General features: G+C 41.8%; 2 protein-coding genes, 1 non-coding gene and 1 pseudogene across 3 annotated transcripts; 1 reads left to right on the top strand and 3 right to left on the bottom strand.

Moving 5' to 3' along the window:
* Positions 1–9,889: 9,889 nt before the first annotated feature.
* Positions 9,890–9,997, bottom strand: LOC114092272 (U6 spliceosomal RNA). Its single transcript, XR_003582661.2, has one exon. It is a non-coding gene; the product is annotated as a U6 spliceosomal RNA (small nuclear RNA).
* A 9,940-nt stretch (positions 9,998–19,937) lies between these two features.
* On the bottom strand, positions 19,938–21,249 carry LOC114092161 (eukaryotic translation initiation factor 3 subunit H-like; annotated as a pseudogene).
* A 5,583-nt stretch (positions 21,250–26,832) lies between these two features.
* Capn2 (calpain 2) lies at positions 26,833–79,642 on the top strand. The gene is made up of 21 exons (XM_027934712.2): positions 26,833–27,214; positions 32,233–32,302; positions 54,380–54,498; positions 55,104–55,237; positions 56,303–56,471; positions 57,613–57,696; positions 59,479–59,564; positions 60,520–60,594; positions 61,453–61,613; positions 63,445–63,614; positions 65,243–65,254; positions 66,277–66,488; positions 68,324–68,360; positions 69,315–69,380; positions 70,516–70,573; positions 73,477–73,541; positions 74,497–74,565; positions 75,144–75,222; positions 76,529–76,645; positions 76,899–76,957; positions 78,664–79,642. Exons 1-21 carry the CDS (start codon positions 26,978–26,980, stop codon positions 78,685–78,687), a joined length of 2,103 nt encoding a protein of 700 aa, XP_027790513.2. The 5' UTR covers positions 26,833–26,977; the 3' UTR covers positions 78,688–79,642.
* Positions 79,643–84,138: 4,496 nt separating this feature from the next.
* On the bottom strand, positions 84,139–140,510 carry Tp53bp2 (tumor protein p53 binding protein 2). Its single transcript, XM_027934854.2, has 18 exons — positions 140,247–140,510; positions 118,463–118,610; positions 113,475–113,588; positions 110,064–110,146; positions 106,564–106,665; positions 104,576–104,750; positions 103,758–103,939; positions 103,243–103,407; positions 102,631–102,859; positions 101,270–101,377; positions 100,667–100,815; positions 99,492–99,954; positions 97,325–98,103; positions 94,864–95,001; positions 94,039–94,172; positions 90,964–91,130; positions 87,321–87,520; positions 84,139–84,932 (listed from the first exon to the last, which is right to left on the bottom strand). The coding sequence occupies exons 1-18, from the start codon at positions 140,271–140,273 to the stop codon at positions 84,891–84,893; spliced, it is 3,405 nt and encodes a 1,134-aa protein (XP_027790655.1). The 5' UTR covers positions 140,274–140,510; the 3' UTR covers positions 84,139–84,890.
* Positions 140,511–143,530: the final 3,020 nt, after the last annotated feature.

The raw sequence follows: 143,530 nt of genomic DNA, 5'->3' as shown, positions 1-143,530 counted from the left end.
GTCCAAATGACTACTGGAGAAAGATATTGGCCAAATTATATTGTTAGATCATGTGCATATAAAAATATGTAATAATGGCCAGATGCGGTAGCATACGCCTGTAATCCCAGAGGCTTAGGAGGCTGAGACAGGAGGATCAGGAGTTCAAAGCCAGCTTCAGCAAAAGCAAGGCACTAAGAAACTCAGCAAGACCCTATCTCTAAATAAAATACAAAATGGGGATGGGGATGTGCCTCAGTGATCAAGTGCCTCTGAGTTCAATCCCCAGCACCCCCTCAAAAAAAATATAGAAATATAAATCCCAGCATTACATATAATTATAATGCACCAGTAAAAATATGGGGATAACCCAAATAACTACACTTAGAAAACAAAAATTTGCTAGGGGTGTAGCCCCCATGGAAGTGTATGTGCTTAGCATGCTTAAAGCCCTGGGTGCAATCCCCAGCACCAAAAAGAAATTGATTAATTAATTAATTAATTAATTAATCTAATTAAACATCCACAGACCAACTAAAAACAACAACAAAGTGATACAGATTAATTATAAAGAAATAGAAAGGTTAAAAAGACAGGGGGAGGGGCTAGGGTTGTGGCTCAGTGGTAAAGAGCTTGCCTAGGATGTGCAAGGCCCTGGGTTCAGTCCTCAGAACCACATGAAAATAAGTAAATAAAATCAAGGTATTGCATCCAACTACAACTAAAAAATAAAATTAAAAAAAATTTTTTTTTAATTTTTTATTGTTGGCTGTTCAAAACATTACATAGTTCTTGATATATCATATTTCACACTTTGATTCAAGTGGGTTATGAGCTCCCATTTTTACCCCATATACAGATTGCAGAATCACATCAGTTACACATCCATTGATTTACGTATTGCCATACTAGTGTCTGTTGTGTTCTGCTGCCTTTCCTATCCTCTACTATCCCCCCTCCCCTCCCCTCCCCTCCCCTCTTCTCTCTCTGCCCCCTCTACTGACAAAAAAAAAAATTTTTTTTTAAAGACAGGGGAAAATGCATGCAAACACCAACAGTAAGCTGGGAAGACTGTACTATTATCACAAAAAGTACACCTTGAATTAAAATCTATATATTACTAGAGATAAGAAGAAAGTTTTCATCATAATAATAAAAAGTCAACTCATTGGAAATATATAGCAATCAGTATGTACTCGTACGCTCATCACAGCATAGCTTCAAAATATATAAAGTAATTATTGGCAGGATAAAACGGGAAAATAGTACTCTTAGAACAAACAGACAAAAATATCAATAAGGACACAGAAGATTGGAACAGTACAATTAGCAAACAGCCTTGCTGCCATTCAGAGAATGCTGTGCCTAACAGCAGCACAGCCTATGTTCTTTTCAAACACACATGGAGCGCTTACCAAATTTAACCACAACCTACACCCATAGTCCTGGTGGCTGGGTACTTTTTGCCCACACAAGGAACTGAAACTGACCCGACACAGGCCAATGAGTTCTTTCCTTGGGGTTTGGTTGGATCTGGTGACTGAAAGCTGTGAAAAGTTTGGATCTGGAACGTCCAAAACTCACATTTTGGAGACTTGGTCCCCAAAGCAGCAATGTCCAGAAGTAGGGCTTTTTAGGAAATAATTGAATCCTGAGTGCTCTAACCTCATTAGTGGACCAAACCATTTGATGCATTAATAATTTGAGTAGACTACTGGGAGGTGATGGAAACTATAACCAGATGGGATGTGGTTAAAGGAAGTAGGTCCCTGGGAGTGTACCCTTGGGGACTATTTCTTGGTCCTGGGCCCTTCCCCTGCCTTTCTCTCTCTCTCTCTCTCTCTCTCTCTCTCTCTCTCTCTCTCTCTCTCTCTCTCTCTCTGTCTTTGCTTCCTGCCTGCAATGGACTGACCAGTTTTTCTCCCAATGAATGAATATTTAATATTGGGCCTCCTATTGGCAAGACTCAGAAGCCCTGCTGTTATGGTTTAGATAGGAAGTATCCCCTCAAAGCTCATGTGTGAGACAATAAAAATTTCAGAGGTAAAATGATTAGATTATGAGAGCTGTAACCAAATCAGTGGATTAATTCACTCATGTGGATTAATTTTAGGAATGGTGTGGCTGGAGGAAATAGATCACTGGGGGCTTGCCTTTGGGGTTTATATTTTGTCCCTGGTGAACAGACCTCTATTTCTCTCTGCTTCCTGGCTGCCATGTTCCAATTGCTTCCCTCCATCACACCCTTCCACCATGATGCTCTGCCTCTCTCACGTTGGACCCATTTTCATGGCCCATGTTATTGAGCCATTTTCATATTGTACATCTACAGGCAGGTGCCATAGCTCTCCCACTGTCTGCCTAATATCCTCAACGAGCCCCTGGGTGGTGAGGATTCTGTTTAGGGTCTTGTACCATCAAAGCCTGGCAGAGAACTTCAGCTGTTTTGCCAGGTTCTTGGATTTATGTCATCAATCTGCAGTCATCACCCTATCAACATTTATTTTTGTTTTTGGTTTACTTTGAATTGGTTTCTGTTCCTTGTACTAAAAGAATCTCTGTACACAGTCTGCTAGTAATTTATTTTATTTTTTTAATATTTATTTATTTATTTTTTAGTTTTTGGCGGACACAACATCTTTGTTTGTATGTGGTGCTGAGGATCGAACCCAGGCCGGACACATGCCAGGCGAGCACGCTACCGCTTGAGCCACATCCCCAGCCCAGTAATTTATTTTTAACTTGTAGACTTTATAGAGAACAGTTTTAGGTTTGCAGAAAAGTTAAGGGCAACATACAGAGTTCACACAAACACACCCACATGCATGCACACACAAGTTTCTCTATGGTTAACATCTTGCACTATAGTGGTATATTTGTTACACTGATCAGCCCACATGGCTACATCATTGTCACCACAGTTTATATTAGGGCTCTCTCTTGGCATTGTACATTCTATGGGTTTGGACAAATGTATAATGACACTGCTAATATCTTACAGAGTAGTTTCCTTGTCCTAAACATCCTCCACACTCTATTATTCATCCCTCCCTCCCTCCCTCTCTCTCCATCAAACACCAGGCAATCATCTTTTCACTTTTCCCATAATTTTGCCTTTTCCAAAATGATATATGGTTGCATTTATATAGCATGTAGAATTTTCAAAACTGTTTCATTTACTTAATAAAATGCACTCAAGTTTCCTCCATGTCTTTTCAGAACCTGATAGCTCCTTGCTTGCTTTGGTTTTTATGTTTGTTTGTTTGTTTTTAACTATACAACAATGAGCCAGGTGCAGTGACAAAAACCTATAATCCCAGCATTCTGGAGGCTGAGGCAGTAGGATCGAGAGTTCAGAGCCAGTCTCAGCAATGGCAAGGAACTAAGCAATTCAGTGAGACCCTGTCTCTAAATAAAATACAAAATAGGTCTGGGGGTGTGGCTCAGTGGTCAAGTGCCCCTAATCCCCAGTACCAAAAAAAAAAAAAAAAAAAAAAAAAAAGATACAACAGTGTTCCAAGCTAAAGAAATTAAACCATGACCTATCTATCTGCTGGCTGTTGGAGGAAGCGTGAGGAGGCTGAAATACCCTGGAGGCTCTCAAGTCCCACCAAGTTCTCTTCCTCTCAGCCATCCTTCATCCTGTCTTCTTTTTTTATTATTTTTTTATTTGTTCTTTTTAGTTATACACGACAGTAGAATGTATTTTGACATATCATATGAACACGGTCATCTTCTTACCATTCCTCATGATTTACAGAATGACCCACTTTACTAATTTTTCTTCCCTTAAAGTTTATTGTCTGATATTAACATAATTGTGCCACATGGTTTATATTCTGATTTGAATTCACATGGTATAATTTTTTCCATTATTTCAGTTTCAATCTTTCTATGTCTCATTGATGTAGATCAGTCAATCAATTATTGAGTCCCTCCCTAATGTGAAACTAATGCTCGCTTCTTAGCATAGATCCCAGCTATTGGTTGGGATGTGTTTTCATATGTTTATAGCTAAATTCTGTTTGCTAACATTTTTTTGCTAACAGAAGAGAAAGTAAGATGACAGCCAGCCCTTGGGTAAGGTGAGGTGGCTCTCTGCACCTATGACAAACTCCAGAGGATCTGAGAGCTGGAACTTTCTACTCATCACGCTCCCCATAGTTGGCACAGCCCACATCCAATGACTGATAGAAGCAGGGAATAGGGACCCAGATGTTGTGGCATCTCTTATGGTCCTTATATGGGCCAGAATATCCCATGGAAATGGCCAGGACTTTGTCACACCTATGTCACTTTTTGACTTCTCCTTCTGCCCAAGATTACTCCCCATGCCCTTTCCCACCCACAGATGTTGATCTCTAATAAATACTCTGCACACCAAACTTCAACTCATCATCTACTTTTAGAGAACTAGCAACAGGGTTGGCAGGGCCTCAAGGGGCCTGTGCTTGGTTTAATGCTCTGCGATTGCAGTCCTGAAAGTATAGGTTTTAAACAGCCTAAAATAAACTTACGGAAAAATCAGTCAGAAAAATTTTATAATGAGTCAAGATATTTCATGAATAAAATAGTATTATTTATTACATTATATAAAAGGATAGTATAACAGTATATTTTTGCAACTTGCAAGTTTATGTTGTTACTTTTATATCATTATTTATCCTTATTACATTTTATAACTAAAAATAAATTTAAGGAAACAGTTTTATATCTCAATTTTTTCCAGTGCTGGGAATTGAACCCAGGGTCTTCCACATACTAGGCAAGAGCTCTACTACTGAGCTATATCCCCAACAATATTTTAATACTTTTAATGGCACTTTTTCTGCAAGATGGTCACGTTTTCATTTTGTGCCAAGCCCTACAAATTATACAAATCACATAGGCAACCCTGAGGGTAGACTCCTGCCAACATAGTTGTCCCATAAGCATCCAGAGGAGAACAGTAATATTTCATGCTATTCTCTGTTATATATTCCTTAGTGTGAATTAATCAGATACCTCCATGAAAGAAGATTTCTAAATCTGCAAAAGATATCCTAGGGGCACTGCATACTTGGAAAATAGAATATCATTAAGGTGGAAAAGGGTGATAAACTAGGGGACAGATGCCTAAAGACAAACTCCAAATTTGGCCCAGAATTTGGCTTTGTTAAAATCCTGTTCCTGAAAGAATGCAAATCACACAGCCACCTATTAAAAACTGAAAATTAAGATGTAATTTATATGAGTCATAAAAAAAGATCCCATTATCGTCAGAAGTGCGCTAACACCATATATAAAATAGAACATTCAGGGACATTGTGCAACCTCTTGTTTAAAACTGACTCTGAATGGCCCAGCTCTGGAGATTTGGAACTGCTTCTTATTATCTGAGGTCCTCTGGAGAAATATCCATTTCTCAGAATTCTAAATAGAAAAAAAAAATCTAGAGTTAATTAAAGTGGGCCAATATGGTCATTTTCCACTTGGAGTGGAAAGAACTAATGTGTAGTTAAGATAGCAGCAAAGGGCCAGTTCAAATAAATCACTGGTAAATTGAATGTATGACTCTTAGGAAGTGATTGAAACACAACTTATCTTATTTTTTACACTCACTTACATGTATACTTGGTATTTCCATTTGCATGACCACCTTGTGCAAAAATAAAGAACTTGTTTTTGTGTGAAAGAAATCTCCACAGTTAACAACATGCTAAGCGTCATGGGATCAATCAAGATGTTCTTGTTCTAAACATATTTTAAATTCAGAAAAAAATAAAAAAGAACTGATCTAAGAGACTTTGACCATAGCACTTCAAATATATATCCTCAGTAAAGATAAAAAGAACTGAAAACAAGGGGCTGGGATGTAGCTCAGTGGTAGAGCACTTGCCCAGCATGCAGAAGGCCCTGGGTTCCTCCCCAGCAATACAAAATAAAAACAAGGAAACTGTAAATAAAAGTTGAGCACTAGTTAGTAACTTTGATTTTCATAGTAGTACATATTAGTAATTCTGAAACTACTTTCTGCATGTTCTTGGATTAAATAAATGAATAATTATATCAACAAGGATAGGAGCTATGTTTTTCATTGTTAGAAAAGGGAATTACAAGGATGGAAAGAGAAAAATTTTAAATAAACCACATTTGGCTTTCTAGGTCAATATACACTTATGTAGCAAAGTAAAATTTTTAAAAGTGGAACTTTGTTTTACTTACTTATTTCCATAAACATAAAGTAGGCATTTTTATGATTTATTTATCTAATAATTGAGAGAACCAACCTGATGATAACACTGATTCAAAGAAAATTTGAGAGATTAAGTAAGGCACTGGATAAATAATGTTGAAATAGAAAAGAATGTAATGTTAAAATAGGACTTCTGGGTTGTATACAAAACTGATTGATGTCATATATGACAAGAAAACTAGAATAGAGCGTGGTGACGCACATCAGTAATCCCAGCAACTCAGGAAGATGAGGCAAGAGGATCACAAGTTCAAAGCCAGGCTTAGCAATTTAGCAAGGTCCTAAGCAATTTAGTGAGACCCTGGCTCAAATTAAAAAAAAAACTAGAACCTTTGGCATTTGAGAGTTTGGGATTTTATTTGTTTTGGTTTGGGAGTTTTGTTTTATTTTTCATTGCTTTATTTTTTTATCTAGCAGAAATTATTTGCATTTGGAGGAGATTTTTTAAAAACTATATGTTAATATTTTAACTTTATAGAGTCTCAGCCCCGTTCAATAGTGAATAACCAATCAAACAGAGGCAAATCCAACATTCCACTAGAGAATAAGAAAATCCTTGGTTGGATCTGTTAATTAGAGACTGGATAGAGTCCTCTCTCTTTAAAGGACAGAGATCTGACTGCCTTGAGGGCCAAGAAGCACCACTATTTCAGTACCAATAAGCCCTCAGACATTGGTTTGGAAAAACAATTCTCCACTAAAAGGAACCAAGGCTCCTTGAAGAAGAAGTTGATTCCAGAGCTGACATGAAAACCGGATAAGAAGAATCTGGAATATCTTTATGTGCCATAAAGTAAGGGAAAATGCTTGAGAAATGATGAGGATTTGTTAAAAGGACAGAGGCACTAATCACCTCCCGAAGGCCTCACCTCTAGGCACCATAGTAGATTGTTTCCACCCTCTTAACACTTCATAGTGAGGATTAAATTTCAGCACTTGAAGCCTTGTGGGGGTCACTCAAACCAAATCCAAACTATAGCATTTATGGAGCTAAAAATCCTCCTGCAAGAAATTCACAAAAAGTTTGGTATCTACCTCTATCACACTCCAGGGCAGGCTCTTGGATAGACTGGTGTGACAGTGCCAGGGTTGAGGTCCACACTTCCCAATCAGCTAACAGGGAACAACTGAGATTAGGTAAAGGGTCACTGTCTTTTCCTTTGGTATCACTAGGCAGAAATGGTCAGAGTGGCAGACAGCTGTCCAGCACATGAGAATCATTGGTCAATGGAATGGGGAAGGGCAGCCCCATGTCACCCAGTTACCCACACACACATAATAACACCAGTGGAGGGGAAGCTTGCTCCTCCAGCCCCTGACTCTACCTACATCCTAGGGCCAGATTATCTAAGACATACCTTACCCTGAGTGCTGTGATCCCTGGGCTTTTTATGAAAAGCATGAAGACCCGGAGGAGGAAAACATAGGTTGGCAGCTGCAGAGAATTCTCCTGCATGTTCTTATGAAAGAAAATAGTCTTGAATGTGAAACTTCTTAAGACATGGAACTGGAGGCTATGCTCATTACTTTTTGCTGAATGAGAAGGTATGCAGTTATTACAAGAGGGATAGTGATTGATGTACAAAAAGATACTAGGAAAAAAAAAAGATACTAGGAAAGAGATGTAATTCCTCTCACTGTAACTAGAAGACATGAGAATCTAAAATAACATCTAACAGCATTTTATGATTCTGCATTAGCTCATTGACCTTGGGAAAAAGTTATGAAAGTTGAAGAAGATGTTATTGAGAATGAAATAATGCAAGAAAACTGTACAGAGCGGGTGTCTTCAGGTGTCCAGGAAGCCGCCCCTGCCAAGGGCACCCCAGTGTAAGAGTGAGAATCTGTTGGGTCCTCTGATGAGCTCATAGTGTCATCATCATCTTTATTCCAAGTGTGGCCACCACATCTTCAAACATTCTAACAGCTCATTACCATCCGGACTATATCCTGACAGACTGACATGGTCTAAGCAGCTGCAAACTGAAAAAACAAAACAAAAAAAAAAAAAAACACACTATTTGCAATGTGCCCTGAAATCTTCCCTGTCCCTCTTATCATCTTAGAAGCCAGTGTGGACCAATCCCAACACATTCCAGAGCAAATATAGCATTCCAGGATGAGTTGAATGTCACTCACAGGTCTCTCTAGCATTTAAGCATCCCATGTAGGCCTCCTTGGAGTCCTGTCCATGAGCCTCCATGATCCAATCAGGGCCTGTAAGCCCCAAAGCCCCACCTCTGAAACTTGCTGTATTGGGAACCACACTTTCAAGTACATGAGTCTTTGGGGGACATTCCAGATCCAAACCCAAACAACCTGGATAATCAAGGATAAGCCTTAACTTAATCAAATCTGCAAAGTCCCTTATACCATGTGAAGTAACATAGCAGCAGGTTCCAAGGACTTGACTGCAGTCATTTGAAAGGAGCTGCTATTCAGGCCACCACAGCCACCAAGCCTCACCCAGTTGGAACATAAGCAACAGATTCTACTCAGATGTCCAACTTTAGCCCTAAATTAACTAAGACAGGGAGAGAAGTGGCACCATGGTAGAAGTATTTATTTTTTATTAAAACAAATATAACACAAATTTTAGCCTACTGACCATTTTTAAGTATACAGTTCAACAGTGTTAAGTACCTTTACGTTGTTGTGTAATAATTCCTCAAAATTTATCGCATCTTACAGATCTGAAACTCCATACCCATTGTCCTTCCCCTAAGCTCCAGCAACCATCATTCTACTTTTTGTCTCGGTGAAACTGACTACTCTGCTGGCCGTGGTGGCATTTTGGAAGCTGTATATGAATTATGGGTTTGTTTGAGCCAACTTAAGTCAGGGAAGCTGCTTTTCTGGGAACTGCTGGGTGAAATTCTCCAGTTTGAGAAAGTCCAGATCATACTGGCGTCCTGGCTCACAGCCTTAGGATCAAACACAGTCTCCTGGGGATGGGCGTCACCTGTCACACTGGAACAAGACCCCTCCCACACTGAAACCTTATCCCTGCTTTTGATGTACTTCCCCTTAAATAAAGAATTGGGGCCTTTTTCTGCCCTCCAGGTCCCTATCAGGGCTAGAAGAACCATCAGGTGCCCTGCTTTCTAAATCTAATCTCTGGCTTTGTCTTTATTTCTTACTGATTATGTCAGACTTTTTATTTTCCCAGGCAGCTCACACCTCCCAGGAGTATCAACTGCTCCGCCAGGTGCTGGTGACCTGGCAGTGGTCATACCTATAATTCTTTGTGGCAGAGGCCTGCCACAATGCTGAGGCACCTGCAGAGGCCCCCTGTTCACCAGTTCTTGCAATCATGCCATAAATATTTCAGACATGTCACTCACTTGTATGGCATGAGTTTATTGAAGGGATAGGAAACGGAAAGGGGGACACTCTCCAGGGAGAGAGTGGGTCCTCTCAGAGAGGACTTCTTGCCCTCCAGTTTTATTGGGGAACTCAGGGAAGTTTCCAGAGAATCCTGCCCAGCTTCATTTTTTGACATTTGACTAACAGCATAGAAACTGCAGAGACCTCCTAGAAGAGAGGATGGTATGGTGCTCACAGAGTTAGAGTTTTTAAGGAAATGGAGTCCCCCAGTTTTACCTCAATTTCCAGCCCCCTTAATTGGTTTATTGCCCTTTGAATAGCCCCTGAAAGCTTTTTTATTTTTTATTTTTTAATATAGAACGCTTCACGAATTTGCGTGTCATTCTTGCGCAGGGGCCATGCTAATCTTCTCTGTATCATTCCAATTTTAGTTATCTGTGCTGCTGAAGCGAGCACCCCCTGAAAGCTTTCTTTGTGAGGGTCTTGCTTTTTTGGCTGCCAAGGCATTGGTGTTGGAACACAGTTTTGATAAAGGATGGTCCAGGATGTGACTTGATTTTGAAACAATAACTTTTCTCAGAGGCATGTAAGATGGCTGGGGGACGTTTTTAACATTCTAGGCCCCCATCTTCCAGTTGCTTGCCCATCAGAGCTCCCTGTGGTTTTCAGTGGTCCTTCATTTTCCTTTCCCTGCTCACCCATCCATGAATGACTAGCTACCCAACACCAGCTACTCCAGAGACTGAGGCAGGAGAATTGCAAGTTCAAGGCAGCCTAAACAACTCAGCAAGTCCCTGCTCAAGATAAAAAAAAGTACTAAGGATGTAGCTCAATGGATTGAATCCCCAGGAACAGAAAGAAGGAAGGAAGGAAGGAAGGAAGGAAGGAAGGAAGGAAGGGAGGGAGGGAGGGAGGAAGAAAGACATACTTGACTATTCTAGGTACTTCATGTAAATGGGATCATATAGTATTTGCCTTTTTGTGACTGTCTTATTTCATTCAGTATAATGCCCTCCATGTTCATCTGTATTGAAGCATGTGTCAGAATTTCCTTCCTTTTCAAGCCTAAAAAATATCCCATCATATCTGTACCACATATACATTCATCACTCGTCTACCAGTGGATATTTGGGTTGCTTCCACCTTTTGGCTATTGTGAATAATGCTGCTGTGAACATGGATATATAAACAACCCTTCAAGCCAGGCATGGTGGCACACACCTATCATTCCAGCAGCTCAGAGGCTGAAGCAAGAGGATCACGAGTTCAAGGCCAGCCTCAGCAACTTAGCAAGACCTTGTCTCAAAATAAGAAATTAAAAAGTTGGGGATGTATCTCAGTGGTTAAATGCCCCTGAGTTTCATCCCTGGTACCAAAAAACAAACAAACAAAAAATCCCTTCAAGACCCTGCTTTTATTTCTTAGGGGTACATACCTAGAAGAGATATTGTTGGATTTAATTTTTTGAGGAATAGCCATACTATTTTCCATAATGAAAAGTTTAATATTAATGAAAGTCAAAACCAGAGATGTCTCAAAGAACATAGAATGACTGGAGGCAGGGACTGATGGAAACGTCAAGGGGAGCCCAAGCTGGTTGCTGTGACAACCTCTCAGCACACCTCCTCTCTGCCTCCTCACAATCTGGTTAGTCCGTGGCCTCCCTGGGTGCACGTCATCTCTCCTTTACTTTGTTAGTGTATAAGCACTTTTTTTTTATTCTAATAACTTCTGAAATAAGCAAAACACATGTGATTATATTTTCCATTAGAAAACCTTGCCAGATATATTTAGTTCACTGGAAGAATGAGGGAAATGGAGAGATTTGGTGTTTGCAAGATGATGGGGTTTGGAAAACACAGCTCAGAACATAACTTGAACTTTCTGGTCACCTGCCCCTACTGCAATGAAACTGCAATAATCAAATCCAGTGACCGCTGTCTATGTTGGCCTCTCAGCTTGACTTTTTCTCCTGGGAAACATCTCTTCCTCAGCTTTCATCAACATGTCTCTTCTGTGTGTCCTCCTTTCTCTTTAGTTGCTCATTCTCCATCTCTCTATCCGCTCCTTTTCCTCTGCCTAGTTCTTTAGTGGAAGTGATGTTCAAAGTTCTGATCTCATCTTCACAATCTCCCGCCATAAAGGTAGATGAACTCATGCTAGTGATTCCCAAATTCTCATCTCCTGCTCTCTTCAGAGATCCATACCCAGCTTTCCAAGTGTCCACTGGGTACTCACACCTGAGTATCTGCTTTAATCAGCTTTTGCATTGCTATGACCGATATACCTGACAAGAACAACTTAGAGGAGGAAAGGTTTATTTTGGCTTTCAACTTCAGAGGTTCAGTCATGGTCGGCCAACTCCATAGCTCTGGGCCCAAGATGAGGCTGTACATCATGGGAGAAGCATGTGGCAGTGGAAAGTAGCTCAGGACATGGCAATTGGGAAGCAGAGAAAGAGCTCTGCTCACCAGAGACAAAATACAAACCCTAAAGTCATATCCCCAGTGATCTGTTTCCTCCAGTCACACCCTACCTCCCTACAGTTAGCACCCAGTTAATTCATATCCATGGATTAACCCACTAATTAGGTTACAGCTCTCATGATCTAATCATTTCATCTCTGAACATTCTTGCATTGTCTCACAAATCATAACAATATCCCAGAAGCATCTCTCAACCTGTCCCAAGGGGAGAAAAAAAATATTACCATCTTCTTGTTTCCCTCCCCCATATTTCTACCCGCAACCTTCCCTAGCTCAGTAAATCACCTGTTTCTTAAGAAAGAACCCTGAGCATCATCCTGGACTCTAGGACATCCAGTCAAACACTGAGCCCTGTCTCTTCTGCTTCCTAAATCTCTCTCACATCTGTTCACTTCTATCAGCATAGTCACCCCTCTGCTGGTCCATTTGGATCATTGCAATAGCCTCCCGAGTGTCCTTCCTCCCCTTTAACCCACTTGCCACACTGAAGTTAAAAGCCGTGGATGAAACCCTATTGTCTTAGGCCACGCCCCTTCCCACAGCTCACACAGCCCTGTGTGTTCTGGCTCTTGTTCTCCTCTACAGCCTCCTCTCCCACCACCATCCCCATCTTGCATTCGATCCCCACCACTGTAAACCTCTCTCCACTTCCAGCCAGTATTACTCCATCAGTTTGGAACCCCCTCCCTTTCTTGTCCTCTCCCACCTGCCACCCACCCTTATCTGACGTGAACTCAGCTCTCAGGCCTTGGCTTATGGTTTCCTCAGTGAATGTCATGGGTGCATACAGCCAAATATCATTCCCCCTAAGAAGGAAATAAATCTTTCCACATTCTACATCATGGATAACCTTTTAAACATTATGCTAAGTGAAATAAGCCCAGATTCCCCAAGTTGAAATGAGCATTCCAATAATTAATTTGCCACCTTAGCATGTAACTGCCCATTTACTTGTTCATATCTTCTGTGAGAAAAGTGCTTTGTCATGTTCATGGTTGAAGCCACATTTTCTGGCATTCCATGTATGTGGCATATTGTACCTGGCACATACCTAGTCACAAATAATGGATGATAGATGATAGATGATGATGATGATGATGATGATAACAACATATAGCCAGGTGCAGTGGCACAGGCCTGTAATTCCAGCAACTCAGGAGGCAGGAGAATAACAAGTTCAAGGCCAGTCTCAGCAATGCAGTGAATCCCTAAGCAACTCAGCAAGACCCTGTCTCAAAGTAAAAGATTTTAAAAGAGTTGGGGATGCATCTCAGTGGTTAAGCACCCCTAGGTTGAATTCCCTGTGCCAAACAACAATGTTTATATATAAACACACACACATACATGATAGGTAGATTAGAAGATAGGTGAATGGGCAGAGAGATTACAAGACAAATAGACAGATGGAGGATGGATAGATGAAAAGAAAGAAAGAGGACTCAGTATCAGACTCCAGAAGGCTTTTGTATCAGGAGCAATGACTGATACATAGCAATATATTTTGCTAGCTTTAGTTGTTTATGCAGAAAACTATCAAAGGCCTTTTGAGGCAAAGATTTCCTTTTCCACAGCTCAGTAAGGATTTTTCTTGACTTGCAACAATACTGAGTTTTACCACATGGTGGAGCCAACGCAACATCAAAGAGGACTTCAGGGCCACCATTTTGCCTTCATCTGACCATTGTGATATCAGGGAGAGCATGACTTTGGCGGAAAGACTTTATTGTTTTGTTTTGTTTTTTTTTAAGAGAGAGTGAGAGAGGAGAGAGAGAGAATTTTTAATATTTATTTTTAGTTATCGGCGGATACAACATCTTTGTTTGTATGTGGTGCTGAGGATCGAACCCGGGCCGCACGCATGCCAGGCGAGCGCGCTACCGCTTGAGCCACATCCCCAGCCCCTTAGTAATCTTTAAAACTCTCCATACTCAAAGAAATCATCCCAGCTCCACAAATGGTGGAGAGGATTATTTGATCTGCAATGAGGGCTATCAGTCTAGGGGTGCAGAGATGCATGTGCACGTGGTCATTGTGACTGAGAGAACTGGGAGAAACCACAGAACATTATTGTCTTCTCCTGAGCCACCTTGAAGGGCAGACAGATGCCGGAGTAGGAAAGGGTGAGAGGTCTGCAATCCTGACCAGAGTGCTGCTTCTAGGAAAGAGCCTTCATTGCTTCAGGCATGCCTGCCCTGGGGCTCAAGCACCCTCTCCACCAGAGCTGCCTGGATCTTACCCCTTCCCTGACCAACCTGGCCACCATGCTCACATCTTTAACCCTCCAATTCATCACCCCCATCCTCCTCTCCCCCCCCACCCCCGTCTCCTTGTGAGGAACAAATAGATGAGGATAGTGGGAACACGAAGTTAAGAGAATAATTCTATAAAATGGGCCCACTGTGCTGACCCCCACATGTTTTCTTTGCAAAAAAAAGAAATCTGCCTGCAGCCCCACTTGGCCTGGGGGAACATGTAATGTCACTTTCCTCAACAAACTGGGGCAAGGGGTGGAAGACCAAGGCATCCAGTGTAGGTAATGAATGATGGGAGTTGAGAAGATGAGGGCTGGTTATCAAAGAAAAGACAATAGGTTGATAACACCTCTCAGGATCGCACTTCCAGGAATCTAGTTCTCTTGTAACAGGAATGATGCACTCATCCTGATAACACTGTGCAGCTCCTTCCTGCCCTTCAGCACCCAGCTCTGGGCCCTACTTCTCTCTAGAGAAGTCTGCTATCTCTGTCCCTTTCTTAAATAAAACTTGCTTTCTAAGCTTGCTTTGGTGTTTCTCCGGTGTTTAAACTTCAACATGGGGGAAATGAGGGCCCGCTCCTGATCTCCCAGATTCTATCACCCTGTTGCCCTTATAGAGCCCTACACCATCCGGTGCCTCACCTCTGACCTTCTCTGGCCCCTGAAGATTCTTTGCTTTACCAAACTTTGGTCAAGCCCTGAAAGTTCTAGACCCATCTGTGCACTCCCTTGTAAAATTCACTTTTAGCAAAGAATCCTGCTAAGTCAGTCTAGCAAGAATTCTTCATCCTCCATCCTCCATCTCTGGTCAGCCTTATTATCTATCTAATGGGGTTCCTCATCCTCCACCATTCTTCCAGGGATGTCACATCATCTTTACCTGTCTTCAGCAAGAATCCTGTTGGTGCATAGATGGAGAATGCCCCTTACCCCTGATGTTTCTTCTTTTGTTTTTTTTAATTTCTTGTTTTTAGTTGTAGATGGACATAATACCTTTCTTTTATTTGTTTTTATTTTTATGTGGTGCGGGGGATCTAACCCAGTCCCTCACGCATGCTAGGCAAGCGCTTTACCACTGAGCCACAATCCCAGCTCCCTTGATGTTTCTTCTTCTTTATGAATTTCCCATCCACTAATCCTAACCCTGCTCTTCCGTTATAAATTCCCACTTGATCATACCACATTCAGAGTTCAGTAAAAATCCCTATGCCTATCATGATGGTCCAAAAGAAAGTTTTTCTTATACTTTAACAAGCATCATTGAATATATTTTCTTTGACACCCCTTCGTCACAGTATCCCCTCCATCTTCAGCATCCTACTGCCATACTTTCATAGGTGATTACAGGAGTTCCTGGGGGTTCTCTGATTTCCAAGATTTTGTAGTTGGCCTTCAAATGTCCCTACAGATGGCAGTGGGGTGGAGAAGTCCTGTGGTGATGGTCAATTTGTTTTCAAGCAGACTCCCTGAAGATTTTCTGGGCTCCTCTCCTTGCTCCTCCAGACCAGCACCAGCACCAGCACCAGCTGTTTGAGCCAGTCCAGCCCCAGAGAGTGAGAGGAAGGAAGGAGTGACAGGAAATTCTTTCAGAGCCTTTGAGGAACATTCTTACCTTTCTCCTACAGACACAGCACCCCACCCTGAGAAAGGAATCTAGTTCTCTTGAAACAAGGGATGATGCACTCATCCTACTGTATACACAGAACGATCTTTCTGGGTATGAAATCTGGGCTCCTATTCAACTCTCGATCCAGGGGCCCCTGTAGCAGGACACAGGGCCCAAGCAGCCTTCCTCCCACCCAAACAACTATAATATTGGCACTAAAGATGCCAACAAGCTTTGCCTTGGAAAAGCTTTGTGCCTGTTATCCTTTATCCAATAAGCCTTTCCAAAGCACCCCCCAGGTGCCAGGCACTCTGCCAAAATCACAAAGGTGAATAAGACACAGCCTCTCCATTTCAGGAACTCACAGGCCAGACATGTAAATGTTTGTAGCACCAGGTGATAAGTGCTCGAACAGAAGTTACATAAAAACTGCTAAGTGACAGCTCTAATCATCCACTATTGTGCTTTTTGATTTATATTCAAGTCCACATCGCAGGATCCAAATTAACAAGCACTTAGTCTTGACATGACTTGCATTTTTGATCAGTCTGTAGACTGCTGGGGTGGAAAGAAATTGCTCTAAGGCACTCCCTTCTGAATATGAGACAGGAAGCGAGGCCTCCCCAGCATAACCGGGTCAGGCAGAGTGACTAGGCCTCCCTCCCGACACACCCAGCATCCAGGCAGACTGGGCCGAGCCTGAAAAGCAGCTGGCAGGAGGGACCCTTGCGGAAGGCCCAGCTGGCACCAACCCTCTCCTAGCACTCCTGGGCCCTGGGCTGTCACAGTCCCTCCTTCTCCACCATGGGCCACAACAGTGCTTAGACTAGAGGAGAGGAGGTGGTCCTGCCCTCCTTTACCACCCAGGAGCCTGTGCTTTTCTGATTCTCACTCTTGCCATTAAGAATTGAGGATTACGCAGCACTAAAAAATGACAAAATCATGGAATTTGCAGGGAAATGGATGGCACTAGAGCAGATTATGCTTAGTGAAGCTAGCCAATCCCTAAAAAACAAATACCAAATGTCTTCTTTGATATAATGAGAGCAACTAAGAACAAATCAGGGAGGAAGAGCAGGAAGAAAAGATTAACATTAAACAGATACATGAGGTGGGAAGGAAAGGGAGAGAAAAGGGAAATTGCACGGTAATGGAGGGAGACCCTCATGGTTATACAAAATTACAAATAAGAGGTTGTGAGGGGAATGGGAAAATAAACAAGGAGAGAAATGAATTACAGTAGATGGGATAGAGAGAGAAGATGGGAGGGGAGGGGAGGGGAGATAGTAGAGGATAGGAAAGGTAGCAGAATACAACAGTTACTAATAGGGCATTATGTAAAAATGTGGATGTGTAACCGATGTGATTCTGCAATCTGTATTTGGGGTAAAATTGGGAGTTCATAACCAACTTGAATCTAATGTATGAAATATGATATGTCAAGAGCTTTGTAATGTTTTGAACAACCAATAAAAATAAATTAAATTTAAAAAAAAAAAAGAATTGAGGAATCTTCACGCTCTGAGTCAAAAGCTGTGTGGCCGCATTGCTAAGGTGTGACTCAGACCCAAACTCAGCTCTGAAGCCCCACTTGGATTATTCCCTCCTTTGGCCCCAGCCAGGGTTTCCATCATCTCTCCCTGGAGTTGATAGGTCGCGCCTCTTTGTGAGCGAGGAAGGAGCTAAGAGGCCTAATGCTCAGTCTCATGCAGCCTTGAAGGGGCTCTGTACTTGATTGGCTCATCCTTAGGGGAGGGAGGCTGATGTGAAAGAATGTCTTTCTAGGAATCTAACTCCTATGGAGAATGACTGGGATAGCATCAAACTTCAACAAGCTGTGTCTGTGGTCCAGATTGATAATCTGAAAACCGGTATCTCTAAGTACATCAAAAGTCTCCCCGGTATATAAATGTATATATATTAAGGGAAAGGAAGAAACCATCAGCCAGTAGAAGCATCCTGGATATTCTACCCCAAGCCCTGGCTGCATATTTACAAGAGGCCCCTGTGATTGGAAGTTAGAAGCAGAGGAGGTGTTGCACCAGGCAGGTTTTGAGGCACAAAGAGGCAAGTTCACCTACACCAAGGGGCAGGCAGAGAAAGAAGAGCCAGGAAGGTGGGAAAGAATCTAGGCAGGGAGTATCCATGGAAGCAGAGGGAAGAAAGGTCTTCAAGGAGAAGAAAGGCACAGGGTCAGAGACGGCCACAAGACACAGAAGAAAGCACCAAGAGGACTTCACTGGAGTTAGAATCAGGGAAGTCATCAGTGACTGTGGCCACTGCAATGTTCACTGACAGATGACAATGTGTCCTTGTCTCTCTCCACTCTGCAAACTGCATTGCCTCCTGTTTAGGGCACAGGGGCCCGACTAAGCCTTGCATTCAAATCCCAACTCCACTATGCACTGGCTGGATGACCCTTGGGACATTACTGAATCTCTTGGTGCCTCAGTTTGCTCATCTGCAATTGTGGAAATGATGGCAAGATCTAGCTGGCTGGGCTATTGTGAGGATTAAGTGAATCAATATGTGTAAAGCCTTGTGATCAGGACATGTTCTCCCCAGGCTGCTAAAGCCAATGACTATAAAACAGAGGTTCTGGGCTGGCCATTGCTGCCCATGCAGACCTTGATGAGGCCACCTCTAAAATTCTATCCAGTCCTGGATTTGGCCATATGGATCTCAAATTGTGAAAAGTCACAGTAATTATACTGTGGGCTTAGTTCTACAGAAGGAAAACTCCAAGGACTCGCTTGCCTTCTGCCATCAACCTGAGCTATATTTATAAGTCTCAGCTGGGCAGTGGCCCATGCCTGTAATCCCAATGGCTGGGGAAGCTGAGACAGGAGGATCATGAGTTCAAAACCAGCCTCAGCAAAAGTGAGGCTCTAAGCAACTCAGTGAAACCCTGTCTCTAAATAAAATACAAAATAGGGCTGGGGATTTGGCTCAATAGTTTAGTGCCCCTGAGTTCAATCCCCAGTAACCTCCCCACCCCAAAAAATTTATATACATATATATAAGTCTCCTCCCATCTGAGAATTATGGAGCACTTTATTAGCACCAAGGATTTCATTATCCCTAATTTTAAGAAAAGACAAACTGAGACCTATAAAGACAAAGATACTTGACTCAGATCCACAGTTGAGCAAGTTCTTACTGCTGCCACTGAGCATGGTCACTTTGACATTGACGACCATGTTATCAGATACCAAAGGGGTCCACTGCTGAGGGAAGGAAAACAGGAAAAGTAGAATATAGGACCCCAGAACAAGTTGGCCCGCAGCAATGATGGGACGTCTCTGGGTTCAGCCCTGGGCCTGGAAGGAAGGTGGAGGTCAACTACAAGAAAATAGTATCTAACCCCAGATAGGATACAACATTGGATAGAGGAAATAAATACAGAAATATGTCCCATCTGTCATAAAACAAGGGAAACACCAAAACCCAACATGATTGGTGACTGTCAGGCTTTGCATTTTCTTTTTCAAGATTTTGGGTTCTTCTTTTATTATTACTGGCTAGAAAGACATTACATCTAAAAACAGCAAGGAATCCTCTGTACTTCTCAATATGCAATTATGAATTCTTGCCCTAGTGTAATGCTACTCCTTTTCTGGAAACTTCAGTTTTTTAGTTTTTTGTTGTTTGTTTGTTTGTTTGTTTGTTTTGAGACAGGGTCCTGCTAAGTTGCTTAGGGCCTCACTAAGTTACTGAGGCTGGCTTTGAACTTGCAATTCTCCTATCTCAGCTTCCTGAGCCACTGGGATTACAGGCGACCACTGGGTTTACCCAGGTTCTTCAAGAACACAATTAGGTGGTGCCCAGCTAGTTGTTGTATTCTTTTTTTGGTACAAGGACTTGAACTCAGTAGCACTCCATCACTGAGGCACATCCCCAGCCCTATTTTGTATTTCATTTAAAGACAGGGTCTCACTGAATTGCTTAGCACCTTGCTTTTGCTGAGGCTGGCTTTGAACTCGCGATCCTCCTGCCTCAGCCTCCAAGCCTCTAGGATTACAGGCTACAGGCGTGCACCACCACACCCAGCTAGTTGTTATATTCTTGGAGAGCCTGAACCATGAAGAGTTTGCCTAAGTTTTGGGCGGTGAACTTCATCCTGAGAACTTGAGAGTGAGTCATAATGTCCTCCAAGTTGTAAAATGATCTGGAATACTGCGATGAGCTGCAAATCCATCCTGGTAGGGGTCTGGGGTGGCTTAAGGATTTTGGACAGGTCTTCCTCAGGGAGTGGGTTCTCCTGTACTCTGATGTTACATATTCTCCTGCTGGTGATGCTGCTGATACTGATGTTTCTGATGCTGCTACTCACTGGCATTCCTCATGTGTGTGTTATATTTGGCTAGTCTGGCCTCATCTCAGCCACTCTGTCCATCAGCAACTGTATGTTCTTCCCCAAATGATTGCTACTAGTAAGGCTGAGCAATTCACACGTATCTTCAACAGTTGACTTTTTCTCAAGCTCCCACATTAGAAAATAGATCAGATATGAATTTTTAATTACAGTAAGTACTTCTTCAAACATGTGCTCAAAGGTGATATTTGCCTTTTCCAATGCTTCAGGAGGAAAATCCTTCTCTTTACAAACTTCCATCAGTTTAGGAGTCAGTCTGTATGCCTTTAGTGAGAGAGACCCTTTGGGGAGATTTTATAGGATTATAAATGAAAACAACAGATTCTTCAACAGCATGTTGGTAACTCAACTGAGAATCCGGAAACTCCAAGGTGAGGAATGAATAATAGTACATGAACTAGTGCCAGCCCAGGTGAAGATGATCAATGTTTACATGACAAAGGATCCACATCTTTTCCATCTGATACTGTCTATAATCCCAGAAGCTGAGGTAGGAGGATCACAAAATCAAAGCCAACCTCAGCAACTCAAAATAAAAAGTAAAAATGGCTGGGGATGTAGCTCACTTGTAGAATGTCCCTGGATTCAATTCCCAGTACTTCATCGAAATCAGCAGCATCCTCAGTGTGCTGGGGGAAAGGAAAGCAGTTGGTAGTTTCAGTCTGATCTTCTGTAACCAAGCTCAAAAGCACTCCTTGAACAACCGCAGTTCCTTGACCTTCTTCTTGACAATATTTGATTATCTTTTTTTTCTCTTTCCACATTTTATTGGTGCATTATAGTTGTACATAATGATGGGATTTTGTTACATATTCATACATGCACACAATAGTGTTAGGTTAACTTTAATACCACCGAGCCATCTATCTGTACTTGCTTCTCAGCTGAATCCCCAGGGCTGCCTTTGCCTTTGCCTTTCCATATCACACCAGCCACGGAGCTGGAAGAGGGAGCAGTAGAGACAGTGCCTTCCTTGTGGGATGCCATGTTTCCAGCCCCACAGGAAAAAAAGACTGCTTGGGATCTTTTTTTTTTTTTTTTTTTGGTGGGGGTTGAACGTACCAGGGATTGAACTCAGGAGCACTTAATCACTGAGCCACGTCCTCAGCACTATATTGTATTTTATTTAGAGACAGGGTCTCACTAAGTTGTTTAGTACCTTACTGTAGCTGAGGCTGGCTTTGAACTCATGATCCTCCTGCCTCAGCCTCCTGAGCCACTGGGATTCCAGGCATGTGCGCTGTACTCAGCTTGCTTTGGATCTTAAATGTTCCCCAAAGACCCAAATGCTAAAGGCTTTGTAGCCAATCTGTAGCATTTTGGGAGGTGGTGGAACTTTTAGGAGGTGGAGCCTAGTGAAAGGAAGTTAGATCACTGGGGGCTTGCCCTGCAAGAGGATCCTGGGACCCTGGCCCTGTCCTTCTCTTTCTTTTTCTGTTTCCTGGTGGCCATGAAGTGAATAGGCCTCCTCCCCCATATGTTCCCCTCACGATGTTCTTTGTCTCCTCAGGCCCAAGCTACAGGGCCAAGTGACCATGGACTGAAGCCTCTGAAATCATGAGCCCAAACAAACCTTTCCTCCTTATCAGTTGATAATCTCAGGAAAGCTGACTAACTGTCATCTGCAAAGAGCAGAATGGGTGGTGGCTGCCCCCAGCCCCTCCTGCCCCCTCACTGACCCCTCAACCCCTTCTCTGCAACCTCCATATTCTGCCTCCAGTCCATCCACTAAACAACTAGTGGTTAACTCAGCACAGACTTCCTGCCCCAGGGACAGCACTGTGTTTTCAATATCCCTCCCTGGTAACAATGACTGATCAAGAAAAGGAATGAACTGGATGAAGTAACAAAGAGATCTGGTAGAGCCATGCTTCTCAAAATGTGTTTCCCAAATCACAATTTAACAAGCCCCATGTTCCTGGCACTTGCTGAAGGCTGCTGAGCAGCACAGGGTCACCCATTTCTGCCACAGCTAGTGTGTTGGAGGAAATTACACACTGACCATGGAGACTGCAGACTCAGGTGGGCTGAGTGGCAGATGGCCACCTTGGCCTTGAGCATATATCTGGACAATTCTAGAACTTCTACATGGGAGGGACTTGGAGATGGAAAATACATGAATGGTAGATGGAGTTGGTGGGGTGGCTTTGGGACTTGTAGCTAGTTTTGCTTAGTAGGCATCTTCTTCTGACTTAGAAACTGTTTGTTTAGGGGATTTGGTGATGTTAGTAGTAGAAATTACTTGGCGAGGGCAACACCTCTTCGACACACTATTATGCTGACATTTGAGTTCATCATTTCCCATGGAAGGGAGATAAGTAAACGTCTTTACACTTTCTCCCTACATCAGGGAGTGTGGAAATAAGAAGGTTTGCTGGCACACCTCAAGGACTCACTTGTGTGCCCTTAGAAGAAAAGTGTCAACGCTAATGATGACAACAATGATAACACTGAAGATTGTGCAGTTCCACAAACAATTCTGCAAACATTTTGAGTTGACATTCTTTTTTTTTTTAAGAGAGAGAGAGAGAGAGAGAGGGAGAATTTTTTAATATTTATTTTTTAGTTTTCAGCAGACATAACATCTTTATTTGTATGTGGTGCTGAGGATCGAACCTAGCGCCGCAAGCGCAATACCGCTTGAGCCACATCCCCAGCCCTTGAGTTGACATTCTTAACCCCTCTGTGAACTCTGCAAAGAAGATGGCATTTCCTTTGCTGGTATTTGAAAATAGCAAGAAACCCCAGAAATACAAGATACAATTTATCACTAGCAAAGTCCTTGTTAGTGTTGTTAGTCACTCATAGCACCCCCAATGCTATGAAAATCCTGCCAGAGAATATTTGCTGGGTGAAGGGCAGCAGCTGGGCTCTGGCCTCTTGGCAAGGGTGGGATATAATGCCCTGGGCTCCAGCAGATGGGAAACACAGACAAAGGGCCCAGGAAACTGGTCTGCTTAAAGCTTTCCATCTAGAGTTTTCCTCTCACCTTCTGTGCCCTGCATTTCCAATGTTTTGCAACACCAGGGAGAAGCCTATCCTATCTCCTCTTCAGCCCTTGGGATCCCTCCAGAAGCCCCCTCTCTGCTTATTGGTGTTTAAGAGGCCAATATCACACCTCCCAGTCATAAAGAACGAATAAACCCTATAACTACTCTAAATGAAAAAGAAATTTCCTTGCAAGCACAACTGGGGTAGGGGATGTTTTGTTTTGTTGATTTGTTTTTCTAGTGGTGTTGGGGGGCCGTCAAACCCAGGGCTTCACACATGCTAGGCAAGCCCTCTACCACCAGTCCAAAACTATTTTTTATGACACTGTGGAATTCCTGTTCTCTCTGATCTTTGGATTCAGATCACAGACCTGAAACAGGGAGGGGAGGAAAGCCCAGGATTTCCTCAGTCTCCACTGGCCATTCCCTTTGTCCTCCTGAGCTGGAAGGGGAGAGACCCTGGGGACTGCAGTCTAGGCTTTCAGAGCCAGGCTCATTGTACCTTATGTTAGCTGCCACTCCCCAAGGCTTCCGTTTTTTCATCCCCCAAATGAGGAGATAAGATCTCCTTTGACCAGCTGTGAAGATTAAGTTTGCCAGTGTGTGTCCAGAGGTGCTTGTCCTAAAGTGGAACCTTCGATTAGTATCTCCTGGGCCTGCAGATTGTGCCTCTGATATATCCAGGCCCAAGGAGTTAGTATAGTCTTCACATTCCCTCTGAGATTCATACTCTGCCTCTCTCTCTCTCTCTCTCTCTCTGGCCAGGGTCCAGACTCTGGTGGTTTTGGATACTCCCAGCTGCTTCTGACTCCCCCACTGCCCTTAGGGCTGGATGACTCACTCCAGGACGGTTTTCCACTGAGGGTGTGTGTGTCCACCTTCACCTGTGTGTGCCTGTGAAAGGGATCATGTGGTCAGAGAAAGAGGAGACTTGGCCAGCTCTGTGAGATCATATCATGGGAGAGGCTTGGGAGCATAAAGAACAGTGTATACTCAGGTTAAAAATGGCCCTTATCCAGATGGTGAGGGCAATAATCATTGTGTGTGTTTCCAAACCGATTGCAGTGGCTGCAGACAGCCCAAGACATTAGGGAGTGGAGTCCTTTGCACAGTTGCCTAGAAGCTGGCAAGGTCAGCTACCAGGACTGCACCAGGGAGGGTACTATGTCCGCTGGGGAAGAGGAAGTTCAGGGTGAGTCAGGAAGCTCTTCTGCCCTAGGCTGTGCGAAGCTTCTGAGTTGACTAAAGGATGGGTCTAGTCTACCCAGTGATTTATTGCTAAAAGCCCTTGGGAGGGGACTATTCCCAGCTGTCTGAGAGGAGGCTCTTCCTTCAGAGTTAAGCAGTCCTTAAAGAAATCAATGGGAGAAGTCTGCCACACGGGGCAAGTGGACAAGCTTTCTCCCAAAAACCCAGAGCCCAGAGGAATCAGGGTGGGGCCAATAGAAATCAGACAGTGGAACAAATTAACAGCCTCTAGTCTAGGGCTGTCTCTTTTTTCTGTTCTCAGTTGTGATGATTTCATAAGTCCTTGTGCCAGAAACCTGTGAGCTAGCAATGATTGCCTGTGTCCCATCTCATCCAAGGGTACAGATGATGGAGCCTGGTGGCAGACAGCGTACCCCTCTGTCAGGCAGCATGCCGAGACTTACTAGCTGGAGGATGTCAACAGAAACAAACCTAGACTTAGGAGAGTTTCATTAGAGAGACGATTGCAGTGGAGAAAACATTCCAGCTCAGGAATTTACAGCATCTTAAAATCAAACAGAAAAAAAAGCAAAGAATTTTCTTTTGTATGGCAAAGGAGAAGCAAACAGAGATAAGCAGAATCTTTGGAGGGGAAGCTAGACAAACATGGGAAAATGACCACTGGGGCCAAACAGGAAAAAGTGTTCAGCCAATTCCCAAGAGAGCTTCAAGTAGGAGGGGGCATGCTGTACCTTTTGTATGAAGGCTCAGACTTGGGACAAGCAGAGTTCAGGGACCTGAAGGAAAGAGAGATACCTGAGTAAAGTCTGGTGGAGTAAAGCAGAGGTTAAGCCACAGGCCACTATGGATGCTTAGTTAAAGACAAGAATAGATAGGAACAGAGGGTTAATATTGGTATAGATAATTTTTTAAAGGTAAAATCATTACTCTCATATAGATATAAGATGAACACTCTCATGTAGCTATAAAATGATATATCTTTCATATAGATATAAAATGAACATTTAACACAATTAAATGAAGCAACTAGACAGATGCTTTAACTGGTTCAAAGAAGAAGTTAAAGAGGCACATATTTATATGGAGTAAAAGATATTGAAATGAATGTGCAAATAGACAAAAACTGGCTACTCCACAGGAGGGTAAAACAGTCTCTCCACTGGATAGAATTCATTTGCATATCTATAGAAAAAAATGATTTTTCATTGCTACAGTTACCTATACCTCAGAGCTACAAAATAACTCAAAATCAACGGGAGGCTGGAACCAGCTACCCTGGAAGGAGGTTCTAAACTAGAATTTCTGAGCCTCAGGGTTAGTGACATTCCAGATCATGGCATTCTTTTTTTAAAAGAGTGGTCCTGAACATTGTCAGATGTTTAGCAGCATCCCAGACTTCTACCCAACAGAGGCCAAATGTCCCCTGGAGTGGAATGGAGGGCAGTTGAGAATCACTGCTCTCAACAATGTGTGGTTTTCCACTGAAACACAAATTTTTCTACTTGCATAGGAGACACATGTGAGGGTGTCTTGTGTGCAAGCTGCAAATCAGATACTATCTCTCCAGAAGATTGTTACAGTGGCCACAGACACAGATACTCCTACTATCCTCAAGCTCCCCCAACATGAACACCATTAATTCTCCCAGTACAATCTAAGTTTCAGATGAACAGACTATTATTATAGGTATGCCCTGTGCAATGTTTGGAAGATATACATACCCAAAACATATTTCTCATTTACTTGAAATTCAAATTCAGCAAGGAGTACTGGTATTTTGTTTGCCAGATCGCATAACCCTACCTGTGATCAAATAGCTGACCAGTGATTACAATAGGCCTTGGTGGCTTAGAATCCCTGTTCTGCCTGTGACTAGTGCCACGCTAGGTCTAGTCATTTAGCCTCCTTGAGGCCCAGTATTCTCTGTAAACTGGGGGACAGCAGCAGCACCTTCTTGGCAGAATTGCTGGGAATTTAAACAAACCAACATAAGCAGAGCTGGCAGAGCCCTTAGGACAAGTGGCCCCGAGTGGTGGTAGCTAGTTTCGTCTCTGACTTCGCTCCCGGGTCCTCTGCTGACTCACCAGTGTTTCCTGGAGAGTCATTGCTGGGGTTCGCCCAACTTTCCTCCCTGTGAAGTTGGAAGTTAACAATCGGGTTTGGTTTCCAGCCCCAACCTTTGCACCCCTACACGCAAGTGCCTAGTGCCCAAGGCCACGCCATCCCGGGAGTGGTCCGCAGGTGGCAGCACCGGCCCCGCCGCCAGCCCGCTGTCCGGCCAGCGCTCTGCAGGCCCGGATCTGGCCGCGTACCCGGCCGGGCGCCGAGCAGGCCGGGAGCAGCGGAGGCCACACCCCGCGGGACCAGGCGCTTCCCGCCGGTGAATCATCGCCTGCAGCGGCGGCGCCCGCAGTCCGTTGCAGTGAGCCGGGCCCTGGCCGCGCCCCAGCCGAGCGCAGTGCTCCGAGTCCCCCCGATCTCGCTCCCGGCTTAGCGCGGGCTCCTGGGGCCACACCATGGCGGGCATCGCAGCCAAGCTGGCCAAGGACCGGGAGGCGGCCGAGGGGCTGGGCTCGCACGAGAAAGCCATCAAGTACCTCAACCAGGACTACGAGGAGCTGCGGAACCAGTGCCTGGAGGCCGGGGCGCTCTTTCAGGACCCCTCCTTCCCTGCTTTGCCGTCGTCCCTGGGCTTCAAGGAGTTGGGACCCTACTCCAGCAAAACTCGGGGCATCGAGTGGAAGCGACCCACGGTAGGAAGGCGGCGGGATGCCAATCAGGGTGGGGTGCAAGTCCACTAGGGATATAAGGGGACATGGTCCAGGGCCTGGGGTGGGGCAGACCCAAGCCAAAGCACTGAAGGCCCCAGGACCCCCTCTGTGCTGCCCTAGCCCTGGATTCCTGTAAAGAAGCTTCCCCGGGAACCACCCATACTTCTCAGGACGGGTTAGGGGCATGAAGGCCCCCAAGTCCCACTAGCATGACCTCTAGGCGAGCCGCCTTCAGACTTCACAAAAACTCAGAGTGAACTTTTATTAACTCTAGTAGAAAAATGCTGGGAAACAATATCCTACTAGAATAAAAAGTCAGTGTCTAACTCGGGTTCTCTCTGCTTGGGAGAGAGGCCTGGTCATTTCCTGACCAGGATGGTCTCATGCAGTCGTGGTGATTAGGTTTATCCAGTGAAGTTTCTTGTTTGCAAAGGGCTGCTAGCTGAAACCTCCCATAACATTGACACTGAAAACTAACAAAGGACACGGATGTGCTCAAGGAGCTGGTTCCTCTACATTCTACTAGCTGGGGAATCCTCACCTGGGAACCTCATAGGCCCTTCCAAATCATCCTGCGCCTCAAGGTCTGGGTTGGGTCCTCTTGCCTTCCCAAGCCTTGGGACAATTTCTGCTGTCTAATCTACTTGTCCATTCTGAACTCCTGGTGGTCCCCTCTTCTATGGGACACCTCATTAGACTTCCCCTACCACACCTAGAGGAAGCTTCCTAGAAAATCTAACTTCTGGATTCCTGTTATGAGAATAAGGCTTCCTGCTCTGCTCCCACACACCTGAGCCTCCCTGGTCACCTTCTATTATCATAAAGTCTACCCTTAATTATCAAGAACTGGAGGACCAGGACATGGAGCACTTGGGTTCTCCTGACCTCAAATTCCCAATCTTCCTGCTTCAGCCTCCTAAGTGACTGGAATTACAGGTGTGTACCACCGCATCCTGCTCGGGTTCTCATTCTTGCTAACCTGCTGGGTGACCTTGGGCAGTTCATTTAACCATGTTGTGCTTTCATCTGTCCCTTTATCTAAAACAAGCCTTGATGCTTTAAATATTATCTCTTCTTGGACCATCAGGTATAGAGAAGGGGCTTAGTTCTTTCCTACCTTGGGTCCTCTCACCTGCCAGGCATATTCTTTCCTGGGTTTTGGGAATCTGGCTCATTCACATTCTTTAGAACTTTGTCACATGTCCACTTCCCAAAGAGAACTTTCTTGCCCATTCTTAGCAGCCTCTTCCTCCATGATGTTACTCTGTATCACTTACCCTCTGCTGATTTCCTTCATAGCACATTCACGGTGTAGAGATGTAATTACAGGGCTAGGGCAGAGGTAGTGCACTTGCCTAGCATGCCTGAGGCCCTGGGTTTGATCCCCAACAACACACATACACACACAAAATGTAATTATATATATTTGCTTGTCCTCTTAATGAATTGCAGGGACCATGTGTATATTACTTACCAATATACCCACTAGTGCCTAGCATGAGTAGTGCCCCTTCACTACTTCATTCATTCATTCATTAATATTTATTCACTCATTTATTCATTCATTAATATTTATTGAGTGCCTATTATATGACAGGCACTGTCCCAAAGGCTTAGGATACATCAGCGAACAAAACAGTGATTACTTGTAGAATGAATGAACATAAGATTGGCAGGAGTTTCAAATGTATTCTAGTTGTCAAAGTGATACATAAGTAGAAAATATGTTCACTTTACTTTTGTATAGCACTTTATAGTGTACATAGCAAATCCACACACTCCTTCACTTATTATTTCACTCAGTAAGCATTTATTGAACATCTACTATATACCAGGCATAATACAAATAGTGCAGATAGTTTCTATCTCTACAGATTTTTAGCGGGGGAAGGCATATCTCCCAATACTTGGAAATGCGTGTGGGACTTTCAGGTAGGGAAATAGAGAGATCTAGAGCCATTCTAGGCAGTGGGCAGGCAGGCTGTGCACTGCACAACCAAGGGGGAGTGTGCTATGATTATTCTCATTAAGCACTTGAAGAATGGAGCCTTGGGAAGGTTACATACTTGCTCAGTCAACCAGGTGTGCAGGATGGAGCCAGGTCTAGCCTGTGCATGGGTAGAACCCACCCCTTACTGCTGCCCTCTCTGCTCCATCCTACCTTGTCGAACACTACAGTTGTTGGGCAAGGGGAACAAATCATTTCCACTGGATTTGGATATAAACAAGTCATTAATGACCATAGCAGAGTGGAAAGGTTGAGCAAAAGCCAGATCGCCGTAGACTCCAGAGTAAGGGGACTGGAAATGAAGAAGAATGTGGTTCATTAATTTAAGAAGGGTGTCTGCGAAGAGAAGGAAAGGGAGAGAGGGAGAGAGAGGGAGAGAAAGAAAATGGAAAGTAGTGTGAGATCTGGGATCTGAGAGGCTGTTTTTTCAGATGAGAGTAACTTGAATGTGTTGAGATGTTGAGTCACCAGAGAGGAAGGGATGAAAGATAAAGGTGGGAGGAGATAATGAAACAGGGTCCCTGAGGAAGTGAGAGTAGGGGAAGCCACAGGGCGGGGCAGAGCCCTGCAGAGCCTGGCAGAGGAGCGGTTAGTGCTGCAGAAAGAAGGGACCCACCGCTCTCTCTCTGAGGGGATTTCACAACACTGGCAAGAGAGTGACTCCAGATGGGAAGGGGATAAAGCAGAAAACAACTACAGTCCCAGTGAGGTCCAGAGCCAGTGTAGGCCACAGTGAGGAGAAAGCCAGCAACACCCAACGTGGGCACGCGAGATCCTCCCAGCAGCCAGTCAGAAGGAGCAAGGGCAGGTGCTGTCAGGCCCCATTTCTCCCTTAAGAGGCTTATGACTTGCTATATTCAGCTGGCTGAACTCAGCCTCAAACCTGCAGGTCCTATCTCCAAGTTCAGTGATATTATCAACTTCCTCTTCAACAATAATAATACCAGGTAACACGTAGGGAATGCTTACCAAAGAACCTTAACACAGTTATCTCATTTAGCTCTCAGAACAAGCTTTTGTGGCAGGTACCTTGGTCATCGTCATCCCCACTTACAGATGAGGAAACCGAGGGATTAAGAGTTTAACTTGGTCCCGCAGCTCAGGAGGCTGAGGCAGGAGGATCACAAATTCAAAGCCAGCCTCAGCAAAAAGTGAGATGCTTTTGCTGAGACACTGTCTTTAAATAAAATACAAAATAAGGCTGGGGATGTGGCTCAGCTGTCAAGTGCCCCTGATTAAATCCCTGATACTAAAAAAAAAAAAAGAGTTTAACTTGAGCTGGGGGTGGAGCTCAGTGGTAGAGTGCAGAAGGCCCTGAATTCAATTCCCAGCATCACCCCCACCCCAAAAGAGTAACTTTCCACTATCATAGGAGCTCCAGGATTCATAATCAGATTATCAGAGTCCATAACTGAAGCCCCCTACCCCTTTTTCTGATGGTTACGTCCCATATTTAATTCAACACCCCCACCTGCTGTGCACAGGGTTCTGTTTTCTGAAGCATCTCTAGGCTCCAAAGTCTGAACTTCTCTGGAGATGCCACCAATGGCATGAGAAAGCTTCTGAAACATAATGGGAAAATCCTTCTGGGACAAGTCCCTGGCACGTGGTGGATGATCAGCATGATTCTCTATAAAGATGTTCCTAGCTCCAAGTGCAGCCAGGGTCCATCCTCTGGAAAAGTGCTGGGCTGGCAGGTCTTGGGCAAAGTTGGCCTCATTTCCTTGGCAGAGAGCTTTCTCATTGTCCCTGTCATCCCCAAACAAACTGATGGAGAAGCATGAAAGGAATGTGCTCTATGCAAACTGTGCTTCTAGAAATGTCTCTACCATCTGAGCCAGGATGGCTATCCCATCTCACCCAGGGAAAGTTCCTGCTTGAGAAGGGTCCCTAGGGTCCTGGGGCAGGGCATATATGAGCAGCTCTCGTAGCAGATGTGAATCCTGCAAACTGAGGTTACCAGAGCCAAGAGAAGCTCAGATTTGGGCCCTGACTTCCTCTGTGGCTTTTGGGTGGAGCTTTTCATAAGCAGGAAACGTGCTCAGAGAGGGCTGCTGGAAGGGCCAGAATTGTTCAAGGCTGGCTTCCACCAAGCTGCTTGTGACAATCACCCTAAGTTTTTAACACTAATCAATTAGAGGCAGCAGAGGAGTGGAAAGAGTTTGAGCTTGAAACCAGTAAGTTCCAATCCCAGTGCCATTTGCCACTTTTGAGCTGTGTAACTTTGGACACATCACCTTACCTCCTTGAGCTATTTCCTTGCCTGTTAGATGGGGTTAATACCCATCTTGCATTCCCGTCAGGGCTACCTGACATAAAGCTGTATGCACAGTGTCTGGTACACAGCAGCTACAGAATATTGGATGCTCCAAGTATCATGGCCCTCTGGAGGAATTCAGGAGGGCTAGATCTAGTCCCCTGCCCTCCAGAGGCACACCCATGAGCACCACCAGAGAGTGCACAGTACAACTCTCAACTGCATAGTATAGAGACTCTGGGACAGGACTCAAGGGGATGGGGACCAATGGCCTATGAATCAGGGCTTCCTGGAGGGGATGGCAAAGAGCTCTGAAATCTGGGACAGTGTGGAAGATATGGTGGGAGAGAGGAATTCTTCTAAAAGTCAGACAATTTGCATGAAGAAACAGTAGAGGGCGCCAGCATGGCGGCTCAGGTGGCTCTAGAGTGTGTGGGGAGTGGGGAAGGGTGGGGTCTCAAGGCCTGGCATAGAAGGCTGGACTCCTTCTCTGCCATGGCCCAGTGAAGTAGGCTTCAGGCAGTTGGGACTGTGAGGGGTCCAATGACTGCCCTCCTCAACCAGGAGAATTCCCTACTAACCCCTGACCTGACCTATGGAGCTCAGGTCACAAGGACCCCACCACAGCCCAGAGCTCTGACTTGGACTACAAAACTTCCTTCCCTTCCCTTCTGTCCCTAATAACACCAGTGCCCACCTGTTAGGCTGACAGCACTTTGTGGGTCTCATTCCCAGGAGATCTGCGATGAACCCCAATTTATTGTTGGTGGAGCCACCCGCACAGACATCTGCCAAGGAGCCCTGGGTAAGTGATGGGGTTGGGCAAGCTACAGGGTGCTCTCTCCAAGGATGTGACTGGAAGGAGTGAGGGACCATGTGTGGCTTCTGTCTTCCCCTGCTGCTTGGTGATTTCCATTTCCAAAAACCTCCCTGGAATTTCTTGTCCCCATCCCCAACCCCAGGCAGAGGCACACAAATGGGACCCCATGTGGCCTCTGCACTAGGTGAGTTACTGAGGTTACAGAGATGCTGTCAGTGGGGAGCATCAAGGAGCTTCGGATTTCACCCCTTGGTCTCTGTCCCTCCTAGAGCCAATATTACCAGTGATGCATGAGGCTGGCTCTGGGCCAAGGGCTGAGTAAGAGGATTTCCCCAGGCCAGTGACACTGTAAGGTATCAGTTCTGTGAGGTTTAAGACAAGGGACTGACTCAGTACAAACGAAGAGGAAACACAAGAGCTCGCTGCTGAGAGGAAGCTGAAGGACCAGGGCACACTCAGTGTTTGCAAGACAGCTCACCATGGCAACATAACAGTGAGAAGCAGGGCTTATGGGATGTATGTTTACATAAAACTAACTGGAATAGCTGAGGGGTGAGGGTCTGAGACCTTGCTATCTGAGGCCAAATTTGGATCTAGCTCTGCTTATGTGCTTGCTGAGGATTGGAACCCTTGGGGTCCTCTGGCTTTATGGTGAGAGCTCCCTGGCCTTCTGTGAAGTCCCAGCAGTGGTACCTGGGACTGTGATTTTTATGATTCTCAGAGAATCCACCCTCAGTGGTTTTTTTGTTTTGTTTTGTTTTTTGTGGTGCTGGGGATTGAACTCAGGGCCTTGTGCATTCGAGGCAAGCACTCTACCAACTGAGCTATATCCCCAGCCCTCAGTGTTTTTTTAATTCATAATAAATATGGACCTATAATTATTGGAGCAGATTATTTGCTCTGCTAAACTAGAAACCTATTTCCTGACATCAGATTCCCCAAACAAGTCCATCAGTAGCAAAACTCATCAACTAGAATTTACCTCCTTTCCTTGCCCATCTCATGTAGGCTTGGGTTCTCCTAATAATAACAGCTAATATTTAGTGAGCATATACTACTTTCCAGACACTGAACTAGACTTGCAAAATCATCCCCATTTTATTGATGAGGATGCCCAGGTCACTCACAGTTGTAGTGGGGGCCTGATATGCAAATTCATGCAATCTGACCCCAGAGCCTGTGTGTTTAACCTCAAGCTAGCCTCCTGGGAAAGAGTCTGGAAAAATTTCAACCACTGAAGGGCGTCAAGGCCTGTGCAGATCATTAGGACAAGCATAGAATCTGGGGGAGAATGTGACTCAGGGCTGAGAGAATAAAACCTGATTAATCTGACCTTAGACCCTGTGTGCAGATTACGGAGATGCTGGAGCACATTGTGACCCCCCCATCTCCCACTTCTTTCCTTCACCAAATATAGAGGACCAGAGGTCCTTAGGCACCTAACGTGGGTTCTCCAGGAAAATCCACTGGTTGGAAAAAATGGAGATTAACAGGGCTGGAATTTGGTGGACACTTTGACCAACACTGAGAACTTTGAAAAATTCAGAGATAAACCCAGCAATTGCAAAGTACCATTTCTGGACTAAACATCTACTTCAAAAGTTTAATAACATCTTAAGGGCCAAATTGCAAGTAACCGGTACATGATTTAAGTCCTATTTAAATATCACCAGGCCATTTGGAGAGGAGACAGACAAAACTTACATTCCTGGGAGAAGTTGCCCTCTCTAGGCGCCAAATCAAATAAAAACAAGCTGAATTTTTTTTTTTAATTTCTTAGAGATCTTAATTTCTAAGGTAGTTTTTAATCCACATTAACCATTTGTTCCCTTGGTCTTTTCTGTTGAAGGACCCTAGTTAGATTACACAGTAAATTGTATTTTACTGAACTCTCACCCTGATTCTGTGTTCAGAATGGTGAAGGAGTGGTGACCATAACCAAGTCCCAACATGCTCAGAAACCACAGGAATAGGGACTGTGGCAATAACATGAAGCAACATCAGTATTTGAGGGACTGTGGCCGACTGATCACTCAGAACCTCTGTCTCTTCTGAAAATTGGAGGGTAGGAGGGTAAATTAGATAACCTCAGAGACTCCCTAAGGTGTGGCATTCAGCTCTTCTAAAGATGTTCCTGGTTCCCTGTTCCTTGGGCTAGAAAGTTAAGAGTTCCTTGAGATCATCTTTCATCTCACTTATGGAATAATATCTGTGACGGTCACCTGTGTAACAGTGAGCGACTTGTAGAGCTCTTTTCCATTACATTATCTCTTGTAATCATCCCAAGGCTGCCTCTGGATCGCCACCGTGCTGTGCTGAGCAGTGATGTTGCGTGAAATTCTTTGTGTGCGTTTTCTACCCTGAGACTCACTCAGCTGTCCCAGTGAACCTGGGCGGGGGGTGGAGGGTATCCTTAGACTTGTACACTCCCAATGCCTGGCTGCCTTCCCTGTGCTTCCCAGCAATGGTTAATCCAAAGAGGGCTCTCACTCTCTTTCCCAGACGTCTCAGCTTCAAAGCTTCCCCCCTCCAGTGATTCAAACTCTTTGCAGAGCTGTGTTGACAGTGAGCCACCTGCAGTGCAGAATTTGGCTGTTGGAGGAATAAACTCAGCAAAGAAAAATCTGCCTTTAAGGCTGAAAATGCAGACTGAGCCTCAGCCAGATGTTGTCCTTGGCCAAATATGGCTCTATAATTGCTGAAAGTGACCAAGTGCTTACAGGTGATTGCCAATGGGAATGGCCCCCCAGGGGCCCAGGAAATTCCCAAGTCTGGAGCTTCTTTTACTTCTGGTGGTTTTCACTGGGCCACTGTACAGATCACAGGTAAAGGCAGCTCCCCAGTCTGGAAGATTCAGGTCACTGTGCCCAGCAGGCCTCTATCTGCCTGGGAAAGAGACCAAGGCTGACAGTACTGTCACAGCTGTTGGAACAGCGTAGCCTTTCTCTGGGTCCCTCAGAGTTTGAGTCACCCTGTTAACCAACCCCAGGAATGACCTGGACTCCCAGAACAACTACAGGAAAGTATTTGGCCACAGGGTGCCCCTCTCTACAGCCCAGCTGTGCAGAGAGGTGGAAGGAGCCAGACAGATGGTGAAGTTTCCAGTCTTGCTCCTTATGAGCCTGTGTGTGACTCTGGGCAGGTTACCTAACCTTTCTGAGCCTCATTTATTCTTTTATATAATAGGAATATAGAAGTCTCTGTCTTAAAATAGTCAAGCTTACCATTTTCAGCTTTACTGTGGTGTGAAAACAATACCCATTCAGAAACAGTACTTTGAATTTTGATCTTTTCCTGAGTAGTGATGTGTGCGGCACGAGACTCTCTTGACCCTGGTAGTAACAGCAAGCTGCAACTCCCGGCCAACTACACAATCCTGAGGGGACACACCCCCCACAGTGTCCTACAGTGAACTTGATTCACTAAAACACATGAGGTGTGCCACGCATGGTGGCCAAGCATGCCTGTAATCCCAGTGGCACGGAGGAGAAAGTTCAAGGCCAGAAGGCAGGAGGATTGCAAGTTCAAGGCCAGCCTCAGCAATTTAGCAAGGCCCTAAGCAACTTTGTGAAACCCTGTCTCTAAGTAAAATATAAAAAGGGCCAGGCATGTGGCTCAGAGGTTGGATGCTCCTGGGTTCAAACCCCAGTGCCAAACAACAACAACAACAAACCAAGAGGTGTGTAACACTTTGTCCTAAAACAGGCTTTGTGTTTGATGACTTTGCCCAACTGTCAGCTCTGAGCACACTTAAGGGGCTCAGAACATACTTAAGGTAGGCTAGACTAAACTATGGTGTTTAGTAAGTTAGGTTTATTACATGCATTGTTTTTAACATAATTTACTATTTTGACCGATACATTAAAAAATATTAAATGTCTTTTGACTCAGGACATTTTCAAGTTACACTGGGCTTATGAGGGCATAACCCCATGGAAAGTCACCTATATCGAAAAGCTTTCCTTCCCAGAGCTGGAGAAAAGTGAGATTGATACAGGCAAACACACTTGGCTTACTGTAGAGTCCTGAGCCAATTCAAGGGATCATAGATTGTTACTGAGTCCAACTATGTGAAAAGTCCTTTTGCCAAATCATAAAAGAGAAAGAGGGTGGAGGAGAAAAGGAAAAAGGAGAAACAGGAAATAAGTTGGGCTGGGAGCCAAAGCCTTTGAAAAGCTCAAAAATCCAAGGAAGGAAGTATCAAGGTGGCAGAAGGCAAACCTGGGGTGTACACAGGTAGTAGCACTCAAAAGGGCAGAAAGATAAATGGGGAAGGCTGGGGCTGTAGCTCAGTGGCAGAGCACTTGCCTAGCATGTGTGAGGCACTGGGTTTGATCCTTAGCACTGCATAAAAATAAACAAATAAAATAAAGGCATGCTGTCCATCTATAACTACAAAAAAATTTTTTAAATTAAAAATAAGAAATATATGGGGAGAAAATAAACATAAATGGGGCAGATGCGCATGCTTTGGTTTTAGAAGTTGAATTTCTGACTCTTTTAAATAATTTTAAAATGATAAATTTTAAATTTACCTTTATAATTGGTTCCCTTAATAATTTTAACAAGCTTAACTTCATTCTTTTAGAATAGTTTTAGATTTATTTTTTAAAAAATAAACAATGATATGTCAGTACAGAAAATTCCATGTACTCCATACCCAGCTTCCCCTGCTATTAACATTTCACATTTGTATTGCTCCCTTGCTCCAGTTGATGAACCAGTATCAATACATTACCATTCAAGTCCATACTTTTTTAGATTTCCTTAGTTTTGTTTGTTTTTTTTTTTTTTATGTCCTTTTGCTGTCCCAGGGTCCCCTCCACTCCAGGATACCACATTACATGTCTTTGTCATGTCTCCCTGGACCCTTCTTGGTTGTGACAATTTCTCAGTCTTCTTGTTTTGATGACCTTGAGTACTGGCCAGGGACTTTGTAGGATGCCCCTCTGTTCAGATTTGGAGGTGCAGTTAAAGAAAACAAAAATGCATGTAGTTAAAAAAGAAGACTAGACCATAGGGGTCGGCTGGTTTGATGGAGAAAGTAAATCCATTGTTTTCTTTCTTAAAAATAATCATCACATTGGGCTGGGGTTGCGGCTCAGTGGTAGAGTGCTTGCCTAGCATGCATGAGGCCCTGTGTTCGATCCTCAGAACTACATAAATGTAAAATAAAGATACTGTGTCCACCTAAAACTTAAGAATAAACATTTGAAAAAAAAATCATCATCACCAGCCCTCGGCCCTCACAACACACTCACTCCCAGCTGCAACCCCCCCCCCCCCCACCTCCTGGGGCGGATGTAAGTGTCCCTGAGTCACCTTTTCCTCTCCTCTCTTCTGTTGTAAATTCTCTTTTGCAGCTTTTCTCCCCTGAGGCTGCCGTATCTAAGCTCACTCATGAACAGGGCAGGGATGAGCTGTTAACCCTGCTATTTTACTTGCAAGTCCCTGTCCTGTCCTGGCTGGCCCCAGCCTTGACTGTCAGATCTCACGGCAACAGCCTCATCCCAATGCCTACAGGACAGATGTGTCCTTGGCTTTGGAGTAGGGTGGTAGGACAGAGCTCCCCCATGAAATCACAGGTAACAAGGGTATTTCCAGGCTCCTGCCTGCTCCCATAGGCCTGTGGATCAGAATGTGACTTTTCCCTAGGCTGGGTGCTCCCTCAGCTTTTCCACTAGCTGCCAGTGGCCAGGAGCCAGGCCACACCCCTGTTGTCTCATTTCTAAGAGGGTTGGATCAGATTTTCCTAAAGCTCACTACTTAGGACTTTCTGTAACTCTAAAATCTCCGACCCTCCACTCACCACCCTACACACCTGCCTTAGGCTGACTGAGGTTTGTTTATAAGCAATATTAGCTCCACTCCAAGGTCCATGGATCCTTGTTCAGCATCAGTCCCCAGCAGTATCAGCCAGAGAGAGATCCCCACCTGGGATTTCAGAAATGAAGATCTGTGTGTTCCATGATATCTGCTTGGTCCTGGCCAACAACTCTACAATGGAGCCCCAGGAGAACGTGGTCAACACTGCCTCTGGTTGGCCAGCGAGTATACAGTGAGACAAGCTAGACCAGCACTGTTCAGTAGTGATTTTAGCAATGATGAAAATATCTATCTGCATTGCCCAATATGGCAGCCACTAGCCACATGTGGTTGTTGAGCAACTGAAATATGACTAATGCAACTGAGGGATTGATTTGTAAATTGTTTAATTTATATGTACATAGCCACATGTGCCCTGTGGCTGCTGCACTGGACAGCACAGCCAACAGTTGGAGCTTTGGGAGTAGGGTGGTAGAATAGAGCTCCTCTATGAAATCACAGGTAACAAGGGTGTTTCGGGCGGGGCTCCTGCCTGCTCCCCATGAGTCTGTGATCTTCCCATCCCACTCTTAGGGTTGGAAAGGTCCTTACAACAGAGCCAAGCAGGATACATATACATAGAAAACATTTGTAAACATCAGGGGCAAGAGCAAGGACTTGGGTATCCAGCAGTTAGACCCTGGTCTCTTAGTTCTGCCACATACTGGCTCTGCTACTTTGATTGAACCATTATCTTTGTCAAGCCTGAGTTTTCTCATTTATAAAATGGGGGTAATAATAGTGCCTACCTCAGAGGACAGTGAAGATGAAGTAATGCACATGAAGTTCAAAGTAGGAGAGACTGAGGCCAGAGGCCATTAGTGCCACATGACCTGGACTCTTTCCTCTCCCCACACAGGCACTTGCCTCTAGTGTCCGGTGATTTTCAACCACAAGCTCCCACATACCCATCTGTGAAATGGAAGATGATGCTTGAGTCCTTTTCCCTTTTCCCACAAGGGGCACATCTTAAGACTACATGACTGAAAGGGGTCCTGGGAACCCAGGGGCTCTGGGGCGGCTCCTCCATCTCTCTGGGCATTGGAATACGAGTGAGAAAATCTTGGTGGGCCAACCCTCAGGTGGTTGTTTTTCTTGCATTTTTCTGTCCCTGGCCCCAGTGAGACTTTTTACCTTTAGCTCAACACTGTGAATATGAAGAAGCAAGAAAAACAGATGTTGTCCTTCTGGTTCCTCCAAGAGGTGAGGAAAGAGAGTTCCTGAAAAGTGGGATTTGGGGACAGGATCTGCAACACAGGGTAGGGTTTCCCCTTCTCCCTTCTCCCATGGTTCTGGTTGGGGGGCAGCAGGACCATAGGAAGAAAAGGGTGAGCAGGCAGCCATGGTGCATGAGGATCCACCTCTCTGGGGTACTAGGACATAAATACTGTGGTATCAGCTAGTGACCATGGGAGCAATGGTCCATCAGGGTCAGAGCTGCAGGGAACAAGGGCACAAAGATGAGACTTCAACAGGTGTGTCCTCTTGTTCCAGGGTGTGGCTGAGAAAGGAAGGGGACTCATCAGGCTTCCAGAGTTGCTACCAAAATCCAAAGTGGGAATGTTATGCCCCAGCATCGCTGTCTCCTTCCAGTCTTGCGTTTTAGGGCCTCCCCTCCTGCAGAAGTGGGAATGAGAGTGAAGCAAAGGGTTTGCACCTCTCTTTCTTCCAACCATGATGTAAATGACAAGTGATTAGACATGTGTGGGGAACTGTGGTTTGGGGTATTCTTCTCTGGGCTGCTGTCAGGCTGTGAAATGAGTAACAAGAGGACTGGCCCATTATGACTCATGTCACCCTGTCACCCTGCCACAGGCCTGGCACTGGGCCGGGTGTGTCTCCTCTTGAGAATCCCCTTCTGATCAGCTCCAGATGGTCCTAAGTTGGCCCTTCAAGGGTTCCTTCTCCTTCTAAAGATAAGACCCACAGCTGCCTGAGAGCAGAGATTCTCCCTTCCTGGGCTACTTAGGACCCGGAGACCTTTGTCCCTTCCCTCCTTTTCAGGCAGGGTGACAGGTCTGCTGGGGACTTAAAATACTGTTGTCTCCGAAGAGTAAAATGTAGCCAGAAGCAGCCTTCAGTGTCTTGGTCTGTTCATCTTTTATCCAGCCATCAGCAAGGAAAGCAAAAAACAAAGCACAACAGAAATGAGACAAGCAAGATTGAAGCCAGGGCCCGGATTCTCAGCTTTGCACAATTGACATTTGGGGTGGGTAATTCTTCCGGGGGGAAGGGATGTCCTGTATATTGTAAGATGTTCAGCAGCATCCCTTGGCTTCTACCCACTAATGCCAGTAGCTCCTCTCAGTGTGTGACAATCAAAAATGTCTCCAGACATTGACAAATGTCCCCAGTGGAGGAAGATTGGGAATGCCCTCCGTTGGGAACCACTGGTGGAGAGGGAACAAAGAGAGAGAGATGTGGAAACATAAAGTCCCAGGGAGGTCACTGGACAGCAAAGCACAGAATGACATTTGGGAGCCTGGTGCACTGGAGTGGCCAACCGAAAAGGATCCCAATGGAATCCTTACCTGCCATCTCGCTTCGGTGGAGCATGGCCCCAGAGATGAGTAAACATTGCAGGCAGAACACTGAGCAGGCAGGGGCGGGGCAGAATCCTTGGGATATCTGAGCATGTGGGAGAGGAATGCCAAGCTTCCACAGCCCTGGGAGGATCCCAAAGGAGGAGAGGGGGCCCTCCCTACTTCCTGGAGGACTCTCTCATTTTTCCCGGCAGACCTGTCTGTCTCCTTGGTATCCTGGCCCAGGCACCCTTCCAAACCACACCTCGGGAGAGTGTGGAGCACATCTCAGGTCCAGGGTGCCCTGGGGGCTGCAGAGCAGGCGTCCTAGGCATCCTGACACAGGCATCTCAGTGTTGGCTTGATTCTCTTGCTGGCATACCTAGAGGTGAAGGCTTGCTCAGCAGAGCCATCTTCCTGCTTCTGGCATGCATCAAATTTCACACTCCAGGCACAGAGCTCAGGGACATCTTTGTACCTGTAGCTGGTATATCCCACCTCCCCAAAATGAACAATGAGAGTGAGTCATTTGATCATTCTTTTTTGTGGTTCTGAAGGATGACTGGGCTGAGTGAGGTGACTCCCCCAGGGTCCCTCAGGTGGTGAAGTCAGATGAAGACATGGATGGAGTCATCTGAAAGCCCCCTCTTGCCCACATGTCTGATGTGAGGGCTGAAGGCTGGATCAACTGGGGTCTCGAGGGCCTCTGTCTCTTATGTGGTCTCTCTAGTGTTGGGGGGATGAAAGTGGCTGAACTTCACACAATGATGTATGTCTCAAGAGGGAGCCAGGAAACTGTGTCATCTTTTATAACCCAGCCCCATAAGTCACATAGCATTGCTTCTGCCAAATCCTGTTCATTAAGATAGAAGAAAAGCTCACCGGGGTTCAAGGGGAGGGAGCAGAGGTCCACCCCTTGATGGGGTGTACAAGGTTCTGGAAGAGCATGTAAGGCTAGAGATATTTTTTGCTGCCATTTTAGAAGATACCATGGTTTCTCCTCCTTTTTGCCCTTTACCAGTGGAGACCCAAGACAGCTAGGGTACCAGCCTGTCAGGGTTTGAGGGTGTTTTCAGGTCTTCCCAATGTGCCAGGTGGCCGGGGACTCTAGCTGGGCTGATTTGGCAGCCTCTGGACTCCATTCACCCATCTCTGAGACACCCAGGGGCCCTGACTGCACAGGCCAGCCTCTGCCTCTCTGCTTCCAGTCAGCCAGATTACTGGGTTCCTGGCATAGAAAAAGCTCTGGACTGGGAGCTTCAGTAAAACAAGATAAAATAACCTCTATACATAAAGATTCTTTCTGCAGCCTTCCATCCCCACATCCAAGCAGTCCTTTCTGTTTTGGGTTCTCAATATGTCCCTAAACCTCCTTGTTCTCCTATTTCCCCATTATCCCAGGGCAGGCCTTAATTCTCTCCTAGATTCTTGCTGTAGGTGTCTCCCTGTCTTAAATTCATTTTGTCTTTAATTCATTGCTGCCAAAAGCTTCGTCCTCAGGTAGCTGATGGAAGTGGTAGAAGCAAATGATAAAGTAGATGAACTAAATGTAAGAGGTGATCATGCTTTGATAGGAGTCAGCTGGGATGTGGTGACCCTTACCATAAGGACATGAAAGGGGAACAGCAAGAGGTTAAGAGGGGCGTCCAAAGGATGAGTCCCCAAGGATGACTAAGGAGAGAGGTGGGGGGAGGGCCTTCGATGGCCCTGGTAAGGGAGCAGAGCGCACTTCCCCAGCAAGGAGAAAGCAAGTGCTTTCTGGAAGGAAAGGGTAAGAAGGAACCTTAGCTTAAATGCCCTCCAGGGTTAGTTCAGATTTCAAAGCTGCAGCCCTAGATGTCCACCCTAAACTCTCCAGCCTCAGCCCTCTCTACCCACCCAGCAGCCCATATTGCCTGCCTGTCCTGTCCGTGTCCCTTCCTCAAGCCTTTGGTGTCTGCATCCTTGACCGTCCGTCTCCCTGAAAATGCTTCCGCCCACCTCGTCCAGTCCCAGCTCCCCACCCCAATTCTGTAATCGAGTTTCCATGCCTGACCCCCACTGGCTCTGAGCTAGCTGCCTGGATGGGGCTGTCATGGAGGAGCGGATGAGCAGACGAGGAGCTTGAGACTAGATTGGAGGAAGAAGAGATACCCAACCTGAGTGGACAGGAGGAAGGACAGAGTCTGGCCACAGAGGAGAGAGGGAATCTTGAGTGCAGAGGCAGGTGGAGGGCTTCTGGGAGTGACACAGCTGGCACTGGCTTGGTTTCCCATCTGTATTCTCCAAGATGAGTAGCTTCTTAGGTTCAGCGTGTGTGTGTGTGTGTGTGTGTGTGTGTGTGTGTGTGTGTGTGTGGCTGTGTCTTACTTCACCAAACACAAGCTCCCCTCTGCAGACATGGGGACTGTTACTTAACTGTGGCTGGTGAGGTTGAATCAATAGATGGCCAGACACCACCCCTGTCCTTGAAGAACTTCCATTCCACTGGGACTGTCAACAGGTCATTGTGCTCTAGTGGGACAAAGCTGTGACAAGGATGGCTGAATCAGAAGCCTAGCATGTCCTGGATTCCCTGTAGGGCCTCCCAACTCTTCTTTGCTTTCCTGTTTGGGAAGGAAAGACAGCCACAGAGGAAGGGAAAGAAGAAAACAAGTATCATCCCCCCACCCCCGGGAAAACCCACCAAGCAGCCGCAAATCTGAGTAACCCAGCCCTGTCCTGCTCCCTGCAGTGGCCCAGGTGGCCGCAGCCTGTACACAGAATTGCTTCAGGATGCGGAGGTGGGGTGGGGGGAGGGGGAGTGCAGCTCTGGAAATTTACTGACATGGCCCTGGATGAATTTCTCTTTTCAGAAGAGGGCCCTGGAGCTTAAAGAAGCCATTCATAAGAGAGCTCTGTCCTCAGGGGAGGGTCTGGGCACGCCTTGGGTTACCAGGGTCCTGTTTGTGAGCCTAGGTGCAGAGGGAAGGGGTGCTCACAGCAGAGCCCCAAGAGGGCCAGCCCAGCTGGAGACAATTAGTCCTTTCATCCAGGTAGCCTGAGTGACCCTGCAAGGAGGGGGCAGCTGTGCTGTCTTAACATCCCAAACTCTACTTAGACCGCCTTCGCCAAACAAATTAGCAGGGGTAGGGGAAGTTTGGATTTGGAGGGCACTCCCTGGACTTGTCCTTGTGCAAATGTGGCTCAGGTGGTCTCAGCAGGTGCCTCAGAGTAGGCCAGAGAAAATGTCAGTAAATAGTTGTTGAATAAATGGAGAAATCAAGACTGGGATGCTCTCCTGCCTTAGACAGGAAGACAGTAATGGTTCCTTGGGAGCACCCACAACCCAGAGGCCTAGGGAGAGAATGGTGCTCATGACTACAGACTCAAAAGGAGGGGTTGGCTCCTAAAGTCCCCTCTTGCCTTGTGTTCTGTGATGGGCAAAGCAAACAAAGGACTATAAAGCTTGCTTCACCCCAGGTGGAGAAGAACACTGGATGGAAGAAAAGGGGGAGCTCCATAGTCCCAGCGGGAGCTCTGGGTCCAATTGGGGCCACCACCCTGCAGTGGTACTTCTGGGTCTTGAATAAATATATTTGTACCCAAGATCTCATCAGGACTCATTCTGTACCTTTATTTCCTCATTTGAACCCTATCCCTTTTTTTTTCTGAAAGTTTTTAGAGGCTCAGGAAGATGAAACATATGCTCTGTCTCTCAGGGGTCCCATCCTTCCCCCCACCCTCCCTCCTCACTCCCTCCTCAGCCACACCCCTCTCCACCCCTCACTAGCCACACCCTTTTCAGTACAACACTGCCAAATGTGGCAAGGTTTGCACATAATGAAAATAAAAACAGAAAATGCTTACAAACACTATTTTAAGTACTTTATATATTTTCTCCCGTTTATTTCTCTCCTGGGGAAGGCAGATTATTAGTATTAAATTCATGTTATATATAAGGAAACTGAGTAATGTCCCCAAGTCAGAGCCAAGACTTGAACTCCATGTTCTGACTGTAGCATTTCGTAATCTTTTGGAGTAGGATGAAGAAAGAAACCTGACTCCTTCCCCTAGAAAAATGCATATATTTGCATACAGGCAAAATGTGCACAAAATATTTGGGCTTCCAGATCCGCTTTTGCATCTGATCCTAGTAACCTTCTGAGGATGTGCCCTGTCATTATCCCTCTTCCACAGCTGAGAAACACAGGTCAGAGAAATTAAGAAATATAACCAAGTTCACATAATCCTAAACAGTAGGATCAGGACCCAAATCCAGGTCTTCTGGCCACAAATCCAGTTTTCATTCCCACCCACATCTAGTCAGGCTTCCTAGGTCTAGCTCAGAGGTCTTTCCACTGAGCTCCATTCTGGTTTGGGGGGGGGGTCACCTGAAGGTCCGGAGTGGACATGGGGTGCCTGTGGGGTGCCCTTGAAGCCATTTACCCAGTGCCTAGTAATGATGGGGGCCAGCCAAAGTCCAGGAGTGAGCACATCAGCCCCACTTACTTGGAACCCTCACCGTCTAGCACTGTCTGGCCTGGCTGTTCTGCACACCAAGTGTCCAAGGTTCTCAATCCATGATGTTAAGGACAGTCTGCCTATCTGATTGGCTCAGCACAATGCAGCAGAGAGGTGCCTAAGACAATGTGGAAAGGGCGGACTCAGCCCCGGAGAGGAAGGTACCAGGAAGGGAGATCCCAAGTGGCTTGGCGGGAAACAAAGCCAGCCACAGGGGAGGGAGAGGGCAGCCAAAGTCCTAGAACTTGAGGAACCCGGAGAGGGTGGAGTAGGGGCAGGTGTCTCCTGGTGCCCGGAGGCAAACCAGTGTCAGAGAAGATGATGGATGAAGTCAGAAGCCATAGACAGCCAGCAAGATCAGTGCTTCAGGAGAACAAGCATGAACCCAGCCCCCAGCCAGACTTGCCCTTCATGGGGATCCTGGAGATCCCAATGGGGAAGACAGGGAATCTCGGTGCTGACCTTAGCAAAAGATAAATGAGCAAGCCTGGCTTTGAGACTCTGGACCCCCTCCTCTGGGTAATTTCCTTCCAACCACACAGGTTCCGCATTCCCAGAACCTTGCCTCTCTCATCTTCTCCCTGAAACCCTGAGGTTTTAAATCCAAGGGTTCACTTTCCACAGTATTTGCAGCCCAAGTCTTATCCTGAATGTTGAGAGAGAGGCTTGTTTTTTTTGTTTTGTTTTGTTTTTGTTTGTTTTTTTCCCTGTTATAGAAACTAAGACTAGATGTTGTTGGACAGGAGGCCCCTGAATCCTGTGCTATAATAGGCAGCCCCTGCTTGACAAGCACAAGGTTGGTGGAACACTGACAGTCCTCCCAGCCCCTCAGCTCCAGGGTCTTCCAGGACAGCTCATCTCGGGTGGGGCAGTCTTAGTGAAGGAATGGCCAATTCTGTCCAGCTGCTGCCAGCACCTTGACTGGGGGACTGCGGAACCTCCAGGCAGGGTTGGCTTCTTTTAACCATGGCTACATCCAGCAGAGGCCTGCTAAAAGAGATATCACTGACACCAAACTTCCTCCCCTGGGAAGGCACAAATTCTGTCCAGTCGATGATAAATATCTACAGTGACCCTGCTCTGACCCTGCGTATGTCCAAGACACTGGACAGATGAATGCCAGCATCAGGATCCCAGGATGAAAAAATCAGACAAGAGATAGTGAGTCAGAGCTATATGGTGACGGAGGCAGAATTCCTGTTTACATGGGCCTCGTCTCATTCAAAGGGAATGCAAGGCCCAAACCAACCAAGCAACACAAAACAACCATGTAAAGAAAAGAAAAGCATCCAGTTCTAAAGAAAAGACAATTCAGAAAAAAGAGGGTGCCAGTCGAGGTAGCACATACCTGTAATCCCATCGACCTGGGAGGTTGAGACAGGAAGATCACAAGTTCAAGGTCATCCGCAGCAATTTAGCAAGACCTTGTCTCAAAAAATAAAAAAGAGCGGAGAGAGAAAACAAAAGGCATAGATACTGTCAGAAGCATCTAGGGTGGTGCAAGTGGGAATATCTGATTCTGAGCAGTTTAGCTTTCTGGGGAATCTGACAGGGTGAGCCAGATACACAATGTACCCTAAGTGATCCAGCATTTCCAGTGGACTCAATGGGGCACTGGCCATGTGAGATGTCAATAACAAGTTCCAGAGTCCAAGAAGGCATTTATTTTATGCCCTGCTCCCCTCCACCCATCTCAGGGAACGTCACCATGTGAATGTATTGAAAGAAGTCTCCATATTCCACCTGGTTAGCTTTGCCTTTCCCGAACTTATTTTGTCATAACACATAAAGTTTTCTCAAGGAATACCTGTTAACTTCTTTAGGAACTGATTTCTATAGAACACACTTTGGAGGGATACTGGGGTAAACCAGTTGATTGGTCATTTGTTGTCATCTCAGTATAGACCAACTATTATGGAAAACTTCTGCCAAAAAGTAATTTTCATTTTAGAATATCTAATGTTAAGCTATTCTTTTTAACTACAAGACTGATATAATCTCAATAGTCTTATCAATGGCAACAGACTAACTTTTATGATAATAAGACCATAATCTATGCATGCAGGGTACATATTGCTCTTTTATATAACAGATCATCCAAAAATAACTTCAGAGTGTACAGATTTGAGTTACCAAAGGTAACTGTGTTCCAGCATTTTTTTCTTTTTCCTTTTCCTATTTTTTTTTTCATTTCCCCCCCTTTTTTTTTGTTCTTTTTGTTATACATACTGTTCTGTATCTTGCTTTGTTTTGCTTACCATCTCTTGGAGATGATTTCATTCAACAGCACCTTTGCTCTGTTTTATGGCTGCATTTCATTGTAAAGATGAGCCATAATTTATTTCAGCAGTCCCCTCTGAATGGGCATTTAGGCTGTCCCCAATCTTGCTATTACAAGCAGTGTTGCATTGCACACACCATTTCTCATGTGAGTGTGTCTGGAGGGAAGATCACTGGAGATGGCTGCTGAGCACACTGATGATATTATTAGATGGCCTTTATAAAGATTGCCCCGATCTCTGCATTCACTGATGGGTTATGAGAGTGTTTATTTCCCTGCAGCCTCCTTAGGAAATCAAAATTTTTTTTTCCTTGCAATATTGGATATGGAACCCAGAGCCTCACATATGTTAGGCAAGGGCTCCCCTACTGAGCTACACCCCAGCCCTGAATCACACTTTTTAAATTTCCCAATCTGAAAGATTAAAAAAAAAATGATATCTCAGTATAGTTCTATGTTACATCTCTTCTATGATGAGTAAGGATGTGTATTTGTAATTTTTTTCTTTTTCCATTAACTCTGTTTATATCTTTGCCTAGTTTTCTATTGGATGTGGCCTTTTCTTCTTTATCTGCCAGAAAATTTTACCTTTGGCCTAGGATCTGAATAACAGATATTTCTGTGTTATTTTTTTCTACTTTGACTTTGTTTATTGTGGCTTTATGATGTATTTTTTTACCTTAATGTAGTTAAATTTATTTAAATATTATTAACTTATCATTTTTAAATCTGTGGCTTCCAGATTACAATCTTTAGGTACAATCTCTACTCTGAGATTGTAATAGAATTTTCTCACTGTCTCTTCTAGGATTTTTATGGTCTTCTGTAAATATAATGTTTATATTAAATATCATCATACTAAAATATGAATCAAGTATGATATAAATAAACATGTAGATAGTAAACATATAAATAAGTTTCTAGATTTACCATATTTATAGTTTATAATATACATATAAATATATTTATAATAGATAATATTAAATGCTTATATATAAATATTACTCATCAAGAATTAAGCCTGGCAGCTGCAGTTGTAGCTCAGTAGTAGCGCACTTGCATAGCTTGTGTGATTTTGATCCTCAGCACCACATAAAAAATAAATAGAGTATTATGTTAAAAATATATATATATATTTTTTTTTTTTTTAAGTTGAGCCTTATGACAAACTGAACTATAGCTTGATTGTTTTCTGGATGGCTACTCAGTTCTAGTTTCACTTGTGAATAATTTATCTTTATTAAACTTCAGTATTTGGGACTACTTCTGGACTTTGTGTTCTGTGTTACTTACCTATCTGTAGAGTCATGTACAAGTTCTGCACTATTTTAATTACATATCTTTATATGTGTTTTAATATCTGATGGAGCTTGATTCCCTTCCCTTTTAGATTTTTTTTTTCTGGTTATGCTTTATGTTTAAATTTTTCTTATAAACTTTAGAATCAGCCAAGTTAAAAAAAAAAACTTTTAAAAAATTCTATTCCTATTTTTATTGGGATCACATTAAATTTATAGAGTAATTTCAGAGGGAAAAGCACTTTTATGGTAATGAGTATTTGTAACAAAATATATGGGTTTCTTTATAAAATAGGGCAAGTGATTGGCTAAGCTCCTCCAGGCAGGCTTGCTGCACCCTTGGGGTTAATTAATAAAGGTGACAGCTGACCAGCGCCTCCCAAGTAGTCAGAGAAGTTCTGAACACTCTTAAGAGACAAGCAGCTTATATCTTGAGCCTTCTATAGTCAAAGGAGGAAGCAGAGCTGAGCTCCTCTCAGAAGAGGCCTGGAACTGTGAGTTGGGAGCAGTTGTCAGGATTCTAGAACCGGGAGTGGGTTGTATATAGTGCCTCCTGGAGGAAGCTGTGACCTACAGTCAAGGAACACAACTGGCTGGATCCAAACTCAGAGAAGGAGCCAAGGAAGACATGGTCCTAACCTTACCTTCCTTGCTTGGTCTCCACTGGCTAACCTCCCCCCCCCACCACCACACATACCCAGGAACTAGAGTTGCTGGGGCCCTGTGAGATCCACTGAGGAGGGCAGAATGAAGGGTGTCCAATAGACATAGAGAGGCAAGCAGAAGGTACCCACCAGGCACTCAATACCATCTGACCATGGTCCAATACTCAGGTCCCCAAGATAATTGTTTCTTCTTTGAGATAAATGGTGTAATTGGAGATCAAAAAGTTGTCAACAGGTAACCCAGCATAAACAGAGTACCTGTATAATAACTAGAAAGCCCACCAGGAGAGGAGGGTAGGGGTTTTGTTGTGCAAAATACTGTTCAGTGACAGTCCTCTGAGGTGGGCCATGATCTGGGTGGCCATCCCACCCTCCCTTCTGTCACAGTATATTCTTGTGTGATTGAAGAGCAGAACCCAAATAAATGAGCCTGAGGAATGCCCTATCTGTTAACGTCCAGAGTCTTTTAGGGATTCATATGTGAAAACCTTTGTAGAATCTCTTTCAAGCCCCAGCCATGTGGCAACATTCCAGGAGAGGCCTCAGTCATTGAAGGCACTCTCTGAGGCTTTCCTGGAGCTAAAACCAGCTGGAGCCATAAGCGGTTTATGAAGTATTTGAGTTAATCCAGTTATCAGGCCCCTCCCAAACTAGCTAGCCTTGTTCTGTCCAACCCAGATGTAACTGCTCCAAACAGGCTCTGCTATGTAGAGATTCCCTGGACTTCAACTAGGGTCCCTCTCCAGGGCCAAGTTGCCACAGGATTATTCAGAATAGAAGTGTTTCCATAAATTATTTTAGAGAACCCTCAGCAGGGAAGGCCAGTGTGAGGCCCTAAGCTGATGAGGTCATATAACAGGTGTGGCTGCAGGGAGAAACCTGGTAGATATGGGCCATCCAGGTGGAGTGAGCAGGAGGCCAGTGAGAGAAAAAACACTATGCAGATGCTGAAACATAATCAGGTCACCTCTCAAGGACAAAAGTCCCTAGACACTGTCCTTTGAATTAGGTGAATTCAGAATTGACACCAGCCTCTTTGCAAAGTAAACCATGCGGGTTATACATTAAACACTTCTAATGCTCAGGCCAACATAACAGGCACTCATTAACTGAAGCCTTGGGGTGAGCCACTCAACCCCCTTAAACCCCAGTTTCCTCAATTACGAAACAGAGGATAAAATTACCTATCCTGGACTGTTTGGTGACAATGAAATGAGATGATCATGTTGTAATACATGAGAAGCCTTTAGCCCAAGGCCTGGTGCAGAGTAAACCTTTGTGAATGTAAACTGTTGTCATCACTATGCAGATCTTGCAACTGAGGAAGCTCCTATGAGCAGATATTCAAAGAAATCAAAGGAATCCACTAGGTAATGAGCTTTTCAACTTCAAAGTGTTTTGCTTTGATTGGGCAAGGGAATGAGCTAGCTAAAGAATCAAGCATAAAATAGGATTGAATGCCTCCCCCTTATTAGAAGTCAAGATGTAGTTCTTGTGGGCCTCTGTGCCTCCCTTAACTCCAGAGTGTGGAAAATAGATGAAAAACTTTTTGAAATTTTGACTAAAATGCATGTAACTTGTTTCCTCTGGCCTTTGCTGTGATCTTAATGCCATTGTCTCAGCTGTGCAATGACAAATTGTCATGTTTGGGTGAATTACATTGTATTGAATAGGTGACATGTTTTACTAGTTAATGAACCAAGAGTATTGGGCTATTAAAGTATAGGACTTAAGGAAGCTTCTAATATGTGACCCTTAGTTTTAAATTTGAATTAACAGTTGGTTATTAATATTGGATTTCTTAAGTTACAGGAATCAGGTACTATTAACCAAAAGAAATTGCTAGCCAGGATCATTCTTAAACAAAATCCAAGATTCTGGTTTAGAGTTTTTACATGCAAGACCCTGCAATTATCTAATCTATAGACTTCCTAAATGTAAGTTTCTTCATCTTGAAAAGGGGATTATGATAATGATAATAATCTCCCAAGATTCATGTGAAGGTCAAAATGTGTAAGATGTTCTTTGTCAACTTTAAAATATACAAAATATTAGTGATTTGTTGGTTTTTTAATGTTTGCTAGTGGAAAGACAAGAAGTGAAGAGATCCAGGTACTGATCCTGGCTCTGCCCCTTCCAGGATATGTGACCTCAAGCAGGTAACTTAATCTAGAAATCCAGTTTCATCCCCTAGAAAACATTCTAGGATGAGAAGGATGGGAATCCTTTAGGAGGAGACAAATTAGCAAGGGATGAAGGAGAGAGACCTAACTCCCAGCAGGGTTGGCAGGAGAGATACTTCTGGGACATGAAGAAAGAAAACTGAAAGCCACAAAGCATGGCCACTGGTTTCCAGGATGTGACAAGAATACATCTGAAGTTCTGGTGTTAAGCAGTTTATCTGATAGGGGCATAGAACTAATCTGAGCCCTGGCCTAAATCTCTCTCTCTCTCTCTCTCTCTCTCTCTCTCTCTCTCTCTCTCTTTCTCTCTCTCTCTCTCACACACACACACACACACACACACACAAACACATAGTGCCACTACTGAAGCCAATCCTTCATGCATCCAGTCAGTCATATCCCTTGAATAGCAGCACAGTCAGCCATGACCAGTGAGATTGCAAAAGCAAGTGACCATCCCACAGACATGATTGTGTGTTGCCATACATGCGTGATGCAAAAGCATTGATTCCTGGGACCAAGGGGAATAGAACAAAAGGACATTGGTCCATCCATGGCTGGACTCAGACGGACCCAGGCAGCTCCTAGGAGGATGCTCATGGATTTAATAGGAAATTACACAGGAACTGGGGGAATAACTGGTCCAGGACTCCTGTTACCAGAATCCCTATGCTTGGTCCCATTTTACCCTCAAGCCTTTTCCCTCTGTGTGTTCCAGATAGATTCAAATCTAAGCAGTTTGCAAGATTCCTAGAAAATTCAAATACGCTCAATGAAAATGAAAATAACAGTCAACAGATATCTTCAGATTCCCAAGGAAGGACTAATGTCATGAAAAGATTCCATGGTAGAGGAAAGGAATAAACTGACCAAAAGGGGGTAGGGTCTCATGGCCCTAGAAATGACTGGCACGTGATGAACTGGTCCTTGGAGATGAAGAGTTTGATAAGGTTGGAGTGGAAGAGCATTGGATGCTTAGAAAAGGCCTAAAGGTCATCTGTCTACTTGATCACTGTGTCCGTACAAGGCACAACTGTGAAATTAGGCAAGAAAAGCCCCTCCAGGTAGATTTCCATCACTACCAATCAGGGACTCCTCAAGTGCTTACTCCTAGCTGGAGCTTAAAATAGTCACTGCTAAATTTCTCCCTAGGCTTCATATCCTCAACATGTCAGAGCGCTTTTAGTTTTGTTTACATAAAGGTCTCACTGACCTAAAAGTTTGCTTCTTAGATCTTCCAGCCCTTAAAACTATACCTTTTAAACTTTTATTTGTAGCTGTTTAAATTGCAATGCACATAAACTCTCTAAGGCTTGTGATACTCAGCTTTAACATGGAGGTAGAAATAATAGTGTCCTCAGAACTGTTGTGAGGAATAAATGGATAATGAACCTGAAGGTCCTAGAACACTGACCGGAACATAGGAAGGGCTCAATACAAAATGGTGTTTGCCCAAGGTCTCCTAGCAGTAGAGAAGCAGGAACTTGTAGCCCTGCATACCAGATGAGGAAACTGAGAAACTATCAGTTCACATAACTGAAAAGTCCAAGGCAGTCTGACTTCAGGTATAGCTTGATTCGGGGATTCAAGTGGTTTTCCGGGACCTGCTGTCTCTCTCTCTCCATCTCTCAGCTCCTGTTCTGCACTGGCCTCCTATGCAGACAGGCTGCTCCCCACCACAGAAGTAGCTTCAACAGCAGCATAATGTACATCTTCAAAGATTCAATGCAGAAAAAGTCACCTGCCCAGTCTCCCGGAAGCCCCAGGAAACTCTCCTGGCACATCATCTGCTCTGGCTGGGTCACAGCACATTCCTGACCCATCCACTGAAGCCAGGCAAATGTGCTGCATAGATTGCCTCAGGTCTCCTCTGGAATTGGGAACAGAGTTAGTGCTACCAAAACCTTGCAGATTGAAAAGGTAGGGAGGACAGGCTCTCAGGGTTACCAGGAGGGCAGCAAACAGTTGCTCAATGGAAAAGTACAGGTGAACCCACAGCCCTGCACCACCCACCTAATTTAAAGAGGATTTGTTTGACTTCCTTTGGTTATTGACGACTTAGGGAGGAACACGTCTCCATGTGCCATGGATCTGTCATATCCAGACCACAAAGAGTTATATACAGTCTATCTACACATCAATAGGATGGTCTAGTTCAGGAGCCTTGAGTGTACTAAGGAGTCAACCAGAAGTCAAAAAATTCAGTAAACTTCACTAACATTTCTAATAAACCTATCAACAAAAATAGATCGAACAATGAATTAAATTCATTTGAGGCTATTTCCTATAATTGTCATGGAAAATTTTAGGCAAGGGCATGTTCTCTTGCCTTGTCTCCGAACCCTCCTCCCAGGAGACATGCAACATTTGACCCTTTCCCATCTGTCAACACACTCTCACTCAAACTCCCCTTCAAAGCCTGTTTTTGCAGAAACCTCTTACTGCCAAGTTCTTTTCATTCACTCCACATAGTCATGGCACAGAGCTGGGTTCCCAGGACAGGGGAGCCATTACAGGATTCCGAGTCTTTGGGGGAATGAATTTTCCCCTCCCCACCCAATGCCAACCCAATAGTATCTCACCCTCAGCATTTCCCTCAAATTAGTACTCAAACCCTCAGACCTTAGATAAGGACTGTCTGAAATATCATTCCCTCTATTTGCAGGTCATCTTAGGCTTCAAACCCCCAGAGGTGGGGACCAGATTTTTAACCTCTTCCAGGTACTGAGATGCCTCTGTTAAGATCTCCTTGCACTGTGTTCTCAGGTGACTGCTGGCTGCTGGCTGCCATCGCCTCCCTTACCTTGAATGAAGAAATCCTGGCTCGAGTCGTCCCCCTAGACCAGAGCTTCCAGGAGAACTATGCAGGGATCTTCCGCTTCCAGGTCAGTTCATGATGGGCTTAGGCTTCTTTTTACCAAGTCCCAGTGCTTGTCACGATCCCTTAGCTTGGCTGGATTCTCCTGTCCATCACGTTAGCAGACTCCAAAGACCAGCACTGCTTTACAGAGGTGACAGTGAGCAGGAAGCTCCCAACCTGCTCATGACATGGGACCCTTCCAGGATGACCATGGCTGGGGGATGGGGGCGGGGGCAGAAGGCAGAGCTCCAAAAACTTTACAAGGAGGTGTACATCAGGGCATACAGGAAGTAATTCCCAAATTTTAAAAAATATAAATTTATTATCTGAGCTTGAGATAAAATGTCAAAGTTATTTCCCTTTTATATTGATTAATGAGAAATACTATTTTTAAAGAGATGGGTGTGGATTTGGAGGGATGGACAAGCCCATCAGTCCTTGCTTACTTCATGAGGACTTCCCTGCAGTAGGAAATGAAAGGGGCATCTCCTACTGGGATTGGCTGTGGAGCCTACAGCAAGGGACCGGGCAGCAGGAAGCCAGATGCAACTGAGCTTAGGGATCCCAGTGCTGCTACCAGCTCCTCCTTCAGCCCACCCCACACCTCTCCCTCCCTCCCCTTGTCTGCAGTTCTGGCAGTATGGCGAGTGGGTGGAGGTGGTAGTGGACGACAGGCTGCCCACCAAGGATGGAGAGCTGCTCTTTGTGCATTCAGCTGAGGGGAGTGAGTTCTGGAGCGCCCTGCTAGAGAAAGCCTATGCCAAGTAAGTGACCATGCCCTCTCCCAAAACCCTGTGGCCTGTCCCTATTGCCCTCCAAAACACAGGAGCTATTTAGGACTGTTTTGAGTAGACGTTCTCTTCTATAAAAAGGACTCCTTTGGCCCAAATTGGGTTCTAAATTCAAGGAGATAATGAACACACAGGGTGCTAGGCCACGTGGTAAAATGACAAATGATAGCTGTTGCCATTTTTAACCAAATGCACAGAAACAAGTCATGATGCTGAGTGTGCTGGTCTTGAGAAGGAACTTTGTTTCCTTGACAGATTCTATTACGTATTTGTCAACTAAAAATAGCAGGTTTTGCCAGTAGGCAAAACTACCTTTGCAAAAGTAGGAAAATTGTGGAAATTTGCCCAGACTAATGGTGTGGCTGATTTGAAGTGGTTTTCCATACTCCTCCCAGCTGCTTCCCATCCAGCTTGCCCAAAGTCAAGTTTGACCGGTACTCAGCCCTCCCCAAAAGGGCCTCAGCATGGCTATACTGCACAGGCTGAAGAGAGCAAGTAGATCTCTGTTCCTTTCAGCCTCATGCTGGGAAAGAGGGGGCTGGGTTCTGCTGATGGAACCTGAGTCTGAGCAATGCTTCTAAGTCCCAGAGCTTAAGTACTGGAGTTAGAGAAGCCACCAGACTCCAGCATGGGTAGTCAGGAGCAATAAGCCCACACAGACCCACTGCCTGTTTCTCCAGGAAGATGCTTTCATTATTGAATTGTTGTCATTTTTAAGCTCTAAATGCCAAACAGCCCATTAGCAGACCTCCCCTTTCCCTTCAAGATACAGAAAGAATCAATATGGGAGGCTGGATCAGATCATCAGTAAGGTCCTGCCAACTCGGGTTCTGTGAGATTTTCAAAATACTTCACAAAGTACCAGAGAAATACTGACTGTGGAGATGATAGCCGGACACTGAAGTTGGAGACGAAACCAAGAAGAATGAGAGCAGAGGGTCCCATGAGCATCAAACAAATGTGGGAGGGGGTCATGTCAGAGTACAAGTGGGGTGGCATTCTGAGGGATGAGGGATAGCGTCTCTTCCCTTCCTGTAGGATCAACGGGTGCTATGAAGCGCTCTCGGGAGGTGCCACCACTGAGGGCTTTGAGGACTTCACAGGAGGCATTGCTGAATGGTATGAGTTAAAGAAGGCCCCTCCCAACTTGTTCAAGATCATCCAGAAGGCTCTGCAGAAGGGTTCCCTCCTTGGATGCTCTATTGATGTAAGTTTAGTCCTCCTTCCCTAAACTCATTCCCGAGTCTGCTCTGGCTGAAGAGAGGTCCCAACAGTGCCCAAGAAAACCCACTGCCCCATACAACATTAATGTATCCCTGTCTACCATGTTTCTCATCATCAGGAAGACAGGGGTTGCTAGCAACAGCCAGACTTTCTGATGTGCAGTTGATGGAGTGATGGTGCCTCCAGCCCTTACCTCCCCAGCCCACTTCCCTTTCTCACCCTGCTCTTCATTTCACTTTCTCACCTCCATCCCCAAACCACAGGGTCCCTGAGAGCTTCCTGCCCTCTCTGGCTGCACCCAGAGCCCAAAAGCCTTCCTTCTCTCTGCTCCAGGGCTGATGGTACTGTAGGAAGACTTCAGAGGGCACAGGAAAGAACTGTTTCCTCTTAATAGCCTTGCTGGCAAACCTCACCAGTGGATGGGGAGGTGGGTGGATGTGCTGTCCCCAGGAGAATCCAGACAAAAGCTGTGCCCAACACCCAAGCCCTGACCCATTGGAGATCCTGGTCCCCTCTATGGATGCAGATAAGAAGCCCTGACTCTTGGCACCAAAATCTGTCAGACCCCAAAATACCCTCTCTGTTCTCAGTCTTTCTTCCTATTAACCAAGACAAAATTAACAACCTTCATCAGAATAGATGGGAAAGGAATTACCTCAAGGACTTTCTAATACAAGAGAAGTGAATTTGAACACAGGAGAGAAAAAACCGCCATAGTATTTAAACCATGTAGTTGGGCTGGGCTAGATCTGGGAGCATGGGGGATCAAAGCATCTGGGTCAGCGATGCTGGCTGACCTGAGCCATGATGCCACCACAGGCCCTCTCTCCAGGGTGGCCCTTTTGCGCCCTCCTCAGTTTACAGAAATCTGTGAATGCACCATTCACACGTGAATGCACGCGCTCGCCCTCACAGATGGTCGCAGGTCTCCTTCTCTGATAGTTCCTGGCGGGGCCGGGGGGGGGCGGTCCTCCAGATGTGGGTAGCGCAGCTCTGCGCCTCCTCCCTTGGCCTCCGTCCCTGTTGTCATAGGTTTCGGGCCGGTAGTATAGAAGGGGGGGGGGGGGGGAGAGATGAAAGGAGGCAGCACGGGTGCAGCAGCAGCTGATTGTCGGTGTTTGCAGATCACCAGCGCCGCGGATTCCGAGGCCATCACGTATCAGAAGCTCGTGAAGGGACACGCATACTCTGTCACCGGAGCCGAAGAGGTAACGTCCTGCGCCGAGGGGCAAGGCGCCTGTACTCCCTACTCAGTGGCCACAGGTGCATTTTGGCCAGTGGTTCCCTTGGGTGGGGCCCCCGCGTTTGCACAGGCCTGGTATTCTTGAAGTTCAGTCGGGACAAGGATATTCCCTGACCCCGCCCTTGCCAGCGACGTGCCATGCTGCCCCCTGCTGGCCGCTGCTCCACTCATTCTTCCTTTAGTTCGTGAGAACCTCATTCTCCAGGCCAGTGTAGAAAACAAAGAAAGAAAAAAAGATGCAAACAAAAAACTAGCACTTTGCATCCGTAGAGTGTTTTATACCCTTTTAAACGCTCTCACATTTGTTCAACAACACTGCTGTCCAAGTTCAAGCGAGACTCTGCCTCCTGCCAACTGCATGACCTGGGCAAATTACTTAAACTCCGTCTTTTCTTCAATGGAAATGGAAATAATAACAATACCCACTGGAAGATGGTGGTGGTGATTCAAATTAATATATGTAAAGTGCTAAGACAGTGCCTGACACACTATATAAGTGGCTGTCCTTGCTGTTCATACTATTGTTACTATAAACACAACTGAGCCACCCAAGTTCACTGTTAATGACCTGACCCAAGGTCTTGTGCATGTTCAATAATCTTTAACTTCTCTTTCTTTCTTTCTTTCGTCTTCCTTCCTTTCTTTCTTTTCCTTTATCTCTTCCCTTTCCTCTCCTCTCTTCCTCCCTTCTTTTCCTAGCACTGGGGATTAAACCCAGGGTCTTGCACCAAGCACACAGCTCATGAACTACACCTCCAGCCCCCTAACTTTGATTTTTTTTTAACTTCCCTCCATCTTTAATGTGCTGAAATTTTTCAAGTCTACAGAAAAGTTGAAGGAATGGTATAATAAACATCCAAACTTTACGCCCCTAGACTCAACAATCACTAGCATTTTGGCCACATCTTTTTTCTCAATGTGTGTGGACTTTTTTTTTTCCTAAGCCAGTTGCAAGTAACTTGCAGAGGTCATGACACTTTACTTACAAATACATCAGCATTTATCTCCTATTAATAAGGAATCCTCTTACATGAGCCCACTACTGACATGACCAAGAAATTAAACATTAATTCAATAACATCATCTAATATATTAGATGATTAGATTAGTTACACTTTTCCCAGTTGCCCAAAATGCCCTAAAAATTTCTAGTAAAAAATTCCCCACCACAGCCCGGATCCAGGACTCGATCAAGAGTCACACACTAGCTGGGTATGTTGTCTCACCTGTAGTCCCAACTACATAGGAGGCTGAGGCCCATGGATTGCTTAAACCGAGGAGTTTGAGGGCAGTCTGGGCAACATTGTGAGCCTCTGTCTCAAAACAAAGCAAAAAGATTCACATGCTGCGTCTGCTTGTTTCCCTCCATGTTCTTTCTCAATAAGTGTTAAAGTTTCTTTGAACACCTGTGAGAAAAGTGCATCCTTTTCCAGTTGGCTAAACAGGTTTTGCTGGAATGTGCCAACCCAGACCCTAGAACAAGTGTGTTTGTGCCTCAGGTTGACAACAAAAATTAAAGGGCCCCATTCTCCAGGAGCAGGATTCTGGAGCTTTAATTTCCATTTTCTAAATTTGGAGAGCATGAGGGACCTGGGGGTCAACACCTTCTACCTTTGATGATCCTCCCTCACAAACAACCTCCTTGGCTCAGGCCAAGAGCCTGAGGGTCTGTAGGAGCTTTGGGTCTGCATCCCTCCAGGTCTAGCTGGCACTCAACCTTTCCTTCCTCTCTCATCTGATCCTTCAGGTTGAAAGTGCAGGAAGCCTACAGAAACTGATCCGAATCCGAAATCCTTGGGGAGAAGTGGAGTGGACCGGGAAGTGGAATGACAAGTGAGGAGGTGTAGGGTTGGGGGTTCTGGGGGGGGGTGTGCATCCTGCTAGGAGGCCCTGCTGAGACACGGAGATTTGAAGACCCCATGCACTGCGCTGGGAAATAGACTCAAGGAGCACGGGCCACATTAAGAAGGCAGGGCCTGTGCACAGATGCCCTTTGAAGAGTGACTATACCAGGACACTGTCCCCAGCAGCCTGGGTGCCTTTCTCCAGGCCAAGGGCTCCTGTGATGCTAATTCTTTCACAATGTGGCTAATTCCTACCCTCACTCAAATTCACCCTACTATTGGGCCTTCAGGGGGGAAAGAAAGCACATCTCGTTCTACTGGTCCTTCTATTCCAAGGACTTGAACTTTGTGCTGAGACCATAGAGACAACCCTCTGTTAATCTCCAGGGCTTCCTGGAAGGCCTCTTAGACGTTCAACTATATGAAGTCAATGCTCAGTTGAGCCTCTCTCCCAGTTCTCCCTGCTCCTCCCCAGCCTGGCACCTCCAGTTCTTCCTCCTTTTCTCCAACTTGCCCCAGGCAACCTTGACCTTGGCAGAGAGACACCTGCCAAGAATTCCTTCCAGATCATCTGCAGAGGCCGAAATGAGGAGCTCCTTGTTGGTTTTTCAGTTGCCCCTAGAAGAGCTACCAGGCCCATCTCAGTTTGGGCAGCCAGGGCCCCTTCCCTACCTTCTGATGGGCTGTGTTCGTTTCCAGACTCCTCCTCACCCCATCTTCCAGAACAACTCCCCCTGCTTCCTTCTTTATACCTGCACTGGGTTCTCCACTCCCCTGAGAGCTTTATCAGTACTCAGGTGTGTCTGAGCCAGGTGGGGGCTACTTCCTCCCTTCCTGAGGTCTGGGTGAAAGTGGGTGTCCCTGCTCCTCAACCTGGGAGCCGTGGGGAGAAGTCCTTGTCATACATCTGTTCCTCAGGTCTCTCCCATTGCTTTGTTTTCCAGCTGCCCAAACTGGAACACTGTAGACCCAGAGGTGAGGGAAAGGCTCACCAGACAGCATGAGGATGGGGAGTTCTGGTAAGATCAGTAGAGGTTTTGGGGAAAGAGTTCATCACTGGAAAATGCCAAGGGCACACAACACAGGATCCTAATTTTGTTTTTTTAAATGAATTATAAAACCCTGAGCAAAAAACATATGAGGTGGCATATGCCTGTAATCCCAGTGGTTCGGGAGGCTGTGGCAGGACACAAGTTCAAAGCCAGCCTCAGCAATTTAGCAGGGCCCTAAGCAACTCAGTGAGACCCTGTCTCTAAATAAAATACTAAAAGGGGCTGGGGATGTGGCTCAGTGGTTGAGTGCCCCTGGGTTTAAAAAAAAAAAAACAACTTCTTCACCCTCTTCAATTGATCCATCTTTATGGTGGGATTTACAAGCTGAGCAGCTTCTCAGAGAAGACTGAGAGAGCCATTCCTTTAGTCATGTTTGGACCCCAAGAGAGAAAAGGGAGAGATGGGGCCTTTCTCTCCACCAGTTTCTGGAGATTCATCCAGTACCTGGTCCCTCAGTAATAGCAACGACCTGCAGGCTGTGTGTCTACGCCACTCTGAGGACCACTTATCATTGTAGACAACTTTCAGTTTACCAGAAGTGCCTGTGTGTTGTCTCATTTGCTATTGATGACTCCCATGTGTACCAAGGAGAGTTCTGAACTTCAGAGAGGTGAAGTGACTTGCTCAGAGTGACCCAGCTGTAACCTGGCAGTGCCAGAACTGGAGTTGGGACTTCTGATTCTGGACATGGTGTCTACTATTCAGCCCCCAGGTGCTTCTCTGCCTGTCCTTGACTGGCTGCAAGTCTGACCTTGGCATAAGGTCAAGGCTAATAACGAATATGTCCTCCTGTAACCCTGAATGCCCGTATCTCTGCTTTTCCAGGATGTCTCTCAGCGACTTCCTGAGGCACTATTCCCGCCTGGAGATCTGCAACCTGACCCCCGACACCCTCACCAGTGATTCCTACAAGAAGTGGAAACTCACCAAGATGGATGGGAACTGGAGGCGGGGCTCCACTGCAGGAGGCTGCAGGAATTACCCAAGTAAGGGCTGCTGCCACAAGAGGCCACCAGAGGCCCAGGCACCCCTCACCCTCCCTGATAGATGTACTTCTACCCAGCCTCGCAGCCTGGGGGAGGCAGCTCCTTCTCACTGGGACCCTCAGTCTCAACACCTTTCTCTGTTTTCTCAGTGCCATGACCTCCTGCACTCATTGGCCTCCAAAAAGACTAGCTGTTTCCTTGAAGTCCCCTCCAGGCCTAGATTCACGGTACCTGGACATTCTGCCAGGCCTACAAAAGCAGTGTTGAATCCCACGTCACCCATATGAGTAACTTTATCAACCCTAAGCCCAAATAACTGAGTCCTGAAAGGGAACCTCACCCACTAGGACTCCTGCACATCAGGCCCTTGCTGCCCATGGCCTGCTAATATGCCCAGTTCACTCTGCAAATGCTGATTGGGCCCTACTCAGATGGGATGAGGATTTCTCCTCTGGTCCAGACTTTGTCAATCCAATCCCCTCTTCTGCTTTGATGGTTCCATCCCTACTCCCCAACCCCCTTAGAAACTGTCCTTATCCTGATCCTGATGACATAGGCCAATTATGGAGCATATATTGGGTGCTAGGAACTGTCCTAATGTGCTTTATATATATATTATTTCACTTAATCTTTCTTTAAAACTTCTTGGTTATCTCTATCTTTAAGGTGAAGTTTCTGAGACTCAGAGAAGTGAAATGAATTTCCCCAAGCCACACAGCTTGCTGGAATTTGAACCTAGGCATTCTAACTATGGAGTCACTCTTTAAGTACTCTGGTAGCAGGTGGTGGTCATATATTGATTCTCTGTTACAAATGAGGAAACTGAGGCTCTTACATGGTATGCCAGGCTCATAGAGCAAGTAATAAGATTGGGATTAGCTGACCAGTATCTCCAGATCACATATGCAGTCACCAAGTGTCAGTCCCAAGTGCCACCACCTGGAAGGCCCCTTGCCATCCACAAAAATACTTCCCCTACCTACTAGATCAGGGATTGGCAAACACTTTCCAAAGGACCAAACAGTAAACACTTTGGCTGTGTCAGTCGTTGTCTACAGTACTTACTTAATTTTACTGTGGTAGCCCCAAGACAGCCACGCTTCAGTGAATGGACATGAATGTGTGCCAATAAAACTTAAATTGCAAAAATAAGCAGCAGCCTGTGCACAAGACCATGCCTTTAATTCCATCATTAGAATTGTACCCATTAGGTATGGGAAGGTAATCAACATAATTACCCTTGGAACATGAATAATTCTCAGATCCTTCTTGTGAATGGATTTTGGAAATGAAGAGGTTAGAGATACCACTGGGGTGGGCCAGGGGATAGGCCAAAGTCAAGGAACAGAAACTGAAACTGTGCACAGGTGCCCCAGGCCTCTGAGTTCACTGAGAGGTAAGGTGTGTTAGCAAGAATGTAAAGAAAAGACATGGGAGTCCCCTCAACCAGCCCCAAGGAATGTTCTAGGATCTCTCCCTCAGAGCTCTGTGTGGGAAAGCAACCACTAGGGGGAGCTACAGCTCTAACTACCCTCCCTTCTAGGGTGACAAAAATTCCCAAGAGGTAACCCTAGGGCAAGAGAGAAGTACAAGGGGGAGGTCCTAATTTAGGTCCAGCTAAGATCTAGGCAAGTGCAGACCACCCTCTCATGGAAGCCCACCTCTACCTGTCCCCACCCAGCCACCCTGCCCAGGCTCCACCCTGGTTCCTCTCCTTCTTCCAGCTCCCATCTCTTCCATCTCTCTCCCAGCAACCCCAGCCCCTGCGCATACCTGCTCCCCTAACCCCCAAGCACACCTGCTCAAGGCTGGGCTCCCCTCTCTGTTGCAGACACTTTCTGGATGAACCCTCAGTATCTGATCAAGCTGGAGGAGGAGGATGAGGATGAGGAGGATGGGGAGAGCGGCTGTACCTTCCTGGTGGGCCTCATCCAGAAGCATCGGCGTCGGCAGAGGAAGATGGGCGAGGACATGCACACCATTGGCTTTGGCATCTACGAGGTGCGGACAGTTTCCCTTTCCTTCTCCCTTGGCATGGACAGCTGATCCCAGAGGCAGTGTTGGGGAAGGGACAGTGAACAGGGATCTTAGTCAAGCAAAAACAAAGCCAGAGGCCCAGCCAGACTTAGAAGCAACTCACACAAGAAAATCCCTACTGGTGGTCTGCGTCACAGGGGCTTCCCAGCCCTTCTCTGGAGCCCCATAGCCAGTCTTCTAGGAGTTCTCCATGTCCCTCCTCACATCCCCCAGCCTCATGTTCTGGTTGGTCCACCAAGTTCCAGAGAACAGAGGAGACTTGAACTGAGAACAGAATATTCTGGGTCACATCAAGAAATATTGTGAGGGCTGGACTGAGCCAACAGGTCCAGCTGGTCAAAGCCCAGCAGAGTTCTTGGCTTGGACTGTGGAGGTCTCAGGACAGGAGAACAAATGGTCATTATACTCCCCAGGGCCATGCTGGCTGGATCCCTGCTCCCCACGACACCCACAGGTCCTTCTTTCATTCTCAGCCAAGCTGAAGAAAAGCCCCACTCAGACGCAGCCAGGGGGCAGCCTCTTCACTGCCGCTCCCCTTCAGGCTGAGGGCCTATCCCGGAGTGCGGGGTAGGGAGAACAGAGCCAACCTGGGGCCCCCGTCCCTACAACCACTCCCCACCCCTCCCCCCACCCTCAACACCCCCTTACCCCCACTTCTCCTCAGCACAGAGGGCTTTTCACAGCCTCAGGGGAACAGGGAAGGCTTTAGGGCAGCATTTTGGTTTGCTGAGTGGAACCCAGTGCTGCTGGATCACTCCTTCTGGCTCCCAAGTCTTGTCCCTGTCTCCCCTAGGTCCCATGTTGCACAAGGTTACTATGGCAGCCTGAAAATGGTCACAGGGGGAGTATTTACACCGTGGGAAATAGAAAATACTACCAGGCAGGGATTCTGCCTGGCCCCAGAGCCAGTTTCCAGCACATTCTGGAGGACCCAGACAAGGCTCTTTGCTCACCCATCACTGGCAGCTTGGCCATTCTAAAAATGCACCTAGTTCTACATCCCTCCGTCTCTGAAATGGAGCTGGGAACTTCTGGCCTGGAGCAGAATAGCTGCAAGGAAAATGCCAACAGAATTGCCCATAGCTGCCCCCGCTACCTCGTGCATTTGGGAATCCAGTGGGCTTTTGGAGTTGGGAAAGTCTTCTGTGATCTTTTGGCCCCATTTTAGAATTAAGGAAACTGAGACCCAAGACAGGAAGTGATTTGCTAAAGGAAATACTGTTGCTTCTTCTTATGAGCCTAGTCCTGCTTCCCTTGACTGGGAACCAGGTATGGGCTTTGCCACTACTAGGCTGGTGACCATAGACAAGTCATTTCACATCTCCAAGCCTCTATTCCATGCTCAGTAAATTGGGGGTGGGGGTAGGGACTCTCATCCACATTACTGTCATAAGAGGATTTTTGTTTGTCTGTTTGTTTTACAATTTCGCCAATGTGGAAACATTTTGAGTTCCTTGGAAAGCAATTACCATGTCAATGTAGGTGATATTGCTAAAGCTAGAGAAAAGCGGGTAGCAAAGGAGACATCCATAGTGCCTGCATTTTTATTTGTTGCTTTCCTAGAATCTGAATTGTGCTCCTTTATTTTGCAGGTTCCGGACGAGGTACGTCTGGCAAGCACCGGCCCCTGCCTCTGGGGACTCAGGTCCACCAACGTGCCTGAGGCTTAAACTGCAGAGCTCAGGGGGTGTGGTGAAGCATGAGTTGGGGCCGGAAGGATGGCTGCTGGTGCCCTCCCAAAGAAGTCGCTCCAGCTCTGCATCCCACTGGTCTGAGCTCAGGGCAAGATGTCCCAGAAAGCCTCTGTAGGGTTTGCTGACTGTGTGTGACCCAGTAGAGCTTGTGCAGGGTTTAGTTCTGGGTGGACAACCCACAATCCTCAGACTGCAGGAGGCTTGTTGGAGTCTTGTGTGGTTCTGGGAAAGAGTAGAAAGGGGAACGAGGAACCCTGTGGACTGTTCCTTAAGACAAGGCGGGAGCATAGGGAAGACCCCTTTCCCAGGATGTGTGACCTCAGACAGGTGACAGCCTCTCTGCTCTTCAGTTTCTATTACAGTGAAACTATTCAGCCATCTACCTCACCAGGCTATTATGGGCATGAATTAAATTATGCCAGAGTGCTAATCAAATGAGATAGGATGCAAAGAGGCTGTGTGTCTGTAAAGGCCATAATTATTAAAGTGGTCACACAGGGTGCCTGGACCCACCTGCTCTGCATTTGTCCCTGGGAAGGTGGCACTGACAGAGCACAGGGCTCTGTTGGATGGTGTGTGAGCTCTGCCCTAACAGCAGGACTTCTTTCTCAGCTCTTGGTTTTGTCTTTGCCTTAATTAGTGGGTCCTACACAGTGTAAAACTGAACCGGATTCCTGCTGTGGGGACTCTCACCCCATAGAGTCACCCTGCAGAAGGCTAAGGAACTCTGTGAGGAAAGGCAGGCATCTCTGCAGACAGAGTTGAGTCCTGCCTCTGTGGCCAATTGTTTTTAATAGAAAATTGGCTTTTTATCTTAGTAATTCAGACATTTTCACTGTAATCTCTTTATCCCAAAGAGCAATAATGACGTTTATTTGGCACTCTTCCCCCTCTCTTCCCTCCCCAACCTCATTTCTCTGTTTATTCATCAGTTAAGAGGGCAGACCAACATCCACCTCAGCAAAAAATTCTTCCTGACCACTCGAGCCAGGGAGCGGTCAGACACGTTCATCAACCTCCGGGAGGTTCTCAACCGCTTCAAGCTGCCCCCAGGAGAGTACATCCTCGTGCCCTCCACCTTTGAACCCAACAAGGACGGGGATTTCTGCGTCAGGGTGTTTTCTGAGAAGAAAGCTGACTACCAGTAGGTGGCTTGGTCCCTTCTTTGTGCCTGCCCCTTCCTGTTCCTAGCCACATTCTCTTTTTCGTTACTCTGAATGCTGGAGTCTCTTTCTATAAAATGTGGGAATTGACATACTGAAGAATTTTTAGTATTATACTCAGGTAAGCAAAGAAAAAAAATCTCCTTAGACTATTAGACTGTTTCTTGTTGGAAAGAGGTAATAGGAGAGTGACTTCACAATCTAACTTCACAGTTGCATTTCTGAATTATCTAGTTGTCACTTTCATCTTAAGGGCTTATATTAAACTATCTGTGAGCCTCCACCCTTCACTTGGAGAAAGCTGGGCAGTGCTGGCACAACCCTTGCTTTCCCAGGCCCCCAGCCCAGGAGAGCCACCAAGGTGTAAGTGACGATCTCAATGGTCCCCACCATAGTCAACAGGTCTCCAGGCCCTCCCCTTCCTCTTCAGGACCCAGCTCTTAGGAACCATTTTTGGTTGGTATCATAGTTCCCTGACATTGTTCATATGGCCTCAATTCACAGTGGTTTCTGCCACTTTGGCCACTGTCTCAACCATATATATTTGGTCGGTCACTTGATTGGCAGAGGATGGAATCAACCTGGTCAATTTAAATAAAAGGAAGTTTGCTGAAATGCTGTGGGGAACCCCAGCACTGATGGTGGGGGGAGACTGGGAAGAGCAGCAGCCAAGGGTGTGCTGGAGGACCCCAGAGCATGTGACCCCTCTGACCTTGTGCCCAAGGTCCAACAGGCCAGGCTCAGCTCAGCCACCGGGTCGGCTGGCTCCTGTAGAGGGAAGAGCTGCGGTGAGAGGGAGGCCAGGGAACTGCCTTTGCTCCAAGACAACACGGGACAGAGAAATAAGTTCCCATGAGAAAGGGAGAGAAAACGCAGCTGGACAGCTGCAAGCTAATAAGCGCCACTAGAGCGTGGCTGCAGCCCCCCTGCCACTGGCAGGCTCTCTTCTTTTGCCAGTGCTTGTCACGGGGCAGGGGCCTTTCCTCTCAGCTCAGCGTCCTTGGAGGAAGCTCTGTGTGTTTAACTTAGTCTCCACTGGCAAGGAAGTGAGGACATGGTCAGTGTCATTAGTTGGTATCATGACCCTGTCCTTTGTCAAACACTGCCCCTCCTCTCCCACCACAAGCCACTGTCCCAAAAAAGCAATGGCTCCCTCAGCTCTCTCCAGGATGAGCTACTACCCCTCAAAGCTGTCTGACTGCCCTGTTCCAGGATATCAATCCTGTTCCAGATCCCAGCTACAGGAAGGCCCCTGACCCTTTTTTCCTACAAGGCATTGACCCTGCACACAGGACTCTTGGGGGCCTAGCCGAAGATCCCAGGGGCCTAAGGAGGACCCTCCTACACTCTCTGCAGTGCAGAAGGACCTGGCTGTACACACAGGGACTGTGCACGGGCAAACCCTTCCCAGGCTGCAGTTGAAATTACACACAGCCACTGCCTGCCCCCTCCTCGACCTGAAGTTTAACACTTAGGCCATGGTGTTCAAGGCTCAGCACAAGGGCCTTGAAATGGCAGAGAGTTTCAATTAGAACTTAAAGACTGTCCTTAAGGCCAGGAGCTAAGTGAGTTGCTTAGTGTCCCAGCTGTCCCCTACATGGGAAGCCTGTGCTATTTGGTAAAGAACCAAACCTGACAGATTACTTCTGCCTCAGTTTCTGCTACTTAAGGGAGGTGTTATCACAGAAACCTGGGGCACAGAGACATTCCCCCACCCTCCTTGTGCTGGATTTAAATGTTGAACTTCCACTTTAGTAGTGATTGCACTGCCGGTTCACCTGCCTTCCAGTAACACATAATATCCTTTTATTTCCAGAGTTGTCGATGACGAAATCGAGGCCAACCTTGAAGAGGTACTTGTAATTTTTTTTAATTTTTCCTACTCTGTTCTGGACATCCAGAGAGCAGTGGAGCAAAAAATAATGTCAAGGGTTTGGGAGGCACCTTGGACTTTATGAACACAGATTGAAACTAAGGGTAATGGCCCTGTACTTGGAATCGAGTCTGCTTTCTGAGCCAGCCATGACCACACTGGGATCTGGGCCAGTCAGTCTCCTGCTCTCCAGTGGGGAATTCACCCACGTGCATAAGGAGGGTTATGTGGAGAAGGATAAGACACAAGTGCTGCACCGAGCAGGGACAGGCCCTTGTCACACCCCTTGCTGGGCCTTGCTCATTTATAAAATGGATGCACAAATGATAAGATTACTCAGGCTCCCACATTCTCAGAAAAAAATTTGATTCAGAGGTAAATCCTGGAGGGGTTTCAGGGATGTCACTTGGGAATTTCAAAAAAAGTCCCAACTTTAACAAATCCAAGTGGAAAAAGAATATCACAGAGGAAGGGGTTCTCCTCCCTCTCCAGGAAGAGGTCTGATGTGGCTCTGTAATCCCTTCAGCTGCTGGATTTCAATGCTTGTCTCTCATACCTAGGGGGAGACTGAACAATTTCGAAGAGCCTCCCAGACAATGGTCACTAGCCATTGCTGAAATCCTACTGGAACATTCCAGTCAGTCTTTGTAATTCCTAGACTCCATAAAGAAGATCATAAAAGGCCACTTGGGTTGGATATTAAAGATACCTGGATGAGAAATTAAAGTGGAGCTCCTTCCACAGAGTTTCTGTTTCCCTCACATGTGTTTAAACTAGAAAAAAAAATCCCAGTAGTTCTTCAAACTGTCTTTATCACAATCCCAACATCCTTAGCATTTGGGCCCAGAAGAGGGAGAGAAGCAGAGGGGGAGTGGGTGTCTTTCTGTCATTCTCAAATCTGACCCATTATTTCCATTTGTGCCTCACCTTGCAGATCGATGTCGGCGAGGAGGACATTGATGATGGATTCAGGAGGCTGTTTGCTCAGTTGGCAGGGGAGGTAGGTGTTGTCCCGAACTCGGTGTTGACGTAAAACAAAAGACAGTGTTTGTCCTCAAGGAGATATCAGTTGAAAAGGAGAGAGAAAACAAACTGAACAAAAGCCAAGAATAATTGTAAATATAGCTGGATTTCAGCTCACACCTCTTGTCCACGTCCTCCCCAAGACCTCTGCAGGCTGCCCGCGGCCTCTATTCTTGTGGCCAGCTCTCCTCTATGTTTGTCCTTCCTTAGGATTCTTGGATTCACCTTGAAGTTCTTTTATTTTCTTTGTTCCGTGCTGAGGCATGAAACTTAGCCCCTTATCCTTGATTTCTTAAACAAAGCATCGCTATGTGGGGGACTTGGGAGGATTTCAAGTCTCAAGGATAAAAGCAACTTTATAAGGGATGATTAGACTTCCTATTCTTAAAATAATTCCCCAGCCATGGAGGCCCACTATAAAGTTATCAACCAACCCTCTTTCTTCCGAACAACTCCCAAAACAAAATTTCCTCCCATGATGTGAAGGAATTTGGCTCTCTCCGGCATCCACCATCAAGCTCATCTAGTGCCCCTCTACCTAACCAAAGACTCTCATTAAAGTCCTAAAAACTATCATCTGTTCCGTGTTCCCACCTCCAGCCCCTCCCTCCTGGTTTCTCAAGGGAAGGGGCATTAAATTGAAGCACACGCATACACACCCAACACCCAGACAGGCAACCTTGGTTTTCAATGTTGGACTTGTCCCTCAGGTACACAAATATGTCTGACTGAACAGAGATACCTGAACCATGTCTGGAGAGCCATAGAGGAGGCACCAATTCTTGGAGACTGTGTTACCAGTTCTTGAAGCCTGAGGTTGAGTTTTAAAGCATGAAGAAGGCATGCTGGAAAGGAAGGAATAGTGTGCAAGAACTAGGTCAAAAAAGACCAGGAACATGATTCCTATAGCAAAAAAACAGTGACCTAGAGTGTGTTGTATAGTAAAATACCATCCAAAACAGGCTGGGCAGCTACTCAGTATAGATGGGGAATGCCGCACAGCCTCACCTGGGGCTGTTAGATGTGCAAACGAGACCTGCACAACGTGCTGCACTGGGCTTCGCCCAGCTCCCACAGGGAGCCAATAACATGCTCTGGTCACTTGTCCACAGGATGCAGAGATCTCTGCCTTTGAACTGCAGACCATCCTGAGGAGAGTTCTGGCAAAGCGTAAGTGTCCCTTCCTTGCAAATCCGTCATCTTCTCCTTCCCCTGTGGACACAAGAGACACCAGAATCCTGTCTCATGCATACAGTGGCAGCTCTGGCTAAAGCATCCATCTCTATTCCTATAGAAACATTGTTGCCATTCCCACCACCACCACTAAACAATTGAGTGGAGGAGGATTTGAGTGATGTGATTGAAAAAGGAAAAACGGTTTCCAGGGTCTAGAGATCAAAGAAGAAACCTACTTGTTTCCGCTGCTGCGTACTAGTTCTGTGATCTGAACCAAGTCATAACGCCTCTCTGATTTTCCTTTCCTTATCTGCAAAATAGACACATTAAGACTTGCTCTCTTACAAGTGGTCTTACATGAGGTAACATGTAGAAACTGCCTGGTGCAGAGCCAGCCCTCCATAGATGGTAGCTGTTATTACGTTTTTCTTACTGAAAGAGTGGAAACCAGAAAGCATTCTGGTGTTTCAGAATTCTCTGGATGATTCAGTGAGGAATCACTGGTTTAGTGACGACATCTCCTTGGGCCAGGATGGGAAAATAAATGGCCCGTCTTACATTCAAGTTAAGGAAAATGGATTATAAAGTCCCATCTCTCCATTTTGTATTTAAATGAGCTTCATCTAACCAGTTCCTTGCTGGGAGAAATGTCACTTCATTTGAGCCACTAAGCCAAGCAAATGACTTTAAGGCTCTGAAAATATCAGCCGTCAGCCCAGGCTAAAGGGCTTCTATAAAGAAAGAATAAAAAACTTGAGATACAGACTTAAGAATAAGATAGAGTTGTGGTTCCTAGACATCTTTTCAGCTTATTATTATTTCTTAGGGGAAAAATATAATCCAAGGATTGATTGTTCAGTTCCCCCTACTGTTGATCACCAATGGGGAAGAGGAAGAAATACGTCCCCACCCTGTCAAGCTATCCCCCATCAAATTATTAATAATTATGCTGTTTTCAATACAGTAGCAAAATAGACAACAGCGTTTTATACAATTTCACAAATTATAAATCTATAATTATAAATCATTAAAAAAGAATACATATATTTTCATATCCTGAACATCAGCCCTATGGATCATATCCAAATGTCTCATGGACTTCAAGGGTCATCATTCCCTCTGACAGCAGATTAGACGGCCACTTGCCTAACCCCATAAGATCAAAGTAAATCCTCCTTTTAGAGCCAGAGAAGGGTCCAGGGCCAGAAGGGTCTTCTGTCCCAATGTGTATGCACCTCCCAGGGACCATATAAACTGGCCCATGCCTTGTGTCCCCAGAACAAAAGGCCATTTTAGAGCATCTGTGATGCAGAGTGCTCACCAGGGAGAGCTGGGTGGCCAGAGCAGGGCTTCCCAAGGCTGGTCCCAGCCTATAGCCTCCCTCCTCCAATTTAGGGGGAGGACAAGAAGATGTGTTTATCCTTGAGGTTTTTGCCAGGCACAAGTGAGGTCACAGGGCTCTTCAGCTGTGTGGCTGTCATGAGCCCAAGGACACTGAAGCCTCATTGTTTCTGCACAGATGGAAGGCGGGAGGGATCAGGCCATGCTTGGTTCAGCCTGCCCCTGTCTGGGGAGCAGCATTTGCTCCACACGTGCCTCTAAGCCCAAGACCCTCCCCCTGCCTGCCTGGTGACTCCAGCCTCCTGCCCAAGGGCCCCACACACAGCCTTGTGCCCATACACAAGTAGGGGCTTGTGGCCAGGAGTGGCCACATCAAGACAGGTTAGGTTTCCAACATTTTACAAGGATATAACCCAAAGGTTGGTTCCTCCTCATGAAGTCTGTAAGGAACCAGAGTCATATTTGTGGCAAGGGTCTCATAGTGCCAACCACCAGTGAGACAGGACTCCCTTAGTAGGATGCAGTAGCTTCTGGAGAGCTTCCAGGTCCTCAGGTTTGTCGGCCAACTGGGGACACAGGCAGTCCATATATGGCCTGTAGCTGAACAGATGAAGCAACCCTCTTCCTCTCAGAGGTCACAGCCCACAGCAAACTCACATGCCCTCTGGATTTGGAGGCTTTTTCCCTGACCAGCAACCACAGGGGGCTTTCCATCTGTGTGCACTTTCCATCTATATGCTTCTTTTACTTACTTAAAAAGCACTTGAGGGCTGGGGCTGTAGCTCAGTGGTAGAGCACTTGCCTAGCACATGTGGGGCACTGGGTTCAATCCTCAGCACCATATAAAATAAATAAATAAAATAAAGGTATAAAAAATAAACAAGTCTATGTTCACAAAAATTCTTTTTTAAAATTTTTATTATTGGTTGTTCAAAACATTACATAGTTCTTGACATATCATATTTCATACATTTGATTCAAGTGGGTTATGAACTACCATTTTTACCCCGTTTACAGATTGCAGAATCACATCGGTTACACATCCACTGTTTTACATATTGCCATACTAGTGTCTGATGTATTCTGTTGCCTTTCCTATTCTCTACTATCCCCCCTCCCCTCCCATCTTCTCTTTCTACCCCATCTACTGTAATTCACAAAAATTCTTAAAAAAAAAGCACTTGAGCTAGACGTGGTGGTGTGCACCTGTAGTCCCAGCTACTTGAGAGGCTGAGGCAGGAGGATCATTTGGGTCCAGTTCTGGGCCAATGCAGAAACATAGTGAGACCCTGTCTGAAACCATTAAATAAAAATAAAAATAACAAGCACCTATTCAAACACCATTTTCCCACAGCAAATATACAGAGAAGTCTGCAGAAAAATATAACATAATCTCTGTATTGTCCCAGTATGGCAGCCACCTCCCACATGTACCCTCATGGAGTAATTTAAATGGCTATTGTGTGGGGGTCACAGAGAAAGGACATTTTCATTTTTGTGGAAAGTTCTGTTGTTGGACAGTGCTCTAAAAGATTTTGTTCATTTTGTCTTTTTAGGTCAAGATATCAAGTCAGATGGCTTCAGCATTGAGACTTGCAAAATCATGGTGGACATGCTGGATGTATCCTTTAAAGTGCCCCAAAGAACAGAGACTGGGAGTTAAAAATCTCACTCCAGAGATGTTCCAATGTATTACCTTCTCCCCATGCAAAATAGCCAGTCGCACCCTCCCAACTGGGGGGCTACAGTGGGACTGTCCTTAGCACTGAGCTGCCTTCCCAGGGAGACATGAAGAACCCCAGATGAAGGAAACTGAAGTGCCTCCCCTGCCTATCTCCATAAGCTCAGAGGGCGGTCAGCCAGTCTGTCCTGGGGCTGCTGCAGAGATCTCAACAGTACACCTGCCATACTCTGCCCAAGCAGCCTGGGTTGTTTCCTGAGTGACAGTATTCCCACTATTTCTCCTGGGAAAATGGTCCCTAAGCCATAATATTTCTGATATGAATCTATTTTCTTTGGTCAAGATTTTCTTCTAGATCTATAGATGAAGCCCACATCCAAAAGCATTCTCCTTCCCTTTTGATCTAGTTCCTTCCTAGGCCACCAAGAGCAATCCCAAGAGCAGACTAATCAGCTTCTCTACTTGTTTCTGAGCTTAGTGAGAATGATGGTAAGGTTCTGAAACATTTTATCTAGTACAATCATGGTGTGCACCCATTATGTAGTCCCCTCTCAAGAGGCCTCTTATAAATACTCCAAATAATGCTTTAAAAAAAAATGACAAGGGCTCAGCCATCTGAATCCATCTGCATATCATCCCATGGCTTATTTATAGCAGGATCTGGGGCCACCACAGTACCACCGGGTGAAAAGATCACCCAGGAGGTTTCTATCTTGCCCTTCCTCCAACCCTTTACATGGAGGGTTGGCAATGTGAAAAGCAGGAGAGGGATCCTTCTGCAAAACCTCTTTGTATATGTGCTGTGATAATCAGAAGATCCAGATAGGAGGACAAACCAGGTGACAGGATGCCCAAATGATGTCAGACTCCATGAGCTTTCCTTGACTGAAGGCAGTCGGATGGGAGTGGCAAGCTGGGGCTGAAGGAGTTCTACATTCTCTGGACGAAGATTCAGAAATACCAAGTATGATCCCAGGAGGGCTCCGGGAGGGCAGGAGGATCTGTGTCAGGGAACACTCTAGGCATATTCTTTAAGGTGCAACAACTCTTCTGGAGGGTAGAGGAATATCTCCAAGGGGTTGGGCCTTTATCTGTATGGAGGTCAGAAGGAGGACAGACTGGGCTGGACAAATGCAAAAAAACAAACAAACAAAACAAGGACTTTGCAAACTAAGTGGTCTATTCCAGCCTTGACTGGATTAGTGACAAGAAATGGGGTTGCCTAAAAGCCATTATCAAGGGTTTCCTGCAAAGGCTGTGTGGCCCTTTGTAGTTAGGCTTTGTGTCAGCTCAAGTACAAAAATTTCATGAGACAATGACCTGTGCCCATGATAATTGCCTAGCTAATTTGATGGGCATATTTCCAAACCTGCTCACAGAGAGAGGCAAAATACTATTAGCTATTTAAGGTACAAACATGGACAATTCTAGCAAGGCCAAACTAGAGGCCTGGAGAACTTCATCCCACTCTGTACATACTACAGTTTGCCACCTGTTTTTTGTTTTGGGTCATGGTTTTGATAACTATTTTCTTTCTTCCAGAAAATTTACCGGGAAATCGATGTTGACAGGTCTGGTACCATGAATTCCTACGAGATGAGGAAAGCACTAGAAGAAGCAGGTAACACTTCACAATCTAGCTCCTTCCCTTTGTTTTTTTCCACCTGTAGCATACTGAACATTTATATTACACCATGCAATATAAAGCTTGGTTGGTGAGTTATGACAAAAAGCAGGTTCGGGTCTAATACATACTCATCTGTTTCATTCTCCTCTTAAAAACTATTTGGTCAAATTAAATGCAGTCCCTGAGGCTCTGCCTTCAGTGCCTTTTGAATCCAGATTTCCTTCAAAGCAGTCTGGCAGGGCAAACAGGCAGGGCTAGCTCTTAACTGACCTGCCCCCATGCTCCTCCTTCCTGGGTAGAGTTGTTTAGGCAGAAATGGAATGTCTCAGCTCAACCCTTCCAAGAAGTCCCTAGTAGAACTAGACAGCAATAAATAGGACATAAGCTTGGGGTTAGACCAGCAGAATAGGAAACTGGTGTGCTTTAGGGACAAACATGACAAGAGGCTATGCACTCTGTTAACTGTGATGTAATGGTACAGGAGAGACTCCAAAGAACAGTGGTATAAATAAGATATACCTTTCCTTCAAGCCATCCAAGGCTGGGGTGGTGCCTTCTACTGTTAAGGCCCTTGGCTCTTCCTATCATGTTGCTTCATTAGCCACTAAGGCTCTAGGACACCTTGCTACCACAACCACAAACCACAAACAGCTTGGCAGAAGAGCTCTGTGCCTTTAAGGGCACACCCATCACTTCTGCTTACACATCCTATTGGCTAAAATTTAGTCACAAGGAAAGCTGGGAAATGCAGTCTTAATTCCAGGCAGCCATAGTCTCATTGAAAATGCATTTACTGTGGAACAAGGAAGAATTAATATTAGTTTACCACAAATTGTTTCTGCCACTTACATCCAGGATGAGACTGAGCTCCAAGCTGATTCAGAGCTAACTAAACAAACATGGAAAGGAAGCATGGTTCACAGCCTGTAGTAGCATGACAATGGAAAAAAGAGGCAAGAAAAATCTTATGCATTATTAAGGAAGCAAGCAAAACAACAGCAAACAGTTTGGAAACAAAAGAAACAAAGGTACTGGTTTTGCAAAGTAAAACCAGTCTCAGACTGGAGATGTAGCTCAGCGGTAGAGCACTTGCCTAGCACATGCACAAGGCCCTGGGTTCAATTCCCAGCACTGGGAAAAATAAATAAATAAGTCTCACATAAGAGCAAGCAGCCCAGAGACAAAAGTGATTGTAGTTGTAATTTGAAGTGTCATCTCAGTTCCATAACCTGTCTACAGAGCTACATGATGCAACCTAATATTTAGCAATGAGTTTGTTTGTTTGTTCACTTAACTTCAGGTTTCAAGATGCCCTGTCAACTTCACCAAGTGATCGTTGCTCGGTTTGCTGATGATCAGCTCATCATCGATTTTGATAATTTTGTACGGTGTTTGGTTCGGCTGGAAACGTTATTCAGTACGTGAACATTTGGGGAAATACTTATTTCAGTTCTTTGGGTACAAAAGCAGCTTTCTTTTCACCACAGTGCAGTCACCTGAACCAGAGACATGGTCTTTCCAGGGACTGAGAATAAAATTCCCTCTTTGTTAGCTTGGGGAAAGAGGAAAAAATGCTTGTGGCAGTCAATGAAATCAGCTGCCAAGTTGGGATGACTTGATCTCTGTCTTGGCTCACTTGCTTCTGACATCTCCTTTGTCTCCCTCCACAGAGATCTTTAAGCAGCTGGATCCCGAAAATACTGGAACGATAGAGCTCGACCTTATTTCTGTAAGTCAGCAGCTCACGCCAACCACCTCTCTCCTAAGGGGACTGGGGGAAGGCGGGAACAGAACGGCCTGTTCCTTGGATGACCTGCCTTTTAAAGTTTTATTATAAAAATTTTCTGGTCCTTTGGGGATAGGCCTGTAAATGGCTATCAATCAAATCCCACAGCGCACTGTTGTTATTGTTTCTCAACTGGCCTACTGATTTAGGAGTTCAAGAAAACACACCTGGCTCCCTCTTCCCATGAGCTTTGACTACAGCATAGCACAAGGTTAAGCTAAGAAGAGGGTGGCTGCCAGATCACTCTCAGAAAAAAGAACTGCTGATCCGTGTGTCTTAGAGAAGGTACTTATGTAAAGAAACCCTGTGGATGAAAGTTGCGTTTGGGGAAGACCTGTCATTCTCAGACCAGATCTATGTAAAATACTTTCCAAGAAAATTTTCTCTACTTCCTCCCCACTAAATTAAAGATTAAACTAGCAATAGTAAATAGGTTTGCCATGGATAATTATACATTGCTGGGTCTGGAACCCAGCAATGTCCATCTCTGAAACGAACATTAATCAAATTAAGTTGGTATGTCAATTTCACAAAAAGCAATGCCATCCTGATGATAGCTTTGAGGGAAAGAACCTTCTGTCCTCGGGATAGCTGAAGAAGCCAGGTGGGGTAACCATCCATTATCACAGGGCTCCAGTCTTCATTTCTCTGAACCTAGGGGAACAGAATCTGGAGTGGCACAGGCCCCAAAGGGATGTGGTGAGATGGCCAAGGTTGGGTGGGAATGGCACTGTCATCAATCCTATCCATGTGACAGAGAAGCAAAGTGTTACCAGGTCTAAGGGACGGGCAACCCGTCCCTTGAATTTTGAACTGTGGAAGAAGCCAGCAACCAAAGGGTTGTTTCACTGTGCTATAACGGATCATAAAGTGCCTTTATCCAACTGAAAATAGTTTAGCTGTTTACAAATCATGCCAACTTGCTTAAAACTCTATATTGCCTAGAAAATAACCCTGAGACTGTAAGTTAGAGAAGAGTAAATACGATTGTGACATAAACCATGCCATGTATTAGGTTCTGGAAACTTCTGGCCTCTTCTGGATATCCTGTTCTCCCCACCCCTGTCCACCTATCCTGGCCTGCCTCTTCAGTCCACTCCTTCCTCTTTCCTCTGAGCACATCTTACCCACTGGCTCTTATCCCTTCTCAAGAGATCCCTGGGGATCCCTGCCTCAGTAGTCTTGCCAAGGAGGAACTGTGTCCAGAAAACCTCCCTCTCATTTGCTGTGATTTTCAGCCTTGGCTGCAAGTTATGTCACTGAGGGGCTTTGTATATCCCAGACCATATCATCCCAATATAGACCTAAGGTTGAAAACCACTGGTTTCTGGATATCCACTCCCTGACAAACTAACTTCTGATGTGATGTTCCAAGACAGAGATGTAAAAATGCTAGTATAATATTTGCATTTCACTCAATGCATTTAGTCCATTCTGCAGTGACCATCTGATTCAAATAACACAGTCGCTGGACCTGTACAGAGCTGGCTAGATTCAAGAACTTAGGTAGAAAAATGTTAGTACACTGATATTTTAGTTCTTGCTCAGCTTTTCTGGTATAACAATCTTCAACAATAATCCAAAGGGCTTAAATAGCCTTTAAGTTTAAAAATGCTTAATGAAATAATTTGTTTTTCTTCTTCCCACAGTGGCTCTGTTTTTCAGTACTTTGAAGTCATAATTCATCTACCTGAAGACTTCTCATGGGAAAAAAAAATCAGCCAAGGACTACCAGACAAAAATTTTGTATCTGGACCTTGAAGTTATGGGAACATTTACTTAAACTGATGATTATAGCTGAAAAATACTATTTGAGATAGCAAAAACTTTCACATATCAAAGTAAAAGATTTGCATATCATTATCCTACAGGCAAGTGAGTCACTTAACCCTTGGTAAGCTAAAGGAAAGCTTTAAACTTGTAAATAGTATACACTTTTTACTTTTACACACTCTCCTGTTCATAGCAATATTAAATCAGGAAGAAAAGCAGCTGAGCAAACATAAGTCAATCTCAAAGGCCACAAGGCCCTTGCTGGAAATATTTAAAGCAACTTCAAGTTTTAAAATGCAGCTGTGCTATCTACCAAACAGCAGCCCAGAGCCTGCCATTTCCCTAGAGCGAACCAGATATAGGGTGCATCATGAAGTCGTATTTACTCTCGTGGCATCTAAAGACTCTAGGGGAAAAAGCTTACCTCCATCATTTGGGTTAAACAAGAGACAGGTTTTATATAATATTGATTGGTAACAGTGAGTCGTTCTTAAACTCAAGTCCTTGAGCATATTTGGCCTTAATTAAGGAGTTAGTCTTCTAAATACTGAAGGGATTCTCTACTCGTGACCATCTGAAGCAGTGTGCCAAAACCACGCATCCAGTTTGCAAACTGTCAACGATAAAGGACAAAACAAGCCGTTGGCCACCTCGAGAAAGTTTATGTACTTCATTGCTACTAGTATGTGCATCGGGTTAGGGAGGACCCTGCTGAGCAGCTCTTGTGGAAATGACGCAAGCTGGTTTCCTGGCTTTGGCCTCGGGAAAATGTTAGCAACATTATAAAAATATTGCCTCTGTTGCCTTATTGCCTTCCAAATGTCCTGTTAAATAAAGAGTTGCCCCATGCAGTCACACCATGCTGTTCCTTTTCCCTCCTGGAGGGTGGTCCTAGTGGAATGGGGTATGGACCTACATAATTATAGCTTGTTTCTGCTTAAGTGAGGAATATTACCTCTTGTAAATGCACATACTGAGAAGATATCTTACCTGTAATTAAATTGTAGAACTATACAATATTTTAAAAATCAGAAACTAATACTTTGACCATGAAGGGCAGCTCTAATTTCTACAGCTTGCTGGTCTTTTTTAAGGAGGCACAGACTTGTGTGCCTTTCTGGAAGTTCCCTGCATTAGCTGAAAGCCCAGTGTCACTGTGGCCAGCAGTGACTGGTGTAGGGAGCTGAGAAAATAGGCAGATTATATCACTGGTCAGCTGCCACGGATCCTTGGGAAAGATGTGCGATGACTCAATAGGCAAATGCCATCTAATACTTCCTGAAAAGGTGAGTCAATAGATTTCCCAAACTCAACTCCAATGCACTGAAGTTCTTCCTACTTGCCGAGTGGATCTTGCTGGCCACTTGGGGATTAGAAAACGTGGGTATAATCAAAATACACCAGGGTGTGTAGTTTTTCTGTTTAGCAGCACAGTTTTCAGGACAGAAATGATAGGGGAGGGGTCTTCTGATTAGGTACAGAGTGGGGCAGAGGGCAGGCCCCCACCAATCAGCAGAGGCTATACCAAACCTGGACTGTGATGGAGAACACGCCCCTCTTGCTGGACTTTCATCTGGAGAGCTGACCCAGTGGACTTTACCATTTTAGTTGCAATAAGAGATAAGGTTTAAAAAAGAAATAGGGCACGTGCTTATCATAGCCAACTTAGAAAAGACTAAAAATGGGGGCAAATTGACCAAGCATCCTGAGTTTTCTCACCTAAGATTTGTCAATTTTGTCTATTTTACAGGGGGGGAAATTATAAACAAAGTAAACCTTCCCTTTCTGACCCTGTACAAACTCACCCTGAATTAAACCCTCATTAATTGCAATACCAGGCCCACCTCAGCCCCGCCATCAACTACACTCGCTCCCTGTCTTCAGTTTCTTTTCCTACAGTAAACGCACCTATGTGCTTTCCACATCCCAAAGAACATAGCCTACTCCCACCCCTCCATCTTTCCTTCAAACAAGCATCCTGAGTGGTTGCCCATACTAGACCTAGTTCTCTAGTTGTTTCTCATCGATCCCTTCACCTGGTACAATGGGGCTAAATAGCCTTTCACTTTTTAAATCCACTTTTTTTTTTGCCTTTAAAAAAATTTATTCATTTTAGACAAATAAGACAGTAGATTATGTTTTGACATATTATACACACATGGAGTATAATTCTGACCATTTACTTCCTAATGTCAAATACTACAAACACCTACCAGTCCCCCATCTCTCTGGGCCTTTCTGCTACTTTTAACTCCATTCTCTATTCCCTGAATCGAGAATCTGTATTCTCCAGGTTTTCTTAATGTCTGCTTCTCTGGCTAACTCTGATGACTCCTTTCATGTGACAACACCAGGCCATCCTTCTCTGCCCCTAAGTAAAATTCCTCAATGGCTCCAAGGCCTTTAGGACCTAAGCATAATCTTTAGTTTATATATCCCCGCCCCCGCCCCCCCCCCCCCCGCAAGGCATGGTCCACTCTCCAGTTGGTTTACTCCTCACCATTTGCAAAAATCAAAAAATTCCACTATCATAAAAATATGACATTATAGTAAGACTATAATATATATGTATATTATTAATGTATAATAGTATACATTATTATATATCTGAAAAACATTGACACATGTTCATCAGATAATTGAATAAATTACACAATGGAGTATTATGTAGTCATTAAAAACCCTGTTGATACTTATACAATGTCAAGCATAAAACAAGACATAACTGCTTAACAGTATGCTCTCGATAATTCAAGAGAAAAAAAATTCATTGACAAGACTACAAAGAAACACAACCAAGTGCAATAGTGCCTCTAAAGTGGCCTTTCCCCCCTTTATAACTTTTCTATATTTTTTCTATACTTTGATATTTTTTAAAAATATTTTTTAGTTGTAGTTGGACACAATACCTTTACTTATTTATTTTTATGTGGTGCTGAGGATTGAACCCAGGGCCTCGCACGTGCTAGGCAAGTGCTCTACCGCTGAGCCACAATCCTAGCCCTATACTGATATATTTCTATAAGCTTCAATAAGGATACTTTGATAATAAATTAAAAACCAAAATCAGAAAATAAAACAAATGTTCTAAATTTAGGATTAAGGAATATAAAACTGAGATTATTATTGTTTCCTGGTTTTCACATCTTCCTTTTCCATACATTTGTATAATTCTTTTGGGGGTGGGTACCAGGGATTGAACCACTGAGCCACATCCCCAGCCCTTCTTTATATTTTATTTAGATATAGTGTCTTACTAAGTTGCTTAGAGCCTCACTAAATTGCTGAGGTTGACTTTGAACTTTAGATCCTCCTGTTTCAGCTTCCTGGGCTGCTGAGACTACAGGCATGCACCACTGCAGCTGGCTGCATAATTCTTTAGTTTACCAAGCACTTCTCATATAGTACTTGGTATGATTTCCCTTTCAGCTCTGAAGTATGCATGAGATAGGTGGGCTCTTGGAGAGACTGACTAGACCTTGGTAATGGAGACCCAGATCTTCAAGCATAATTAACCATGCATGTCTCTTTCACTAGATGAATAAAAGCTCCAGTGTATATCTGTATCAGATCAAGTAGGACAAAAACACAAATGTCACCAGATTCAAACACAATGTACCCACAACTGATTTATAGTTAGATTGTTTAACCAAAAGGAAACACTCTAAACTCCAAATAATAAATGGTTGACATGAGATCTGACTTTCACAAAAGCTTGCCTGAGAACCTGTACATTTCTTCCCAGGAAAATTATATATATTGTCAAGAGCTCAACCCTGGGCAGGTGACTTGTCTCAAGAGGTATGAGGCACCTGTGCCCTGCTTTTAGAGTGTGATACCTCTGCTCTCCTTTAATAAATTTTTGCTTGTGCCTTGCTTTTGATACATCCTGAAATTCTTTTCAGCAGCTGTCAGGAACCTGTCTCGGTTGAATCGAGGTCCCACTGCCTCCTCGAAGGGACCTCCTCAGACTCCTGTCAGTGACAATCAAAGGCAATGGCATTAAACTCCATTGTATCTATCAGGAAAATAAGGCACAGGATGATCAAGTGTCCTGGGCACGGTCATTTAATGGATTAGTTAAGTCCAGCAGCCCAGTTCTAGATTGCATGTTGAATTTATTTCCTATTGCTATAATAGCATTTAATACAAATTATTTTAAAAATAATAATAATGCACAGTTCTGTAGATCAGAAGTTCAACCCCAGTCCCATCAACACTTTCCTTCTGGAGGGATGGATTCATTTCCTGGCAGGCCTATGCAAGTTGGCAGAGTCCAATTCCATGTGGCTAAAGGACTGACCTTCCACATTCCCTAACTCATGATCCCTTTGAAGAGAAGGGTCTCTTCTTGGGAGACCCTTGGGACTCCTGGCTTCCTCTTCTACTTTCGATGGCTCATATGATTACACTGCCCATTGGAAAATTTACCTGGCTAATCACCCTATTTTAAGGTTAGCTGATTAATGAACTTATTTAAATCTGAAAAGTCCCTCACAACAGTACCTACATTGGTATTGGGTTGAATTACCAGGGGACTATGATGCTGGGGGAGGGGAGGCATTTTTAGAATTTTTGCCTACCATGTATATTTTAGAAGTTTAGTTCATGTTGTTATTTTTTTCTTCATTTCTCTGAAGGATGTGTGTGTATGGCTTTCATCTATTCCTTGTTAGAACTTAGCTATTCATAAAAAAATATTAAGAAAAATGACCATGGTTTTTCATTTGTGTCTTCTCTTTAATTATAGATCCAGTTGGGTATAATAACATATGCCTGTAATCCCAGAGACTTGGGAGGCTGAGGCAGGAGTTCACAAGTTCACAGCCAGTCTTGCAACTTAGTGAAGCCCTAAACAACTTGGAGAGGCCCTGTCTCAAAATAAAAAATAAAAATGGCCATGGATGTAGCTAAGTGGTAGAGCACCCCTAGGTTTAATCCTCATACCACACACACACAAAAATTTTTATTTATATATTTATCTCCTCTACGTAAAATGATTTCCAAAGCAACTCATGTATTTAGTAACATAGTAATACAACATAACTCTATAAAGAAAGTGAAATAAATGAGGGCACAGCATATCAGAGGCTCCAGGTCAAAAGTACCCATAGGCTTCTATCCCCAATGATCATCAAGATCATTAAAAAATTTCAGTTCTGTACCAAAGACCATCCAAACACAAAATGCAAAATAGTTTTCTGTAAGCAAAGAAATACTTCTTACATTAATCATATGGCTGATAAGTCTTATTACAGAACTTTTTTCACTTGGGTAAGAGATATTGAAATAATTTGTGACCTTTGGACAAAGCTGTTTAGGACATCTAAAATGAAAACCAGTAAAACAGCTTAGAGTCAAAAAGTTTAATTTTATTACAATGTTTTTAAAGTTAGCTATGATCTTGACAAATACTATGGGTAAGTCTATACCAACTCCAAGGTACAAAAGACAATAAATATAGACTCATATTCAGCCTAAAAACAAGATTCTAAATCTAATTTAGATTAGGTAGTGTAGTTTAGTTTCAATATTTAAAATCCATGTATAATTCTTAAGATGCTAGAAGAACTCATATATAATAGTTATTGCTCACTGACAAACAACCAGCAGTTCTTTGCTGACAATATACAAGTGTACAGCACATTCAAGCCCCCAAACGAGTCCGAGGCCTGCTGGTGCTAGAGGACTGGGGATGGTGCCGTGATGGCACTGGTCCTTCTGGGAGGAGGACTGGTACAGAACAGTGCCAAAAATGCCCACTAAACTGGACAGGAAGCCGATTTCACAAAAGCTCAAGGAATGGTCCTCTTTCTTGCAGAAAACGAGATTGTCACTGTGTCTTCCTGAATGTTCCGTGGAACAGCTGGGCCCAGCACAGTATGGTCTGCTGACTTAGAAGCTCCATTTCCTCATGCTGAGTGTCCCCCACTAGCAGTGAATTCTTCAATCCTTCATTTTCTTCCAGAGCACATTCTTCATTGCTTTCAAGCTACATTGTCATTAAAATAAGTCTTGTAAAATTTCTGCCAAAAACAGCTGTATTATTTCTTCTTGGTGATAATTAAGACTAATTCTTCATTAACTAAAATTCTGTTAAGTTTCAGGCCAAGCTCCTTTGTCTTGGTTTAATTCTCGGGTACAGCTGTAAGAAAGTTTAAAAAATATTTACATACTGTACATAGGTATGAGAGCAGAGTGAAACTTCATGAAACACTGGGAAGAGGGGCAGAAATATGACAGGAAAAAAAATCAAACTAAGCAGAGGTACCCAAGTGCACAAGGTTCACATTTAGCAATGTTCTCATCAGCCACTCCATGAAAGACATCAAAGGTCACAAGGGTCCATCAACTGTGACAATATCACAAAGCAATAAAAACCTTCAGCAGCTCTAGGCATTAACTCAATCTGCAATTTACTGAACTGTAAATGAAGTCAGGAAGACAAACTGCTGATGACAGTTTGCAATATGCTACTTACTCCAACATTTAGAGTTTTCATTACTATGGAAGAAAGATGAGAGATTAAAATCTCTTTTAATTTGATTCACAGTGGACATAACATTGTGTGATGGAACTTGAGACTGTCAAGAACAAAATGCCACAAAGTCTGCAGATGTAAGAAAGGCTAAGTGGAGTGTGGTTTTTATGTTTTCCAAAACAAAAGCTGAGAGGCAAAGGCTGCAAAGTACTGTCTTGAAGTCCAGAGCAAGTTCAACTAGTGATTCAACTAACAAACTAAACAAAAACCCTTCTCTCTGAAACAACAGAAAAACAGGTTTACTTGAAGAGATTCAGACTTCCAGCCCAAACTGAAAAACTGATGGGTCACTATTATTTAAGGATTATCATTCTTCTTTAGGAAAAGATATTCAATCAACATAATTTTCTAGACTCAGGCTGAGCCTCTGATTTAAAAAGTCAACTTTTACATACTTTCCTTTTTTAAAAAACATTAAAAATATTGTGCAGAGGACACTCGTATCTAAATTTGGAACTAAAATGAAAATCTTTAGTCAGGTCAGCTAATTTTAGAACCTTCTGAAGCTCTATAGAAGGCTCAACTTTGAACAACTGCTTCATACTTGGTAACAAATTCTCCCCCAACACACAGGATCTTTCTGATAAAACTGCTTTTAAAGAAAAAAAAAGTTTATTCTCACTGCACACACCAAAAATACTAATGACATGAGGTAAGTAATGCATGCTATTTTGATTTAACCATTCCACAATGTATACATATTTTTAAAGACCGTGTTACTAAATATATACAATCATTTGTCAATTTAAAGAAAAGAAAGACTATTAAAACAGAAGTTTAATAAGCACTTAGTTCTAAGTAGCACTTTTCCCAGATAAGAAACTACAATATGTAAACTGTGCTTATTCACTGTTGATGTTTTATTAGGCAAAGTAGCCATATGCAAGAGATTGACTTCTCTGGTGCTAAAGACTTTATAGAAGCGAATGTGAGTGCATGAAAGAGAACAGCTTTCTATTTTTACTTTCCTTTGGTAATTTGAAAGCTTTTTTTTTTTTTAACACAGCTCCACAGTCTGATTTTTTTTTTATTTTCATTATTCTTTATAATCTATATTATGATCACAAAAATAAATGCCACCTAAACCAACAAAATTTTATTTCATAGTAAATGCAGCCCTGGGAAGGCAGCAGTCCAGGTCTATCAAGTCATTTATATTGCACATTAAACAGGCAACACTGGGAAGGAACAGTCAGGAGAGGGACAGTGGTCAGAATCCAGAGAGCCAGGTCCCAGCAATAGAGTCATTTCAAGGAACTTCACCGAAAGTAATATCCCAGTTGTAGAATACTTGAGACAGAATCCTGCTCATGGCCTGGATGCCAGAGTAGGAGATTCAATGCAGGTAGAGACCATGTTTCTCTGACACTTGATGAAAATGCCTACAACAGTATCTCCCATTGCTCTATATTAGACTCCTGCATGATTCTCACAACAATCTTAGGAGGTAAGCTTCTCCGGCATCCCGACCTTCCTTCCACCACTCAGTTACCCAGATAATAAGTGCTCCAGGTAGACCTGAAGTGATGTTGAAGCCAGGGCTGGTGATCTACATGCCATATGCTGTTTACCACTAGTCGCTCTTTCTTCCCTCAAGTCTTTGCTACTTTCTCATCAAAAGCAGATTTTTCAAGCATTTTTACCTTTAAACTTTATTCAATCTCTCAATTATCCTCCTCATTTTTCTTTCATACACCCCACATATACCCTGTGCAAATATAACTATGTGAGAGTATACCTGAATCTGTGAGAGATCAATGCAAAGTTTTGAAGCATATCATTCTTGTTTTCTCTGGCAAAATTATAAATATGTTCCTGAGCATAAATAAATCATCAAAACTGTGGCTATAAGTCAAAATATAAGACTATCTGAAATTTAAAATTCCACGTGTAATTAACAAAGGGCAGTACGGTACACTGTATTCACAACAGTTTTTACAAAGTCCCTCTATGACACTCATAAAAACATCATGAAGTACTGGAATAACTTACTCCTAGCAAGTTGCGTGGAACGTATCCCTCCTTATCATTAAGGCGTGCCCACCACCATTCAATTTCATCTTCGTCCTCCCTGCGGATGATGGTCATGCAGTCTCCTTCTTTCATGGGCAGTTCATCATCATTCTGAGGCTCATAATCCCAAAGTGCATAAATGACTCCTTTATTCATTATGCCCATTTTCTCCTGAACTCCTATGATTGTGACAGAAAGACACAGCAAGGAAATATCACTCAGAGTATACCATTCTGAAGAACTTTTCTCTATAATGAAACAAAATGGCAAGAAATAGGCACAGGATGGAGTGTTAGAACTACTACATTAAATAGTTAATAAATAATTCTGCAAGGTCAGTGCAAAGAATGGGCCAGTGGCATTTATAAAAGATAAAAAAATAATCAGTTTTCATATCTAAAATAGCTTTAAAACCTAGCACTTTATAAGTATCTCTCAAAACTGGTCTTACTCAGAAAACAAAAACTTTTGCCAGCCCAGGAACTAAAAAAAGAATTGCTTGAGCCCAGGCTATTAAAAAAGTAAATGATATGCTTGTCAACTTTTGACCTATTTCTAAGTGTAAGGACCAAGGAACTATGAATACATCATTCATTCTTCATTACCTAAAACACAGAGCAGACAGAGAAAAAGATCAGAAATGCTTATTAAGGTGGTCTTTATCAATTCCCAAATGGGAAAAGAAAATACATTATTAAATACATTAGAAAGCAGAAATGTGGCACTTCAGACATGACATAAAAGTCTACAGTCAACTCCAAAATAACAAAAATCAGAATTCTGAAAGATGTTGAAATTCCATAAACTGGGGAGGGAAAAATCCTCAACACCCCACTTTTCACCAGTTCAAAATCAATTTGCAAATTAAATTTTGTCTTTCTCCATTTATCCTATATATTCCTATCCTAAAGGGCAACACTAATAAATAATTACTATCAAACAGTAGGTAATAGAAGAAGAAAGAAAACTGAAAAAGAAGGTTCTTAGCAATTCAGTTAATTATTATTTTTTAATTTAATTATTTTATTTTAATAATTATTTTTACAGTCGGAAAAATATCTGCTTGCTTTTGAATAGATTGTGAGCACTGCACTACTAATTACAAACTTAATATTTCTTATTAATTAATGTGTCGTAGAATACAGTATCTCTCTTCTGGGAAGAAATGAATCAAGAAATTAAACTGTTCCTTTCCACAGAAGGCTTTTGCCAATATAAAGGGACAGGTAAATTTCCAACTTTTGCCTATTTAAATAAGACATATAAAGTACAACAATAAAACTTGATGTATCTATAACCTCACGAAGTTTTAAAGTTGGTCAGATGTGTAAACTGTTTGGGACAAGGATGACAAAGAGGTAAGAGAGAAATTCCAGATATTTTAATATGCTCATAATAACAGCCTAAGTCCCAGTTTCTAAGAAATCATTCATGGAAAAAAATTTCTCGTTACTTTGCTATTATGAGATTAAGAGTTACAAAAATTTACAAAATTTTTGAGGGACCTCAAAACAAGCTCAACTTCATTGATAACTTTGGAAATGCAAACTAAAGCCACTATGAAATCCCATTCCAAATCCATCAAGGGTCATAAGATGTGGGGCAAAAGGAACCTTCCACTAGATGTGTGCCACTATAACCTGGTAGTTCCATTTGTAAATATAAACCAGAAAACAAATATAGAAAACAGGAAGGAAGGAGCTGAGGGTGTACTTCAGTGACAGGGGCTGTGCTTAGCATGCACAAGGCCCTGGGTTCAATCCCGAGCACCAAAACAAATAAACAAATTTAAAAATACATTTTTTTTTTTAAATGAAGGAAGGAGCCCACATGTCCTTCAAAAGTAGAATGGAAAGTTAAGCTGAGATTTAGTCATAAAAAAGAATAGTATGACACAATGAAAATAAACATAATACACAAGTGAATCTCAAAAACATAAAATGTTTAAAGAAAAAAGAAGCCTAGAGAATCACCAACACAATTTACTTTAAATTTTAAAAAAAGAATAGGCAAAACTAAAAACAACACTTAATAGGTTTCACACACAAAAATATATAACTATTTTTAAAAACAAGGAATGGTGAACTTCCAGAGTGTTTACCACAGGTGTGCGGGGAGCCACATCAAGGCAGTCCAGATGATGTCAGAAAGTGTTCATGTTCTGTTTTCCTAGGTCAGGAACACAGTTATCCACTATGTTCAACCCATTAGTGACCTAAACACTCATGGTATCCATGATATATTTAATAAATTTTTTTAAATCCCTGACCAAATGTCCCTAATGTTTGTAAAAAGCATATATAGTCCTGATGGCCAATAAAATGAATACAGCAAAATACATGTTAAGATACTATAATAATTTTAAAATAATGTCAATAAATCAAAATATCCTATGGCTCAGAGTTCAAAACATAAACAAAAAGTAATCTGAGTATCAACAATAAAAATTAAGGCAGGTGCAATAATGCATTCCTATAATCTCAGTAACTTGGGAGGCTGAGGTAGTAGGATCACAAGTTTGAGGCCAGCCTCAGTAATTTAGGAAGATGCTTATCTCAAAATGAAAACTATAAAGTGCTGTGGATGTAGCTCAGTGGTATAGCACCCTTGAGTTCAATCCCCATTACTATATACACACATCCCCAAAAACACCCTAACAGTTTAGGGGCTGGGGATGTGGCTCACTGATACAGCACTTGTAAGAATGAATGAGGCCCTGGGTTGGATCCCCAGTACAGAAAAGGGAGGAAATGGGGAGAGGAGAGAGAGAAAACAAACTAACAATTAAGGTCTAGGGTTCTCACTGACCCCTCTTCCTTCTCATGGAAAGCCTGAAAATAGACAAAAACACCAAGAGAAAGTCATCAAGCAGAGATGAAAGACATATGTCTTTAAACTCATGGGTCTCTCAATCAACAGGTAATGCTGCTTCTGAGTGTCTGCATAGTATGGAGTCCCGAGACTCTTTATTTTTCTGTTTTCCCTCCTTTCCACCTCCTCTTAAGTCATAAAGAGAAAAATTAACCTCAACAATGAAGCCTTGTAAAGTAAAAAAATTTTCCTTGTAAGTAAAAATGGTATGCATCTAAAACTTCAAGTCCATTTTTCTCTAGGTGCAGATCTGATGTTAGCAATTAGACTCAAACTCAAAATCAAGAAAACAAAACAAAGCCCCAAAATATGTGTTGCCTTTATTTAATGACAAGTTTGATTTGCAGGAAAACATAGGTTATTTGGAATCTTGTGTCAATGCTGTTTTTCTTATGATCATCTTGGAAGAATGAGGTTCTGTTCACTTATTTGCAAAGACATGCTAGCACTTGGTAAATGTTAAAGCCTTAACGGGGGTCTTTTGATGGTCAAAAGCCCTTTAATACCACTAGATCTTCTAGAAGCTGCATCACTGTCTTGGGTTGCTGAAGATTTCCCTGACAATAGTTGTTTCCAGGAATACACACAGAAGCTGTATTATTTGTGACCCAGTCTGTTCTATTTTCAGCGCCCAAGACAATGTAAAACACAAGAGACTTTCCTAAAATAAAAATACTTACTGAATTAAACCCCAGAGATAGACAGGTAAGTGAATGCAGTAATCAACACATTGATTCCACTGGCTACATACCATAAAGAAACTGAGAGCACTGTGTGTAGCCCTCCTCCATCTCCTCACACTTATCTGCGGCAGTCTGCATGTCACTGTAGGTCATGGCGAACACAGCTGCTCCTGACTCCACCAAAAACTTACACACCTGGACATTGTTACATGAGGCAGCACAATGCAATGGAGTCCTGTGAATAAGACACAGCAAGGGCTAAAAATGTGTTTTTCTCTTTTTTTTGGGGGTGGGGGAGGGGTATTGGGGATTAAACTCAGGGGTACTCAACCACTGAACCACATCCCTAGTCCTATTTTGTATTTTATTTAGAGACAGGGTCTCACTGAGTTGCTTAGTGCCTTGCAGTTGCTGAGGCTGGCTTTGAACTTGCAATTCTCCTGTCTCAGCCTCCCAAGCCGCTGTGATTATAGGGATGCACCACCACGCCCAGCCTAAAAACATGTTTCTAATTTGAAAGACACCTGCTCTGATAAGACACCTGTAAGAAAATTTCTTGAGTTTCTCATCTACCAAACCCTTTCTTCTGAAAAACTGAAACAGTTTTAAGGTCTGCAGATATAGCTCAGCTGGTAGAGTGCTTGCCTAGCATGCATAAGGTCCTGGGTTCAATCCCCAGCACCATTTAAAAAAAAAAAAGATTTTTTAGCTGGGCATAGTGGCACATGCCTATAATCCCTACAGCTCAGGAACCTGAGGCAGGAGGATCATGAGTTCATAAGCCAGCCTCAGCAACAACTGAGGCATTAAGCAACTCAGTGAGACCCTGTCTCTAAATAAAATACAAAATAGGCCTAGGGATGTGGTTCAATGGTCGAGTTTTTAAAAGCCAGTACAACACAGATGACTGAACTCACCAAAGAATTATACCCGCAAAGGTAAACACCAGACTAATGAACCACAGCTAAACTAGGAGCCAAGCAAAGAGTGAACAAAATCAAGAAAACATTCCATACAGTAATCTAACAAGAACAAGATAAAATGATTTCCTTCCATGTCTGGATCCCCAACTCTGGTTATTTCTGTCAAAGTAAAAGACCTACCAATCCTTAAATTATAGGCCTTCATGCAAAACATGTGCCTTTAAATATCCCTTTATCATCACCAATTTTGAAGGAACCAAGTTGTATATAAGCTACCTTTATAGTATTTTTTAAAACTTGTCAATTCAATTCAGACTAGAAAAATGACCATAAAACATTTCAATCTATTTTAACTAAGTGGTTAACAAGAACTTATCAATACCATTCAAGAGAATTTTTTCCCAGCATCTCAAAATGTTTTATGAAATATGATAAATTATCTTGAGTTAGCAGTAAAGGTTTAAGAGCTGGTACCATTGACCAAACTCCGAAATTGGGTTTGAGAATGTTAACTGGGTTCTGAAGTACATAAGGTTTAATTTCTTTACCCTTACCTCTCCCCTGTTTTATTTTATTGGGATACCCCCCACTCTCTCTTTTAATATTTTTAGTTATAGATGGATACAATACCTTTATTTATTTATTCTTATGTGATTCTGAGGATCAAACCCAGTGCTTCACATGTGTCAGGCAATCACTCTGCCACTAAGCTATAGCCCCAGCCCAGGATATATCATTTTTAAAAAGAAAAAAAAAATTATTTTCTGTCCCCCATTCCAGAATACTATTAACAATTTGGTGAATGTTACTACAATTTGGTGAATGTTACTAAGACTTTTCACTTGCATGGTTTTTTAATAATGAAAAATTATATGTAATCTAAACTCCCTAAATTTGGGAAACAAGGGATATTATAACATGGTAAAAAATTTGTTTTGCTTAAGCTACAATACTAAACCAAAACATTAGGCAAAAATATTATGTATAAAAAATACATGTTATGATTTTAACAACTTCTTTCTTTTTTTGTACTGGGGATTGAACCCAAGGGCACTTAACCACTAAGCCACATCCCCAGCCCTTTCTATATTTTATTTAAAGATAGGGTCTTGCTAAATTGCTTAGAGTCTCACTAAATTGTCAAAGCTGGCCTGAAGCTGGCCTTGAACTTTCGATCTTCCTGCCTCAGCCTCCCAAGCTGCAGTGATTACAGGTGTGCACCACCACGCCCGGCAGGTCTTAACTACATTTTTTTTAAAGTATATAAAAAATAGTTTGAGGGCTGGGCAAGGTAGGTAGAATGTATGCTTAAGATGCATGAGGCTGCAGGTTCAATCTCCAGCACCATCACCAACAACAAAAGAAGCTTAAAGGAAATATATTGAAATATTAATGGTGTTTATTTGCAGACTGCAGAGGTGCAGACAGCTTATTTTCCTCTTCTCATTTCTCTATTTTGTATATTTTCCACAGTGGGCACATATTTTTATATCATTCTTTTAAAAAATGCAACCAAAATGCTTCTCCAAGTATTATTTATAACATTAATGACAAAAAAAAAATTGCAAAACAATTTAAATGTCTAACAAGAGGAAGACAATCATAATAAATGAACACATGGTTACTTAAATCTCTTAATGGAATGATCTGAACCTAATTCAAATTTATATATATGTTCTGCATGCAATTTATACATGCATACTTAATACCATAAGCACACATGTATAAATTATATCCGCCTGCGCGCGCGCACACACACACACACATATATTAGTTGTTGTTGGCCTTTTATTTTATTTATTTATATTTGGTGCTGAGAATCGAACCCAGTGCCTCACAAATGCTAGGCAAGCACTCTTCCACTGAGCTATAAATCACTCCAGCCCCATAAATTACTTTTTTATAATAACTTGTTTTTGACATTAAAAGTCTTTAAAACTAAAATGCTACAGTAAATATGGGATGATATAACCTCTTAAAATCTTTTGTGATATTTCTTATCTTGATTATTTATTAAACTTTTAAAAACCCCATCTGCTTCCATTATTGGAATGAGATGACTGTTAATAAGGACATGCTTATTCCTCAAAAATAGCACATTTCTCCAGCAAATGACAATCAGCTATACAATATTGAGGAATGTAATTTTTGCCTTCCAACAGCACTAAAACAGTGCTTTTACCCCCAACTGTAGTTTGGAGTTTAAAGGAAAAATCTTACCATCCATCACTATCAGCAGCATTTACATTTACACCAAACTGTACCAGGAACTTAACGATTTCTGTGTGGCCTGCACATACAGCATTGTGGAGAGCTGTGATGCCTTCATCATTGGGCAGGCTAGGGTCATCAACCTGTAACGTCAACAAGAGGGGGAAGCATCACTCCAATGTATCTTGTCACGCTAACTGGCTCCTCAGGGTCAAGAGAACAGAAATAGACTTCTATGGGATTTTTTTTTAAATCCTAATTAAAACCTACAGGAGCCAAGAAATCTGTATTAAGAACAATTCTAGAAAAAAGAATAGCCACATAAGTAGGCACAGCACTCACTATAAAATAAAGTTTTTTAAAAAAACTGAAGAAGTACCAGAAACTATATCCTTATAGTCATTTTTGTTTATTTATAGTCCTAACTTCCCACCACAAATTAGTTTCTAAGTAGAAGCTACATTTGCTATGGAAAGAAAAAAAAAAGTGAACTAAAAATATTTTAAATAGTAGGCTTCTGAAAAGTAGGAACATCAGTAATTTAATACCATACAGTAAAAATCCATACATAATCAATTTTAAAGGAGAATAATGATCTCCCCAAGAAAGAAAAAGTACCCTAGAGAAAACAAGTGAAAATTGAACTTCTGCATTATCAAAATTTTAGTCATGCTTTTAAAACAGAATAGGCTATTTTAGAGCATACACTCAAAAGTTCTTCCCCAGAGCCCCAGTCTCAAAAAGGAAATTTAAAAATACGATTTCTCCATTGTAGCTTTCTATTTTGAGCTTTAAAACAAGTCACATTTAGGAAATTACTAATTATAGCCATACCTCATAAATAATTCTCTGTACAAGGTCAAACTCTCCCTCCAAAGATGAATCTAGGAGTAAAGCAAGAGGGTTGAATTTCACCCTCATTCCATGAGCAATCCTCTCTGAGCCAGTTTTACGTAAGTTTGTCCTTTTGCCCTGCAAAGGAAATGCATGGAAAATTAAGCAAGATACCACCACCAAAAGGGTAGAATGAGCTCAGCTGTATATGTATATATAAATATAAGCACATTTTATTCAAATATAACATTATTATTCAGGAAAGTACACCAATCAATATATATAGCTAAATAATTTTTCACAAAGTGTGAACACCTATGCAATAAAGTGGGAGGAACTTAACTATAAAACCTAATGGAAGCACATCTGTAAATATAACATGAACTCATAAACTAAGCACATAATCTGAAGAGGGTGACTTTCTTCAAGTTTCAAAACTAGCCAAGATTGGTCTCTTAATAGAGTACATCAAGACCCACACCCTTCAATTAGCAACAATGCAGCTCAGAAATATAATTGCTAACATATACATATATAAAAGGAAACTAAGGCACACAGGGAGCAAACAGCAGAGCTGGAATTCAAATCCAGGTAAGTTGGTTTTGCTGCAACCCTTCCCTTTTGTGTGTGTGTGTGTGTGTGTGTGTGTGTGTGTGTGTGGTGCTGGGGATTGAACCTAGGGGCTTGTGCATTCAAGGCAAGCACTCTACCAACTGAGCTATATCCCCAGCCCAAAACCCTTCCTCTTAATCATTTCATACCATAATGCCTCCTCAGGCAAAAGCCTATTAGTAAGCTAAATAATAAAGATTAATAGTTATTATACATACCAAGGAGGAATCCTACAAGTCTTAAAATATTTTAATAAGGACATTTTTTTAAAAAGGCATTTTAAAGACAAAAACCTAACATTCTGTAAAATAGGTTCCTTAAGCACATCCAACAAAGTGGAAATGTTTCCTCAGGTGTGATAAATATACTATACATACTTCTCTTTCATTTTATCTCAGATGTGGAAAACCACTGAGTTTTGAAAAACATAGGAGGCAAACGCTGTAACTCTCAAAAGTGTAATGGATAAATGTTGTTCTTTAAAATAAGTGTCACCAATATGACTTTGTAAATACCCTTCGTAAGTTGCACATTGCAAGTAGCTAGCTACCCACTTTTAAAGAATGGACAATACAGCAATATCTACTTCACTTAAAACAAGAAGAAAAGGGTAAGTCCCTTTCCTAGGAAGAAAATAACAATCTTCAAAAGAAGTATGATACTTTTACAAACTTTGGTTTCCTTTCTCTTTCTCAAAAATGTGAATTATACTGACACAACAACAATAAGGAGAGACATGACAAAAAGCTGGAGTATGGGTTGGTTGAGCTTCAATCTAGCTTAAATTTCCTCTTCCTTTTCTCACATTTAAAGCTCAAATGAGAATTGAGTCTTAGAAGTTTGAAGGTATAGGGTTGTTTAAAAAATGTTAACTTTTAATTTTTTATAACTTTTTTCTCCTAACCTCTATAGTAATAAAAAAAAGTTTACTATATTACATGTTTAAGCAAATATTTATTGTAAAGTAACTTTTGACAAAGCTTATCTTTGAATGCTATCACAGCTAAAAGAAATAATAAGGGATCAAACATAAAGAACACTTACAAAAAATCATTTTTAAATGTTATTTTGCTTTTAACCACATTTAAATTTATGGCTCAGCATCCTATTTCTTCTGTGCAAACAAAATGACTTCCAATTAAACTAGGAAAAAGAAAACTTTATTTAGACTTTTCTGGAACTGTTATTCTCTCTCACCTACTTCAAAGTGACAAGAAAACTTCCAAACAAAAGCTTAATATTTGGAAGGCATTTCTAAGCCAAAACAGAGTTTTAGAATAGCTTAAAAGAACCTAAGGATTCTGGTGTTTGTCAGGTTCTTAAACTATACTGAAAGAGAGAAAAAAGCTAAAGAGGTGGCCACCCACCCTCTCAGTTTCCTCACTTCATACAACCCTTCCAATCTTTTACTTTTAAGATGGAGGTTTTATCTAACATTTCATTAAATTTTTTTTTCACTGCCAAAAAAATAAAAGTTTGAATGAGTGATACTATAATGAGAAAGTTATACTGTCTGCCAGATCTCACAGAGCTAAGCCAGTGATCAAATTCAAATTTAGGTCTTTCCAGTCCAGTGTTTCTTCCCTAATATGTGGTATCAGCTACAGGAGAAATAGCATATGTGGTATCTGCAGGGATTAAAAAAAAAAAAAAAACTGTTTCCTTCACAAAGAAACAGGTTCTAAGACATTAAAATGTTCTTTATTCTTAACATATTGCATTTTGATAAGATCCATTTTGTACTAAGGGATTATAAAATTAAAAGGCAAATTGAAGAAAAATACAACCACCTAGAAGAGAGTGACAAGGTAAGACTCCCAAAATGGTCATGAGACACCACATTACTCACAGGAGGCAGAGAGACCTGCCCAGTGATCTCAGGTGGGCGCATGCTCACAGAGTCTTCTCCAAGCCCTTCGGGCTCCCCAGATGGGTAGGGCGGAGGTGGGTATGGGGGGTACTCCTCCAGATACACTTCAAGCAGATGGGGAGCCTCTGGGTTTGGTTCCTCCGCATTATTCTGGAGATTTGGGCTGCTGTCTGTGACTCCTTCAGGCACATAATCAAGGGCAGGGGAAGGAGATGGCATGTCACTGTTCTCTGTATTAGCACTCCCCACATCATCTGGGGATAATGCCTCAGGAACCAAAGAGACCACCTCCTTCTCTGGCTCCACATGTAAATATGGATTCGGAATTTCTGTGGGGCTTTCTGAGCCGGCAGTCACTGAGGTGGATGATTTAGATGGGTATGATGGGACAGAGATGGTCTCCATTGCAGCTATTGTGGTCCTCTGATACAAAAGTTTCTGAATATTTGGTCCATTAGGACCCTCTGGCTCTGTAATAGAGCTGCGTTTCTTTAGTGGTCTGGGTGCATTAGACAGTTTCTTTCGTAGGGCTTCTAAGTCAGCATCACTCTGGTTTCGGTAAGGATTAGATAAGAAAGGCAGTAATTTGGTTGGGCTGAGTGGTCGAGGAATTCTTTCATTTTCATGGTTCTCCTGAACTGAAGAAACAGGTTCTGTTTCAGGTTCAGGACTGCCAGGCTTGCCCTGGCTGTTGGAATAAATGTTCTCTGGATGCTGCTGTGGATTTTGGGCAGTGGCAATCACAGGCTTGCCATATACTAATGGAAAAGGAAAAAAATAAAAATCCTGGTTACTATTAATCACACAGAACTGGCAAGTAACAAATAACAAGTAGGCTGCTTTTAATTTCACAGTTACATTATATTCTCTCAAGCACAACTAATTTCTTTAAAGAACAAAAGACAAAACAAGGGTTTCATCTTTGCATAATAAACCTATTATAGAATCAAAATCCCCATTAACTATAACATGGACCATTATTTTACAAAACAGTAAGAAAGAAAATATGGCCAATTATAAGAAATCACTGACTGGCAGTCAAACCTAAAATATCAAAATGTGAAAAAAACTTAGAACCGATGAAAATCAGTAATCCTCTGTCCAAACTAACTCTAAACATATAATACCCCATCTTTCAAAAATGAACCAATGTGAAACATCATACTTACCTTAAAAAATTATTAAAGAACCACTGTGTTTACCAAAGATATTGCCCCTTTAACATACTATCAAATTTAGTTAATTCCCAAATTATCACATTAGCAGTCATCAACAAAGATTCATGATAAGAGTAAGACATAGCATATATACAGATTTTTGGCTAATTTTTGTTAGGACATCTTAGGCCACAATTACATGCTTATTTCATGACTAGAAAGCCATTTGCAATTAATTAAAACATGGTCAATTTTATTCTAGTCCTATAAATAATGATTTAGAAAGAATAAACAAATGTCCAGCTTGTGTATGTTTAACACAAACTATCTTATTTTGTTTTTATTTAGTTTATTTCCTTTTGGTACGGGGGTCTTGAATATGCTAGGCAAGGATTCTACAACTGAGCTACACTTCCAGTCCTTGTTATCTTTTTATATTTCATTAGTGGTGTGTCCTCATAAAAATAACTTTAAATACAGTAGTGTTTTTTAAAAACACAGTGTACGGGCTGGGGTTGTGGCACAGTGGTAGGGCACTTCCCTAACCTATGTGAGGCACTGGGTTCAATTCTCAGCACCACATATAAATAAAATTAAGGTCCACTGACAACTAAACAATAAAAATTAAAAATTTTAAAAACAGGGTAGTTGTGTCATCTTCAATCCACCAAAAGCATGTAGCCAGAGCTACAGTGAAGACACAACTTTCTGCATGCTCTCTCCTGTGTGTATATGTCTCCCACTCTCCTCTGAGCTCCTTCAGAACTAGGACTGCCCCTCTCATCTTCAGTGCCTAGTGCAGTAACTGACATATAGCAGTCACTCTGTTAAAACTCCCAATTAACAGTAGGAAACACAATTACAACTCAGAACACCAGAGTCAGTCAAAATAGAGACCAGTTATTTTACTGTATGCTGACAACTGGCAGCTCTGGTGGAGGATGTAAGCACAACATCTATGCAAGTGAAAATAAGACCAAGAACCTTACCACTTGCAAAGTGTGGGCCTCTGGTATGCGTCTTGGTCAGTGCACTCTGCACAGCCTGTTGGAAGTTTTTTCCTGGAGCCTGATGCTGTGTATACATGGAATATATAGAGCTGGCTGCCACAGTCTGAGGTTTTCTGAAGGCTGGAAGAAGGGTATCTTTGGAAGGCTGGGGAGTGAAGGGCCGGACGGCTGCAGCAGGTGGACTTTCTTGCTTAGATCCTGGAGAAAGGGTTTGATCTTGGCCAATTGAAGGTACGTTGGGAGACAGCAGCACCCTTGGCTGCTGCCCTGCTGGTTTGGGTTTACTTCCCATGGATGTAACAGCTGTTGGCAATTGTTGAGGATTTCCATCTGGCTTAATGTCAGAAGGTGATTGATTGGTTTGTCCAAAATAAGGCAAATTAATCTGTTTTGGTTTTGTAGGAACAGGAGGTGGTACTTTCACCACATTTTTATTTGCAGTCTGTAATGTGCACACACACACACAGCCAGTTAAAACATTGTAATAGCTGAGTACATATGATATTCTAGATAATCTAACTTTAGAAATATAAACATACACTGTAAAAATATTAACTCTACGTTTTAAGATCATTAAAAAGTTTTAAATCTGTATTTGATCATATTTAATAAGGGACCTAGAAATACAGTCCCACTCTCCATGACTTCCTTTTTATTTGGGCAACTGTAAGTGCCCACCTGAAAACTCTTACTTACCACCTTTCATATTCATAGGCTGAACCAAAAAATTAGTCATTCTTGTTCATAAGAACTACCTGCAATCTATGCTATTGTGGTTAAACAACACCCAACTTGCAGCATCCAATAACCTGCTTATCCAAGGTTAAGACCTATGGGGTTGCAGTAGATTCACCATAAAAGCACTTGATATAACCTCAGTTCCAAATTTCAAAGAAAGATACTTGAATTAAAAAAAAAAAAATGGTGTTCTTCAACACAATTATGATTTTATAAAGAATTACACAAAATATGACCCAAAAGTACATGTCAGCCATCCTACAATATACAGGGAGATCACAAATAATTCAAGCAATAGAATTTAAAAACCAGCATGCTCTATTTTAATACATTTTATTTCTTCTGCTTTCTCCTTCTTAAAAAACATGTTATAGAATTACCATTAAGTTTTAAAAAAACAGAACATTCCTAAGTACCTGAGCATCCCGCAAGATATCTTCACTGCTCTGGTTTTTCCTCAGTGTGCCAAAGGGGGGTGGGGCAGCACACTGGTCCACTGTGTCAAACATTGAGAAAGGACGCACTTTCTTCTCTTTTTCCCTCAGTGGAACTTCCCCATCATCAGCTGAAGACAGAAAAAATACATGGTGATCTTCAAACTGTTAGCAATAAATGTGCTAATAAGTATCTATTGCCTAGATTTCTCTGAAATTCTATACCCACTAAATGCTTTCCTATTTTAAGTTGATAGAAGAATAAACTGATCACTACAATGATAGTATCTTGGTTTCTCAGTTAAATGATGGTATCTGGAAATAAACTAATTACTGTTAAAAGTGTCCCTTCTCACAATGCGAGAAAATGAACCATCTAGGAAAAAACACAGTACCTTTGACATGACCAAAACATAATGTTCAAGAGCAACAGAAATAAACTTTCTACAACTCTTTCATTTTTTTCCTTCCATTACAAAACTCTGGCATGCACCTCCCCAGGTATCTGGGGACTACACAGAATGCAAAGATTATTAATACAAGAAGATTATTAATGCTAGTTTTACTTTTAACCAGCATGTTTACCTTGGTCCAGGGCATTCCCAGCACTTTGAGGTACAGAAGAGCCTTGGCTCAGGAAAAGATCTGCATTTGAAGGGCTCCAATCAGGGCCAGCTGAATGGATTTTAGAGCCTAGAATGTACAAAAGCAACTACAAATAACTCCACATTCTAAAAACACTTTTACTGCTATGAGTTTTAATCTCTAAAAACAGCTTTAAATTCCAGACTCAAAACATTCCAGTAAATTTCTTCAGATAGTATTGCATTAGACTTTATATTTCTAATTTGAGCTTTTCCCACCTTACTCAAGCAATTTAAAATTAGTTACAGCAAATAAACAGTCTACTTGAATCAGCAAGGACTCATTATTTTTTAATGAGGTAAGAAAACATCATCATCACTGAGAAGCCAATTTCCAATCCAGCAACATAAATTCACCTTATAGGCAATATCTTAAGTGATTTGTGCACAACAGAAAGGCAAAAATATGGACTTTTAACCAATGACTTCAACCAGTTTTTCTCAAATCAGTGTATTCAAGTTCCTCTACACTGACTGGCATTTAAATTTCAAATGCCATGGCTTTTATTGTTTCTTATAGAAACAAAACAAAATAAATATAACTCTTCCTACAATAAAATCCAGAGTACCTGGCACTATTGCTTCATAGCAGTAATTACAGCAAAATAATCAATAATTATAGATACTGTTTGCATATAACAAAGGTTAGAGGAAAATAAAAGACAACACTGGTTATTGCTTTTTGCTTCCATGTATCTGAATGATAAAGATGAAGGATGTTTTTAATCCTACTTCCAACAACTCTGTTCATTTTTTCCTTTCATTATAAAACTCTGGCTTGTACCTCCCATGTGTCATAAGAACTACACAGAATGCAAAGATTACTAAAGCAAGGAGTCTTGTTATTTTTATTTTTGAACTCCCACTGTGTTTACCTTCTAAAAACTATCAGCAGGCAAATACCCATGCAAAAGCACATATGGACATCTAACACCATTCACCAAGAGAATGAATTCACAATCTCAAATTCTATAAAGATGACAATAGCATTTTTATATATGACAGTTTGCCTTGAAAAAAAAAAAGTTTTTGAGTTATTAACATCTGATCAAAATTTCCTCAGTAACATGAAGGAACTTCCCAAAACAATTCTAGATGTTATTTTATTTCATTTCCTGAATAGAACTATATTGTTTATGGTTTAAAAAAAAAAAAAAACGTACTGCACTAGAAAAGAATACAAAGGGATTTTCAAACACGAACAAGGATATAGACAATTCTTTTTTTTAAACTTTGGAAAAACAAGAGTGGTGATGGGGAAGAGCTAAGTTGTGTAAGAACTTGGAAATCATCCACTTTTACCTTTAGTTTGTGACGAGGTCCCAGATCTCATATTGGGCAGCGTCTGTATCTTCATTGGCCCCTCTGAAGCCTGCATGGCCAAGGAACCATCAGGAAGGGCTGGCTTCACAAGCAGTTCAGGCCTTGAGGGCATCCGTGGCATGGTAGAGGACTGGATGTATGGACCTACTGCAGCCACTCGACTCGGGGCTGACACCGCTTGCTGAGGAAGATTTCCGTCAGATGAAACCTTAAGGAAAAAAGCACAGGCGTTTCAGTATTAGTATCACATGGATCAAACTCAGAAAAAGCTGTGGAATTTTCCTAGTTTTTCTAAACGAGCCCTCTCAGAATTTGGCCATAGAGTCTACAAGAATGTCATAAACAAAAATACTCCACAATGAACTATCACCACATTTTATTAGAAGTATTAGCGGGAAAAGCAAGATACACAGGTAAAAATGTTAAAAAGTAAAAAAGCAACGGATTATCTTTTAGGAATCCAAGAATACCATCTCTTTTCTGAGGACACACTGTGGAATAATTCCGAAGAAGTTGCTTATGAAAAACTGACCTCTCTTGCCTGGTCATCTTTCTCCTCCTCCCCCAGCCCACGTCCCAACAGCCACTCACTGGTAGATTTTCTTTCTGCTGCAGTGCTGCCTTCTTCTTCCACAGCCGGTCCCTCAGCTCATTAACACGCTTATCCATGACTGCCACTTCTGAGTTGCGCTTATTCAAACACTCCCTCTGTTGTTGCAGCTTGGCATTCTGCTCTTGATTCAATTTGTTCCTTAACTGAATAAAACACAGAGGAAAAATACAGACAGACAAGGAATAGAAGAAAATTTCTCCAACAGGTAATCACATGGTTAACTATTATATAATTTCTAAAAATGTAAGGTCCTCCACTTCATCTCCTGGTTTAAAATTAAGTGACATCTGTGCTAGACCACTGGCTGTGGTTATGCCTCAAGTTTCCTGTCTGAGGTACCATAAAGTTTATTCTGGATTCTTTGGGGTTTAGGTCCCCCTCCTCCCCTGACTTAAGGAAAGCAGCTAAAATCTAACACTTCCTGCCACTTCTATAGACAACTCTGTTTCTGGAAAGGAGCTCATACTGCATTTAGTAAGCAGCTATGGTGTACCTGCAGTTCCTTGTAGAGGCGATCCAGCTCAGCCACAGCTGACTGGTTGTCATGGTGGCCATCAATCCTGCCACTCTTGAGCATCTCCAGCTGCCTTGTAAGTTCCTCTACTTTTGACACTGCTAGAACGAGTTCCCTCTGTTTTTGCTGGAACAGACTGTTCATTTGTTCAATTTCCTCCACTAGGAAGAGAACAATAATCAGAGTTGAAAAGAAAAAGAATGGACAACTTCCCAGGCAATCAGTCTTTACAATAAATTTTGTAACAGTAAGTAATCTTTCAAAATGCCCTAAAATCAACCTATTTCTTTTCGAAAGCCACCAAAATCAACACAGACAACTCTAAAAGGTCTATGCTTCTATCTCAGTGCAGACATTTGTAGAATTTGCAGACTTCGGGACTTTTATTCTCAACTTCATAATAGTAGATGAAGCTACTGGACCACAAACATTTTAATTAAAATTGTATAGTAATAGATAGAGCTATTATATAAATAAAATTCCTGACCTTCAACAAATTATTTTTTTTTCATCAAATTCTTAGTCAAGAAATAAAGAAAAAAATTACCATATTTTCCAGAGGTAATTTAAAAACTTTATTGATAACATCCAGTGCTGGATTCAATTGAGAGGAGCTTGCAATATCAAAACTGAAGTGAATTATGCTTTAAAAAAAAAAAATTTCCTTTTAAGGTTATCTACAAAGATTCATTTACTACAAATGTAAGTAAACTTTTTACACCAAATTGATTTCTTACGCTGAAACAGCTTAACATGTAGCCTTTGGTATTAAAGCAAACCTACTGTAAACAACTCACCAAGTTTCCCATTGCTTAGCCTCTTCTGTTCCACGTGGCCTTTAAGTGCTCTCACTTTTTTTAGCTTGGCTTCCTGACTCTCAGCTATTTCTTTTAGCCTCTTTAGTTTCTCCTGCTCCGCAGCTTGTTGCTGTTGACGCTGATCTTGTTGTTTTAAAAACTTCAAGCGCTGTTCCTAATGATTGAAAAAAAAAACAACAATCAGGCATATCATTTTAAACAGGTATGCCACTAACTTCAAAATCATCTAACCACAATCCTTGGATGCTGAGATTAAGGTGTACCTATAACACTGTTCTACCCTTACTATGTAAACTATATGCTGCCATCAAAATCACCCTGGAGGTTTGTTCAACACGGACACTCTTGAACCCACCTCAGAATCTCTAAAAACAACATTTTTTAACCAAGTGGCTCTAATATAGCAAACAAGCAGTAATCTTTGAACTAGTTTTCATAAAGTTTTGTTACAACTTTAAGAAGAAACTCATGCTGAATGGGAAGGCACTAAAAGAAAGCAGTTAAATGCACAGGATGTGGATTTGAGTTTAGATTCAAACCCAAGCTTAGCCATATTACCTGGGCAAATTATATAGCTTCACCAAGAAAACAAATCTGTTTCTTTCTTTATATAATGGATATGATAGATAGTAACTAGTTACTGTACTGAGGATTAAATGAAATAGAAAATGTACATTTTTTGACAATTGCCTTGAAGAATCCCTGGCTAGCTGGGCACAACAGCACATGCCCATAATGCCAGCACTTTAGGAGGCTAAAGAAGAAAAATTACAAGGCTAGTTTGGGCAACTTGCAAGACCTTGTTCTGAATAAAAAAACAAAAAGGGCATAGATGTGTATCAGTGGTAGAGCACCCCTGGATTCAATCCCTAGCACTGCAAAAGCAAAGAAAAAATTCCTGACCAGGGCTGGGGATATAGCACAGTGGTAGAGAGCTTGCCTAGCATGTGCAAGGCGCTGCATTCAAATCCTGCACTTTGGGGAGAAAAAAAATCCTTATTACTTCAAAGCCTACCAGGTAACCTTTCATGTCAAACTACCAACTATCTACTTCAGTCACTGAAAGACCGGCTGGCTAAGGATACTGAGTGTTTAGACCAGGGGTTTGCAAACTACAGCCTAATGGCCAAATTCAGCTTGCTATTTTTGTAAGTGAAATTTTACTGGAACACAGCCACACCCATTTGTGGCTGCTTGAATAGCAAAGTTGAGTAACTAGTACAGAGGCAGCCATAGCTTACAAAGCCTAAGATATTTAACTATGTAGCTCTTTTTTTTTCTTTTTGGGTATCAGGGATTGAACTCCAGGGCACTCGAACTCTGAGCCATGTCCCCAGCCTTATTTTGTATTTTCATTAGAGACAGGGTCTCACTAAGTTGCTTAGCACCTTGCTTTTGCTGAGGCTGGCTTTGAACTTGTGATCCTCCTGCCTCAGCCTCCCCAGCCGCTGGGATTACAGGCATGTACCACCGCACCTGGCTTAACTATATAGCTCTTTAACAAGAAAAGTTTGATGGTATCTGGTTTAGACTAGAAGCCTGTGCAGGAGAAGCAACAGTGAAAATGGTTTTGATGGTAATGAAGAAACTTCTTAAAATAATTTTCCTCATTCAAGGACAGGACTAAGATTAGTTTGTGGGTAATGTCCCCAAATTAAGGAAGCAGTCTCTTATTGGTGCCAAGCAGCATAAGGGGACAGTGTCAGCATCTGTAAAACTTACTCCTGCTACAGGCCAGGTTAGATCCTAGTGGCAAGGTGAAAAGCTCTTTATGACTTTCCTATGTTACTGAAACCCACACAAGATGGTTAACTTTGATCAAAATTAGGGATTAGGAAGATCTTTAATAACAGGGATGACACAAAGACTTCTGCAAAATGAAACACTTTGGATTTAACAGACCACAAGCAGCTTTTCATACACATTAACAATAGTAACCTATTAGATCTTTGAAAATAAGACATTACCTTCGTAGCCAGCATTTGTTGCTGAGCCTCAATCTGTTGCTGCTGTCGAGATGCCATTTCTTGAAGTTCAGCAAGAGTCAGGTCCATTCTAGGACTATGAACCTACAAATACATATAATCCAAATTACTATTAGATGATCACAAAGAGTCCTCCCCAAACATCTATTTATAAGCTTCATCTGAACCAATCATGACAATATCAGTTAGCCATTTTTTTCATAATGTTAAACAGACCATTAATTTTTACATTCATATTCACCACAATGACTTAAGATGTAAGGCATACTAATATACATACCAACAATCTTTTAAGTTAGGAAAATAAATGGAAAAATTTAGAATTACTTGTTCTATAGTTAATTTATATTAGGATTGTAATGTTTGCTCATTTTAAACACAGTACTGGGACAATGGCAGCAAACCTAGAATACAATCATCAGAACATCACTTAAAAATATATTAGCACTAAAAAAAATCCAAGATACAATGGGTTATCACTAGGTATCACTAGGTTATCTTTAGGTAACTTATCATGTCAAACTACCAACTATTTGGTAGTTGGAAATCCACTCTCTATTCAACACTACCCTATAGTATCTAGCCAGTGCAATAAAAATGAGAAATAAACCGAATCCTGATTGGTAAGGAAGAAGTTTAACTGCTTTTACTGACAGACAATATTGAAAAAATTTAAATATCATTTACAGTAACTTCAAAATGAAGTATACAGGGATACATTTAACAGATGTACAAGACTTAAACAATCTTAAACAATAAAAAATTTCAACGCACTGCTGAAAGACCTAAAAAAATGGATATACATGTTTATAAACTGAAACATTCAGTATTATCAATATGGCAATTCTTTACAATTTTTTTTTTCTTTGCTATACTGGAGACTGATCCCAGGAATACTCTACCACTGACCTATATCTCCAAACTTTTGTACTTTTTATTCTGAGGCAGAGTCTCCCTAAGTTCCCCAGGCTGGCCTTGAATTTGAACTTGCAATCCTCCTGCCTCAGCATCCATAGTTACTGGGTTTTATAGATGCATATAACTGTGCCTGGCCCCAAACTGATCTTTAGAGCAACCGAATTCCAATCCACATGCCAGCAAGCATTTTTGTAAAAGTTGATAAACTGATTCTAAAATTCATATGGAAGTGCAAAGTACCTAGGATAGCCAAAACAAATTGGTAAGTAGGTTGGAGAACTTACACTACCCAATTTGAATACTTATGAAGTACCAATAACCAATAGAACTAATGTCAAGACAGACAAGTAAATCAATGAAACAAATACAAAGAACAAAACAGAACCACAAATTCCTGGGGCAACTGATAAAGGTCCAAAAGCAAATAAGAAAGGCTTTTCAAAAAATATTGCTTGTACAACTGAATATCCATATGCAAAAAGCAAATGAACACTGATGCTCATTCAAATATTAATTTTAAAGTGATAATAGATTTAAACATGAAATCTAAAAGTACAAAACTTCTAGAAGAAAACAAAAGAAAAATAACTGTAACCTTGCTTAGGTAAAGAGTAGATACAACATCAAAAGTATGCTCCATTTAAAAAAAAAAAAAAAAGCGAGGCACTTTGGTAGGCCTATAATCCCAGCAGCTCAGGAGGCTGAGGCAGGGGGATCGCAAGTCCAAAGCCATCCTCAGCAATTTAGCAAGGCCCTAAGCAACTTAGCAAGGCCCTGTCTCAAAATAAAACATAACAATGGCTGGGCATGTGGCTTGGAAGCGCCCCTGGGTTCAATTCCTGCTACAAAAAAAAGAAAGGAAATCAACTGTACTTCACCAAAATTAAGAACTTCTGTTCTTCAACAAGGCACTGGGAGTTTTTTTGTTGTTGTTGTTTGTTTAAAAAAAAAAAAAAGACAAACCACCATGCTGGCATGCCTCTGCCGTCCCAGTTACTTGGGAAGCTAAAGTGGGAGGATCATTTAAATCCAGAGTTCAAGACTAGCCTGGGCAATAGCATAAGATCCCACCCCAGCCTCAAAAGGGGGACAGGAGGGCACAAATATCTGGGTTTGATCAGCAAGCAGCATTGTGAGGAGTGGGGAGAGGGAGGACAAGTCACTTGCTGGAAAAAAAAAATTGAAAACCAAACATCTGATAAAAATTTTGGATCTAGACTATAAAGAACTCTCAAACTCAACAAGAATGTAAACAACTCAATAAGGAAAACAAATGAATAAAAGAATTTAACAAATATTTCATCAAAGAAGATCTAAGGAGGGCAAATAAGCATATGAAAATATGCCCAAAATCATTATTCTTTAGAGAAATATAAATTAAAACCACAATGCAATACTATTACACATATATTAGAATGGTTAAAATTAAAAAGACTGATGATACCATTGGTTGGAATGTAACAAAATACAATCACTTTTGAGAACAATTTGGCACTTTCTTAGAAAGTTAATATACACCTACTATACGATTAACTATTCCACTAAGTATTTATTCAAAAGAATTAAAAGCATTTGTCACATAAAGACTTATACCCAAATATTCACAGCAGCTTCATGTAAAATAGCCCAAAACTGGAACAATCCAAAAGGGTAAAAGAATTGTGCTATATCCAGACAACAGAATACCACCTCTCAGCAAGAAAGAGGAATTAACTATTGCTACATGCAACAATGTGAATAAACCTAAATTATGCTGAGTGAAATAAAAAAGAGTAGATACCAGATGATTCCATTTGATAAAATTAATTTGTAGTGACAATAAACTGACCCACTAAAATTTCTTGAAGACTGAGATGGAAGCATAAGGAATGAATTATAAAAAGATATGAAGAAACTTTTGGGGGTGCTGGATACTTTCATTATCATCATTCTAGTGATGGCTTCATAGGTAATATGTATGCCACAACTTAAATTATGCACTTTTTTCAGCAGTACTGGGGACTGAATCTGGCGTCTAACACATCAAATTGTACACTTCAAATATGTGCAGTTTATTGCGTGTCAATTATACTTTAACAGAGTTTTAAAATAATTTTTACATAATCTACATTCTAATGTAAATTTGCTATAAAGTGGAGAAAGGTAATTTTAGCTAATCCCTAATGGAATTAAAATTTTTGAGCTCTAAAAAGAAACATCTTCCAGGTATACTGAGATACTCGCTTAAATTCATAAACAATAGCCAGAGCATTCTCATAAATTTTCTACTTTTCCAAAAGTGATTTTTAGCAACAACAACAACAAAAAAAAAAAAAAAAAAATCAAAGGAAAAAAATACTTCCTTGAACTTGTTCTGCATTTATTTTGTTACAAATTTACAATATATTCAGCATCTAACTTATATGATAGCCATGTAGAAATCATTAAAAATTTCCATAAAATTTAAAATAACCTTTAAAAAGGCCCATTCTTAACCACTATTAACAAAGTAACAGTGATTAAGATTTAAAGGTTAAAAAAGTAATACTGTTGCATATATTATTTGTATAAAAACAACCACTTACGCCATTCTCCTTTCTTCGATGTTCAGCAGGAATTTTTACACCATTTCTTTTCAGACTTGGATCCTGAGATCTTGGTCCGCTCACTAAGCACAAAATTCAAAAACCATGCATTAACACTAGTTGACAAATACTCTTTTGTCAGTATTTCATTTGAGAGTTCTGTTATTGTTGTTCTTTGATACTTAAGTTGAATGAACACTTAAAATATATTCTAATAACAATGGAGTTAAGATTTTACACCAGCCTACTTTGGAAAATCAATTACATAGAACTGTGAATAATTACTAGCACTAAGGAGTATCACACCTATTCACAAGACGAACAGTGGAAAAATAGATAAAATTAACATGCTTCAGACTATGGGTCATTCATGTCAACTGCTGATAGTTACTCATCTACTTCTCAATTTAGCTACTCAGTAGTGAAATCAAAAAGGGCTTCATTCAAAGAAATAACTAAAAATTAAACTGATCCATCTTTGTACCTTAACAGTATTTATAACTCATGTTATAAGAATGCATCATAAAAGGAAAAATAATTAATTCATGTTATAAGAAATAAGATCAAAAAAGAGAACTTTTAAATAAATTAAGCTATACCTGTAATTCCCTGAATTAGAAAAATTATTAAATTTTAAAAATTATTAAATTTTATTCCAAGAATTCATATTTCTTTGAATCAAATGTCTTTTGCCAAAAAGCTTAGCAAAAATTCTCATGTCAAAACATAAACATATTCATCCTCAGAGTCAAGTATCACACACACACATAACTCTAACATATTAGCTTTATTTTTTAAATATTGCTGATTCTCTAATGGAATAGCTCAGATAATCTATCACAATATTTCTGCAAGAAAAAATCAAATACAATTTAAGAATAATTACTTTCTTTGCTGCCTCAAAGAAGAAAGTACTTAACCAGTTTTTCCTTAACATAAGCAGTTGTGTAATTAAAGTTAAAGCAAGAGCTTTAAAACTAATTTCATACACATTATAAGTCATAGGTCCAAGTTCAATTGAAAAAATAATAAACAATAGCCATAAACATGGTAACAGTTTCCTAATCTTTAGTCTAGAAGTCTGGACTAAACAGGGTAAATTAACACCTTCTTACAGGAGAATGAAAAGCAATCCTGCTTTATCCCAATCTAAACACTGTGTGGCACTGGTGTTTTGCAACAAAGTGAAACATCTCTTTTATCTTCAGATTGCATGTCTCACATTACACACCATGCTGAAATTGCATATTGCACTATTGGGAGACTATTTAATAATTTACTCGGTACTACACAGCAAAATATTTCAACTGGAAGATGAACAGACAAAATTCGACTTATTAACTAGAAAAGGATGTATGTAGTAATGTAAATAAAGAATGAAAAATAAGATTCAAATGCCAATTAAAAAAAAAAAAAAGCTTAAAGAAAAAAACATGCATACAGATACCACTGAAAGGCACGTAAGTCAGCCTGGTCAAGGTGACTCAGGTTCCACTCCTGGCTCTGCCTCTAGGTGTGTAGTCTCTGACGTCACTTAACCCCTAAGTATCAGCACTTCTCATCCAGAGTAGAGAAGACCTAGGTCAATTCTGTGCCCTCCTCTAAATTTAATCATTTTTAATAGTCAGGTGCCATATGGACACTTATATTAAAACAACAGTCCACTAATTAACATATTACCTACATCCTTAATCCCAAGAAAATTGTCCTTAACTTTCCATTTTTGTAAATTCTACCATTTTTGGAAATACTTAGTAATCCGGCTTTTACCCATGGATTCCCACTGAGAACAGTACTGCCTGATGATCCCAGAACTGAAGCTGCTTCTTTTTCCACAACCTACAAGACCTCCAAGGTCCTAGGGATGGCCATGCCTTCAATGTCTAGGACTATTTCCAGCTCATATCTCTCTACCCAATGTATTATCTTCTACCCTCTCCTTCTTACTATCATCTGTAAACCCTGGTCACAACCCTTGGTCAGTAAGTGATCACCTGACTCCACTTTCTTTCTAGCTTCAAGTCCTGCCTTTATTCTGGAACATTCTACTACCCCAAAACTAGCCTCTCAGTTCTATAGCCAAAATTTTTTCCATTCTAATTCAGGCTCATTTCAGGGTCCAACCGGAGATGATTTCACCTAAAAGTGTTGTACCTTTGAAATTTTAAATTCAAACTTTCTACCCATCTCGATTCCTTTTACTATGCCAGCTCATTAATCAAATTGAGACTTTCGATCTCTGGGCCCCATCTACTCTTTCCCCACTGCCCCTCCTATCTTCACCTCTTCCCCACCCAGGTTAGATGTCACCTTGCCAATACCACATTCTCCCTTGTCCCATGAACTTCCATTGAGTTTGTCTGGCAAAACCCCAAATTTGGAACAATCCAACTGTCTTTTCCTCTCGTAAACCACTTGAGTTTTAAAGTACAACTAGAGAAAAACCACACATGGTCTCAGCATCTCTCATTTCAGTGGGCCTCAGGGCTGGTTTCCCAAGTAAACACACTTTTCTCTTCTCCACAATAGCTTCAATTGCTGCCCTAGGTCCACCACTGTCACTTTCAGGTGACTTTACTTCTCATCACAGAGAAAACCCATTTTCAAGATGAGAAACCCCTTCATTTGCTCCCCCAAAATGCATAAATTTAACTGCAGCTGCCCCAGTTTTCTTTCTATTAGTGTTCAAGGGATCCTTCCTCTTGCCTAAGAGGAGTCTCTCCAGCAGCGCTTGGAAGCACCTCCTCAGAAGTCTTACTACCAGCTACTCCATCCCTCTCAGAACTTCAACCTCCTGCTCAACTGCCTCCTTCTCATGCAACCTAAAAAACAATAGTCAAATTTCTCCCACCTTCAAACAAAACCATATCCTTTTGTCTCCCCACTCACAGGTCTTAGAAAAACAGTCTATCCCCACTATTTCAACTTTCTTTTCTTTTCCCCCTTTTTTTTTATTGGTTGTTCAAAACATTACAAAGCTCTTGACATATCATATTTCATACATTAGATTCAAGTGGGTTATGAACTCCCATTTTTACCCCAAATAGAGATTGCAGAATCACATCGGTTACACATCCACATTTTTACATAATGCCATATTAGTACTACTGTTGTATTCTGCTACCTTTCCTATCCTCTACTATCCCCCCCCCTCCCCTCCCATCTTCTCTCTCTACTCCATCTACTGTAACTCATTTCTCTCCTTGTTTTTTTCCCATTCCCTCACAACCTCTTAAATGTAATTTTGTGTAACAATGAGGGTCTCCTTCCATTTCCATATTTCAACTTTCTAACCTTTCCTTCATCTCTCAAATTACCTGGCTTCCCATCACGTGTCACCTCTCCCCCAGCTACTGCAATGCACAAAACACATGCTCAAATATCTGTTATGGTTCACAGAACGCTACCTACCCACATCCCTGCCAGGGTGGCGTTCGTGACGAAGGAAGAAACGAACTTCACTTCTCTGACTTCCAAATCGTTGAAGAACATCAAACATTCTCTCATTATCAGCAACTGGACGTTCTAAAAGAAATGAGAAATCACATTTCTACAATTAAAATAAAGATAAAACATACTATATATCATTGATACAAACTATACATTACCTATATAGGAAATACTTAGTATCCTCAGACATTTTTTTCTTTCAGAAGCTCTTCGAAAATAAAGCTTCATAGATTTTCTACACTTACAATCAGTCAAGCCAAGGTGAAAGACTAGAAAGAGGAAGGTATTAAGCCAGCTATCAAGAGCTTCAGTCTAATCCAGCAAGCTCTTATTCATTGTAGCCATGCCATTTAACCTCTGTGGATTTTGAACATTTCTGTAACCTATTAGAACAGGGTCCCTCCTAACATTAATGTTTTGATTTCCTAAGTATACAAAGGTAAAATTTAGAAGCAACTTTCTAAAAAGCCTAGTCTTATTTTTTCAATTACAGTCTTTAATACAGGCTACTTCTAATTATAATTTAATGTAAAAAAGTCAGATCCATTTTCAAATAAAGGATATTCATTATGGTGAAAATATATCTATTTGGACCCTCTACTAGTGAGAATGCCAGTTTTCAGAACTTTTCTGGAAGCTTCCAGAGAACCCATCTGAGTTCAACTCAAAAAATCTTCACATCTCAGGAAAGGAAGCTGGATTAAAAAAGCAAATGCAGAGTTTGAAAAGACAACTGCTTACAAATCAATGGCAATATAATTAAATATAAGAATGCTGAAATAGCCTAAAAAACTACACACACTTATCAGTAATCAAAGACAGTATCTCAGTGCCTTAAATAAATAACATGGACAGAGAATGGGGCAGCCAAGCATTCAGCAGCCAATTTTGTGAATAAACCCTGAACTTAATCAGCCTGGTTGGAAAAAACAACATGTAGTTCTAGTTTTACTTTCAGTAATGAAACATACCGAGTTGACACAGATAATCCCCTTCTAGAAACTATATAAATTCTAAGAGGAAAACACCCACATCTGAGAAGAATGCCTCCAAAAGAAATTCTGAGTAGACTCTCCACTCTCCATCACAAAACACACACACACACACACACACACACACACACACACCCCACACACACACCTCTTAAGAAAGGAAGGAAAATCTTCAGGTCCCTAGAGCAAAGAGAGAACTCAGAGAAGTTAAATTAACTTCCAGGCCATATAGTACTGCCCTGGAGGATAAGGCCTCTTTTATGAGCTACGGGAACAAAGGTTCTGGTAGCCCTGTGACAGCAAAAGATCAGGTGCTAACCTGCCCAAACTAATAGAAACTTCAAAGGTTCTCAAAACTCCCTATGAACATCTTTCACTCTATCTCCTATCTTTGACATTTCCGCCTGTGTGACACTGGACATGCTATTCCTGACATGTCCCTGACACCCTGTTCAACAGATGGAGCACACCCATTTTGGCAGTTATTGAAATGTAATACAACTGTCATCTGATACTTCTTTCTTCTTCTGCACCATAAGACACTCAAAGGCAGAAACTTTCATCTCTATATCTCTCAAAATTGAACATACAATAGGTATTGAAGAAATGCTCACTAATATATGAGTGAATAGTAAGAAAATGGAAAGAGAAAGAAGGAATCAAGAAGGGAGAGTAGGAGCTTTAACACTTACAGAATAAAATAATAGAATACCTTTACAAATTTGGAGTAAGAGATGTTTACTTCAAATCAAACACAAAAAAGCCTGAGATCAAAAATAGTTTTTTCCTTAAAGCCTACAATCAAGAAGGAAAGGCAAAAGCCAAAGGAATTATGAGCAAAGTATATAAAGAACCAATATGAAAAAAAGAGAAACCCAAATGGCCAATAAACAAATGAAAAGATGGGCAACCTTACTGGTAATCAGAAAAATGCAAATTTAAACCAAGGACTAGTTTTCAGCTATCAGAAAAAATTAAAATATTGTAAATGTTGATGAGGAATAATTTTGAAAATAAGTGGAAAGAATATTCATGGAGGGAAATACAGTAATATATATTTCTTTGTTAAATATGTGAACCTTTAACCCAATAATTCCACTTCTTGGTATTCACCCTAGAGAAAAACTGGCACACGATCAAAAGAGTCTATTAAAAGGATTTTCACTGCAGCGTGTATAAAAACAAGAATAAAATTAACATAAATGTTCATGAATAAAGAAACAGAGCAACTGTAGTTTATGAAAATTATGGAAAATTATGTGATAAAATAATGATATAAATTTATACATACTAATCTGAAAAGATCTTCCTGGCTATGTTATAAGGTAAAATAATATGCTAATACGTATCTACAAATGCTTATTTACATTAAAAAATAGAAACAACACAAAATTATTTCTAAAGTTACTTAATAAATGCAGAAAAAGGGTCTGAAAAGCTATCTGCTAAATCCTAAGTGATTACATCAAGCGAGCAGGGAGTAGGCTTGGGAGAACAGACATCCATTCTCTCTGTTCATTTTTCTCTTCTTATAAACAGAACACAGTCAGGTGTTCTCATTAAATTGTTTTAAATTAGGGTTGGGGCTAGGGCTCTGTGGTAGAGCACTACATAGAATGCATGAGGTCCTGGGTTTCAACCCCAGCACTGCCCCCACAAAAACTCTTAAATTTTTGTTAAAAAAAAATTAATTAAAAAGTTATGAAAAAGAAGAACTTTACACATCAACATCACATAGCTATAGGTTACTCAACTCAACTGAGCAAGGCACCAGAGAAGAAAGGGAATAAGTAGGTGGAATTGAGAGCTTCCCCCAATACTTTGGAACAGAGAACACTTCTTCCCCTAAGATGTGAAGAAAAGGCGGGCACACGTTCAGATAAAATCTGATATACCGAGGAAGGATGGTTTCAATTATCTCAGTAAAGCATACAGCAAGGTTAAGGAAAAAAAAAAAAGGTATAAAGCAGCTGGGTGTGGTGGAGCACATCTGTAATCCCAGCAGCTCAGGAGGCTAAGGCAGAAGGATCATGAGTTCAAAGCCAGCCTCAGCAATTTAGTGAGGTCCTAAGCAGACCCTGTCTCTAAATAAAATTCAAAAAGGGCTGAGTGGTTAAATACCCCTGGGTTCAATTCCCAGTATCAAAAAAAAAGAGTAATGTAAGGAGGTTAACCAAGAGCAGTTAGAACTTCATTTACTCGATTAAAATATATTTAATGTGCTCCTACTAGGTGCCATGCATTCCCCTGGAGCAGGAGAAAAAGCAAAGAATAAGATAAACCAGGTCTCTCTTCTCCAGGTAGTTGATACTCTAATATGTTTGGGGCTACAGAGATTATTAAGACAATAGACCAATACATACACACAAAAACTCAGACTGACATGAATTCTTTTTTTGGGGGGAAGAGTACCAGGGATTGAACTCAGGGGCACTCAACCACTGAGTCACATCCCTAGCCCTATGTTCTGTATTTTATTTAGAGACAGGGACTCACTCAGATGCTTAGTGCCTTGCTTTTGCGAAGGCTGGTTTTGATCTCATGATCCTCCTGCTTCAGCTTTCCATGCAGCTGGGATTACAGGCATGCGCTACCATGCCCAGCATGAATTCTTCATATTAAATTAGAATGATATAACAGAGAACTAACTTCAAGGCTATTTTAACAGGATGTTCAGGAAAAGCCACTCAGAGGACGTCAACATTTTAGCTGGAATCAAAATGGCCAGCAGAAGCCAGCAATGGCAAAATTGAGAGTAAGAGCAATAATGATGGTGGGCAATACAGGCACTTGGAGCCTACTGCCACTGGCTCTAAGGTGGAATGGAGTTTACCTTCAAAGAGTATTTGAAAAGCTGCACGAGGGGACAAGAAAGGAAATGGCACCAGATGACAGCAAAGACAACAAATTCATAGGTCTTTACAATCTCAAGATAGAATTTGGATTTCATTCCAAGTGGAAAAGAAGAGACTAAAGAGCTTTAAGCAGGAATATGGTTTTTAGTGGGGAGATGGGGGAGGTACTGCTGAGGATCAAATTCAGTGACTTGAACCCAAGGCCTGTTGCACACTAGACAAGTGCTCTACCACTGAGCTACACCCCGCTCCCAACTGTTATTTTAATAAGAGATCACTTGGTCTTCTTTATGCAAATTGTCTATCTGGCTTCTATGTATAGGGGAAAAAAATGTAATTCAGAGAGAGGGCAGAAAGGCTTTTAGAACATGCAAATGTAGAAAAGTCAACCAAAGATGAATAAAAGGTCCTGCCTAATAAGAAGAGATGGCTAGGATGAATTCAGAGGCCATGAATGGAACAAACTCAATTAACACAGTGTGTACCTCACTCCGAGGACACCTGGCACCCCAAATAGGAGGAAAAGAAAAACCATGAGTGTTGACCAGGACTGTGTAGGAACAAGGCAAATGAGGGAAAATTATTCCCATGTTTACAAATTCCTATGGGGCCAAAAGAAGGAAGGATGCCCCATTTTAGAACTCCAAAGAACTACCCTGAAGGATTGATTTCAAGGCTTACAATACTGCCTACGAGATCATCACTGCATCCTGCTCTACAGTTCCTCAGCACTGAATAGCTTTCCTAAAAATGAAAGAGAGGGCAAGATAATCAAGAAGTCTCAAATGTCTAAGTAAAGCCTAAACATGCAAAAATTACTTCTGAACACCATACATTTGACCAGAACATCCCAGAAGCTTTCACCTAGCACGTCAGCCATCTGTCCTATGACCTGTTAATTTTGTACTACAGTGTCTTCATCTTACTGCAGAAAAAGAAAATTTCAAAAATTTCACAACAAAGCTGGATGGAGAACACTACACCCAGAAGGACATGCTCTTCTACAGTTTATCTATGCATGAATGTAAGTGTTCACACAGTGCCACTCCTAGAACCCCAAAATAGTAGACAGCAGAACTAAAGCACAAAGTTGGTCTCATACCGGAGCCACACCACACTTCAGCCAAATGGCAGTCGCTCTCGCCAGGCTCTTTGCACAGATCCACCACATCTCTGCATGTCGTCTCTGGAGTAACTGGAACTTCTGTGAAGTGCTGCTCATTGTTACTAAGGTACACTGTCAGAAACATCTGAAAATAGAAACACAATAGTCACCAGTACTATCTACATGGGTGGGATTCACCTTAGAGTCCTTCTCTGAACAAATCCCAGTTGGAAGCACAAATATGCAGCACAGCAGTCTGGCTGCTCCTTTGCCAAAGTAGGGTGGGGATCTGACATGGTCAACTGGATCCCCACCCTTCCACAGCAGTGCCTGCAGAACTCCTGGAACCCCAGATATAGTCAAAGCAATTCACACAAAACTTCAAATCAAATCTCTTCTGACAGTTCTATTTATACTAAATTGTTTACCCAATAATTAGATTCTGGAATGCCCCCGAACCATACTAAAAATAAATATTTTCATCAATTCTTTCAGAGTTGATTAGAAAATATCATACCTATATTTATTTATGTGCCTCTCTCTGGAAGAATACATTAGAATATATATAATATGTGCTGCTTCTGAAGGGAAGAATAGAAAACAGAAGACAGCCAGAGGAAAATCTAATCTTCCTATTATGTGCATGTATTACCTATCCAAAAAAATTTTAAACTTAACTGTTTTAATCAAATTAAATACCTACTCTGAAGTATTAAGATTTCATTCATAAGTAGAAATGATGAGCTAATTATGCTTACTTGACCTTGTATATAAACATTCAGGCCAACAGATGATTACACTTATTAAAAATCTTTCTTCAAGCAAAAATAAACACTGTATCTTTAAAACAATGCTACTAAACAATTATTTTCATACCTACTAAATCATCACAAATTTTAAAAAAACTCGTTAATTCCCAATGCTGAAGAAACTAAGTGAAACATCAAATAAGCTTTTGATGGCAATTAATAAACCCTATGTTCATTCAATTCCATGAGTACCTACACTTCATGAAAACCAATATGTATCAGGATTAAAAAAATATATTTTTTTTGAAAGAATTATCCCATGGTGAGAATTTATCCTGTAAAAATAATTATAATCAAAGAAAGGAATGCAAAGGCTATGGAATATAAACTTGATGGGCAGGACATGGTCTTTTAAAATAATTAATGAGACTATGATAGACATTGGGGAATGTGGGGCTTTTATGACTGCAAAAAAAGAAAAAAAAGAATGAGTAGGATCTGCAATATGCTCATAATGACACAAGGATAATATATAGCAGTCACAGCATCTGCCAACAGTCACTCAATACCCCTCTGCCACCTTAAACTTCTCTACCCATTACTGAGAACTGAGAAAGCTGTGTTAGGCACTTCTTTATGAAATAGCAGTATCCAAGTAGGGATGATGATGAAAGAAACTATCCAAAACATCTGACTGGGGCCACAAGATAAGGTAAGAATAGAAGAAGACATGTCCCAGAGAAAAGCTAACATCTGTGGGTTTGGAACTCCTCCTTACACTAAAACCAAGTTTTCTTAAGGTGGTTTGAGTCTCCACTTTTTGTAACCAAATCTCCTCCATGCACACAAACATCTGTAACATACAAGGTAACCCAGAAAAATTAAGTAAATAGCATTACAACAAAAAATACAAAATAAAGAAGAAAAGCTAGAGACTCCCATTGTGAAAGGCTTTCATGCCAATTATCTCAGGTTTTTCACATTCTAATAAACTGTACTACATAGAGATACATAGTTCCAGGTCCTTCATTTAGCCAACAAGGCAGAACTTAAAACTGCTACACAAAAAAATCATAAACCCTTGATAATATCACTTGAAAAACTAAAGATTAACTAAGCTCACAGAATTCCACCCCTGCTGCTCCCCTGGCCAAAATACTTGGCATACCTAATGATGGAGACAAATAATTTACACATTGGTATCTAATAATACTTCTTCATACTCCCCAGCCACACCAAACTTTCTTTGAAGTTTATCACTCCAAAAATAGAAACTGTTTTCATTGTAAATATGAGACTTGAAGATGTTTATTAAATTACAGAAATACTGGACACTTAGTCCAAATACTAAACACGCTGTATAACAAATAAAAGGCTATTATGTAATATAATAGCCCCTTACCTTTGTATACTTCATCTTTCAGAGTACTTTCACACACAGTCTTGCAAACTTACATCAACTCTCAGATAAACAGAGCAGGTATTATTTTCTCTTTAGAAATGAAGAAAAAGACTGAGAGAAGTGATCTCCCTAGCTACTGAAATGAAGAGGTCAGGGTACAATTCTGTTTTTCTGATCTTTCCTCTATTCTTTTCCCTTACAGCAGGAAATATTAGCCACAGTAATTCAGACCCTAACAGACATCTGGTCTTTTACTTTTTGGAAAACAAACAGCTTCATTTATTTAAAAGTATAATTACAAATAAGAATGAGAGATGCCATCCTACTTAAGGGTCCATTTCCCCATAGGATTAATACTGTTATGAACAGCAAGTGCATGAGCTGACCCGATTTCTTCTTTCATGTATGACGACTAGCTCTGTAATGATTTTAGTAATTACACTGAAGTCTTCAATATAAGGCCAATAATGTGACATTTCTGTAGATTCCTAGGCAGATCTGATTCGAACCTCAAATTTGTTCATAATTTGACTGCCTCAGGGAAGTAAGATCACCTAAATAAGGCCACCACTCTGAAAGTCTTTAAGACTTTTTCAGAGTCTTTTAAGTTCCCTAATAGTTACCATTTAGTAAGTGTTTACCAGGTTCCAGGGTCAAGGCAACATTACAAGGTCTACAACAGACCCATGGGGTCTGTCCACATCTGTTCACACCTGTGGCTGCCCCCCCCCCATTATCTTTCCCATTCCCACTCTGCTCTACCAGTGTGCTTCTTGCTGTTCCACAAATATGCCAAGCATGTTCCCACCTTGGAGCTCTGCACTTGCTGTTCCTATCTGGAATGCTCTTCCCTGCATGCCAGCAGAGCTCACTTCCTTATTTGTCTCATGTCATTACACAAATGTTACCCTCTCAGTTAAGGCTTCCCTGCTTGCTTACCTAAAATTCCAGCACCACCACCACCCAAACACACACATCCTAGTTCACTCTGATTTCTCTGCTTGACACAGTCACAAACATACCACGTAATTTATTTATTTAACTCATTTTTCTAATGTGTCTCCCCTACTACAGTATAAGCCCCATACAAAGGTCAAGGACTTCTTTGTTAAGTACTGGATCTTCAGCATCTAGAACTACCTGACATATAATAAACACACAACATGTAAAGCCTGTAGACAGCATTGCATTTTACAGATGAAGACAATGAAGCACAAAGAGATTAAGTGACTTACCCAGGTCACATAGTCATTAAATGGCAAAGCCAAGATTCAAACCCAAGTCTGATTTCCTCCATGGCCTGAGCTCTCAACCACTATTTTATCTTACCATCCTCTTCCTTGACAGCATACAGGCAAGGACTTTTCCAAATTCGGAGCACACAGTGCTAAGTGTGTCACTGCTACTAGTTCTGTCTTTAGGGTAACATTTTTGCCCAGTACATCATCTTATCTCTTTTCATTATAAGTTTTCTTTCAGGTATTGCTAAATGGTCTAGCATACAGTCTACAGCAAAGCTATATACTCTGAAATCAGAGCATGTCCTCTAGTTTCTTCATGTTATACCCTGCTAGTTATTTTGCTTCTATTCAATGTTTTTTCATTAATTTAATATTTATAAATTATCTACTGCACAGTAGATAATTTTTGCTAAACAGCTAACACAGTGGAAAATCCAAAAAGAGAGAGCTATGTGGAGGAGGGATGCAGTGAACACAGACAGAAGAGCCAGGGGAATAAACAGCCCAACCTGGCTGCTTCTCTCTCATATCCCCCTCCTACTCCCCACTGAGCAAATCTGAGGTAAAGCCAGATGGCAAGGGAGCACAGATGCAGTTTATAGAAGTCATCCTCCTGAGGCACAAGGCAAGGAAGGTAGATGAAGGTGGAAAGTAAATATGGAGAAGAAAAAAAAAAAATCAAAAAGTCTGCACAAAAGCCCTCCTCTCTGTACTATGCAGAAAGGGCTCTTGAGCAATGTGCAACCATCTAAATGAAATCATGGCACAAGCCCTGCTAAGTTATGGGAGAATAATGCATCAAGCAGAGGGAACAAACATGTAAAGGCCCTGAGAAGGGAAAAAGTTTGTCACGTTTGTGGAAGAGGAAGGTCAGTGCAGAGGGAACAAGAGAAAAGGTTTACAGGCGATTAATTCAATGAGGCAGGCGGAAATCAGACCATGCAAGTCTTTATCAACCAAAGGTTCTCCAACTTTGGCAAGGACAGAAGGTTACTGAGCACAGACTGTAGGCCCCACCCTGAGAGGGTCTGATTGGGCAGGTCTGGGACAGGATCTAAGAATTCTCCATTTCTAACAAGCTTTCAGGTGCTGCTGGCATTGCTGGTCCAGAAACCATGCACTGAGAACCACTGTCTACGCCACAGCAATGAATTTGAAATTTAATATATAAGGCCACTGAAGGTAAATCATCAGAGACAGAAAGTCATTTTGTGGTTGACAGGGGCTTCAGGAAGGGGAAACAGGAATAACTGCTAATGAGCACAGGGATACTTTTTTAAAGTGATGAAAATGTTCTGGAAATAATGACAGTCACAGAACTCTGTGAATACATGAAAAGTCACTTAGTTGCATACTTCAAAATGGTGAATTTTATAACATGTGGATTATAACTCAATTTTAAAAGAGGTTACTGGAACATTTAACAATATAGTGAAGGGATTCACATCATTAAAAAAAAAAAAAACACTCTGACTACTGCAGTAAGACTACAGGATGAGAGGCAGGGAAAACCAATTAAGGGGCAAATATAGCACACAGCATGAGTTAGGATGGAATCCTGGGAAGAACGAAAATATGAAAAAGGGTAAGTCTGAGTTACATTTGAAGGTTGAGCCAATAAGAATCACTTGAGGAATAAGATGCGCGATATGAAAGTAGAAATTAAAGAGAATTTGGGTTTATTGCCTAATGAGTAAAAAATGGTCCAATTTACTGATGAGGAAGGAGGAATACACCAGAAAAGGGCCCACAAGACAGGGGCCTCCATCTCAACTTTGAGATGCCTGCCTATCAGACATTATGTAGAGGAATTTAAAGCCACAGTCCAGATGAGAGCAGCTGGGAATAGCTTGGAAAGGAAAAGAAAGCTGAGTTCAGTGCCTTGAGCTAGTCAACACCCCCAGAGGTCCCAGAGATAAGGATCCATCAATTAAAATGGAGAGAGAGAGAGAAGCCCAAAGAATGGTGTACCAAAACCAATAAAGAAAATGTTTCAGGAAAGAAGACACAATCAGCTGAGTCCAATGAGATTTAGGGATCTACAAAATGAGGAAGAATATTGGTGATTAGATCTGGCGAGCTGAAGGATGTCAACTGCCTTGACAAGCACTGAATAATGGGGATAAAAGTCAGATAGGAACAAGCTGGAGGACCTGAGGGGAAAGGAGACACAGTACAGATAACACTTCCAAGGAGTTCTGTTTTAATGCAAGTCAGAGAAAGTGGAGGCATACATGGAAGGAGATACACAGCAAAAGGAGTGTTTTGTTTTTATCAAGATGGAAGTTTCTACAGAATGTTTTAATGGGTGGGAATGACCAATAGAGAGAAAAAAGTGTTGATGGTACTGAATCACATTATCTACCTCTTGTGTTCTAAATGGGTTTTTATTAACTGTCCAGTGCTGATACCTATCTGGAGAACCCACAAACACTTCACAGTTAGTTGAACCCACAAACACTTCACGGTTGCATGGCCAAATGGTCACCAACCCACCTCACTTTTTTTTATTACAGTGATTAGTCTACTTTTTTTTTTTAATTACAAGGATAATTTATCAATTGTGATAATTTCTTGATTGGACACTATAACACAATGGCAACAATATGGTTAGAAAAGGTATCTGTAAGATGAGGCTATAACATTTCACACAAAACTGAGGGGCAAAGTTCCACCTGTCCATACCACAGGAGGAAGTGGGGTAGAAAAGGGCCCCGTAGTGTTCCAAACTGATCAGTGGATTACAGTATCCGTAACTGCTACTTCTCCCCCCAGAGACATATGATAAGAACAAAATGAAGGCATTACACCTTTTGAAACAGACTTTTAAAACTCATTTCATATACTCTTTAAGTTTATAGACATAAATATGTCCTCAAGAAAGGTTAAATAAAGCTTACTTCAGATCTTTTAATTTATAATCTAGCTACAATAGTAGATTTTCATGTAGTAACTTAAAAATTATTTACAATTTTATGGAGAAAGTGAAACATGAATTTTTCCCCCAATAAATATCAATCCCCTTCTCCTTCCATTAATTGGAAGAAAACAAAAAAGGTAAAGAAGAAAAAAGAGAGAATTGATTAAACTAAAGAGAACATGCAAGCATATGTTCTTTACATTGCTTCTTTTATGTTTTGTTTCATAAATCAGCTCTCCAAATGGTAAAGAAATTCTTCAAAACTGCAATTTAATTCCCTGAATAACAAAAATAAAAGCAAGAGGAGCAGCTCCTTCTTTTGGGTGAAGTAGTTTTATTGGAATATTGAAAATTTTAATTTATTTAAAGGAAATTTTAGGCTACTCTATTAACTAAGTCCTTCAGAAAACAACAATCTTGGCCTAGAAACATGACCTCTAATAATAAAAATAAACTAAACAATATCCATTATCTGACACCAAAACACTTCACAAGGAAAAAACAAACACCAAAACTTTCAAAAATGTATCAGTTTTGTTAAGATATGGTACTCATCATATCCTGCTATGCAAATGAAAAAGAACACAGAAAAGAGACATACACACACATTTATATATTCAACAAAAAATATAGAACTCATATATGTAATACATGTAGAAAAAAGCCCGAAGCTATAACCATCAAATTAATAATTGTTATGCTTTAGTGGTGAGATTATAAAGTGAATTTTTTAAAGTTTTTATGCTTAAATATTCTAGAATGACTACATACTACTATTTTTATGATCAAATTGATTTTTTTAATATTTACTTTTTAGTTATAGGTGGACACAATATCTTTATTTTATTTTTATGTGGTGCTAAGGATCGAACCCAATACCTCATGCATACTAGGCAAGTGCTCTACATCTGAGCCACAACCCCAGCCCATCAAATTGATTGTTTTAATCAATCAGTGATAAAAACACTAAGATAAATATAAGGTGTCATTTTTATTCACACACATTACTACTTACCTGGATCTTTGTTGTCAGGCAAATATTTGATAGTGCTTTTTCTGGGTTACCTTGCTGCCTCCACTTTAGTTAGGGCCAATAAAAATAAGCAATCAAGAAATGTATCTTCAAAATACACTACTTTAGAATGTAATGAAAGTCATTACAAGGTATGAAGTACTGATACATGCTATAACACGAATCTTGAAAACACTGTACTATGTGATAGAAACCAGGCAAAGACTACATAGTTTGTGATTCCATTTATGTGCAATAACCAGCACATGCAAATCCAAGGATACAAAAAAAAAGATTAATGACTGTCAGAAGCTGAAAGGCAGGGGAAGAAAAGGAGTGATTAGTAAAAAGTGTGAGTTTTTAGGAGGTGATGAAAATGTTCTAGACTGAGGTTTCAACCAAGAGGAATAAACTAATGGAGAGCATAAAATAATATTTTTTAAAAATCTGTAGTAACCTTACTTCCAAAATGCCATCTTGTCTTGATATTTTATATTTTTTTAAGTGGCATATTCTCAAGAAAATAAAAATGACATCAGTAGCTGCTTTTCCACATGGAAACAAGCAAAATGGGGCTCCCTAGAGTTAAATCCTCTAAAATGCTGTGGCGAGAAATTTATTCTGTCTCAAACCACAAAAGTGCTTCTGAAAACCCATGAGGTAAATTATTTCTTCAAGAGTGCAGCAACCAAAGGTCAAAACAGCACATCAGTCTTTATAGATGCACCCAGACTACAATGACAATAAGTTGCTGGGACATCTGAAAATGCTTCCAATGTCTAGCTTAGATAGCAACAAAGAGACAGCTTTTCTTCCCTTTAATAGCAGCAGTGGATGTCAGATCAGCTCTTCTCCATAACCATATAAACCAGGGGGAGGCATGGGAAAAATGGAGGAACTCTGATTGGGCAAAGGGGAGGGAGAGTTGGGAGGGTGGTGCATGGTGGCAGGAAAGATGGTGGAATGAGATGGACATCATTACCCTAGGTACACATATGTATGACTGCACATACCGTGTGACTTACAGTGTGCACAACCATAGAAGTGCAAAGTTGTGCTGCAACTGTTGTCAATGAATCAAAATGCATTCTGCTGTCATATACCTAATTAAAATAAATTAATTAATTTGAAAAAATAAGTAAATAAACCATATATACATTAAAATATTAACTTCTTTCCAAATTGTAAATTAGGAATGTCTTTTTCTTTTTCCCCCCATTCTTGGTACCAGAAATTGAACCCAAGGGCACTTAACCATTGAGCCACATCCCCAGCCCTTTGTATTTTTTATTTTGAGACAGGGTCTCAGCTAAGTTGCTTAGGGCTTCTCTAAATTGCTGAGGCTGGCCTTAAACCTGCCATCCTCCTACCTCAGCCTCCCAAGTCACTAAGATTACACGCCCAGTAGGAATGTCATTTTTTATAGTATGGTCCACAAGGAAAAGAGATTAATCAATAAACAATAAACTCTAAAGCATATTTCAGAGCAGTAGAGATAAAAGAGATCACACAGACAATACAAATGGAAAAATATGGGGAGGAGATGTAAATTAAAACAAGGTACCACTCACAACTATTATCTTCAACTGAAAGATTAGATTAAAGCAACATAGGTGAAGTTTTAGGAAAGTGATTCACTCAAAGATACAATGGATAGTACTATAAACTGTTAAAAATTCAATTCAGAAAATGAAATGAACTATGTAACAAAAGCTACAAATTATGTAGCTTTTCCAGGAAATTTATCCCAAAGAAATACTGAAGTGAAGAAAAATTCTAAAGGCCTTAAATTTTCACTACAGTGTTAGATCTATAAACAATAAAGTGGAAAAGTAAATGTCCAGCAACATGGAACAGAGTAAGTTAAAATACATGTACTGGCAAGAATGGAATGACCCAGCTACCAATTACTGTAAGTATAAAAAGACAGATAAAGTTACATAACACAGTATTAAACTGTAGATTATAGCCCTTTAAAACAGATGTACATATGAAATGATGTGAATGGAAAAAACAAAAATTAAATCAGTAGTATAGGAAAGCAACTGAAGTCACTTTTAAATTTTTTCAAATTTCAAAGCTGAAATACATTTACAATAATTTATAACCTAAAAGTCTACTTAACATAATGATTACTACTTATTTCTACCTTACAGTGATCAATTTTGAAAGAAAGAAAACTAAGGTAAAGAAAAGGCAACCCCTACACATACTGCACAGTAATTCATGCCAGTCACATCCAAATGTAGACTTGCCCTTCCAAAAAACCAAGGACACAGACAATTTTTATTTAAAAAGAATGGGTTATAGATTTATTTTTAAGCACTCTATTGTTATAGAGTAAGTATTCACTGTAACTGTTATGTCATTGACATAAGAATGATTCTTTTTCAAAGAAGAGTTATTTTAGATTAAAATTTGAATGACCTTTTCAAGAGGAAATTAAAAAAATGGCTAGGGCTTTTTTACAAGAAATTTGCTTTGTCAGAGGCTTAATTATTCAATTGATTTTTTAAAAAATCATGTGAAGTTCCATAGAAAAAAGAAAGGAACCAGGAGTGTAACATGTTCCTTATCAGAGACAGGAAATTAAAGCTCTGCAGTAACACCTTCAGCTTTCTAATTTACAAAAATTCAAATCCCCTAGGTTTGCCTAAGAGAAAAAAGGGCATAAGGCGAAAAAAGTATCCTTTAAAGAAAAATGAACTATCTGTAAAAAGAGCAACAAATTCTCAAATATCACAACTCACAGGCAACTCCCCACAGATTGGCCAGCTAATTATCCTAGTAATGAAATTAGAGAAACATCTGAAGGGTTTCTGGATTTGATAATTCCTCTGTGGAGAAATAAATGTGAACTATTTCTTCATTTTGATATTTTATTGTAAACACTCGTGCAGGAAGGCCCCAGTACACTTCTGGAAGAGAAGGAAGCCACCAAGTTTCCTTTAACCTGAGCAAGCAAAAACAACATCAACCAAAGCCTCTCTGAATCTCAAACTCACACATTTAGCCCAACCATGACTTACTTATAAGGCTGAAGGGGCTTAGAAACAAGATGCAAATCATTCTAATCTTCTGGGATATTGTGCCTGCTGCTCCATACAGACCTGGCTATATGCTCTGATGGCCACTCTGATGGCAGACAATGCACATAGGGATGAGATGGTCAGTTTCGCTCTCTAATTCAGTCATTCTTGACCCTAGTTGTGGGCTAAGATGCCATCCTTCTGCACACTTGTGCTGCTCAATACCTCAGCCTGGACTGTCCCACATCTCCCCAACTGCTTTCTGACAGAGCATCTCACAGGGTCTCTGTGAAGCCCGCCTCTCAGGAGCTCCAGTACTTTACCCCAGAGATACTCCCCAGCCTCCCAGATGGTATGTTCCAACTTTATTAGTTATCAGAAGATAACTGCTTACAAAGGCCTTATATGATTTCTAAGCTGTTTCTCCCACCTAGAGTTAACTCTTGGGGTCATTAAACTTTTACAAATCTTCCATCAATTACCATGAGTTATGTCTACCAATGTTCTATTAAGGCCCAATGATAACTTCTACACCAAGTGTATCACTTTTTATTATGGCATTAGCCCATTAGCCATTATCAGTCAAATCTGAGTTAAAGCAAAAATCCTAAAATCATATCCAATGGGATTCTTTTTTACATCACAAACTATTTCTTTGGTCACTTTTAGCAAATTGGAATTTGGATATCAAAGAAGTCTCAGTATCAATTTCAACAATATTCTGCTAAAAAAGTTGATCACACATGGAATATTCTGGTCATTCATTCAGTAACATCTAGAATCAATCATTATCTAACATAATCAATATTCTGGGGAAAAAGGATACAGCAAAAAATAATTGTGGGGGAAATTGTTTGCACATTAAAAAAAGTGTTCTAACAGCAAGTAACCTCTGGTCTTAGCTGTCTGATAACATAACCACTTCATATGTGGTAACAGAAGCAACTGTCACTTCTACACTGTGACTTACAGGCATAATGTCTTATCAATGTCAGTTACTAATAAAGTTGCTCCTGGTTCCATGTCTTCCTCTCAATCCCAACTCTTTGCTGACATTAATGTCTTTGATTCACGCAACCATTAATATTTACTGAGTGCCTATTATGCAAGCACAGTTTATGTAATAGGAATAGTGATGAAAAAGCTTGCATTCCTTTGGGCACAGAGAGGAGACTGATAATGGCTAATTATGATTAAGGAGAAGCCAGCACTTGAATCATCTTGAATACATTCTACGAAAAGGCCCTGAGGTAGGGATGAGCTTAGTCTGTTGCATGACCAGAAAGAGCAACACATCAGGAACAGTCACATACCAATGAAGGCAGAGAGGGAACCAGGTCCTAGCTCCTATAGGGCATTGTAGATCAGAATGAGGGTGGGCTTTATTACAAAGGAAAAGTAACTAAAGTACTGATTCTTAAAGCATGGTCTCCAGACCAAGAACATCAGCATCACCTGGGAACCTGTCGGAAGCACAAAATCCAGGCCCCAACCCAAACCCCCTGAATTAGAATCCCACCCATGCAAGCACACTTAAGCTTGAAAACTACTTCATTAGAGGATTTTATGTAAGCGACTAACATAAAATTATGTTTCTGAGTAAAACAGTAATAATACTGTTCAGACAGTATTATTGGCTTGATAGATAACAGCAGTGTGTGTGTGTATTTTGGGAGGCAGTGTACCAGAGATTAAACTCAGTGGCACTCAACAAATGAGCCACATCCCCAGCCCTATTTTGTACTTTATTTAGAGACAGGGTCTCACTGAGTTGCTTAGCACCTCACTTTTTGCTGAGGCTGGTTTTGAACTCTCAATCCTCCTGTCTCAGCCTCCCAAGACGAACAACAGTACGTATAAATGATATCAAATATAAGCTATTATAATGTCTATAGTTATCTCAATAACAATATCAAAACATCACAATCCACATCCACTTGTACTTATCTTTGCATTTCTGAATTTCAGAGAATTCCAATTCAATTATAAGAAACATAGAATGGGGAGCTGGGGTTGTGGCTCAGTGGTAGTGCACTTGCCTAGCATGTGTGAGGCAGTGGGTTCAATTCTCGGCACCGCATATATATAAAGGAATAAAATAAAGGTTCATCAACATCTAAAAAATATTTTTTAAAAAAAGAAATATGAGTTTCCCTTATCAAAAATGCTTGGGCTGGGCACAGTGGTGCACACCTGTAATCACACCAGCTCGGGAGGCGGAGACAGGAGGATTGAGAGTTCAAAACCAGCCTCAGCAAAAAGTGAGGTGCTAAGCAACTCAGTGAGATCCTGTCTCTAAGTAAAAATAGGGCTGGGGATGTGGCAATGCTTGGGACCAAAAGTTATTTCTGATTTAGGGGAATTTTTTGGGTTTTGTTTGTTTGTTTGTTTGTTTGTTTGTTTAAATATCTGCACATATATGTGGGAAATCTTAGAATCAGTACCCCAAGTCTAAACACAAAATTCATATGCTTCATATATATATATACCTTATACACACAGCCTGAAGGTAATTTTATACAATAATTCTAGAGCACCTGTGTTTTTACTTCAACCCATCACATAAGGTCAGGTGTGAAATTTTTTCTCTTTTGGTATCACAAGATATGCTGCAAAAACTTTTAATTTATAAAACTTGCTTTACACACACACATACACATACCCACACACACACACCAAAAAAAAAAAAAATCAAAAAAGTTTCAGGTTTTGGAACTTTTGGGTCAGGGATGTTCAGCCTGTACTAAGAACATATATTTTAAATTATATGTTCCATGTATAATTGGAACATATAATTTCCTCCTCCTCAAATCACCAAATAAGAAATCCCAAAAAACATATTTTTCCTCACTTCTCACATCAGAATAGGTTCCCTGCTTCCTAGACCCTGTCCCTTAGTGTTGAAGTCATCCCCATTCTTCTAGAATAATTCAAAGAGCATAAAACTTGCCCTAGTCCAGGTCAGAATGAGGGTTGGCTTTATTGCAAAGGAAAGGTCATTACAGTTCTGAGGCAAGAAGACCACAGAACACCCAACACTTCCAGCAGAAGTAAGTTTTTTCTTTGCCACTCTGCAATCACTCCCACATAGGTGTCTGTATCTGTCTTATCTATCCTACTGGTCTAAAAATTTCTTCAAGACAAAGGTTTGGGTTTTGAAATACTTCCCGTTTTTCTCCTCCACTATTATCCCTCACTCTCCAAAGAGCACTCTGATTTTACACACAGTATATATGCAACACATACCTGTTCAAGTAAACCAATGATACTATAAGTCGGGGATGCAAAGTTCCATGGAAGAAGGGAACAAGAACAGGAGACTAGAACATGACAATCAGTACATTCACATCAAGAAACATTCATTTATCCATTAAACACATGGCATAACTTCAGAGCATGCTTTTTCAAAAGGCAGACAATGTCTGGAATGAAAAAAGACAAAGCATTCTGCTAATCTGGGGAAAGTTAAGAAATCTCTCCTTTTCAACTGTGCCTACAGCTAAATTTAGACAGATTTCAAATTCCAAACACATTTCCCAAAGCAACTCACCTTGAGGCTACTTCTACTTTCAAGAGTTTTCATAAACAATCAACAAATAAATTAAAAGAACTAAAAATATACTTAGTTAATTCTTCCCCTCTGCCCTTCTCCTTATAAAATTAAATTTTTTAAGTTTAATATTGGTAGGCTTTCTCCTAAAATTATCATCACTGCTTTGTGGGCCTGTGACTCATTTTATATAAAGATAATGTTATATATTTCACTCTTTTTTAAAAATTTTTATTCTCTAAGCACTCTATTTATTTTTAAGACCATCCATGATGCTACGAGTACAGCCAATCCATTGCTTCTAGTTCTTTCCTTTCTACCTCCCACTTTGCTATTTAGTGTAGGCAAGACCTATCCTCACCGCAGAAATATAAAAATATTTATTCATTCACAAAAAGTCCAATGCTGTGCTAAGTGCGAGAAACACAGATGGAAAGGCATGGTGCCTACACCCTCAAGGAGGTTTACAGAACAAGGAAGAAGCACTGCAAACATTGACTCCCAAATGAGAGAACTTCCTAGTGGAGGTACATTTAAGGTCCAATGAGAACAGGGGGGAAAAAAGCCCTTCAGGGAGAAGATGACTTCACAACAGGTCTACTGAGCTGAAAACTGAAGCATGCACAAGACAAGCAGGAAGAGGACCATGCAGATAGTGAAACACATATAAAGGCACAGAGACAAGAGAAAAACCCAGCTTCTGTCTTAAGCAATCCTCAATCCACGAGCCACAAATGTGCTGCAAAAATTTTAAATGTATAAAATTTGTTTTACACACACACAAACACTCTCACACTGTTGGCAAAGTCCAATGGAGCAGAGTAGGTTGTGGAGAGCAGGATACAACAGGGTACAACTCACTGTGAGCAAGAGGAAACCCTAACATAAGCATAGGATCCTAATGGGATCCCCTGAGGACCCTAGAGGGGGAAATAAACAGATCTTCCTGAGCGGCAACACAACTCCAAGGAAAGCAGGGGAAATGCCGGTGACCAGGGGCAAGGCACACACACTACTCCTCTGCCCTGGCCACTGCAGCACTTTAATCGCTAACACTGGTGTTTTAAGTCTTTTTTGATCACTTCCGCTGTGTGGCTACAATTTCTGGGGAAATGTATTACTGACACAAAAAGGCTGAAATCCACTAGCTTAGACAACAAAGGAACTTGATACCTAAGCTAAGGAGTTTGTATTTAACGCTATAACAGAAGTCCATCTTGAGGAATTCCAGGGAAGGAAAAGACAGTGCTGCTCAGAGAGACAACCAGGGAAGCAGAGTGTTGAATGAAAACACTAAAGGCAAGAAACCTAGCCAGCCATGGTGGCGCATACATGGAATCCCAGTAACTAGGGAAGAAGACCAGCCTTGGCAACTTGACAAGATCTGTCTTAAAATAAATTTTAAAAAGAGTTGAGGATATGGCTCAGTGGGAGAGTCTTATCTAGCATATACAAAGCCCTAGGTTCCATGTCTGGGATCACTCTCTGATAAGATGGAAAGTTGTTTCTCTTCAGTCTCCGAGGAAGGAACTTAGGGATATGGCAGAGACGTTCCACTATTCTTGCCTCTCTTACTTGCAACCCTGGGTAAGTGCTACTGTTTTTTCTCTCACCTTTGGAGATTCCAAATTGTCACTCAGACCAAGTTAGGTAAGCAAGTGGCAAACTCAGTTGATTTGAATCCACCACCAGTTCCTACTATCAGCTGGCCCTGAATGTAATTAAACAACTCTTTTACTCTTTTTTGGCATCTATCTGCAGACTTTCCTGTGGTGGAGTTCTAAGGAGCAGGGGTGGAGGATACTGGGGACTGAACTCAGAAGTGTTCTACCTCTCAACTACCTCCCCAGCCCTTTTGTATTTTTTCATTTTTGAGACAGGGTCTCAGGAAGTTGCCTAGGCTGGCCTCAAACTTGAGATCCTCTTTCCTCAGCCTTCCCAGTATTGAGGATTACATGTATACATCACCATACCTAGCTCCTTTGACAGAGTTCTAAACCTTCGTACACTTCCCACCTATCCAAATCTTTATTGGCAGCACCTCTAAGATCCATTCTCCATACAGCAACAAAACCAATGTTTCTAGTTAATCAAATTATGCCATTTTTACTACCTAAAACTCAACTGGCTACCACATCCCTTCTCACACCACTTACTCTTGCCCCTAGCCCAGGAAAATCTATATGCTATCAAGTTTTCTCACTTCAATTCTTGCCATTCTCCTAACTGCCCACTAAGTAATGGCCTGCAGGGCTTCCTCCAGGTCTCTGAAGGAGTCCCTAGGAATTGTGCCCATTTGAAATGTCAGTCTTAGGTATAAGCACATAAATTCCTAGGATGCTTCCTTGCCCACAAGGCGGCAAACACATCCATCTTATTTGAACCTTGATAAAAGACTGTTCATTCTTTTTATCCAGTTTGGATTTCAACAGGGAAAGATGTTTTTCATTTTCTACTCCAAAAATAATTATTCTCTAAATGGCAATATCTGAATTTACCATTAGCCAAAAGAATATTATGACTACTGTATGTCCAATCGAGTATATAAAAATATTATAACCTAGACATTTGCAATCTTGAACAAAACAGGTATTTGTACATGAACCTGGTCCAAATCTCATTTCTCTGGAATGACCAGGAGCAAATTACTTAAACCCGCTGAGCCCCAAAGTCCTTATCTGCTGAATGAGAATGGGAAGATCAACTTCACAGTATAATAAGGGTGTAAGATAGGATGAGGAGCCTAAATTACTGGGCACTGTTAGAGTGAGGAGTTCTCAGTAAAATCTTTTTGTCTGCCCTAGAAGGAAAGTAAGACAGTAGAGCTTCCAATCCCCTGGGTTTTTATATAAACTGCTCCTTCTACAGTGGAAAAAAATGTTAATCGCCTTTATCATTTTTTATTATCACCACTAACAGTTTAAATTAGTGTTCTACAATAGTTTATTCATTATGGTTTTCTACTAACTTTTCTACGCTTTCGTACCCTAAAAATGACCACAGTTGCTAAGTCTGTGAAACTAGTTTTCCTAACCATCATCTAACAATGTGTGAATTTCCATTTCTTTGATAAGACAGTTTTCCTCTGATAAGGTAATATGCTATTTGTTTTAAGAATCTGCCTCAATATTTCATGCTCTCTAAAAGGGCCTTCCAGTAACCAAGACTGCCCCATTTTACTCCAGTAAAATGGAGGATTTTAAGGTTTCACCTACCACAACTTAAGTATATGCTCATGCCTACTCATATTACCTATTGTTTTCTTTTCTCAATTCCAACTAAGAAAATGTTCTGTTAAATACCTAGCACATCATCAAAACACAAATATTTAAATAATGTTCAGCTTGATTAAATGGAAAGAATTGAAAGGAACACTCTGGATTCCTAAATCTTTATACCTCAATCTTCTTATTCTTTGAGATACTCCTTAGTAGAGAAAACTGGGGAAAAGTTTATAATGCACGACAAACCATACTAGCATGTGTTGGTATGCAATTATTCTATCTTAGCTGAAAAGAGATTGGAAAACATGAAGGCTTCAAGAATGGGTCGGGGGTTAAATTAGCTTTAGAAAGACTTTTGGAGGAGTGCCACACACTATGGTAGATAACCAAAAGAGATAAAGGTCTACCTTATTCCTTAAAAGCTCCAGAAGAGAAAAGTTTGTTTTATTGTTTTCACTGCTGGTAGGAGAAGGGAATGAAGAGTAAGGAAAGTAGTTCTTCCTAGAAGTAGAATTTAATAAATGACCCTCAGGGGTCCCATCCAGATAAATCTCTTTACTTTTTAAAATATAAGCAGGCGTATACTTGTACAAGTTTCTTTATAAAGTCTAAACCTGGTTTCTCCAAACCAGGCAAAAATACAGAAAATTCCAATGTCTTTTCATTAATATAACCAAAATCACAAGGCAACTAAATTACCTATATAGCACATGAAATGTGAGATGTTTTGCACATTTTTTAAAAATAGATGTTCTGCCTAACAGCCTTTCGGAATTACAATCTATAAAGACAGGAACCAGTCTTTAAGAATCTAATCTAAACTTGATTCTGGAATCAAATCTGATCTAAGTTAAGTTACCACATTATTACTCAATAGAAAGGAATTTTTTCAGAACATAGTATATCATATAAATCTAATGTTCCACAGCTATAGCTTCAAAAATTTTTAGTTTCAAAACACAATTTCAGATTGGAAAATATGTGCAAACAAAACTAGATAATACTAAGTAATAACATTAATACAGGCAATAATTTGATTCATCAAGTGTAAAACTGTTAAAGAAGATACTGCAATATCCTATTTATTTGTCCTAGATGCACAAAATCAGAAGCTTAAACAATCAGATTTTATTTTACAGTATTACAAAATAACTAGAAATAATTATAATGTCTCTATAGCACTGAAAGATAAAATACCGTTAAGTTCAAAAACTAACACATGATCATTTCAATAGAACTTTTAAAAATTATTGTTTTCTTGACATATTACCTGCATGGGCCTAAGGGTACAGTTCAGTGGTAGACCATGTGCTTAGTATGTACAAAGTCATAGATTCAATTCCCAGTACTCCTTCCCCCCAAAAAGAAAAACCATATATTATTTGTAATCTATATAAAGCCTAAGTGATAACTTTGGTTTGACTGCACTTCAGTAGCCATCAGGAACATACATGTAACTATTTAAACATAATTAAAACTAAATAATTATTTTTTAAAGTTCAGTTCTCGGTCCCATAAGCCACATTCAAAGTTCAGTAGCCACATGTGCCTGGTGACTACCATACTAGACAATACGGATACAGGACATTTCTATTGTAGCTGGACAAATACACCAAATATGAAGTGGCAACACTTACCACTAAGTGACACAGGCAAAGTCAAGCACTCTGGCCTTAATGTGGCACTGCCAAATAGTGTGTGTGGTTTTGGTATGTAGTTTTTTGTTTTGTTTTGACCATTTCAGCAGTAGGTACAGAAATTTTTATAAAACTGTTATCTGAAAAGAGCAGCAAATGCTTTTAGAGTTAGCCAAGCTCTTTCAAAAAAATTTGAATATAACACTTCACAAATGAAAGTAGTCAATAAAAGATACCTAATGTGGTTTTAAAATGGTTAGAATTTTTGCTTTCGATAACTGACTCAATTCGACAATCAAATACAATGAGTGGATCACTAAAAAGCCAGTCTCTCCAAGTGCAAATAACCTATTTTTTAATAAAGAAAAATAAGAATGTTTTAAGTACAAAAGATTAATCAGTTTTCTCCTCACCAACTTGTAGAAATATCATAGAAACATAGATATTAGCCATGGCAGGTATCTCAAAATGAGAGTAATTATCACTCCAATTTCTGCAGTACCCTATCATTATCTCTGTGATTCTCAGTGCTTGCCTGTTTATTTTTAGTTAGCCTACTAAACCCATCTTCCACTTCTGGTTGGGACCAATTATCACTTCATGTCCCACATAAAAGAAAACCACTTGATTCTGTACCATTTGGTGAGAAAACACATGAAACCTATTTATCTGCACATTTTTAATATAATGCAGTCTAAGAAGCAAAGTTATCTTTAGAATGCCCTTAAGAGCATATCAAGGAATGTACTGTATGCCACAGAAACAATTTAACACTTAATGGTTATAATGATAAATTTTAAGTTATGTACATTTTACCACAATAAAAAAGTATATCAAGGCAACTGTCTACATTCTGATTATCCATTTTTATATTATTAGGCATTATAATTTTTCCTGAAAAAAAATGGTTATAAATTTCCAAAGTAATAAAAAACAACATGGGGCTGGGGTTGTGGCAAAGTGGTAGAGCGCTCACCTTGCATGTGTGAGACCCTGGGTTCGATTCTCAGCACCACATAAAAAAATAAATAAGTGAAATAAAGGTATTGTGTCCAACTATATCTAAAAAAATTTTTTTAATTAAAATAAAATACAACAAATCTTACTCATGTTGGAATAAAAATCCAAGCATATTAAAAGCTAAAGATGAAGAACACTTTTTAAGTTTTAAAAATACTTTTTAAGTAAAAACACTTTTTAAGATATCACAGTGATGGACTGAGGTTGTGGCTCATCAGGAGAGTGCTTGCCTAGCATGTGCGAGGCACTGGGTTCGATCCTCGGCACGACATAAAAATGAATCGATAAAATAAAGATACTGTGTCCATCTACAACTAAAAAGACATCACATGGGGCTACTAAATGAAAATTTTTTTCATTTGTTTATGTATCTCAAGTTTAAGGGTCTTCTGTTTACTCAATATCACAAAATCAGTAGTAGCTTTTATCTTGCACCTCTTACAAGCTAGGCACTGTACTATTGGCTTGAATCACAAACAGTAACTCTAATCCTGAAAAACATTCTAAGAGCTGGATATCATTATCATCCCCATTTTACAGATGATGAAACTGAGAGACAATTTTTTTAAGTGACTTGTGATCACTAAAAGTGGTAGCTAAGCAAACACTGAAGGGTTAGTCTGATTTCAAAGTTGGTACACATGCATCATACAGTCTGTGAAAGATAATCAGAGGAACCACACCTGCTAAACTGAATGTAATCACAAGAGCACATAACTTTTAAGAATTCTGATTATCTAGTATGTACGTGGGAGAAGGGAAAACTCTCTACGTTTTGTAGAAACCCCAAAGGATACCTTGACATAAAATTAATCTTTAATAAAGAGACCATATTGCAACAACCAACACCTTGTCTCTTTACTTCTGTGTTCAGGAAAAAACAAAGACACCTGCAAAAATTACTTAAAGACAAAGAAATGTAAATCCAAGGAATAAAAATCTTAAAATCCTTCACCCTTATCCACAATACATATTTTAATACAGGACATTCACATTACAAACCTAACTTCATAAATAAATATCAAACTAAAATCAGATGCAAAATGCTATTAACATTTCCAATTCCTTGAATTCTGGCAGGACAACCTATCCAAGCCATCTAAACCCAATTAAGCAAACTGCTATGTTTGTTCAGTATGTGCAAGTTTCAGGCGTCCTCCAGGAAACAAGTAAGGGGTCAGGGGACAGCATATTATATTCTGCGTGTGTAACTTCAGCAAACAAATTGTTATCACTTCATTCTTCAGGTTTTGCAAAAGCAAAAGAAAGGTTGTTCCTTTGTTTCAACAAATGAAGCATAAGAACAAGGGATGACTGCAAGATGGTCCCGCTTCAGTGGGAGAGGAGCAAATACAACTTTCAGGAGGCCATGCCACATGCCTACGGAGCTCCCAAAGAACCAGCTAATCCTCTCCAGAGGTCTTGCTTGAACAATCTGTGGGAAACAGAGGGAGCCGGGCACAGACGTTTTCCTGCGATCTAAAACTTTTGAGGTTGTATTTACTAAAACCCGATTCCACAAAGAGATAAGAGTGACTTAGTTCTATCGCAGACATCAAGCTCGAAATTCCATTAAAAATAAAGCCAAAGTACCCTTTTCAAAGTGTGTTATGTTCCAATCTGGTAAAAAGTTTGAACAATCAAAAACAGAAAGACAAAGCAAAAAAACAAGGTTCCCAGTTTCCCTAGTCTTGACCTTCAAAGAATCGCAAAAAAGTCAGGTCCCAAAAAGTAAAAGTTTCGAGCGGCGGCCCCACCAGCTGCTCAACTAACTCCGGAGCAGGTGAGGGACCCCTCCTGGCAGGGAGGGTGTCCTCAGGCCCCAGGCTGGGGGCTGGGAGGATGGAGTTCGGACCCTCCCGACACCTCCAGAGGCTCGGGTGGCCGGGCCCGCGAGGCTGAGCTCCAGACCCACAAGCGGCGCGGACGCCCCCGCCCGCGACCCCGCACACTTCCGGCCCCGACGCCCCGCGCCCCCCGCACGTCTACCCACTTACCGGCATCATTTTGGACCCGAACCGCATCGAAGCGGGTGGCCAGATTGCAGCCCCGGCAAAGCGGAGGCGCTCCGGGGGTCGCGGGCACCCAGGAGCAGAGCGGAGCGGAGGGCGAGGCCGCCAGCGAGGCGGCGGACCTGTTGAAAGGCGGGGGCGCGCGGGTGCCCCCCGCAGTGCAGGGGCGCCACCGAACCGCGGGCCCACCCCACCCCCGGCCGGTCCCCGGACGCGGCTTTGTCTCCTCTGTGCTCGCGGTGGCCCGAACGCCCTCCTCCGCTCCGAAACCAACTAATCCCCGGCCTGGCCCCTGAGCCCGAGCCCGCCCCGCCCCCGAGCCCGAGCCCGAGCCCGCCCCGCCCCCGAGCCCGCGTCCGCCCCGCCCGCGACGCGCCGGACGGCCGGGGGGAGGGGAGGCGCGGGGCCGGCAGCGGCGCGCGCCTGCGCGGACCCGCGGGGCGGGGCGCGCCCCGGGCGGCAGAGCCAAAGACCTTTTCTTTTCTCGCCTCTGGTCGAAAGTGCAGTCGGGGACGCGCGGCGGAGCGGCTCGAGAGCGCGCCTCCTGGCGGAGCCGCGGGTGTTGGGAGGCGGTGCCTCCGGAAACAATAAACGTGAAAAACTTGCAGCGAGACGGAGGGCTGTGGCTCGCACCTGCTCTGCGGCTCGGAGCAAGAGTCCAACCCTCTGCCTTTCGGGAACGTGGGCCCGAGGTTCGACGCCTGGGCCGGGCGGAGAGGGGCGGCCCGTCCCGACAAAATGCAGATCCGCGTGTCGCCTGGGTCCGCAGCACAATCCGAAAGTTCCTCGACTTCTTCACCCCTGGTCTCCTTTATGATTGTCCAGACCCTAATTTAAACTCCTGTGATACTTGCTATAATGTTTAAAAAAAAAAAAAAAAAAAAAGGAGGGGGGGACTTAAATATGACAAAGGCAGACTTTATGCTATGTATATTTTGCCACAATCAAAATGAATAATTCAAAATATAAAAGCAGCCAGGAACCTGCGACTGGACTCGCAAGGGTAACGCAGGAGGATCGCGAGTTCGAGGCCAGCATGGGCAACACAAATAAAATAAAAAATATAAAAAGAGCTGTCGCTGGCTGGGGTTGTGGCTCAGCGGTAGAGGGCTCACCTTGCACGTGCAAGGCCCTGGGTTCCATCCTCAGCACCACATAAAAACAAATAAATAAAACAAAGGTATCCGGTCCAACTACAACTAATAAATAAGTCTTTAAAAAAAAGAAGAAGAGCTGTCTTAAAATTAAAAAAAAAAAAAAACTGTAGATATAATTCAACGGTAGAGTAGTTGCCTAGCACGCTGGAGGCTCTAGGTTCCATCCCCAACACTGTGAAAGGGAAAAGGGGGAAAAAAAAATGTCAAGCAGCATTCTGAAGAGCTTTTCGGCTTGTAACACCCTACAAACCGCCTCATGGAGAGAGAGAATCTTTTTGTAGGCAGGGAAGCAAAGGCTTAGGAAAATTGCAGTGGCTTACTTTAAAAGAAAAACAACTGAACAGTTACCCCCTTCCACATTCTAAGAAGTCCTTTAATTTCTCCTTAAGTTGTCCGCTTAAACCCCAAATCACTTTCCTCTGTCATTATACATGACTATTCAGTGGAACACACCTAGGTTTATGTAGCTCCAAGAATGGATGGCTTTTTATTAGTCTAGCATATCCTTTACCAGAATGTCCATTAAACTCCCTATTGCACCACCCCAGCTACTATATCTGGAAATATCGTTATGATTGTAACAGGGGTCTACTTCATGCTTTGAACATAATCCTTGCTGCTTTGCCACTGCAGTATATTTTAAAACTGGTGGATTTTTTTTTTCTTACTCTTCTTCCTTTCCCCTCTTAGGGCGATTTATCTGTCCTTCAGCTCAGAGACCAGCAGAATGAAGGAGTCCATACTTCAGAATTGACACCTACAAATCTAAGAAATGGCTGTCTTTCAAGGATACAAATGAATTATGGCTCCTGACAGGGCAAAGCTGGAGAGTAGCCTTTGAATTACCTCTTTAAAAGCCTTCTGTTCCCCTTCACAGAATCATAGCCCCTGGGACAGGAGTCCCCTGTGTTTCTCCTTTACAAGCAAAGCAACAAAACTTCTTTTTGTTTTTATCAAAACCTAGTTCTCTTTATTCTATTGGCATTGGGACAAGAATCAAGCTTTCAGTTTCATGACCAATTGAAGTGGAATTAAGCTGTCTCAAAAAATAAAATGTAAAGTCTAGTTATTTGAATAAAATTTTCTTTCCAGGCATGGTGGTCCACACCTGTAGTCCCAGTCAGTCAGGAGGCTGAAGCAGGGGGATCACAAATTGGAGGTCAGCCTGGGAAACTTAAGGAGACCCTGTCTCAAAATAAAAATTGGAATAAGGGAGATTGAGGATGTAGCAGCTCAGTGGTAGACTGCCCCTTGGTTAAATCCCTAGTAATCAATGCCCACCCCACGCCACCCCACCCCCCCAAAAAAGAGAGTTTTCTTTACTAAAATAAGGGAAATTCATCCTTTCATTCATTTGGTAAATATTCATCAAACACTTATCATGGGCTGGTTGTTCCTTACTGGAGATCCATTAATGAAGAGAATAAAGCTCAATGGACAATAAAGCCAAAAGTTTAGTATTTTAACAATTAATATAAACTAATTATAGTCGTTGGAAAAAAAGTAGAAGATGGTAAGGGGATGAAGCTTACAAGTACAATAAGGTCATGTTTGAGCACAGACTTATAGGAAATCAACAAGTGACCTACATGAATATGTGAGAAAAGACTTCCAGGGAGAGGGAACAGCCAATGCTGAGATGGGAATCTGCACCATCTCACCCATCTGCAACAACAAGGAGGGCAAGATTGCTGGCAAAGACTGAATGAGAAAGAAATTAGTAGAAACGACAGGAAGGGTAAGATAATGCAAAGCCTTGTGGACTGTTATGGTACGGACTTTGGCTTTTACTCTGAAATGGGATCCATGGAAAGATTTTAAACAGAGGAATGCTGTGAGCTGACTTATACTTTAGTAAAGTCACTCCTGCTGTTGTAGAAAACAAAATGAATTTAGAGAACCCAAAGGAAGCTCTCTTTCAATAATCTAGATGAAAGTAGGGGCTGGGGATGTGGCTCAGTCGTAGAGTGTTGCTTAGCATACACAAGGCCCTGGGTTCAATCCCCAGCAACACACACACACAAATGAAAATGGCTTAGGCAAGTGTGTAACCATGGCTGTAATGATTACAAAATTGGTTAGGTTTTGAATGTATTTTGGACAGCTGAATAT

Source organism: Marmota flaviventris, chromosome 12 (genome assembly GCF_047511675.1).
Source record: "Marmota flaviventris isolate mMarFla1 chromosome 12, mMarFla1.hap1, whole genome shotgun sequence".
In the NCBI taxonomy this organism is placed as follows: Eukaryota; Metazoa; Chordata; class Mammalia; order Rodentia; family Sciuridae; genus Marmota; species Marmota flaviventris.
Note: the sequence above shows the minus strand (reverse complement) of the source record. Positions and strands in the feature narration are given on the sequence as shown.

Excerpts from the sequence above, each read along its gene's own strand:
- Tp53bp2 (XM_027934854.2), bottom strand. The coding sequence starts at position 140,273 with ATGCGGTTCGGGTCCAAAATGATGCCG. Across the intron at positions 87,521-90,963 it reads GTGCTCTCAGTTTCTTTATG|GAGTTCAGGAGAAAATGGGC; the intron begins GTATGTAGCCAG and ends TCACAATCATAG. Across the intron at positions 84,933-87,320 it reads TTCCACGCAACTTGCTAGGA|CTGTACCCGAGAATTAAACC; the intron begins GTAAGTTATTCC and ends ACTTTCTTACAG.
- Capn2 (XM_027934712.2), top strand. The coding sequence starts at position 26,978 with ATGGCGGGCATCGCAGCCAAGCTGGCCAAGGACCGGGAGGCGGCCGAG. Across the intron at positions 54,499-55,103 it reads CAGGGATCTTCCGCTTCCAG|TTCTGGCAGTATGGCGAGTG; the intron begins GTCAGTTCATGA and ends CCTTGTCTGCAG. Across the intron at positions 56,472-57,612 it reads TCCTTGGATGCTCTATTGAT|ATCACCAGCGCCGCGGATTC; the intron begins GTAAGTTTAGTC and ends CGGTGTTTGCAG.